The sequence below is a fragment of the Schistocerca cancellata genome, chromosome 2 (assembly GCF_023864275.1).
Source record: "Schistocerca cancellata isolate TAMUIC-IGC-003103 chromosome 2, iqSchCanc2.1, whole genome shotgun sequence".
In the NCBI taxonomy this organism is placed as follows: Eukaryota; Metazoa; Arthropoda; class Insecta; order Orthoptera; family Acrididae; genus Schistocerca; species Schistocerca cancellata.
The window spans coordinates 394,203,876-394,348,054 of record NC_064627.1 but is presented as its reverse complement, the minus strand read 5'-3'; the positions used below and the strand labels follow the sequence as shown (position 1 = coordinate 394,348,054).

Here is a 144,179-nt window from a genome sequence, read left to right as displayed (position 1 = left end):
TAATTTACACTTAGTTTGCAGGTCTCTAGGTTATGTATTGTGACCCCAAGCATCTCAGGGCGAGTGTTTGGTATCAGCATAATAAATAAACTATGTGAAATCCATTGCTAAGCAAATTTTTCCAACTTCCTACTGAAAATAAATAAAGCACAATAAAATAAATAAAGTACACTCCTTCCTCTCCCCAGCAGCTGGACGCAGACTGAGTCTTTTTCCCGCCATTTCCCCCGTACTACCACCTGGCATTACATCATGTGAGGGGTGACAGTGGCCCTTGGTGGTGGTACTGTGTACTAGGTCAGTTGGATTCCGAACCCCATGGTGAACACACTGGATGGAGCTACTGCCTATGACAACTAAAATTGTTTAGATAAACAATGCATGCAAAATAAAGACTTATATCCATCCTATCCAGCAGCCCAGCACAGTCTGAGTCCTTTTCCCGCTAATTCCAGGGAAGAGGTGGTGGTTGGATGACAGGTTAGTGGAGGTAGCCCAAGTGACCTATTTTCCCACTAAATTTTTCCCACCATTTTCTGGGGGAGGGGAGGGGAGTGGAGGGATGGGATGGGGGAGGGAAGGGGAGTGGGGAGGGAAGGGGGTTAGGTTAGTGGAGGTAGCCCAAGTGACCTGTTTTCCTGCCAAAATTTGAACTTCCCGCTATGATGTCTTTGTGATGGTGCCACATCTACTGGCGCCATCTTGGATCCGCCATCTTGAATAAATTTTGCAACAATGCAATGCGAAGCGGCTCTCCTTGCCCTACTACTGATGGTGTAAGAAGTTCCCTTACAGCTCTTAGCTCTGTTGCCAGCTTACAAAAATGAAGTGCTGACAGTTGTAGGTGAGAACAGTAGCTCTCTAAAGAGGTGTGGAAGCAATGAGGCATTGCCATAGAGACAGCTACAGAATCACATTACATTATTGGCTGATGCAGGCCCATTAATCTCTCACATCCAACCCACTGCAGCTGTCTACGATCAACTTACTCCGAGTGAGCTACAGGACAACTAGGTGGTTTGTTTACATATGAGAACAATGCCCTCCAGTGAGGTCGTATGCCTACAGCTCCACTGATGGCGTCATTCGAAGGGTTCCATAACGGGACTTAACATATCCTGTCGAACGGTGTGTATTTCATGGCAAAAGCTGGTCTTAAGTTCATCAATGGTTGTAAACAATTAGTAAAGACCATTCACTTCACTCAGCCTCAGATGAATGGCTACAGCGCAAGTCTAAAGTGAGATAATGCAAGGTTTGGAAACAGTTGTTTCAGTAAGGTCATGCTTGGCGTTCTGTTTGAAGCATTATGCCACTTTGCCAAAACAAAATGTCATTGAGCAACGATTCCAGAATGAGGAAATTCTATAACACTTTGCAGTAGAGATGAGTATTAATTGCTGATGCACATCATCCGTCTTCCTAAAAATAGTAGGGACTAAATAATACAAAATATGCCAAGTATACACCTTACCACAATGTTTGGGACTGCCTGGGGTTTTTCATGTAAACGCCATAGATTTTACTGAAACCAGTAATAGAACTTTTGCTTATTCATATATAGTCATGAAAAACTTCAGCTTCATCAGACGTCGACAGCTGTTGAATAAGTAGTAGCTCTCAGTTAATCATTGCAAAAACTATTTATCTTACAAATAAATTTGTTTTTGGATAATTTCCCTTTGAGTAAGCACATTTTTTCTTCTTTTTACACAGACTTGTCCATTTATGTGTCTTGTTCCTTCGATGTAACAACAACTTGGATTGATAATTTCCTGCCTAGATGTACTCTTATGCTTTTACAACTACACCAGCGTGACAGAAGTCGTGGGATACCTCATAATATTGTATCAGACCTCCTCTTACCTAGTGTAGTGCAGCAGCTTGGCGTGGCATGGACTCAACAACTCATTGGAACTCCGATGAAGAATTACTGAGCTACGCCTTCTCTTAGCACTCTGTGATCGCCAGAGTTTTGCTGGTGCAGGATTTTGTGTGTGAACTGATCTCTTAGTTATGTTCTGTAAATATTCATGTTGGGGATCAGGGTGTCCAAGTCATCCACTCGAATTTTCCAGAATGTCCTTCAAGCCAAGCGTGAACAACTATGGCCCAGTGACGTCTCACATTGTCATCCATAAAAATTCCATCATTTTTTGGGAACGAGAAGTCCATGAATGGTTGCAGATGGGCTCCACATAGTCAAACATAAACGTTTCCAGTTAACGATCGGTTTAGTTGGACCAAAAATCCCAGTCCTTTCCAAGTAAACACAGCTCACACCATTACTGCGTCACCACCAGCTTACACAGTTCGTAGTTAATAACTTAGGTCCATGGTTTCGTGGGGTCTGCACCTCACTCGAACCCTACAATCAGCTCTTACTAACTGAAATCAGGTCCAACCGACGAGATCATGGGCCCAAGCACTTGCATCAGTATCCTGATGCCATAGCGCATGAACATCAAATTTCGCTGCACTGTCCTAAGGATATGTTTGTCGTACATCTCTCATTAATTTCTTCAATTATTTTATGCTGTGTTTCTTGTCTGTTAGCACTGACAGCCTTACACAAACGCCGCTGCTTCGGGTCGTTTGGTGAAGGCCATTGGCCAATGTATTGTCCATGGTAAGACATAATGCCTGAATTTTGTATGCTTCACAAACTCTTGACTCTGTGGATCTCGGAATATTGATTTCTTTTTTTGTGAAGTAAACATCAAGTAACGTATTACAGTTGTTTGTTTAAATACGTGTTTGTGGCAGGCTTTATTTGTTATTAAGTGAGTGTGAAACAGTGTTGCAAGCATCAGTGGTCAATATTCATGTGGTTTCACTAGTTAACCCAAATGCAGGTAAGACATTTGAACTATTAAAAGCCAAGTACAAGAGGTAAAGAAAACCTATAAATCTTGAAGGGAAAGTCTTGAGGGAGATATGACTAATGCACAAAAATTTGCACTGAACTGGAAATTGAACTTAACCTTAAATAAATGAATTTTTCATGAGATGTGATGCATCAACATCAACATCAAAATGATGTTATGGTAGCTCATAACGTTTGGTTCCTTTTAGTAATTATGTGTAAAATTTGATGTAACAAATGAAAAAACTGGTGCTCCAACTTTCTAAAATACTTATAAACTGCAGATATCTCTTTCTCAAGGTCCTTGTATAGTGTGCAAAATTCCCTTTCTGTACCACACAATAACATTTCTCAGATCCACACTCTCTTTTTCCGTTATTTTTCACTTCTTTCTTCCTTGTCTAATATACAAGCTATCCCTGTAAGTTGCAAACCTCTGGAGACCAATAAATGTCATCTTTGTACAAATGTGGATTCCAGCACCCATGCACATAAGGTACTGTGTTCTGTAAGTGCACTTCGAGTGGAAAAGCTGTTGAAAATCGTCTTGTGAAGATGGCAATGCCCAACAAAAAGCAGTTGAGGACAGCCAAGCGATTTGAGATCACTTAACTTGAATTGACTTGACGTACTGTGCTGTGATGGACAGTGTGAATTGGTGTCACATCCTGTGGTGCAGTCATGCAGTCATAAACGCGTCAGGTACCTTTTCGCATGGATCACCTGAGTGCAAATGATAGTTCTGGCAATGTACTGCCCACGTATACCTAGGGTATGCAGTACTATCACCATATGTATATATGCATGTCACTATTCCATGATTTTTGTCACTTGAGTGTATTATTGCAGTGGATGTCTGGGTTTGTCGGTTTTCAGAGTTCTCTGACTCCCTTCCTCCTTCCGTCCCACAGACAGGTTGTATGTTTCACCTGTTCATAGCTGCTCTAGAGCACTTAACAGCCCACAACTTCTTGGTAGGAAGACAAGTCCAACTGACGAGCGCTTTGGTTTGTAGCTACGGTTAAAGAACTTGGTCACTCTTGCTATTGACATTGACAGCATAAATCACACCACAAATGGTGTGTTCCTTAGCAAGAAGAAGAGTCTAAATGTGCATATATCTGTCAGAGAACCGTTTTGTGACTGTGTTATGATTAAGTGGAGTGTCATGAAAAAATTAGAGAAGTGCTTGTCTGTCAAGTTACATAAGGTAGTGTGTGTGTGTGGGCACTTAACAAGTATCTATGAGGTAAATTCTCAAAGTTCATCTCTGTGGAGGGACAGTGTCAATGTCAAAATACAGTTTCAAGCACGTGGGAATGACAGTGTGATAGCAGGTGGAGTACTGGGTAAAAATCGTCAATGAAGCATCTGAAAGCAACTGTAGGGTAGCAGTACTGCAACCTTGCCACTTGCTCTTTCATTTCAAGCATCTCCTTCTTAGACCACACATTCGAGATGTGGCTAAAAAATGATTGATGTAAACAATTTATTGCTGTAAAACCATTTATTTTTTAAAAACATACATATTTAGATATCGTCACCCTCAATATACACCCCTTCTATCCCTGAACGCTCTGCACGAATTTTCAGTTGACGAGAACGGTGCTGGAAGACTTCCTCTGTGAGCTCCTTAATGACGCATGCTGTTTTTCTTTCACTGCTGCAACAGACTGAAATCTTGTTCCTTTTAATGCAGATATGACCCTACAAAACAGATAAACATCATATAGTGTAGGTTAGGAGTATAAGATGAGTGGTCTAACACTGGGATGATGTACTTCGTTAGAAACCTCTTAATAGACAATGTGGTATGAGCCTGTGTGTTGTCTTCATGCAAAACCCATGACATGTTCTTCCACAATTTGCATTGTTTTCTTTTTATTTTCTCAAGGAGTTGAGCAAGAATCACAAGCTAGTGATTTTATATTGTTGCCATTCTCAACACAGGCTCTGTAACTACGATGTTGGCAACCAGAAAGTGATTGCAAAAACGTGATGCCTGTAATTAAAGTTCACTGTGCCCACTCTGATGGATAAATAAATTTGTTGATCATTGAAGTTCATTACACTGAGGATTTACGATGATGTATGGGATTCATAGAAAATGCAGTTTAGTATAACACTTTTCACTATATTCTGAAAATGATAAAGCGTAAAGTTCCAGACAAAAGTTTATCCAAGCAATGCTACTATCAGAGCTGTTCAGAGTCTATTGCGCGGATCCTATTATTCTTAGATAATGAAACTGTTCAATAATCGTTATCGATGTAAATGTTCAAAGTGAATGCTCTCCAAAATTTGATGTTAATACACATCAAACGCCACGCTAGTAATGACAGAAGGACTGTCCTGCGGCGACACGTGAAAATACGACATACGCAAACTGAGAATAAATCACTGAAGTCGTTCCGCAATTAACACTTCACCCCAATGCGAACTCATTGTTACGTGCATACTGAGTTACGTAATACAGCATCCAAGGTTGTTCCTTGCAACTGCACAGCCACGATGTGTCTTCCGACACGGAGTGCATGTTGATACGAAACTAGAAGAGAACTAGGGCCTGAATCCAGCTCGCAACGCTCTTATTTATACAGCCGCGGTGCGGACCGCCGAAGGCGCAGCTGACAACATTTACCTTCCTGACTAGCCGCTGGGGCTAGTAGAGCACCACTTCAAGTTACTAAATAATTAATTGCTTCATTCGTTGAAGGCCAATGAAGCTCTAAATTTAATTGTGCAATAAACACACAGGTAAGTATCTGTAATAAAATTCTGATGTGACTAGGTTAAATATTTTTGGCGAGAGAATATTTTAGATGCACTGCACGCAGTAGATGAGCTCTGAACTTACCCTTTGGAGAGACGCTACAGCTATAATTTTATAGCTACCTTTTGGAAACTTCTCATATCTTTGTTATTGTAGCGTATATCCATCCTACATAATTCTAAATATCCTAGCTTTATCTAATCACTTACTTAATCTATCTTGCTTCCGTACTTTTAGGACACAAAAACAGAAAATCATGAATTTGAACCAAAATTTACTTTGTGAGATCCAGCATGTTTTTTCCATTAAATTTCAACGAAACAGTTACCCGAATATAAATTTTGAAGTTCCTAGCTCCTTCCTGTTGTGCTGATGATTTTTATGTAAAACGTCCAAATATCGAAAACTGTTAAAGTTACTAAACTGAAACTTAACACATTATCATTTTAGCAGCACTCCTGACATGCTATAACTTTTCAGGTTATTTAGTTTACTTTTAATAAGGTATTGCGCAACATTCATGATGTCATATCTACTTACAGCGGACTAGACTGGCACACAACGGAAAGCATATGAATTCTATGTGGCACGAGTAGGGTGCTTCCCTACAATCGGTTTGAATCTTGATTTGCTCATTCGAGCGTTTTCCGCTCTCGATGAAGCTGGGCCCTTCCAGTGCATGAACTGGCGCTTAGTTTCTGAATCATAAGTGAAAAACCAAAATTCATCATCACATGTTATCACTCTCCCCAAAAAATTAGAATAATTTTCAATGGTATTCCAAGTGTCAGTACAAACATTTTCACGAGCATCCGCCTTACACATTCTTTCTCAATTACTATAATTTCAGCAGTCGACTGAACAGCCAACTGACAGTCAGATCGAATCAAATTGCCTTCTTTTTTATATTTCCATCCGTTTTTGACGTTGTTGGGCATCCTGGGCGTGAATCATCTTCATCATGTTCTCGGCCGTCTTGGGAACGCTTAAACTAAAAAACGTGATAAACAGTCTTCGCCATGCACTTATGTCAGTAACACATAGGTGTCAGTAGCAGTTTTTCCTAGTTTCACGAGAAACCTCACAGCAGTTCGTTGCTGTATAAATACAGTTATCATTTTTCTGGCAAAACAAAATAACAGCTCTTACACAAACGGAGGCCATGTCCAGACAAGTTTTTCTACAGATAACAGATCTGCTGCGTTCGACAGAGAAGGTTTCACAGGTATTACTCGTTCATCTTTGACGCATGCATACTTACTCTGTGACAACTTAGTCTCGTTATTTTATAGCTACGCCTCTTATACCGCGATAGTTTCGCGTAATATTCATCAAAATACATCAAGATCTGTTCTATTACAACATAAAACACACACGGCACTGCCACTAATCTAACTTACATGTTAATGTGTTCTTGATGGCAATGGGATCATTCCGTCATACGTTGGAAATTACACAAAACTTCAATGAAATAGCATGCTGAACACTAACAGTACATGTTGGTATCGGTAGATAATGATGGTTGTGGTGCTCCAGCTATCCAGATAATTGTATTTTTCAAAGTCACCCACACATTACAGGATTGCAAGCCACGCTGTTGACTTTATCTTGGAGTACAAACGTTTGTTATATTCTATAGATAGTGCTTACATAATCAGTCATTCAGGGACTACCATGTGATCCTCCAATACATCTATATATTACAGGAAATTGCCCCTCTTACCCCAAAATTCACTTGTTCTAGTGAATTACTCTAATATCTACTATATACCGACAAGAGGTGCTAATCTCCTTGACATGTGCGGATCTGGAGAGATCTTGTGCATGAGGATGGACGCTCTGAGTAAGTTGGTGTGGAACAGTCTTCGCTGAACAGCAGTTACGGACTTGGCTCGTCTGTTCCTTCACGAGACCTTGAATGTAACACATATATTAGTACCCTCCTACTTCTGATCAGCTGCAAATTAAATTGAGGACAATGTTGATGGGAGGGTTGGTCAAAGACAGAGATGGGGAATGTCACACGAGATGGCTCTGTGACTTTCATGCACATAGAGAAAGATGGTCAATCGTAATCGTAAATATGCACTATGCACTATGATCGAAGTGCTTGATATATGTAGATCGATACAGGACGCTGTCTGGTATACTTTGGTGTATGTGTTCGAGAATTAACAAGAATGGGCGTATAGAACAGGCATCTATCTACATTTACAATCTAGTATGTGGTACTGTGTGTTAACTGTAAGACTGCCGAGTTGTGAGGGGAGTGCGGGGAGAGGAGGAAGCAAGCATTGGCTGGCTAGGGGAGTGGAGCCGTTGTGAAGGGTTGGTGCGGGGGGGAGGGGGGGGACAAGGCACGCCTACCAGTTGCAGTGCTGGCACTACAAATTGCGCGTCATGCTTACACGAAAGCAGACGAAAGGCTTGGAAGTAAAACTCACTTTAAACGTTGTTCGTAAACGAAACTGAAATCGTCATGTACATTAATATATATATATATATATATATATATATATATATATATGTATGTTTGTCTACTATGTGCTCACAAACCATTCATCCGATTGCAATGAAACTTTGTGAGTTGTTCTCTGAACGCCCGAAGAGAGTAATGGACAATGTATCAATCGTTAAGTCAATGTAGCATGCGTAGCGCAATTGATTAGCATAAGGCTTGTCATGCAGCAGAGCTGGGTTCGATTCCAACTGCCCCCAATTTTTATCATTACATTCCCCGCAATGTTAAACTATTAATTATAAAATTTAAATACACTTAAACAGGTCTTATATTATAACGTAACTGCCAATCTATATATATATATATATATATATATATATATATATATATATATATATAAATGAATGTATGTATGTCTGCCCTCTGTGCGTTCCCAAACCATTCATCCGATTGCAATGAAATTTTGGTGATTTGTTCTCCGTACGCCCACGAAGGTTCCTAGCCGGAAAAAAAAGGAAAATGACACATTCTTGAGGAGATATGACGTCATAAACAATGACATGCCAACGCGGGAAGATACCCAGATTTATGCATCCACTATTTGAGAATGGGAGCACTTAGCGACTAGCAACAAACGTTATATACAATTTCAAATCTTTACGAAAATTTTTCTCGCTGACACCCCCCACGAAATAATGAAAGGAAAAAAGGTTGTCGCTTACTACATTTTCTCAGTGCATACCGTAAATCTGCCGCAGTAGGCATGACGTTTTAATGCATTATTTCGTTACTATTAACTCTAATCGCAACATATTTCACATACAGTATCTACATATATCAGTAAATGCGCCGGCAAATTTATGTCTCTTTACGACATATAATTCAGGAGATATGACGTGGTAAACATCGAGATGCGTGAAAAAGTGCCGCGTCAGGCATGACGTTTTGTTCTATTATTTCTTCACTACTAACATTATTCGCAACACGTTTAGCAAACGTGTTAAAAAAAGTATATAAAACCACGGGCGTATTCCTAAAAAACGTTGTGCCAAATTTTTAAATCAATCGATCAACAACTTTCCAAGATTTCTTCCGTTGCGACGGGCGTACAGCAAGTGTTTAATAAAATCTTACGTGCAGCAATGAAGTACGTTTATCACAAGGAAAGGAAACAGTCTGAAATAGAAATAAAATTTAAGACGCAATGAATGGCAGATTGTTTTTCGTATTTATTCGAGATGTAATACTTTTGTAAAAACATTTAAAGCCATGTGGTCCACCGCTTTCACTGTCACTATGTTCTGTTTCTGTGTTTGATTAATATAGAAAAGAAATACAATTTACAACAAACTAATAGGAGATTGTTTTTGTTATTTATTCAAGCTGTGATCTTTTGTAAAAACATTTCACGCCATGTGATCAATCGCTTTCACTGTCACTGTCTTCCGTTTGTGTGTCTAAATCTTCCTCACTTACATCTGATGTGGCTGTGTTAATGATAATTTCGTCCACAGCAATTTCGACGACACCATCACGTGCCTAATATTCTTCTTCTGTTTCTTTAACTTTCTTGCAATATCCCTTCCAATCATTGTCAGAAACCGACTGGAAAGCTGCGTCCACAAGATTCAGCATGTTTGTGGCAGCCAAGTCCCTTATGTTGTACTCGCTAACATGCCTTTTTATCTTCGCCCATACTAATTCTATTGCGCTTAAGTCGCAGTTGTAAGGTGGCGAGCGAACGACCTGGTGGCCTTTGCTTTCAGCCAACAGGTTTACAGCAAAAGACTTCTTAGCTGGCTTATTCGCTCTTACTTTTGCATACAGCTCGTCCTTCCTCATACTCTCATCACAGGGGATATTTCTGCGTTGCAGCCACTCCAGCGTTCGCACTGTCGTGTCAAACTTCGTTGGAGTTCTCTCTGTTTGCCTGTTATGGTAAGGAGCGTTATCCATAACTATTACTGAATTAGGCGGGAGATTTGGCAGTACCTTCTCTCCGAACCACTTCTCCAAGTTTGCCGAATTCATCTGACCGTGATACTCGCCCTTTGTCGACTTTGCCCAGAACATAAGTTGCCCTTCCTTGACGGACCCATTCTTGGATCCGACACTTGGAACTATCTGTCTTCTCGATGAGCTCCCCCATGTACTGACACCAACGACACTCTCTTCACGTTAGTCACCCTTCCTCTGCCAACATTTATTAAACGTTAAGTTATTATCGATCTACGATTCATGACAACAATGAAACGAAATCGCCAGCGCACAATGTCTGGACGTTCTAACAACACATTCCTCTTGTTTTCCACCTTACGCCATTTGAATCCCATAGAAAAAAGTACTTTTCTCAGCGAGACAATACTCCACTTCCAGCCTATTTTGTCGTGCAAAACTGGAAGCAGTATTCGCAGGCTCGGCACAATCTTCCGCACTGAATAAAATTCCGCTATCGTGTCGCGAATGACACGCTGGTTGAAATCATCGATCAGTACTTCGATTTCTGCACTTATTTTCCTAAGTTAAAAGAGAGAGAAAGATTTATAAGAAAATGCCTTCTGCGCTGCATGTATTTTTTTGAATTTGGAAATGTACTGTAATATGAATGTGTTTCGCAATAATACAGTCAGTAGTGTTTCCATACAAAGCAATACGGTAGCAAGGAAAAATGAAATATAAGGTAATTCGTACGAAATAGGGGGCTCCTTCAAAGTGATCGTGAGCAAAATATCTGAAATGGAAACTCACCTTTTCTTGCCAGGAGTTTGTGGTGATATGCCAGGATGATTCTTGGAAAACTGTTAGAATCTTCAAATGCTACGCATGATTTGTCCTGTGTATGTAGCAGCTCTCACTGAAGATTTGTAAATGTGGTGAAGCAATTTTTTCTGCTCCCTTTCTCTTTCGAGGTATTCAATCACACGCAATATAATTTTGCGAGCATCGCTACGTAATACTGGTTGTCTTCTAACCGTAGGCCTACCGGTAGGGGTTGTTGGCGACTCCCGAGATGGGTCAGCAACTGCCTCTTCACTCATTTTGATAATGTTTAGCACAACTGCACAATAAAAACACTCAGAACAGTACAGCGCAAAACAATAACGATGCAGACGACAATGGCTACCGTGTACAACACAGTCAGCTACGTAATGTTGGCAGCAGTCGAAACTGCGTGCCTACTGAAGCCTCCCGGCGTTGACCGACTACTACCGATTCAGTGCTAGGGAGAGGTCTGCCATCTAAAAGTTTACACACTGTACACGCAAAGTAGTGGAAGGGTGGTTTAGAGATGATACAGAAACTGGGAAGCATGCTGCTATGTCTTTGGTCAGTATTGACACTATGGAAAATTGATACAATTTCTAAAATTGATCGCAGTATCAGCTGTGGTGCTTATTACAATACATCATCCCAAACTAACAGCGTCTTTTCCATTCCATCCGTCCACTGGTATGCTGTTGATTACCACAGAATGATTGACTGATGCCACTTGTTTGAGATGGGGGGGAGTCTCGGTGCGAGCAGCACCTTCCAGGGATGGCCTGCACAAAATAGTGATCGCATACAGGACTGCTATATGAAGGATCAATCGAAACAGAACACCTAGACATCTGCCACCAGGTCACTGTGGCGGTTGAGTTTAAACACAGAGGTTATCAGTCACCTTCAGGGAGCTGTTTGGAATCGCCCCAGAATGCTGCAAACTCTTCCAGCCTCCATATGTTGCGTTGTAGGGCAAAGGGGGGGGGGGGGGATCAGCACGATTTGTTTGTGAGGGTTGCCTACATCAGGGCAAGTATACATTCAGGGGCATAGCTATTGTTTTCTTTTCATTGACAGGTCCTCAATCTGTTGTTCTGCTAAGTGGATTATGTCCCCTGGGGATAATTCCTCCTTCTGAGAAACCTCCCCCACTCCTTCCCCTCCTCCTCCCAACCCTTCTGGAAACCTCTGACCCTCCCCCTCCCCCTCGCTGAAACAAGTACACGTTCAGGCCAGAGTTTTTCGAATAGCACCCTCCCACTCTATCAATCTGATTGACTAATTATCCAAATTGATCAATTAATTAACCCCTCCCCCTGTAGTAAACCTCCCAGCTCTCCCCCTGCTCTCCTTTACTTGGAATTTTGGGAGGGAAAAGACCCATTTGATTGAGTATTTGGCAGGAAATCGTTTGCAGTGTTTGGAATATTGCTTAAACAATTTAAACAATCTGTGGAGTATTGTTTATCTAAACAGTGTATTTGATACAAGGTGGAGTATGGAACATAGTTTATTTATTTATTTAAAGAATTTGGCAGAAAATCGATTGCAGTGTATGGAAGATTTTTTAAACACTTTCTGGTAGACAAGGCAATGTTTAGAATATTGTTTATTTAAACAATTTATGGGATACAAGGTAATATTTGGAATATAGTTAATTTATTTATTTAAAGAATTTGTCAGAAAATTGAGTGTACTTATGGAGTACTGTTCATTTAAACATTTTATGGGTGACAAGGCAGTATGGAATATTTAAACAGTTGCACTGTTTTTTTATCCCAGTCAAACAAGGAATACCATCAACATAATTCACTGCACATAAATACACTGCTAAAAATCTTTTGCACTGACCACAGGGCATTGCACATAGGGCTGACCGCTTCACCAGTCTCACACACACAGGTCGCACTCTGCCCACTTGGGTCCTGCAACTGAAAGACCGACCGAGAAATTCCTGTCGAAATACATCCTCTCTCTCCCTCCCTCTCCCTCTCTGTCTTTCTCACTCTCTCTCTCTCCCTCTCCCTCTCTCTCTTTCTCTCTCTCTCTCCCTCCCTCTCTCTCTCTCAAGTGGCCACACCCTGTTGCATGCCACTGCTGGACTTATGCGCACCATTTACTGTGCTCAGATTGAACTGCATACAAAGCAGTGTTTACCTGGTAAACGCCAGTCTGTGGTTTTCTTGGAAATATTCACTCACGCTATCAGATTGAATGACTAATTAACTAAACCGATGCCCTTTGTGTGGGATAGTTTTTCCTTGCTTTCAATTGGTGGATACTAGAATTGGAAAATTTTGCAGGATTTGATCTCGCAACTGCCCAGTTTCCAAACCCTATTGGATTTTTTCCCCCATTGCCTCCTATCTGTGGATTCTGACAGAATTTGGTCATTTGATAGGAAGTCCATTACTTTGGAGATAGCTAGAAATTTCAAATTTCAGCTCATCTTCATGCTATGTTGTTAAACAATCTGTGGAGGGGTTGGACTGGTGTGTGTGTCCGCAGTACCACTATCGGAAATAATAAATTGCTCAATATGGGATTTGATGCTGCGATTGGGTTTTTAAAGCACTATATAACCCATAAGTTAGTTCTCTACACTACATTAGGGAGGAGGAGGAAGAGCCTACTGCATGATAGTATAGAGACAACAACAACAAATACCTCTGCAAGACAGAGTCCACTGTGATGTATCAAGGAGCGTTAAACACAACACATTTAAACCATGATTCAGTTCGTAGTATTGGTAGCTCCCATGGCTAGATGTCGGAGATCACTAACAATCGGGACTATGATGTCGTGATTGGGTTTTGAAAGCACTACATAATTCTTAAGTTGGCTCTCTCTGCTACATTCGGGAGGAAAAGGAGGAGGAGGAGGAAGGGTCTACTGCGTGATAGGATAGAGACAACAGCAAATAGCACTGCTAGACAGAATCCACTGTGCACTAAACAAGACACACTTAAACCACGATCCTGCCCGTAGCAGTAGTTGTCATGAGTACGTGCCTGAGATCGCTAGGAACACTCACACATTCCTCACAGTCACCTCCCAGATGTCCATATGCAGTGCGCCTGTCCTCTCGTACACCAAGGGTGCCTATGCTCAGAGGTCGCAGAAAATTACCGCCGCAGTCGCAGCTGCAGTTGTAGATGTGCGTGTATGCCAGAGTGCACCACCCCCGGCCATGGAGGGCATCTGGGGATGGTTGGAGTGGCAGGAATTAGGATGTTATTAATACATCCAGTGCAAACACTTGGCAGTGATCGATACTGAATCGTTCAGTTTTCCACAGAGAAAACATGCATCACACGCGATGGAGGAGACAGCCCAACGTATGCTGAGTATTAGTTCACTATTCAGCTGTCCAGTGAGGGCCATCGCTGGGGCCTGCCCTTGCAGCTGTGGGCAAGAATCGACTAGCCAGCTGGCCGGAACTTTTCTTTGTACCCATCCCTCGTGAGAGACTTAATCCAGATATGCCCATTTGTTCCAGCCACAGGCTATCTCCACCAAAGGTCCCTGCATGCCAAACGGTGTCGTCCTAGGAAACCAGCCACATATTTATCACTATAACTACAATTAAATATTAGGATTGCACCACTAATCTGATGATTACCATTTGATAATGAACAAAGTATTGGAAGTACCTCCCCTTGACGGTTGTGACTCTAGAAATTTCAGTATCTATATCCCTTTTATAACTGGACACAATTTTTCACGTAAAATCTTTCGTCTCTTCATGCGGGTATCGGCGCGTTGAAATCACAATCTCCCAAGTCAAATCCATGCTTCCAGCTCTACCTCTCATTGTCATTTCCTGTGCACATGTCAGAACAATGGCCACAGTAATTTTACACCCCAACACAAACTTTATAAGCCTGCCGATCACATCGAATCTATCACATATCCCCTACTAAGTATAATAATTCACCAACAATTGATTGCTGGTGGCACCAAACAACATTGAGCAAAAATCTGCAATGGATGGACATGCCTCATTTGTTTTTCTTGAGTGTCTCAGTGTCTCTTAGGAAGAGAGAGGTAATGGTCTCATAAGCGATCAGATGTTAGAAACGCAATCACAACGACTATGTTACCGTCACCCTGCGGTCTTGGTTCTACAGGCGCACACAAGATTCACTGATAGTGTTACGCTTTATGGTAGAAACGCTGTCTTCAATTTGGAATCAAATCTATTCATTCAAAAACATACTTACGTTCAATCCTATGAAGACATCTTTTAGTGATTACAGCCACTGACGGAACACATTTGTGCCACTCTCATACCTCAAAATGAGTCACCTTTCTGGACCTATCTCCTAAGGATCCCATACAGAAAAATACAACGTGGTTTTTAGACAGTCCCTCTGCATCTTGTAACTGTTTCTCAGTCACTGCCCCATCCTCCCTGCAGCTTTGTCCATATGATCACTCCAATTTAAGTCAGAACTGAACGGAAGTCAGGGAACACTATACCACATCGAATATACTCTGCATCCCGTGTAGAAACAGAATGAGCCGATTTAATGTGGCAGTATCTTGTTTTGACTACTGGGTGGAAATGGGAACATGTTGTCGTAACTCTGCCAATCGTGTGCAGTGTGTAAGGCTAGCACCAAACGAAGCTTCTCCTGCAACATGAGGTAGTTGAAAAAACAGTACGAGCAGTAATGGTGGTATTGCACATCAGGAAAATTAGGAAGACTCCACATAATACAGAAACTGGAAGAAGGATGAGGATTTTACTCTGCATTGCTGTGTGTCTCCAAACTCCGTATAGGTACTGTGGACTGAAGGAGATCGGCGCTTCTCAGGGTGCATTTATGTCTGTCATATTCTCTCCCTCCTTGTCACTTTGCACCATCTAATAGAAAAACTACGAACTATAAAAATTCCACTAACATCACCCGCCAGAGAACTCGATATGATATTACTGCGCCCCTGTCTTCGGATATAACTAAAACGAATATCGTCTGTGTGCTGGCATTGAGCAGATGTGGCCATATTATTAAATTTATAGATGTTGGAGCAAGTTGTGTGTGATCAAAGTCGCTTCCACCAACCAGTGTAAAGTTTCATCACCAGTAGTGTAGGAGGACCATGTCCCAAAGACTATAAATCGCAAGAGTGAGTCCCTTTGTTGTTCTTTCATAAGTAGTTTGATTAAAAAAAAGCACACTCCGTCTTCAGGCCACGAGTGGCCTACCGGACCATCCGACCGCCGTGTCGGGCGTGGGGTCAGCACACTGCTCTCCTGGTCGTTACGATGGTATTCTTGACCGAAGCCGCTACTATTCAGTCTAGTAGCTCCTCAATTGGCATCACGAGGCTGAGTGCACCCCGAAAAATGGCAACAGCGCATGGGGCTGGATGATCACCCATCCAAGCGCCGATCACGCCCGACAGCGCTTAACTTTGGTGATCTCACGGGAACCAGTGTATCCACTGCGGCAAGGCCATTGCCTTAAGTAGTTTGATGCATTGCTTTTTTTCCGCTCTAACACATTCAAGCAGTGTATTTGATGCATTGTTTTTATTTTCTGCTCTAACATATTCAAGCAGTGTATGACAACAGCTTTGTACACCACCATAATTTTGTTTTTTCTACCACGACTTCAAGGTTTGTGTCAGGTGTTAAACTGACATTAACCTTCTTGATCCATTACCTCTCACTGAAAGCTGGACATCACATGGTGTAAACTATGCTGCTCCCACAACATACAGAATGTTTGAAATAACAGGCAGAGGCAGTGTTCCTTATTGACAAAAAATGTGGAAGACAGTGCAACAGATGGAAGCTGGAAGAGTTTGCACCATTCCGGGGCGATTCCAAACAGCTGCCTGAAGGTGATTAATAACCTTTGCATTAAAAATCATCTGCCACAGTGACCTGGTGGCAGACGTGTAGGTGTTCTGTTTCGATTGATACCTCATGTAGCAGTCATGTATGCGATCACTATTTTGTGCAGGCCATCCCTGGTAGGTGCTGCTCCCACCGAGACTCCCCCCCATCTCAAACAAGTGGCATCAGTCAATCATTATGTGGTAATCAACAGCATACCAGTGGACGGATGGAATGGAAAAGACGCTGTCAGTTTGGGATTGTGTATTGTAATAAGCACCACAGCTGATACTGCAATCAATTTTGGAAATTTTATCAATTTTCTGTAATTTCAACACAGACCAATGAAGTGGCAGCATGCTTCCCAATTTCTGTATCATCTCTAAACCACCCTTCCACTACTCCGCATGTACCACATACTAGATTGTAAATGTAGATAGATGTCTTTTCTATATGCCCATTCTTGTTAATTCTCTAACACATACACCAAAGTATACCAGACAGCGTCCTGTATCGATCTACATATATCTTGCACTTCGATCATAGTGCATTATTTACGATTACGATTGCCCATCTTTCTCTATGTGCATGAAAGTCACAGAGCCATCTCGTGTGACATTCCCCATCTCTGTCTTTGACCAACCCTCCCCTGGACATTGTTCTCAATTTAATTTGCAGCTGATCAGAAGTAGGAGGGTACTATATGTGTTACATTTCATGTCTCGTGAAGGAACAGACGAGCCAAGTCCGTAACTGCTGCTCAGCGAAGACTGTTCTACACCTACTTACTCAGAGCGTCCAGCCTCATGCACAAGATCTCTCCAGATCCGCGCATGTCAAGGGGATTAGCACCCCTTGTTGATATATAGTAGATATGAGAGTGCTGTGATGATATAACAGACCATTAACGAGAAATGAGTGGGTTATGCATGATAGAACTAAAAGTGGATGTAGTTTGAAACATTTTATGTAAATCAACTGTGCTCTCAATTCTGGAGTATTGATCCGGTGTTTGGCGCCCATACCAAGATGATATTAAAAAGAGAGAAATGATCATGGAACACAAACCCATTCCAAAAGCTAAACGGTTCTGCACTTAAACACACTATAATGTTAGAGTGGTGTAGTTTCTGATCTATTAATCATGTGGAATGCAACACTGTCAACATTCCAATGTAAGAAATATATTCCCAGCACATGACATATATTCTCCAAGCAAGTTTCTCTACGACAAACTAAGGTGACAAACTGTAAAGTGATAAAAGTACTAGCTTGCACACCAAAGAAAACATCGATTCTTTGTAACACAAACACTATAACGTCTCCAGAGCTGCATTTGCCTACTGTTCACGAAGTTCAGTCCGATTATGGTTCGGAAATTATGATATGTTCACAACAGTCCTATAAAATGATCACTGGCAGCCGAAAATGCATACAAAGAAATAGTGACATCATATGAGACAATAAACACCACGATCAGCAGCAAGGGGAGATGTAACAGTCTTATCTCAGGTTACCACCGCACCTGGTAAACTTCCTTTTGCCCACAGAAGTCATGGGCCGATGTTAGGTTGTATTGTTCATGTGTGGGATAATTTTGTCATTTCGCCTTGACACCGCATCTCTAGACTGCCTCCTCTTTCCACTATTAAGGCGTGTATATTTGACATCAGTCTACATATTTCACTGTATATCCCTCAATTTTTACGTATTTCACATCAAGTTTTGGTGATTATACTAGGTTTTCGTCAAATTTTACCGATTTTATGTCATTTTTCTTCTTTTTTCCTCAGTTTCTTATATGTATATGGCCATATTGCTGACATACCTATGTGCTGTTTAATTTTCTACGATAATATCTAACCCATCTTATACACCAACGTACTAAAATAATCGTTAGATTTGCCCTCTCCCCAATGATTCACATTCATGCATTTTCTATAGGATGAATATGAAAAGTATTGTAACTTTGTTCCTATAAGAAACTGAAAACTTGATTTATGTCCAAGATGTGATGGAGTAATTGAGTCCTACGCATACATCTTCGTTAGTCTAGTGGAGGGTGAAGAAATAAGTTTTCTATCGATGAACATGATTCATCACACATGCATTGGAAGTCCTCTGCTGAGAGTGGTGTGGAGATGTTTGATGTCAACAACTGCAAGTAGAGAAGTCACAAACAGAACATGCAGTTGTATACAAGTCAATTGCATGTTACACCACATAACTGATGGATGCTGAGAGAACGCAACACACTGAGGTATCAAATATCAAAGGGTTGCTGTCATGTGATACTTTTGTTCGAGAATTAGCACAACATCCAGTCTGTCAGCCACAGGGTCTGAGTGGGCATAGTGTGACCTGCACCTGCAGGAATAGCAAACTGGTTGGCCCTGTGTGCAATTCCCTGTGGTCAGTGCGAAATATTTTTAAGAGTGTAATCATGTGTGGTGGGTTGTGTTGATGGTATTCCTTGTGTGATTGGGATAAAAAAACGCTGCAACTGTTTAAGTATTCCATACTGCCTTGTGACCACAAAATGTTTAAATAAATAGTACACCATACAGTACAGTCAATTTCCCGACAAATTCTTTAAACAAATAAATAAATTATATTCCAAACACTACCTTGTATCCTATAAATTGTTTAAATAAACAATATTTCGCTCATTGCCTTGTCTATGAGAAATTGTTTAAACTATATTCCTTACATTACGATCGATTTTCTATCAAATTCTTTAAATAAATAAATAAACTCTATTCAATACTCCACCTCATATCAAATAAATTCTTTAAATAAACAATATTCCATATATTGTCTAAATTGTTCAAACAATATTCCATATAGTGCAATCAATCAACTGAATCTTTTTCCCACCAGTTTCCAGGTGGAGGAGGGGAGGAGGAGGGCTCAGGGGTTTACGAGAGTGGAAGAGGTACATTAATTGATCAATTTAATAAATTAGACAACCAAATTAATAGAGTGGGAGGGGATATTTGAGTAACTCTGGCCATGAAAGTGTACTTTTACCAGTGAGAGGCAGGTGGGGGAGAGGGAGTTGTGGGGGACGGTTTCTCAAAGGAGGGATTATGCCCAGGGGTCATAACCCACTTAACAGAACAATAGATTAATCACCTTTCAACCAAAAAATAATAAGATTGCCCATGATGTACGCAACCTACACTAACAAAACGCTCTGATGCCCCCCTTGCCCTACTACTTCTGTACTTGACTCGATTGACCTAACATATGAAGAGGTGCTGTCACATCCACAGAACATTAATTTGCAGTGTGTCCCTCTCCAAAATAGGCAATAGCAGAATGGCAACAGTGGCAACAACCAACACAGTTGGTACCTCCATGCCCCATGCTACATCAATAATAGAAGGAATAATTATGGTAAGGGGGAAATCAAAAGTACAAACAAGGTTTCAAAGTAAATTACAAACAGAATTACAATAGACTGGTTTAAACCACATAGAGGGGCTTTGGGCAACAAGTTCACAGTGCACCTCCACAGGTGGCAATAACCTACACAGGAAGTGGCAGGAGCCGACTGCAAATACACCATTCAGCAGTGTTCTACCTGGCAGTTACAATTAACAGAATAACAGTTATATATCCAGTGGGAATCAAGGTCATGGAGGATTTCATTCCACGGCAGTACAGGACATGAACTGGCGAGGTCAAACTCACAACATGCAGGTATTTGAAGTTACTCACAATGAAGAGGCAACCCCCAATCAATAAGGAAAACTCGAACAGATGGCGATAAGCCCCCATTCAAAGACCAATAAAAGGGAAAGACATGTAATTTATTCCAAGTTACGTTCTCAGTTATGACCAAGACATAGGTATGAAGCAAGAGCTGTGTTGGGAAGATGTAAATAACTTAGACAGGGATAATGATGAATCAGTGCAAGCTATAATTAAAGCCAGGATATTTAATCTAGATGTACCTGTGGTACTTGACACAGGTGCATTGACAAAGTCTTTTTATTGAGTTGCAAAGATGATGTTGTGTACCAACCTTTCTGATTCAGTACTGTTGAATTCTGACCACAGTGGGGAGCAAGTCAAAAGCAGTTAAACTTCAGGCATTAATAGTCATTACCATCAGCGATTTTTGTCTGAAGTGTATTTTTCTGCTAGTGAAAAAATTGTAGTAACTGCCTTACTGGAATAGATACCTTTAGGCAATACAAAGCACAGGTTGACATGGGGCAAGGAATATGTTTCTTTACAATTAACGAACAGAGGTACCAGTAAATTTAATTGAAACTAGCATAACTGAAAATGCACTCAAAGTGAGCACCGATATAAGAGCACAATTCTCATACCCAAACATACTGTTTCTTGATACACAAAGGGGTGAGCAGTAGTCTCAAGAAAACATGAACCCGAAGACTGTCAGAAACCTAGGTAAGTGAATCTGCTTGTTTGTCATAGGATCAGAAGGAGGAGTTACAAGGAGTAATAGATCGGTATGCGCAAGTATTTAGAAGGCAAACTGGGGTAATAAAAGGTTATGAGCATAAAATGACCGTTTATCCACACAACCATTTCTGCTTTTTTTTCGTATTCAAATGGTTCAAATGGCTCTGAGCACTAACTAATTAAAGCTAACTAACCTAAGAACATCACACACATCCATGCCCAAGGCAGGATTCGAACCTGCGACCATAGCAGTTGCTCGGCTCCAGACTGTAGAGCCGAGAACCGCACGGCCACTCCGGCCGGCTTTTCGTATTCAGTTCCTTGGGCAAATAAGAGAAGGTGTGAAGAAAGAAATTGTAGAGATGATAAATTGAAAGATCATACAACTCACCTATTCCCAATATTCTAGCCCTATTTTAGCTGTCGCCAAGTCCAATGGTAGAGTCAAGTTTGTATTGCCTAAGTATACACAAAATAATTGTTCCTGTCAGGACTCGCCCTGACAACCTTCAAGAATAGTTACTGATATTTTTCAGAACGTTAAATACATCACTATTACTGATTTAAAGGCGTTGTATTGCTACATGTAGATAGTACAAAGCCTCTGTAAGTGGAGGGAATGAGCTATGAATTTTTTGTTTTACTGTATGGCTTTTGAAGTAATTCCATACTATATACAGGGTAGTCCTGTTTCATTCGCATAGACTGAATCTAGAACAATGGTGTGTATGTTTACTGGGAACTTACGTAGATGATTTCATTTTGTACTGCTATTTCCCCAACCCTCAGAGAATAGTTCTCCAAGTAATTCGAAAGTGCATTACTTGCCAAAGACGAAGCACTCAAACAAGTCCAAGTTGATTGAACTACGTCCTATACCGCCCACAAAACCTTTAGAATTAGTGTATTGGATGCTGCTGGACCCTATCTTCAAGGGAAGGGAGGTGTCGAATATGTTATTGCCTTGTATGATGTTCTCACAAAACATGGTAAGTTGTATACAGTGTGGTTTGAGACTGCAGTTTCTATAATTAGGAGGATTATAGAAGATCATCTTCCAATAGTGGGGAAGCTGCAGATATTGTTAATGAACAATGCATCACGATTTTTTGGCAAAAGATGGAAGGAATTTACTAGCACCAACGAGATAAAACTTATATTAGTATCCAGATTTCACCCCAACGCAAGCCCAATAGCAAGGATATTCAAAAACTTTAACAAGTTTTATATGTACATATACACCCCAGAATCACATGAAATGGACTGAGTTTGCCTCACCATTTCAACAAATCGCTAACAACTTACAACACACTTCAACCAGTTTCACACCAACTGAATTGACGTTGGAAAGGAGAGAAGTCGACAAGTGGGAAAAACCACTACCTAAGATCCCTAGGGAAAATATGTCTTTTGAAGAAAAAGTATGCCAGGCTTTGATTAACCTGAAGAAAAATGCTGAATGGAAGAAAAAGTCGTATGAAAAAAGATTAGAGTGCACTAGGCAATGGGTATTACTATGAGTGCTTTTGTACACTAGGCCATTTGTGGTTACCAAAATCCAACATCCAGGTGCATACAGATTAGCCACCATAATAACAGAAAGGACAAGGGATGTTATCTTCACAAGGATCTAAGAAAATTTGTACACTAAAAGAACTGGACAAATGTCAAACCCCACTTAAAATATTGTACATGAACAAAGGAACTAACACATAGGTTAGCAGTCACAGTGCATGTGCAGAAATAATTCAGTCTGTCAGGATGTTTTGCATGCCAGATGCAACAGAAACTTGGCATCCAGCTACCAAAAAAGCTATATTCTGGAGTTTTAATATAAGTTAATTACTATTAAAATGAGGGAGACTACACTATAAGGATAATACTAATACAGTTAGGGGGTTTAAAATAAAAGAAAATTTACAGAGAAAGAAAGAATAACTAACACCATAAACCTACCTACACACTACATTAGTATTTACAATATTTACAAGTTTACATGGTAGTTATATACACAATTAATAAAACACTATAAGGAAACTATCTACATACAACAAAAGAAAGATTAATGCAAGACTGTGGTCACATTCTGAACGAACAACGAAAGATTACGAGTTTGTGCCTGCCTACAGCAACACTAATTAATTGCAGGTATCGTCGTAGTACACTCCTAGAAATGGAAAAAAGAACACATTGACTCCGGTGTGTCAGACCCACCATACTTGCTCCGGACACTGCGAGAGGGCTGTACAAGCAATGATCACACGCACGGCACAGCGGACACACCAGGAACCGCGGTGTTGGCCGTCGAATGGCGCTAGCTGCGCAGCATTTGTGCACCGCCGCCATCAGTGTCAGCCAGTTTGCCGTGGCATACGGAGCTCCATCGCAGTCTTTAACACTGGTAGCATGCCGCGACAGCGTGGACGTGAACCGTATGTGCAGTTGACGGACTTTGAGCGTGGGCGTATAGTGGGCATGCGGGAGGCCGGGTGGACGTACCGCCGAATTGCTCAACACGTGGGGCGTGAGGTCTCCACAGTACATCGATGTTGTCGCCAGTGGTCGGCGGAAGGTGCACGTGCCCGTCGACCTGGGACCGGACTGCAGCAACGCACGGATGCACGCCAAGACCGTAGGATCCTACGCAGTGCCGTAGGGGACCGCACCGCCACTTCCCAGCAAATTAGGGACACTGTTGCTCCTGGGGTATCGGCGAGGACCATTCGCAACCGTCTCCATGAAGCTGGGCTACGGTCCCGCACACCGTTAGGCCGTCTTCCGCTCACGCCCCAACATCGTGCAGCCCGCCTCCAGTGGTGTCGCGACAGGCGTGAATGGAGGGACGAATGGAGACGTGTCGTCTTCAGCGATGAGAGTCGCTTCTGCCTTGGTGCCAATGATGGTCGTATGCGTGTTTGGCGCCGTGCAGGTGAGCGCCACAATCAGGACTGCAATCGACCAAGGCACACAGGGCCAACACCCGGCATCATGGTGTGGGGAGCGATCTCCTACACTGGCCGTACACCACTGGTGATCGTCGAGGGGACACTGAATAGTGCACGGTACATCCAAACCGTCATCGAACCCATCGTTCTACCATTCCTAGACCGGCAAGGGAACTTGCTGTTCCAACAGGACAATGCACGTCCGCATGTGTCCCGTGCCACCCAACGTGCTCTAGAAGGTGTAAGTCAACTACCCTGGCCAGCAAGATCTCCGGATCTGTCCCCCATTGAGCATGTTTGGGACTGGATGAAGCGTCGTCTCACGCGGTCTGCACGTCCAGCACGAACGCTGGTCCAACTGAGGCGCCAGGTGGAAATGGCATGGCAAGCCGTTCCACAGGACTACATCCAGCATCTCTATGATTGTCTCCATGGGAGAATAGCAGCCTGCATTGCTGCGAAAGGTGGATATACATTGTACTAGTGCCGACATTGTGCATGCTCTGTTGTCTGTGTCTATGTGCCTGTGGTTCTGTCAGTGTGATCATGTGATGTATCTGACCCCAGGAATGTGTCAATAAAGTTTCCCCTTCCTAGGACAATGAATTCACGGTGTTCTTATTTCAATTTCCAGGAGTGTATAAGTATGGAAGGACAGAAAAAGGTAAGTCGAAACGACAGACATGCTATGAATGTTTGCTATCTTATAAAAGAAAGATTGGTTTTGAGAATGAAAAAGGAGTTGATGAATTTACACATCCACATACTTGGTCTAAAGAGATGTGTGTGTGAGGAGAGAAATGATAGTATACATTAGTTAGCCATGGAGCGACTACATTCTTAATTTATAAGTTATTATTAAGTTTCTTTTACAGGTAACGATGCAAGGACATGCCTTGCGAAAGGTAGGAAGGAGAATCTAGGCATCTCGTATCAAAGAAAACGAGCCACACCGCGATATGAGTAAATACAGTCATGTTCAGAAAAAAACAGATCACCTTGAAAGACTAAAGATAGGAAGTTCATATTCAAGGGACATGTACATTAATATGTTCTGAATAAATCACTAACATTTGAGTCACCTCGGTTCATCATGTGTTCTGTTATCCAGTAGGCACAGGATCCACTGTGGGCATTGATAATTTGTTCCATGCATAATGGGATCGATGTGTATAAGGTGTGAATGGCGTCCTGTGGGATAGCCATCTATCCTACATTCACCTAGTTCGAAAGTTCATCTGTACTGGTTGGCATTGGGTCACAATGCTGCACCTGTCGTTTCACCATATCCCACATATTTTCGATTAGTGACAATTCTATAAACCGAAGGTAGTGGGTGACTGTGACTTGAGCAGATGTGCAGGATGCTTCAAAAACGTATGCGCGAATCATACCATTCAAACAATAATTCTGAAAGAGGGTGCATTATTGGCATGAGAGAATGTGATTCATCCATCCTGGTAATTGCTGCTCATGTGGACACAGTATTTTGCAAGTGCAACAGTTGGGTGCAGAATGGTTCACTGATTCACTGAAGAACGAAGAACAAGACAAGATGGGTCAGGTAATACCACTCAGCTCCCCCACCCCATAATATCGACAGCTCATTAGAATGACATTGCAGGACAGATCTGCATCCTTTTCAAACAGATCTGCATCCTGGCGGGCCAGGCCTAAAGGCTGACATCCTGTGTCATCAAGAACGCACATGTACATGCAGCAACATGTGGCCATGCATTGTCTTGTGGAAAAATGGCGTCTGGAGTCTGGTGTAGAAAGGGTATGGTTATGGGTCACAAGATGTCAGTCATGTAAGTCAAACTGGTTACAGTGTCATGGACATTCACCAACTGTGATTTGTGGTTGTACCCCATAGCACCCCACACCATAACATAACACCTCGAGATGGTGTGTATGTCTGTGTGAATGCAGTCACTGTGAGGCTGCTTTTCAAATTGTGTTGAAGCAAAATGCAGCCACCATTTTCAAACAAACAGGACCTCGATTTGTCTGAAAACACTATCTGATGCCACTCTCCTGTCCCCAGTGATGTCTTTCCATACTCATTGCCATCGTGCATGTTTCTGCACATTCATCAAAGGTAGGTGGAGAAGTGGATGGTAAGCACATAATCCATACGGTAATAAATGGCGATGGACTGTCACCCCTGATAGTATATGATGTGTTAAACTGTTCTACCAGAGTTGAGGAGGACACAGATCTGTCCTGCAATGCCATTCTAATGAGGTGTCGATCTTCTCTGGTGGTGGTGGGTGGGGGGGCGGGGGTGGTATGACGTCGTCTTCTTCGGCTTTCAGTGAACCATTCTGTCCACATCTGTTGCTCTGCTGAAACACTTCGTCCACTTGAGCAACAATTTCCTGGATCGATGTATCACACTCTCTCATGCCAATAATGGCCCTCTTTCAAACTCGCTGACTGGATGGTATGATTCGCACATATGTTTGTGATGCATCCTGCACATCTGCTCAAATCGCATTGATTTACTACCTTTGGTTTACAGCCACAACGAGAGTTACAGGCACATTTTACCAGTAGGTGATGTTGCGCTGTTATATCGATGTTGGCCTTCAACCCGCATGCTGACATGATTTAAATGCTAATCATTTCTGCAAAACATACGAAGTACATGTCCTGTGAATATGAAATTCCTTTCTCTAGTGTCTCAAGGAGTTCTGTATTTTGCTGAATGTATGTGTGTGTGTATGTGTGTGTGAATGAGTGTGCATATATGAAGAGATTTCAGTATGTAGAATGTTTTAAGTGAAGTTTAGTTCTAGTACCACAAATGCAACAAAGTGCAAGCTACTGATTGAACACTAAATATGAGTATTCATGATGCATTTACAAAGGATCACGACCCATCTGAACGTTCTTCTACGTTTCTTCGCACAATCTTTGTAGTGACATATTTAAGTACATTATGTACACAAGAGTAGTATCTTGGAGATATGGATATAAATTAGGTACACTGAATTCTACTCACTACAGGTTCTTCCAAACAAGTGATACTGATAATTTGTATGACACTTCACTGTCAGAATTCTGTCATTAGTTCAGCAAACACTAAGTAAGTAGTTGCACAAAGATACAAAAAAAGTGTGTGCAAAGTGTTTACTGAATTATTCTATGTTGTGTAAATGATGAATTTCAGCAGTAGATGAAAAAATGCTTCCTTCCATTCCCTGTTACCATTCCTTGTAGACCAGTAGACACTTTCCTTGTAGACCTGAGAGAGGCACATTTAAGCATAGCTATGCCTGTGTGTGTTTGTTAACGCATAGTGAAGATTTCTTCTCTTTCGTTAACAATCTGGATATACAGGGACGTGAGTCAGACGAAATTTGAGGAAAGTGGTTTGTGCATATTATCAAACACTCTTAAGGTTAAAAGAGTTACCTGCTCACGAAAAATCTAGAAGACAAACAGCCTATGTATGGTGAAAGAAAAAGTCAGGTATTGTGTATTTAAAATGTCATAAGATATTGTTACATGCTTCCTAAGGGCGAAAGTAAAATCTTAAAGGACCTGCAGTGGTACTGAACTGCTGCTTTCTGCAAACGTTATAAATGTTATAGTGAATCTAGATATGAATATGAACAAACTGTATCCTGTATGTACCTGGCATGTTAACAACAGTTAGATATAATAAGGGTTATGTATGTTTAACGCTTATATTGTGACAAAACAGATGTCAAGAGGAACTATTCAATTATCAAATGCTTGGTATGTCGTGTAAAAAGATTTCATTTACATGTGTCATAATGAGTGAAGGTGTGGGTGCTTACAAGGAGCTAAACGTTTTCGGTTCGTTTGTAGCAAACGTTTGTAAAACTCTAATTCCTCTCTCTCAAACCCCCCTTTGGGGAGAGAGGGAGAGTCTTAATTTTAGCGATTCAAAATATACAAAGTAAATAAGTATTTTTTATTTAACCGTAACCAATTTCCACGCAGAAGTGGAAACATGGATTTTCTTGAATCACAGCGCCAACTACCAAGAAGCAAAACAAATGTTTAAGACAAAATGTATGTAGTTTTTTATGTAGAATATGATTCTGCAATAAAAAATGAAGGTTCCCATTTGAAATTTTGAACTTGCCTCCCACCCCATTCCCAGAGGGTTGGGGTGGCGGGCTAATTTTAGCACCAGCAGATGTCCCGCTCAAAATAATCAACTTTGGATTCTACACATTTTTTTCGTGTGGAGCTTATTTTTTGAGTTATTCTGGTTTGTCAACTTAAAATCTACACTCTATATACGAAAAATCATAAGCCTGACTGTCTGCAGTGTGTGACCCTGTGTATAAATTAGCTGAGACACAAGCTGCTGAGTGAACTCACTATTGTTGCACCTCTCGAGCAGTGTCAGAAAATTAAAATTTCAATCGTAATTATTACTCTTTAAATTATTAATAAATCAATAGATATTGTAAGTGGAGTTTAATATATATATATATATATATATATATATATATATATATATATATATATATATATATATATATATATATGTGTGTGTGTGTGTGTGTGTGTGTGTGTGTGTGTGTGGTGTGTGTATGTATGTATGTATGTATATATATAAAGAAAGATGATGAGACTTACCAAACAAAAGCGCTGGCAGGTCGATAGACACACAAACAAACACAAACATAACATACACACAAAATTCAAGCTTTCGCAACAAACGGTTGCTTCGTCAGGAAAGAAGGAAGGAGAGGGAAAGACGAAAGGATGTGGGTTTTAAGGGAGAGGGTAAGGAGTCATTCCAATCCCGGGAGCGGAAAGACTTACCTTAGGGGGAAAAAAAGGACAGGTATACAGGTATACACATGGATATGTGTGTGTGTGTGTGCGAGTGTATACCTGCCAGCGCTTTTGTTTGGTAAGTCTCATCATCTTTCTTTTTAGATATATTTTTCCCACGTGGAATGTTTTGTGTGTGTGTGTGTGTGTGTGTCTTGGTTATGAAATTTACTGGACCTGGGCAAGTCAGGCATAGAAGATACCTATGTCTAACTGGTGTATCAACTAATAATTTGATTTAAAAATTGCAGAATGACATACGATTAAGTGGACAGATGGCTCTAATGTTGAGAACAATACCTTGAAATTTTATTATTTTTTGTTCTTTGTATATATTTTTTGCCTCGTCATGCTTAGAAAATGACAGACCGTCTTTAAAACATAAACTTTCGAACTCAATGCAGTACATCTTGCGATCTTCGTCAGATGAATATGGCTTATTAAATATGTGCCTTGGGCTTCCACCAATAAATGTGAGAAAACCTCATTCAGCATCTGGGTATCTTTCACACTTAAAGATTGAGTCCATAGTGGCATTTATAGCATATTCGGATACAATGAACAAAGTGGAATTTGCAGTAATAACGAAGGGGTTGTAATGTGAAAATTAAGTAGTTTATGTTCGCTGTTTTGAATACTTCACAAAAAACTGGCCAAAACCTACATTTTCGGGAGGTTTATATGCCTCCTTCACCTTTGGGATGTTTCTTAACACCTTAACTCTGGACAGTTCCATGGTAAATGTAGCAATTCATTTAAATAAATAGTGAATACAATTCAACATGCAGTGTTCACTAAGTGTTGCGTCCACTCACACAGAGTACAAAATTGCACATGCATCCTTCTCCATGGCAACAACCCTGGAGTTGTGTCAGATGCCATGTAACGGCACCATTGGGAATTACAGACAGACACTCTTCACTCAGACATTTCTTCTGGCCATTGGTAAATGGAACATGCAAAATTGGAATTTCGAGCAATTTGGCACTTACATTTTTTTCCACGTCAGTTCTTCAATTTCCTTGTCCTTCCTATTCAGTGTGGAGTTCGCGTTCACCTTTCAACGCCCATTTGGTAAGGGTTGTCAATTCCAGCTGGTAGATGCTACTCAGCACTTCAGCCTCGCGTCACCCAGTTTCCACTGAAAGTGTTTGTTTGTTTCCAGTTACAAGCAAACTGATTTTTAATTGGAATTTAACATGCCAGTTTGACAGAGCGGTCCCAAACTAGTCTAGTGCGATAGTCGACATATATTAACAGGGATAGTAAAACACGAAGATTGAGCTAATCCTTCTGCAGCAGTTGAGTACCACTCCCACATGGCGGTAGCAGGCCGGTAGTGTCACTGCTGGAGTACTAGTTATTCTTCGTGTTCTATTGTTCCTGTTAAGACGTGTCGATGAAATGGATATCGCACTAGAGGAGTTTGGGACCGGTCCATCTAATGGCCGCGTAAAATATCTCTTTGAAAAAATTTTGTTTGTAATAGAAAATAAACCGATGCCATTTGTCAACATTGGGCGTCGCATGAAAGATATGATGAGCAATGTATGTATGGGCTGACTTCAGCTACACTTCGCAAAAACGAAACTGCGAATATCTGTCTAAACGTCAGAGACAATACGCCTGACGACACTTACAAGAAAGAGACTTGCTATATTTGTATTACCATTTATTACCACAGCTACGTCGTTTTCCAGTTAAGACTGGGTAGTCTGTGTCAGTGTTACAAGGTTAAGATTACAAAAGCATTATAATACTAGAACAAATTAGCATAAGTTTGTGTAATAATACAAGAACAAAGTTGCAAAGTATAGCATAACTCTTAATGACATATGGAGTGAGAACTTTTAAACAAGTACACGTTCACTTCATTTAATATATCAGTGCATGTTTTAGAGAGTCCAATCTGCTGTTTCACTGTCAAACAACTCATTTAAACTGTGCAGTGCTTTTATGGGTAGATTTGCGACGTCTTTCCTCGAAATTTCATCTAATCGTAGGACGGCGTTTTAGTATTTAGATGGTTGAAAATTTTAAGAGTTGCTGTTTGAAAGCTGTCCCGTGTCGTGGAGAGTCGACAGCTGGGAATGTCAATGTTTTCCTTATTGCGCATGTTATAGCTGTGGACACCACTCCTCTTGGTGAATGTTTCGTGGTTTTCCTTCACGTACATGACACATGTTGACTGAAAATTGTCATCAGCCCTATAAGTGTGTAGATATGTTTGCAGTGGTCCAATTTTCTGTTTGATGTTATTATCACAGCACTAGCCTTTTTGTAATAGTAGTAGTAGTGTTTCCTTGTAGCCTACTATTATCCTGAGGTATCCCTCATAAGGGTCGTCTGGCGCATTTTCTCTGATGTTTCGGCAGATATTTGCAGTTTAGTTTTTGCAATGTGTAGCTGGAGTCAGTCGAAACAAATACCGCTCTTCACATCTTTCATGGAGCGTTCAGTGTTGACGGGGGCGGGCGTCAGTGCGCTTGCTGTTACAAACAAAATGATTTTTAAAGCGAAATTTTACATGATCATTCGATAGAGCAGTACGAAATTAGTCAGATTTATCGGTTATGTTACCACGGTAAGTAAAACGACTGAGCAGTGCAGACCAGGGTAATTTATAGAGCCTGTTTACCTTATCCACTGTGTGTTTTTTGAGTACCAAAAAGATGAAAAATATTATTTAAAGGCGAGAAAACATTTTATTAGCTTTGTAATTACACCCTGGATACGAAAAAAAACACATTTACTGAAAGAAAACACAGAAGTTACACACAAGCCAAGAATAAATATATTGACAGCAGAGTCATGGAGCAGCACATAAATATAGACGTCAAGGAATTTTTCCTTCTCTTTTAACAACTTCAAATAGCTGTATCTTTCTCAGTCAAGGGAACTACCTTTTCGTTACTCAAAAAACTTGTTTAAAGAACCTCTATTCATCAATTTACGTTGTTATTTATAGAGAGTCTGCTTTTTCTCTGTCCAGGTTCTGTCACGTGTGAAACACTAATAAGTGATGAAAAGTGTGGAAATATAATTCGCAGTTGTTGTAAACAGTGACTTCGAAGATAATATAATACGATGTACGTTCGAGTATCGCGGCTTGAAAATGTCAAAATTTGGCAAACTTTGTAATGACTTCTACTGAATCAAAGGGTGAACGAGAGTGAAGTTGCAGTTAGCATTTAATCTTTGGAAAATAGATGTTGACATTTGTGAGTGTAGGAGTAGAGGTAGTGCTGTCACGTTAGGGTTTTAGAATAAATGGAGGAGTGGTACGCATTGATTCGTCTGAATCGCATAAAAAGGTGTGAATGAAAGGGTGTTTGTTATTGTTTGTCAAATAAACTGTTAGTTTTCTGTAATTTTTTTTAATTCGCCAGACGTTTACTTAAATAATATTATTATTGATTGTTTTCTTTTGCGAACTTGTTTGGGTGTGATGATAACGAAACACCAAAATTGATTCCATCGTAATGCTGTCGTAAATTTGTACACATGTATGCCATTCCTATATAATTAACACGTATAATTTTGTGGAATCGTGCGTGGGGTATGGTTGTTCATTTTCCAGATTGTCGTGCTACACTGGATGCTAAACACTTTTGAAAACGCTAATCTAAATTCTGGTTATGCATATGTAAACTTGTGCACGTCAGCTCGAGAGTTCATATGGAAAGAGTTGCCTCGTATTATGAGAGCTTAAGGGAGAAGTTTAGTGTAGAACGACTTACGCGTGAGTGAGCAGCAACTCCGTTCGTTGTGATTGATTGTGTAAGGTTATTGTGTTTCATATGACAAGCACGAAAGGAATTGCTATCCAGGTTACTTATTAAACCCAGCATTGATGCACAATGACTGAATATAGGTGATATTAAAAAATGTCAATATTATGTTTAACACTACATTGTTTTGTGGTTGATGGTGGGTCATCTGACAACAACGTTTGTAGTTTTTATCGTAAACATGTTCCTGTGCTCCAATAGATGTAATTACAATGTTATGCTGTTTTTGCAGATTTTTTCCTTGATGGTTTGATTTAATTTCAGTGACTTTAGATAGTGATTTCTAACATATTTAAATGATATTATTCCTTACACAGTCTGTTATCCACTGACAGCTAACCTGCATTACTGTATTAGCTTTATATACCTATTGCATACAATAAACATGCTGCACAGAGAGTTACAGTAAAAAGCAGATTGAAATACTTGGACTACTAACCACAGCTGTCGTACAATGCTGATTGGATTACACAGCACCTGAGGTAGCAAAGTGATATTACAATTTTGAACCAAACAGAGAAGGTGTGCACAAGCTCCCAGCTGAATGGCTGTTGTTGTTTTAACTATCCTGTAACCAACTAGCCATAAATAAAAACAATCACAGTTTTTCTGGTACAGGTGTAGTAACAAAGTAGAGAATACTTAGTATACTGTTCATAATACTTACTAGAAACAAGCTTTCACAATGATATAATGCTGGAACATAGCTAAAAACAATACTTTGAGTAAAATGTTACAATAACTTCTCAGTGTACTCCACTAAAAGATTTTACAAATCTGGTGAGTAATTGTTTCAAAGCCAGTAATGAATAGTAATATGTTTAAAATTTAATTTGTGTGTACTGGATTCTGGAACAGATTTGTATCTGATATTAAAATAAAATGTGTACTTTTGTAATATGTGAGAATGTGAAGGTTTAGGAATGTGGTTTAATTTCAATAGGAAGCAAGTATTTTCTGAGGAGGGATGATGGAAACTATATGTGGTGATGAATTGCTGCCAGGCTCTGTGCAAGCAGAGCCTAGTGAGTCCAATGGTGCTGATGTACAGACTCCTCCAGAATCTCAGAAGTCAATGGCATTCACAATACACTTTGCAGACAGCAAGGGTAATGCATCTGCAAGGAATCTACGAGAAAACTTAGGAAGATTTCCTTTCCGACATACGAGAAACTGGTCACTGTCTGCAGTTGGTGAAGACAAGGTATTAAAATGTTAGATAGTAATTTTTATCACATTGTTTAGTAATCATTTCATTTTGATGGAGTGGGTTACACTGATATTCTTTTCGATTAATTAAAAATTTAGTCAATGCAGTGATGAAATGACTGCATTATTTCATTATAAACTTCTCTGAATGATTAAAGCTGTTCAGCAGATAGTTCCCATCCATGAGCAGTGCTCTTACTTAGACGTACCAAGGTATTTAGGTTTATCTACCACCACATTTCAGAGCTTTAATTTGCCATTATGTCTTGCCCACTTTTCGAAATTCACAAAATCACCTGTGCGCACCTTTCAAGGGTATCACTCTTGAGCAGATTGCTACATGTCACATTGTGAATGCTTGTGCAGAGAAGATAGTTTAGTTTTTATAAGGTAGTGTGCACTGTCTTATACAATGAGTTCATATAATAGATTACTTTTATTAGTGAGGCTCTCTATAAGACTGATATTTGTGTTCTGATGCTTTTTTTTTTTAATTGACAAGCATTGTATGTGACCTGTCAGCCGTTACCTTATTCTGTGTTGGTCTGTACGTATAGCATCTTGGGGTAAAGAAGAATGTTCGGTAAGAGTTGTCAGCTTTGGCCAGAGATGTAATGTTAATGACTGTTGTTGTGTCATCTTCTGGTGCATTATATTCACAGTTTTTTTGTTAGTTGGCAAAGCCAACAAATGTGGAAAAAATGAAAAGAAAATGCAATCTAGTTATGATGAGAGATTGGTCTGTAACTTTGCCTGAGGTCTAGGTTAGGGTGGAAGATATAGTTTGATGACAGACTAATCTGTAGCTTAGACCATTTGAAAATATCGCCAATAACATCTTTTTATAGTTGCCATATTGTTTATGGCATTTGTCACGTGTTTCCTACGTCACTTGCCAAAGCCAGTAACTCGTATCGAACATTCCTCTATACCCATGTCTTGGGATATTGGAGAATTTAATGTAATATTTAAACTTGCTGATAAAATCTGTAGGCCTACATCAGTTCCTCCTCTGCAGCTGTGACAAGCTCCTGGAACATATGCTTTAATTTTTTTTAAACAGTGTTACTTTATTTTGGTGCCATCACTATTGGTTATGATAACATTAAGTTACAACAACATTAATGTTATCATGTTAGCTGTGGTTAAAGAGTAGTGTGTGATTTCTGTGTGTCACACACTTTATTTTGGCAGTGTTGGTGGGTCTTTTATTGCATGCTGATGTTGGGAGTTTGTTGATGTTGGTTGTTGCCAATTGGAGATAGCCAATGAGAATCGCTGGATCTGATGGTTTCTTTCATCAGAAGACACAAATTGTTTACATTTGTTTTTAATATGGAGAAAGTCTGAATAACTTAAATTTTAAGATTGCTCACAGGTATTCATATTATTTTTGACGACTGGAAAAAACTAGATGTACTGACGGGTTGACCTTTAGGAAAGCCTGAGGCCTAGGTTAAATTGGAATGTGGCAGTTTGGTTGTGAGATGACAAAGCTAATGAGTGTAAATGGAAGAAAACTAGATGTGCTGATAGCAATCTGTAACAAAACCCAGGCCGGCTGGAGTGGCCATGCGGTTCTAGGCGCTACAGTCTGGAGCCGAGCGACTGCTACGGTCGCAGGTTCGAATCCTGCCTCGGGCATGGATGTGCGTAATGTACTTAGGTTAGTTAGGTTTAATTAGTTCTAAGTTCTAGGGGACTGATGACCTCAGATGTTAAGTCCCATAGTACTGAGAGCCATTTGAACAAAACCCAGGGCCTAGACTATGCTGGAATGTGAGTTTGTGGTTTAAATAATTAAATCTGCTCTAGTAACATATTTTTTCATGCTTAGCACAATGTTTTTTGATAATTTATTCCTGTTTTCAAGCACATTTGTGCATTTGTTTACATAAATATTTATGGCAATGTTTCCATGTGTGATTTTCTGCAAACATCATCAAAAATATTCATGTTAACAAATGCACTTGCAAATGAAAATAAATTCTTGAAACACATTGTGCTAAGCATGAAAAAATAAGTAACTGGTGCAGTTTTCATTATTTAAATCATGACTGACATAGTTGCAGACTTCCCTGAAATGCAGAATGCAATGGATGAAACGGAAAAGTATGAGTTTGGTTATGACTTGTCAAAGCCAACAAAAGTGAATGAAAGAAAGCTAGATTTGCTGATGGACTGACCTGTAGTACTGCCTGAGGCCTACATTAGGCTGGAATGTGATATTTTCTTGTAAGTTAGCAAAACCAGTGAATCATGGCATGAAATACGGTTGCCATAATAGACTGATGTGTAGTGTAGTGCTGACTGAGATATACAGTCCTTGTTGCAATAACCAACTTGGTTTGGAAATTGCAAATGAGTATCTCATGGGTACCTGCATCTGACTCACAATTTGCCGTGTCAGGTTCTCACGATTGGTCACACGAACTGTTACAAACAGCAACACACAACGGAAAAGCCGCTAACACTGTAAGTCCACTTTTACCACATGTACTGATCAACACACAGAGCTAACATGAATTATTTCAGGAATTCTTTAACTGGAGGTTTAGCAAATTCAGAAACAGGTGGGTCTTATTGACATTTTATGTTTTGGTGTGTGATGTCACTGTGGCACGGAGTTCTTGAGTTGGTTGTATTTGTAGATGTCTTGTTGTTATATTTGATGGTGCCCTCTGGTAGTGGATGTGGATGTGCTGAGTTTAAGGTGTGGTATTGTGTTCATTTGAGTTTTCGTTGTCATCATGATAACGTGGTTTTGAGTTTAGATAGTTTGTGTGATAATGTGGGTTGTGGAATTGTTTTCAGTGAGTTATTGAGGTTTTTTGTTTATGTGTGTGTTGTTTTTATTAGATCTGATTAGGGTGGTGTTGTAGTGTGGTAAGAAGTCTAATTATTTTTTTAAAATTGCCTTTTTTTTTGTTAGGTATGAATATCACAGTGAAGGTCAAGAGTGTATCACTAAGTTTTCAAATGGCTGATGATATGGTGTGTGTGTGTGTGTGTGTGTGTGTGTGTGTGTGTGTGTGTGTGTGTGTGTGTGTGTTTTTTAGCCAACCTAGGTGGTATTGCCAGAGGCTTTTGTTAGTAAGTGGTTTTATTCTATAGGAATGGTGACGCTTTCTGTGTTGTATATTTATTGGAATTCGGAACTGTTTTATTTGAAGTAGTGGGGTCAACAGAAACATCCGATCTCACGCGTCGGCTTTGACCCGTGACGTAAGGGTGTTGTGGTGTGTGACGTCATTACGGCGCGGACTTTGGCTTGTGAGTGTGGCGTGTTTGTAGATGTTGCCTCGTTGACGTTACCTTAGTAGGAGTTTTAGGGCCTGTAATATATAGTTTACCTTTTTACTGTACTTTTTGTTTTAACGTCGTCTATGAGGCTTTTATCAGTTTGCCATTAGATTGTTCAATCTTTATGGTCTATATGTTTTGTCGCTACTCGTTATGTCTAATGAATCAATATTGTTTTTTTCTTTTTTTTTATTTGTTTCTTTTTTTTATCTTTTGATTGACCTACACATTGATCTGTAGCGTAGCCCTGAATACGAGGTTAGGTTGGGAGTTTTTTTTTGGCGGGGGGGGGGGGGGGGGTCAGGGGGGAGGGGCGCAGCCCCCCCCCCCTGCCTGGCCTTGAGTACCACTTGTTTATTATTATCTTTGTTTGCTATCAATGTTAGCAGATTGTTCTTGTGAAACCTTTGAGTGTGTTGTTTTTCTATGTGTTTTCGTCTTGTCGTTTCCGCCATACTTGTGACGTCATGGGTCAAAGCCGACGGGTTAGATCGGACGCTTCCGTATTTCCAAGTAGTGAATATGCGGTATTTGGGTATTTGAGTTGTTTGTTTTGGTTCCACTTTTTGGAGCTGTGGCTGTTGGTTTTTTGGTATCGACAGCTGTGGTTGAGCATAGGTCAAGGGAAATGTCCGATTCCTGTGGATGTGTAACTTAAATTTTTTTTAATATTATTTGTTTTGAGATGGTGTGGTGTTTTTTTATTGTGGTATATTTAGTTTGTTCCTGACCTAAATGCCCAATTTGCTGTGGTTGTCTCATTAGTTTCTTTATATTTTTGGAGTGAGATGTTATTGTATCATTTTTATTTTTATTCGCATTAGTTGGCACATGTATGTAGTGACATCATTGTTGCCATTTTGTATATGCTGGAAGTAGCCATTTCCACCGTACTGATGACATCATCAGTCAAAGCAGACAGGTGGAATCAGATGCTTCTGTAATGCCGATGAAGAAAGGCTTTCATTATGAATTGATTCCCAAAGTTTGTCAGAGAGATTGATGTATGTACTACCCTGTTTATTGTTACTTATTTACATCAGTATTTTCCGAGAACTTCTCTAATTTCAGCCCATAAACTGAATCTAAAGAAGTAGTTTTTGAATACATCTTCAGCATGTTTCATACAGTTCTTCAGAAATGAAGAGATCTGAACAGTTGTTATTACTATTCTTCAGTAATGTGTGTAATCCTATATTCACTGAAATAGTTCAGAGGCTTACATATTCAGACTGGTTTTAGAAATTGTACTGTGTCTACTGTTAGTAATTTTGATTCAGTACTCTTTTTCAGAAAAATGTCAATGAAAGTGCTTTGCAAGCAATAGGACTGTCACCTTTACCATCAAGAAAACTGGTTTTGCCAAGAAGAGCTGGCTATCACTCAGAAGGATACTTTTCAAGTGATCAGGAGGAGGATATGAGAACTAAAAGTGACATATTTGTCCAGAAGCTAAAGACTGCAGAGAGAGGTTGGTAGTCATTTGATGTTTTGTTTACAAATTAAGGTGTGTTATTCAGAAAAAGATCAAGATATTTGGCATATTGTGTGTGTGTGTGTGTGTGTGTGTGTGTGTGTGTGTGTGTGTGTGTTTCATAATTTCATTACTTCATCTTGAAACATTCGGGAGTGATATGCAGATGGAGTAGAAATTATCCAGAACAAAAAATTTGGTGAGAAATGTGTCAAATGTGAAAGGTAAAATGTACATGAGGTAGGAGCATGTCAGTAATGTGAAAGTGCTTAAACATAGTCAAGCAGTCCCAAATAAGCTCAAGGCAGCAATTAATGTAAAAAAGAAGACAGGAAATATTGGCAACAATGTTGGGAGGTGACGAGAGAATGAAAAAAGTAATAGAAAAAGGAATCTGACTGGTAATAGACTATGAAAAAGTGCCATGAAAAAGGAGAGGAGAAACAAGGGGGTATGCTATTTGAAGCTGAGGTGTTGACAAATGGAGATTTCAATTTCCCTTTTATTTTCCTGCTTCAAATGCTGATTCTTTCACCTTTCAAGACCTCGGCCTAGCACTTTCGTTCTGACAGAGGTGTCAGGCTTAAGACACAATTTGTGCTTGGGACAAGTGAAATTCAAATTCCCATTCTGAATTGTGTTTTCTTTGCTTATAGAATCACATGAGATGAATGCCAGGAGAATTTCATAAACATGCTGTGGCTTAAGCTTGCCTTCATCTTCCTTTGACTGAGCTAATGACATCTCTGTTGTCAATAATTGAACCCTGATCTTTAATTTTTCCAGTTACCCTATATGTCAAGGAGATATTAAATTGTAACCCTTATACGTTCCCCCTCTGCCTTTGTTATGACATTCCACAACTACTACCTGATTATTCTGATCATGAGCCCCTCTCATCTCTCTGTTTTTTTAGATGCCTTTGCCTTCCCATGTCTGACATATCTCTTGACTCTGGGCTCTTTATTTTTACATCTTGGGGCTGCATATGCAGGGTGTCCCCTTTATTTTGACTAACCCAAACAGAATTTTATCCAGAAGCAGAATAAAACATTGTGTGAACCAAATGTTTAGCTACCATGGGCACATTAATCAGCATGATTGCTTTTCTAGTAACTTTGTCTATTGTGAAGTTATGATCAGCAGTATATCTCATTTAAACTGTAGCCTATATTTTTCATTTGGTAATCTACTTCCTCTCCTCAAGACTTCTTCACAAACATATTGCAGTGTACCTTTCACATAAATGTGAGGTTATTAAAAGCATAAAACAAAAGTGAATTTGTTTCTCCCCTCTACTAATACAAAGTGCAGTATCCTGGTATAAGGTAAGGCTAGACACGCATCAATGACATTTCCACTGGCCAATTTTACTTGCCCAACAGTGAGCACTGACACAATTCACAAATAATTTGATAACTGTGTGCACATGACCGATTTATAATCAATCAACACTTGACATAAACATGGACATTGAAATGGTTGCAAGTGTTTGTACTCTTGTTATTAAGTGGAGACAGAAGAAATGTTGAGTAAATTACTGGGTACATCTGATAATAAGTCCAAGACTTTGTGATGGTTCCAGAATGAAATTTTCACCCTGCATTGGCGTGTATGCTGATACGAAACTTCCTGGCAAATTAAAAACAATATGACAGAAACTTCCTGGCAAATTAAAAACAATGTTACAGACCAAGACTCAAACTCAAGACCTTTGCCTTTCTCGGACAAGTGCTCTATTAAATGAGCTACCCAAGCGTGACTTGCGACCCATCCTCATAGCTTTACTTTTCCTGTGAAATTGTGGAACTAGCACTCCTGGAAGAAATGATATTGCGGAGACATGGCTTAACCACAGATTTGGGGATATTTCCAGAATGAAATTTTCACTCTGCAGCAGAGTGTGCACTGATATGAAACTTCCTGGCAGGTTAAAACTTTGTGCCAGACTGAGAATCTTACTCTGAATCTTTGCCGTATGTGGACAAGTGCTCTACCAGGAGAACTGCTGTGAAATTTGGGTGGTAGAAGATGAGGCACTAGTGGAAGTAAAGCTGTGATGACAGATCATGAGTCTTGCTTGGGTAGCTCAGTTGGTAAAGCACTTGCCCATGAAAGGCAAAGGTCCTGAGATTGAGTCTCAGCCCAGCACACAGTTTTAATCTGCCAGGAAGTTTGAATGTGATGATACATAACAGTTTTCTGCTGAGTAGTTGCTCTTCTAGACAGCATCTCAAATGAGCAAAGCAGTTGCGGCTTTATCTGATGCTGCTTGTACCATAGGTATTTGGGCTATGCACAGCTCTCTTTAAAAGGAGTAACTTGATGTCACTGGGTTAAGCTGTATGTGAATGCTTCCATGCCCATAGCGAACTCCCTGCAAATAAAAATCTGAAGCTTTTAGCCTGTAGTCAGATAGTCTATGCATCGCCTAGAATTGTAAATCAATAAATACACAGAAATAAAAAAATAAAAGATAAATGAATAATTTAATAAAAAGTGATCTGCTTTAACGTCTGCAGTTGATGTAGATGACAGAGAATTATGCTGAATAATGGATGTCAAATTCAACATCTTTCAGCTGTCTAATTACGAAGCTCATTTTATTTGGCTACCAGCTTCTGCGTTTTACCACACCATCTTAAGGCCCCTGATCAACGTGTAGAAAGATTCTACCTCAGTTCTGATCAAAGTTGGTGTAGTAAAGTGCTGAAACTGCTAGCCAAATAAAACAAGTTTGGGAACTATATGACTGAAAGGTGTTTAATTTAACATCCTGTATCCAACAGCCGAGTCTCGCAACCATCTCTTAAAAAGATGAACATACAGAGAGATATTGAATAATATTTATTCAAGAAAGGACATCTTAAATAAATGGGAAGTGGCCCTATATATCCAGTTAAAATACAAACAGAAAATATCCTTATCAAAAACAGTAAAGTTACATTGAGAGCATTTTGACAATGGTAGCTCAGTCCTCAAACGAAACAGTCACCAAAAATATGCGAAAACTGAGTACAGTTTGTGATCACAGAACCCCAAACATGCACCAGCCCAAATAATTCAGAATTCACCATTATGATTTACGCAGCACACGAAAAACAAACAGTGTTCAATGAAGGACATTCAGACCTCTTGAAATATAAAGTCCGTTCAAAAGTTAGAGTATTGTAGCAGCTGTTCACTGCCCAGAGTGTCCGCAGCTCGTGGTCTAGTGACTGGCATTGCTACCTCTGGATCATGGGGTCCTGGGTTCGATTCCTGGCCGGGTTGGGCATTTTCTCTGCCCAGGGACTGCACGTTTGTGTTGTCCTCATCATTTCGTCATCATTTGTGACAGTGACTAAGTTGGACTGAGTAAAGAAATTGGACTGTGTGAAAAATAGGGACTTTGTGTGGGCGCTGATGACCGCGAAGTTGAGCGCCCAACAAAACCAAACATTGTCATCAAACTGCCCAGAGTCTGTCACCAACACAACTGAACATCACAAGTTAGATCTGCCTTCCTCCAGGCCTCAACAGAAAGTGTCATGATCAGGATCTAAGTGAAAAGTTTCTCATATTGCTCCCTCGAGCTCTTCACTCAAAAAATATTGGTCTCCATTTGACTCTCGAAGTGTTCCACCACTGTCTGCTTTTCCATTGGCTGAAGGCTGTCCCCACCGAAATTACATTGTTATTAAGTTCTACAAACATGATTTGACTTATATTGACCACTTCCTGGACTAAACTAATATTACAACAATATTTAAAGGAAGAAATGTTATAAACAGTCACACTCAGATCATTTACAATAAATATATATATAAATTTTTGTTCATAAATAAATAAGCCATCATGCTTGCACATGTGTGCTTATGTTAATTGACAACATGTTGTCATTAAATACTGTTTAAGCAGTTATTTATGCCTGCTTGATGGAAGTATCTGTTGGCACTCTTTTTAATAATGGTGTCAGCTAACACAAGCGATTGACCACTTCTTAAAGTAGCACGATTTTGTATTTATAAGTTGTAATTAATATTTAAATAAAAGTACTGGCAAAATAGTAAATTGTTCACTCAATAAATACATAGTAATGTAATTAGATAGACAAAAATTCAGTCGCTCACCAAGTATTGACAGGAGAACACACATATGCGAGCTTTTGGAGCCAGTGGCTCCTCTTCTGGCAGAAGGGTTGAATAGGAAGGAAGAGAGGTAGAGGAAAAGGACTGAAGAGGTTTAGGAAAAGGAGTAGATTCTGGAAAAGTCACTCAGAACCGCTGGTCGGGGAGACTTACCGGACGGGACTAGAAGCTCTCCTGACCTGCAGTCCTGGGTGACTTTCCCAAAATATTTCCAAGGGAAAGACTTCCTTCTCATCCTGTGTGATAGGTCTTCCCTGACCCGTGGTTCTGGGTGACTCTTCCAAAATCCATCCCTTTGCCTAAACCTCTCCAGTCCTTTCCCCTCATCCCCCTTCCTTCTCCTTCAACCCCTCTGCCAGAAAAAGGGACCGCTGACTCCAAAAGCTTGCATAAGTATAACCTTCTTTTATGTGTGTTCTCCTGCTGCCACTTGGCGAGAAGATTTTTTTTTTTTTAAATCCATCCAATTACATTACACAGTCAAAAATTTATTATTTTCAATAAATACCTAATTATGAAAATATATGAGAGGTTTGTGGTACATTGTGAAGAATATATTGTTCTGACTAACATTTGCATACTAAAAAGATATAAAAGATGTAATAAATCAATTAATAAATCAGAGACAGGAACACAGTGCTTGATTTCTGATACTGTGACCTTCTGGGGTATTTAGATGTCTTCAGATGTTATTTTAATGCTTTTCTTGTGTCAGAGCTACCGGTACATCATACCGACATGTACTGTCACAAATCTAGCATTGCAGATGTGTAGCTCTCAGGGATGACAGATATAGTGCAGTGCTGTTGTCTGAGGTAGCATTTGTTGAAATTGTGTGAAGGGTTCAAAATTTGTTAATTAAAAGGTTCATTGTGTAAATGTTTAGTCGCTGTAAAATATTAATTTCTTTAGTTTTAAAGACATTGAAATACTGTTGTCAATATATGCACCTCATTTAAAGGAGATCACCATTGTATTCAGATCTGCTTTAATACTTCAGTGTGAATTATTGTAGATTCTCTAAGAATTGAAACTTAGCTGTATTTCAACTTATCTGACACCCCTCCTTTTTTGATGCATCCCCTGCACAAAGGCCATGCGAGCAACTCCTGTCAAGATACTCTGTACAGGGATTTACCAACATCTGGCCATGCCAATCATTTTTGTACCTGGCTCACCTAACCAGACTGGCCATGACATGCCCTCAGTCCTGGGGCTGCACAGCTAGTCCTCAGTCACACAAGCAAATTCAGTTCTCCTCCTACCAAATGCAGGTGGTCAAATAAATGAAAGGACAGAACAGTAAGTTGTATGAAGATTGAGATCACTCTCTTAAAACTTGTGGGAGTACACCAGAATGTTGATCAACACTTTTGATATATTACTTGCAATTACTTCACCTTATATTACTTATAAGTATGTAATTTGTGATAGTATTTCAAGTACTGAAAGGCTCTTATTTGCTGGAAGGTAAAGACATTTAAGAAATGAAACATTCAATGTAGTTCAGAAAATTAGGTTTTATGTACTTGAAATTGGGGACATATGTTGCCAAAATCAAATTCTCATTGCCAACTACTGTTTCTATTAAATGTACCTCAATTAGAATCTCTTCTGAAAGTGCAAATGATTAATGAGATCCACCTGATTGTAAGGTATCTTGCTCAGCATCAGCGATTACTAACATGAATTTCATTTTTACTTTCAGTTTTTCTGTGGTACTGAGTCTTTGCAATGAAGGCATCAAAGACAACATAAGATGTGTATCTTCATCAAAAACTTCTTGACTCTTGCTTTCCGATATTTGCAAGAGATGTTCTTACTAAGAACCTTTTGCCTTTGTTCACCTGGGCACTGACTGTTGTCACAAGTACACGGGCTGGCTCTGGTTCCTGAATCTGTATTCTACATTTCTTATTCAACATTTAATGAACCTCAAGGTTTCTCTCTGTCTGAAGACTCAGAAATTACAATTAACGGTTCCACTGGTTTTTCTGAGTCTTCTGAAACATTGCTGCTAGTACACCTTTCATTTAAAGTAGGCAAAAGGGAAAGCAGCTTATTGAAGCACTCATATTGTTTCCATTTTTCTTTTTTTTCAGGTTGCCCAAACTTTGCATCTCTCCAGGCATTATATTCCTCCTCCTAAGCATGTTCTCAAATTTTCACATTGATTCTGTAGTTTAGTTACTGGAAAAAACAAAACATGTGTACTTTTGTCAGTTTGACACAGTTTTGACGTATGTGGAAACTATTAATTAGATATTTTAATTTTGTTCACAGATATTTGGCAACAGAGAACAGCTTCCAGTCATTACACTTTGAATATTTACTTGATGCTACAATTGTCGGACAAATAGAAAAAAGTACATGCAATAAATTGTGGAAATGCTTCCAACTTATTTATATGGCAGAAAAGATTGAAATGAATGTAGCAGATGCATTTTATAAACGAACTCATTTCCCGAATTGCGTTGGAACTATAGAAGGAAAGCATATATGTGTAAAGAAACCAAACAACACATTATCATCATATTACAGTTACAAGCAGTATTGTTCAGTGGTACTGATGGTGATTGCAAACAGTCAGTCACTATTGTTTATCAGTGGCCGATGTAGGAGCATGTGGTAGTTGCAGTGATGTACAAATATTTAAAAATGTGAATTTTTGGAAATGACTTTCATGTAACAAATGTATTCACAGTTGTGAATACACACAACCATTGGTTATGTAAGGGAATGATGACAACGAAAATTTGTGCTAGGCGGGGACCTGAAACTCTGATTTCCCACTTTAGTGAGTGGCCACCTTAACCACTATGGCTATTTGTGCATGATTCACAGCAAGGCCAAAACCTCCATATGTCATTGTCCTGCACCACAGCCTGTATTTGTACACACATCACGTAATTCTTACACACATTATGTAATTCTCGTGCAGGGGAGGACATTTTAATTGTTGCTGTAGTTGCTGCAGTGTCTGTTCCTTCAGACATGCGTCCATGTCCAAAGGAAAATTGCATCATTCTTCCTAACAACACAGGCACTGCAGTATCATCTTTCACATAACAGTTTAAACATTCCGGGCAGAAGTCATATACCAGGTGAAACAAATGGAACAGCAATGCCATATGTTTTTGCTGATGATAAGGCATTGTGTCTATGAAGACATGTGTTGAGGCTTTGTGCAAAAAGAAACCTTATGCATCAGAAACAGATCTTCAATTATAGACTGTGTACAGCTCGCAAAATGGTAGTGTGTGCGTTTGGTATTCTCACAAAGAAATGGAGGGTATTACACCAACCTCTTGACACAAATTGTAATTTTGTGAACGCGCTGTAAAAGCCTGTTGTGTGCTTCACAATTTTGAGACACTCCACAATGGAAAACAAATTGAAGACAAGGACAATTTTCCTGCAGAAACCTATTTCTTTGATATTTTTGCAACAAATGAGCATGCTTCACAAGTGGGTCAAGATAACTGTAAATTATTTTCTTTAGTACTTCACTTCACCAGTAGGATCTGTCCCCTGGCGACATGACCACATATAGACACTTTTGACAGTGATGTTTTTTAACTTATGTCCTGAAATATTTAAATGTAAGATGACTTTATTTCAGCATTGTGTGTGTGATTTTATTTGCTATGTTTAGAAAAACAGAAGTTAGTTCTGTCCATCTTAGTGTTAAAGTTTCACTAGTTTCCAGCTGTGCTCTCCCTTTTTTGTGTTAATCTGTATAACATATCAATTTTTAGCCATGCAGCACGGGTCGGCATTCTGCTAAAGAAATTAATTCCTCGGTATTAATATTTGTCATTTTTAAAAACTGTCACACTGTGCACTAATCGACTGAGCTTAAACAACAAATGCAGATTGCAACATGCAAAATTGCATGCATGACTGCCTTGGTCAAGGTGGATTAGCTGATAGTTTTGATTGTTCAATCAGCCATGCACCTACTTCCATATAACACCATTGTCACAACAAAACAATTCTGTAAACAGCCAATTGATAAATCATTCGTGTGCCCTTATGCTAACTCATCCGCTTTGCTGGAGTTGACGGTAAATAAATGTAGGTCAACTATCTTCAGTTGTAATCTTCTGTGATTACAGTGTACACCAACAAAGAGAAGGTGGAAATGCTACTCATCTATGGAAAATGTAAGCAGAACAGTAATTGCAATGAAGGTATCCCGTCAGAAGGGTTGGTTGTAGAGGAAATGTTGATTGGCCTGCTTGATCTCTCGATTTAAAGCTTCTGAATTTTCTTCTTTGGGGATGCCTGAGGGACATTACCTATTGTGATATTCCAGTAACCCCTGAGAACATGCAGGAATATATCGCGCTTGCTAGCGATTCAACATGCATCACTGGTAGCAGTGATAAATTTGTACGTCCAGTTAATGGAATCTAGAATCATTGTCGAAAGTCGCCATATTGAGAGCTTTGGAATGTTGTAACCGTTTTTGGTCCCTGCAAAGGATTACAGAATTGCAGAACAGTATTAAAGATCCTCATTCCGGTTTTGTATTAAAATCTATATTGTGTTTACATGAATACACAGTATGTTTCTGAATAGGTCTTAAGGAGTGGAAGTGGCTTACTGAATAATAATTAAAATAATATAAGGTACTGTTTAAATAACATGCAGTGCTCTTCTTACCATTGTAACAAATAAAGATACCAGAAAGACAATCATGTTGCTTAATGTCCTCCTAGTTGTAAAACATAGTTTGCATGATTCATCTTTTTATTTGCTTCTGCACAGAAAGTTATCTGGGGTACTTAATATAAATGGGACACCCTGTGTAATAATTATTTATATCTAGGTTGTGTGATCCATTCAAACATTTTTGTATGTTTTGTTAATAAGCTCAGCGGACAAAAAATTACTCTTATAAATCATCACAAGCATGCATCATTTAATAGTGTCTAATTCCACCCCTGGACTGATAACCGCCTGGATTCAGTTAGGAAGGGGGTCCACAAGGTTGTGCAGGTATGTCACATTCAGGTTAAGCCACTTGTTGAGGAGTTAATCATGCAGTTCCACCAAATTGTGGAGATGCTGAAGTTGGCATTTTACCCACTGTTCCAACATATCCCCAAAGATTTTCTGTGGGTTTCAAGTAAGGTGATTTTGCAGCCCATTCTAGATGTAATAGGGTAGGGGAGTGTTCAGAAAACTAGTCACATTTTCTGCCAGCCAGATGAACTTTTCTGTTGTCGTCTTGAAAAATAGAGGTATCAATAGTGTACTCATTGTGCAGATGTTGACTGGACCCGCCTGACCTTGCACACATTCAGCATGAAATGTTTCTTTTGGGCTTTGGTGCACTCGATGATGAGCATGATTTGAATAAAGGCAGAAACATGATTCACCAGACCACATTAGCTTCTGCAAGTCAGCTAGTGTCCACATTCAATGATTTCTAGTCCATTGAGGATGCACAGCTTTATGTGACTGTGTGAGCAGTGTGCTCTTGCGAGGTGACTGACCCCATGTTCATTTCATGCAGAACACATCACAATGTTCTGTTGCTAACAGGTTGGGCTGGACCTTCATTCACTGCCTGTAGCAATTTCAGTTGGGTTTGGAAGCAATTTTGATTCACAAACCATGAAACGCATTTCTAATTCTTATTCAGGATCTTTTTCCAATCATAATTCTGATGTCATGTTTTGTGGCCATGTGTGTTACACCAGTGGTCGAAACATGTTGAACAGACCACTGCAAAGCACCAACAAATCCAGCAACTTAACACACCTTATGGTTGTGGGCACAGCCTAACATGATTGCCCCTTTTTGCCATGTTTCATGTCCTTACATTTGCCCCTGCTACATATAATGTCCACCTGAAGCATTAATGTATCACTGATTGCTACTTCATTATGCTCAAGTAGAGGGAGTGTTCATCTGGTTGAGCATATGAGTTGATCACTGCACAATCCGTAAAGGCGTAACGAATCGATAGTCTGAATGCAGTGGATGGGTTGTAGTAGGGAAAGTGAATGGCCAACTTCAGTTTATTGGGAGATTTTTAGGAAAGTGTGGTTTGTATGCAAAGGAGACTGGTTATAGGACTCTAGAGCAACTCATTCTTGAATACTGCTCGAGTGTTTGGGATCAACACCAGTTCAGATTTAAGGAAGACATCAAAGCAATTCATAGGTGGGCTGCTAGATTTGTTACCAGGAGGTTCAAACAACACACAAATATTACAGAGATGCTCAGGGACTCGGAGGGAATCTGTGGAGGGAAGTTGATGCTCTTTTCTAGGAACTGTATTGAGAAAATGTAAAGAACTGGCATTCAGAGGTAACTGTAGAGCTTTTCTATTACTGCAAACATATGTTTTGCATAAGAACCATGAAGATAAGATGAAAAAAAATTACAGTTCGTGTGGATGCATTTGGACAGCCCCCCCCCCCCCCCCCTCTCTCTCTCTCTCTCTCTCTCTCTCTCTCTTTCTCTCTCTCTTATCTCTCTATTTGTGAGTGGAACAAGAAAGGGTATGACTAGTAGTGTTACAGGGTACCATCTGCCACACACTGTATGGTGCCTTGTGGAGTATTTATGTAGATGTAGACTGCCATTTTCAGAATGATCTTCATGATACTAAATTTATTTAAATATTAAAACACTGCACTATAATGTGTTTTTTCTTGCATAGCACTTCGCATTTTGAGAATTTATGCTCATTATCAGGCGCAAATATTTACATTGATATTTTGTGTGATGTCAGTATTTGTGTTGTTCTGCCTTTCTTGCCCTACAGTCTTTCCTTCATGGTTTTACTGCAATCAGAAAATATAAACCTTGCTATTTTTATGTTTTAATGTTAAAAACTTTCTTTGCCTGTATATTTACAGGTACTGTGCCATCTTCATTGTGCAGAAATCATGTATAATACCAACGTAAATATTTGCTCTTGATAATGAGAATAAATTCTGAAAATGTCATGCTATTGATGAAAAAAATATAACTGGTACAGTGTTTTATTATTTAAACCATGAGTGACACAGTTTCAGGCTTTCTGAAGATGTCAGTTATGATTATTAAAACTAAGATAATTATAAATGCTGCTAATAAAACTACTTTAAAAAAGAGTTTGAATTGTAGCCACAATACCTCGGAATTCACTGCACTACTGCCATGATTGCTGTGACAAAATATGTATGTTGCTTATCACTACATGGCTAAAATGTACCATCACTGCCACTAACACTACTGTTGCTAAAGGTATTACACTTACATGTTTTCAGTGAATAACAATGAAAGATTGTATATTATGGGTGCAGGTTATACAGAGGTATTGAGTTTATTGTACTTTATCAATATCATTTGCTGTGGGTTTCCTGATTATATATTGTACCCATTTGTAAAGCAGTCATCTGATTAATTTTGATGGAATGTTGTTCCTGTGCAATGTGTTAGTTAGCTTGAATGCATTCACATAACCGCCATTAACTATGGAAATGATGCAGAAATCCTACCTAAACAAAAAAGTACTAGTATCCTTGCATTACTAAGAAACCACCTGTTGTTACACAAAGTAAAACAATGGAAATTCCAGGAGGGAACAGCAATAATATTATGAAAAGCATTGATTCCTATTTGCCATATAGAAGAGGCATTGACTTGCAGACAGGCACAATCAAAAGCCTACTAAGCTTTAAAAGTTTTGACCAAAAGGCAGTCTTCAGAAATAGAAAGCCCATACACATTCACACAAGCACATCTCGCACACTCATGGCTACTGTCTCTGGCCCTTGCAGAAAGACTGTGAGCTGCAACTGCATCTGATTTAAGCAAAAATCTGAGGTGAGTAGTGGAAGTAAGGAGGAGATTTGGGGGCAGGAAGTGAGAAGAATAGCAGGATAGGGGTGGGGAAAGTGGTGTTGTGCTTATGAGAGTGTGCAGAGATGTGGTCAACATGGGTAGGGCTGCTGTTGCAGATACTGGACACTGTGCTGGTGGAGGTGGGTGGGTGGGATTAGGAACAGTGCAGAAGAAAAGAGAGAGAAGTGAAGTACAGAAGGGGAAAGGAATAATGAGTGCACTGGTGAAATGGAATAGAAGGCATACATAGTGCTGGGGTGGGGACAGGGAAGGGGATAGGTAGGTGGAGGACCAGTACTAGTGAAGCTTGAGGACATGATGATTATGGGAATAGAGAATATCTTGTGATATGTTGTAGGGAAAGTTTCCACCGGTGCAATTTAGAGTAGCTGGTGTTGGTGGGAAAGATTCAGATGGCACAGGTTGTGAAGCAGTCATTGAAGTGAAGCATATCATGTTGGGTTGTATGTTCAGCAACTGTTCCAACTGTCTCTTGCCCACTGTTTGGCAGTGATCATTCGTGCAGACACACAGCTTCTTAGCTGTTATGCCCACGTAGAAAGCAGCACAGGGGTTGCAACTTTGTTTGTAGATGACATGGCTGCTTTCACAGTTAACCTTTTCTCTGAAGGGATGGGAGATGTCTGTGACAGGATGGGAGTAGGTGGTGGTGGGAGGATGTGGGAGACATGTCTTGAACCTCTGCCTATAGCAGGGATATGAGCCATGAGACAAGGTGATGGGAGCAAGTGTGGAATAGGAATGGGCAAGGATATTGCGTAGCTGTGGTGGCCAGTGGAATACCACTGTGGAAGAGGTGGAGAGGAAAATGATAGGTTATTATTCATTTCAAGGCATGAAGAGAGGTAGTGAAAACTCTGACAGAGAAAATGATTCAGCTGCTCCAGTCCTGGCTGGTGCTGAGTCACGAGAGGAGCACTCCTTTGTGGCTGGACAGTGGCAGGTAACTAGAGAGACAATGCGTGGTAGATCTGTTGGAAGGTAATTTCAATCTTTGAAAGCCTGAGTGAGACCTGTGGCATATTTGGAGAGCAATCTCTGTCTACATCAAACCTACCAGTCACCAGCAATACCTCCCTTCCATACTGCGTAGCCATCTGTGGTTTTTGCATCTCTAATGACCAGCAGTCCCTCTCCAAATACACCAAGGGTCTCCAGAGGCTTTCACTAACTGAAATTACTCTCCCACTTTTGTACAGAAACAGATCTACCATCCCTTGTCTCTCCAGTCACCTACCACCTCCCACATTTCCACCATCCAGCCATAAAAATGCACTGCCCTCGAGACGCAGTATCACTTGGGACTGGAACAACTGAATCGCATTCCCACTAGAGTTTCAACTACCTCTCATCATTCCCTGAAATGAGAAATATCCTACCCACTAGTGGTATTCTGCTGCCCATTGAACCTATGCAATATCCTTGTCCATCCACGCTCCACCCCTACTTCCAACTCTTTGCCTCATGGCTCATATCCCAGGAACAGACAGAGATGGGAGAACTGTTCCCTACATCCTTTCATCATCCTGTCTGTTGTAATGTATTATCGCATGACTAGCTATTGATGTGGAACTCTGTCCTTACACTGTGATTAATTTATCAAAACTGATTGGCTCATTGGCAGTGGACAAGTAATTTCCTGCAGATGAAATCGTGTGTTCTGCTGAAAAATATCTTATACGAGACCTGTCACAAAAGATATTAGACAAATAGTGCAAATTTGTGTACATAGCAGATGTGTTTAATCAATCATGGTCACCCTGAAATTCCCGCGCATTTGGGGACACACTTGTCATGGGGGACTTCAAGGACTGAATAAATTTAGGCCTCACAAGTCACGCCAGTCAGAAATCTTATGAATATACTGTCACATCTTCTTTTGCTGCACATAATCTACTGGAGAAGGTAAATTTGATGATAGTGATTGATTATACTGGTGGGAAATGTTGCACACTTCTATGAAGTTCTGTGAAGTAGTTTCCCTATGTACCAAACATTCTAGTAGCATTTTGAAGCAGTATGGCTATGAGTGCTGTATTGCAAACTGCCATTGTAGTCTGTTAGAACTCTATAGCTTGCAGATCCCTACGGCCCATCTACTTTTTTGCTAGTTGATTGCTAGAGAGACTGACTTAAATTCTTTTAAATGAAGTGGGGCAAATCACACTGAAGTATACAGAAACACAACATTAAAAAATGTGGAGTTGAAAACTCTTTGGCCAAATAATTTTTCCTTATTTTATTACTAGTTTCAGTCTTAGGAGATTTTATCACCAGATGCACACCTCTTCCTAAACTAATATACAGATCATAAAGAGCTTTTAGCCAAAATAGGTGCCATCAGAAGTGGTAAAACCACAAATTACTCATATATGGTCACCGTGAGCATACTATTGATGGCCCTACACTATGGGTCAGCTGTGTTTTATTGCAGTTTTATTATGTTTTTATCAGTTTTGACAGCTCTTTCTTGGCTGTAAGTAGTTTATGTTTTGTTTACTACTTTAGCAGGACAGACACATCAGATAATGATCTAATAAAATAGAAACTAGTCATAAAATAAAGGAAAAAAAACTATGACTAAAGATTGTCTTCAGTTTCACAGATTTAAAATTCTTTCAGTTATCATTCAGTATCTGGTAGAAAGTGTTTTCAGAACTATTGGTACATTATAATAATACCAGTTATTAGGGTATGTCACGTTAGAGACTTAACTGCAGAGTAAAAGCAATGTATGCAGACATTTGATGTGATAGAGTACCATGCTCACCACAGGTAACATTTTTTACCCGTTCAAATGGAAATATATTTAATCTGCCAGAAAGTTTCATATCAGCGCACACTCCGCTGCAGAGTGAAAATCTCATTCTGGAAACATCCCCCAGGCTGTGGCTAAGCCATGTCTCCGCAATATCGTTTCTTTCAGGAGTGCTAGTTCTGCAAGGTTCGCAGGAGAGCTTCTGTAAAGTTTGGAAGGTAGGAGACGAGAAACAGGAAGAAGTAAAGCTGTGAGGATGGGATGTGAGTTGTGCTTGGGTAGTGAAAGGCAAAGGTCCTGAGTTCGAGTCTCGGTCTGGCACACAGTTTTAATCTGCCAGGAAGTTTCATGTATTTTCTTTATGAATATTGTTGAGTTAAATAGTATTTGTGCAATGAAGGAACGGGTATAGAGCACTTTCAATACAAAATTATATAAAATTTTGCTCTAAGAAAATAAGTAACTGTCATAACAGATTCATCTGCATAACTTGTGTACACAATTTAAAAAGTCTTTATTCTACACTACTGGCCATTAAAATTGCTACACCACGAAGATGACGTGCTACAGACGTGAAATTTAACAGACGGGAAGAAGATGCTGTGATATGCAAATGATTAGCTTTTCAGAGCATTTACACAAGGTTGGCGCCGGTGGCAACACCTACAATGTGCTGACATGAGGAAAGTTTCCATCCGTTTCCTCATACGCAAACAGCAGTTGACTGGCGTTGCCTGGTGAAACATTGTTGTGATGCCTTGTGTAAGGAGGAGAAATGCGTACCATTACGTTTCTGACTTTGATAAAGGTCGGATTGTAGCCTATCGCGATTGCAGTTTATCATATCGTGACATTGCTGCTCGCGTTGGTCGAGATCCAATGACTGTTAGCAGGATATGGATTCGGTGGGTTCAGGAGGGTAATACGGACCGCCGTGCTGGATCCCAATGGCCTCGTATCACTAGCAGTCGAGATGACAGGCGTCTTATCCGCATGGCTGTAACGGATCGTGCAGCCACATCTCGATCCCTGAGCCAACAGATGGGGATGTTTGCAAGACACCAACCATCTGCACGAACAGTTTGACGACGTTTGCAGCAGCATTGACTATCAGCTAGGAGACCATGGCTGTGCTTACCCTTGATGCTGCATCACAGACAGGAGCATTTGCGATGGTGTACTCTTCGACGAACCTGGGTGCATGAATGGCAAAATGTCATTTTTTTGGATGAATCGAGGTTCTGTTTACAGCATCATGATGGTCGCATCTGTGTTTGGCGACAGCGCGTTGAACGCACATTGGAAGTGTGTATTCGTCATCGCCATACTGGCGTATCACCCGGCGTGATGGTATGGGGTGCCATTGGTTACACGTCTCGGTCACCTCTTGTTAGCATTGACGGCACTTTGAACAGTGGACGTTACATTTCAGATGTGTTACGACCCATGACTCTACCCTTCATTCGATCCCTGCGAAACCCTACATTTCAGCAGGATAATGCATGACTGCATGTTGCAGGTCCTGTACGGGCCTTTCTGGATACAAAAAATGTTCGAATGCTGAACTGGCCAGCACATTCTCCAGATCTCTCACCAATTGAAAACGTCTGGTCAACGGTGGCTGAGAAACTGGCTCGTCACAATATGCCAGTCACTACTCTTGATGAACTGTGGTATCGTGTTGAAGCTGCATGGGCAGCTGTACCTGTACACGCCATCCATCAATGCTCTGTCTGACTCAATGCCCAGGTGTATCAAGGCTGTTATTACAGTCAGAGGTGGTTGTTCTGTGTACTGATTTCTCAGCATCTATGCACCCAAATTGCGTGAAAATGTAATCACATGTCAGTTCTAGTATAATATATTTGTCCAACAAATACCCGATTATCGTCTGCATTTCTTCTTGGTGTAGCAATTTTAATGGCCAGTAGTGTATATTCTCCAGGAGTTATATTATATGCATTTCTTGTTAATAGGTATTAGAACAACAAATCTTGCTCAAGAGAAAAAAATTTTAGCTGAACATAGCTCCCAGATTAAAGCAAAATTAATGTCTGCGTGTGAGCAGCAGCAAATACAAAAGTTTTTTGAAAGAGATCGACTGCTAAGTGACGAAGTGAAGGAAAAGCGACACAACACATCTTTAAATAATGTTGCTAGTCCTTTTGAAGATATTGATGCTAACTGTAAAGAAGAATGGCTAGTTGCCAGCACGAATGATGATAATGACATTGAAATAAGAGTTCAGGCACAAAATCCTGATGAAATGATTGATGATATTGAGGAAGTGATAAATGACTCTTCGAATGACACTGTCAGTGAAGCAGGAACCTATACAATTGAGAGAGATGTGCCTTGTCCAGAAGAAGATGAGGCTCGTAAGGAGTTGGAAAATGTTATTGGGTTCATGAAATCTGCTCAGGAGAAGGATATTGATCAGACTGAAGAGCAGAAAGGAAACGGATTCAAGGTAGGTTTTAAATATAATTGAACAGTTTATATATATATATTCAGAGGACAAGTCTTGATACATGTGTCAAATTTTGCCAAGAGCGCGCTGTAGCTGTATGAGCTGTGGCTTTTTTTCATGAATGAATGGAAAATCTTGAGCCACCCTGTATCAGTAGTTGCTCATGGTTCCAAAATATTCAAAGGCAGAAATACTTAGCATTTTTATTAGATCACATCACTTAAATTATCGATTGGATACTTAACACTTGCCGGCCGTGGTGGCCGAGCGGTTCTAGGCGCTACAGTCTGGAACCGCGTGATCGCTATGGTCGCAGGTTCGAATCCTGCCTCGAGCATGGATGTGTGTGATGTCGTTCGGTTAGTTAGGTTTAAGTAGTTCTAAGTTCTAGGGGACTGATGACCTTAGAAGTTAAGTCCCATAGTGCTCAGAGCCATTTGAACTTAACACTTGAATATTGCAGCCAAGACATTGTTTTAAATTTTCCGGAGTGCTAGCCCAACTATGTTTGTACATTATTTACACTGTGAGTAGATAAACTATATGTCTGGAGTACTGAGTGAAACTGTATCTGCATGAGATGTGTTCCAGGTTTCCTTTTGTAGTGCTACTATTGAGTGACATTCCTGTGAGATCACTGCAAACTCCCACTATATGATGCTGCTCTACAAATGTATGGAAACATTACCAGCCTGCTTGATGCCCCGCTGATAAGCATGAGATAAGGCTCACATGCATTGCACCTTAGCAAAATGTGAGCCTCAACTCAACAAGTAGGCTTAAAATGACACACATGGTGTAGTTAAATGTTTTCAGTCATCTGTGGTTTAAAGAGTGTAAATGAGCTGCTGCACATTATGAAGAAACACTCTTACCCACAGCAACTTACAAAGGTCTCTCTTAAAAGTAGCTACTGCATTGAATTCTGGTGTTAGATTAGTTGCTCCGGCTTTTAGATAGCACGTTATAATTCTGAAATTGCTATAAGAGGACTCTAGGGTGCCTGCAATGTAGGGCAATGGTTTCAGTGAAACATTTCTGGCTCAGACCCCCGTCTGGCTATGCAAATTTAAGTTATCCATGAGTTTCTTATATTGCTTAATGTCAATGCTCCTAATGCTTCCCCAGCCCGAACACGTTCCATCTTTGATGGTCTTATTCTTAATGAAATGTTAAGTCTTAATATTCCTTTTTCATGCCTGCCATAGTGGCTGTTCTTGACAGAACCGAGTCAGTGAAATAAATGGAAAACTGATAATGAAATCTGTATACCATCTTGTTGAAAAGCGTTTACTGGCTAATGTACATTTTAGAGTCACAAGGGCTCCAAAACGTATATTGACATAGTAAAAATTCTGTAAAAAGACAGTAGTCTAATTTTATTATGAAGTTTTCCTGAATTACGTTTAAAATTAAAACTTGTGCCACAGGTTTGAGAATGGCAGCTCCCAGCTGATGTCTGTAATTTCTTTATGTCTTAATGGTTGAGATTTTGTGAGAAAATCAAATGACTTCTTCTTTTTGACACTTGTAATGTTTGCTGCATCATTTGCATGCATGTAAAACAGTGTACCTCAAATAATGCATGGAATAAATGAAACCAAAAACTGTGAACTGAACACAGTGAAGGTAGTTTTATGTGCTGTCACGCTTCTGTTGACAAGTTTTCTGAAGAGTATGTTCAAAGTGAGAACTAATAATAATGCCAGTTACGTACACGCTGCAACAGTGTCAACGTCACTGGTGCAAATATGTTTGAAGTGATTGCTTTACACGCAGCAGTAGTTAACTGTTTTGTATCATTCTAAATCACTGAAAGCTTCTTATAGACCACATGGTTTGCAGTACCCCAGAGGCAGAAGTGTAATGGCATTAATCAAGTGATCCTGCCAGAAATCTCTGGATAGGACTCCTCCTGACTCTCCAGTTTGGGAAAAATTGGTTTACTGCATCTCTTGTTTCTGAATGGTTGTAGGCAGGTCGTCCATGCTGGAAAGGCATTGTTCAACAGATATTCAGAGTCACGTTTTCTAATGACAAGCGTTAAATACTTACCAAAAAACATGTGCCACCCCCCACTCCCTCAAATTAGTGCACTGTCAAATAAATAAAAGCTGGTCATGTGCTATCCGATTATTCTGCTTCACACATTCGCATTCCTGAGGCATTCGTTAAATACATTACAAGAGACAGTGTGAGTTTACTGTTGACCAATAATACTTCTTTCTCAAATTTTCATTACTGTGGTTAGTAAATGTTACCTAATCAGCAAACGTTACTTCCTCTACAAAATTTTTATATTTCTGTAGGGTCCATTGACTGTACTCCAAATGATATTGAGAATCACTGCTGTGTAGCTCTTGATGTAAGGAAATATGGGTCAGTGAAATTTATATCTATGAAGAATACTCAAAACATTTTTCTATGGGATAGCAGTCTGTCTTTGCATTTCACAGGAACTGACATGCATATTTAATGCAGTAGCTGCAAGAAATGCTGCTTTGTTGGCCACTGTTTTCCATTGAATATATTTTGTTGGAGCAAAATCTGCGGTATCCTTAGTTCTGCTGTATTAAGGAAAGTGAGGTGTGCTGGAAAGTGTCTACATGGGAATTATTCTGTATGCAGTTCTGCTATTTTCGACACTTTTGGTGACATTCAGCATAAATTAAGAGTGTATTGACCTATTCTTCATTAGTAAATAGTGCTTCTCAAAATGATTTAAGTATTAATAATGAGTGTACAGTGTGTATGTTTCACAAGCAACACATTGCAAATTGATTACTGCATTCCATTGAATAAATCTTACCTAAATAGTGACATCACTACAGTTCATTCAAATACTCCAGTGGGCAACACACATCTTACAAAGTATCTCTTGTCTCAACGACATATGTTTCTGCTGAGAATGGTGGAAACATCTTGTACGGCTTGCCCTGTGACCCCAGTTTCCATGAAGACTGGAGTAATCATCTGGATTGTGCATCATTAGAATGGCCACAATAGCACACAAATTCCCATATTCAATGTATTTTGAGACCACAGTTCCCTGTCAGGCCTACAAAAAAGTTGTGTCTCTAAACTTGTCTCATGTGGATCTATTCTGGCATGAAAAGTACCACAGTTCCACAAAAATAAATGAAACAGAGTTAATGTCTATATGAATAATAATGTTGCGAAAACACATTGGTCTTGGTTTTGTGAGGCCTATAATTGCTATTTGTCTAAGTGAAAAATGATGACAAATATCTTAAAAGAATCAAAAGTTATTTACGTGAAAAACTTAAGCATGTTGCCCTGCATACTAATGAAAATAATTTTGAAACAACAGCTAAGATACTTGTACGATGTCGTGGATGTTTTTAATGTTAAGGAAACATATGAAATGCCTTATTTCAAACTTTTTCCCTGACAGTTTCTTTAACAATTAATCAAATAGTTGGTTTGACTGAACATTTATACAGACATGCTTAGGATGCAGATAATCTTTGGTTCAAATTGCTGTATTGCAATGAAATTTCATGAGGTATGAAACAGTCTTTCAAAACTAGAAAAAAGAAGTGTAATGTTTTCCTACTTCAGACACATTCTTAATTTAATTTCGAAGTATTTGTCTCCATGTTGGGCAGTCATGCCAGTTTCTGCAAAAATGGCTGACTTCAAAACCTGTTGAGATTGTTTACAAAAGAAATGTAGCAGCAACAAAGAGATGCAAGAATTTATCATTGTGGACATACACTGAAATGACGAAAGTCATGGGATACCTCATAAAATTGTGTTGGACCACCTTCTTTCTGGCGTAGTGCAACAGCTTAACGTGACATGGACTCAACAAATCGTTGGAAGTCCCTTGGAGGATTACTCAGTCATGCTGCCTTTATAGCTGTCCATAATAGCAAAACTCTTGCTGATGCAGGATTTTGTACACGAACTGACGTGTTAAATGTTCGAACCCTACCATCAGCTCTTACCAACTGAAATCAGATTCATTTGACCAGACCATGATTTTGCAGCTGTGTAGGGTTCAACTGATATGGTCCTGAACTCATGAGAGGTGATGCAGGCGATGATGTGCTGTTAGCAAGGGCACTCGTGTTGGTCGTCTGCTGCTGTGACCCAGTAACGTAAAATTTTGCCACACTTGCCTGACAGATACATTTGTCGCACATCCCACATTGATTTCTTTGGTTATTTCACCCAGTCTTTCTTGTCTGTTAGCACTGATGACTCTACACAAACGCCACTGCTCTCTGTCGTTAAGTGAAGGCCGTTGCCCACTGCGTTGATGACCATGGTGAGAGTTAATGCCTGAAATTTGCTATTTGCAGCACTCTTGACACAGTGTATCTTGACTATTGAATTCCCTAACAATTTCTGAAATGGAATGTCCCTTGTGTCTAGCTCCAACTGCCATTCCGTGTTTGAAGCCTGATAATTCCTGTTGTGCGGAAACCTTTTCACATGAATTACTTGAGTACAAATAACAGCTCTGCCAAGACACTGCCATTTCATACCTTGTGCATGTGTATATGTGCGTATCGCCATCCCATTACTTTTGTCACCTCAGTGTATAACACATTGGGAACTGATAACAGTTGTGTGTAAGTGGCTCAAGAACCAGTACATGCTATCAGTGATTCAACAATTGTGAGATCAAATCTCTGTGAGTTGTCTTGCAAAGACATTGCTTGTTTTCTACATCTAAATCCATATCCTGCTAACCACTATGAAGTGCATGGCATGGCATGGCATGGCATGGCATGGCATGGCATGGCATGGCATGGCATGGCATGGCATGGCATGGCATGGCATGGCATGGCATGGCATGGCGTGGCGTGGCGTGCTTCCCACTGTGCCATTAATAAGGGTTTCTTCCATTTACATTCACATATGGAACTGGGTAAGAACGTTATTTAAATAAAAAGCTGATTGAAATTTTGTAAGTATGCTTTCACAGGATGGTTTTGTCTATTTCATGTTAGTCCTATTTGGTACTGGTTCCACACACTTAAACAGTGATCTAAGATGGGTTACATGAGTTCTTTTGTAAGCAATCTCCTTTGTTGACAACATTTTCCTAGTATCCTACTTTAATAATCCCACCAGCGAACAGAGGCTCTATACTAGACGTAGTCTGGCACCACCGCAGGTCACATGGTCTCAGCCAGTAGCAGTATGCGGAATGTACTCAGTTAGCTGCTATTCAGATTTTGACCCTGCTTTGGACATTTCAGTGTATGGCTTATGTTAATGGTGTTTATACAGTGCTTACTCACTGCAGCCTTGGCTTTGTTAACGGATCAGAGGTGGACACTTTAATGGTGATGAGATCTTATCGTGTTGTGTTTATGGCGATGTCCACATCCTGCTTCCTATTTTATGGACCCGAAGTTTATGTAACTTCGTCAGCAACAGTTTGAGGCTACATAACAACAGTGTAAAGAATAGCAGGCTGTTCTCCTGCAGCTTGTTTCTCAGCAGCAACTCCAACATCAGTCAGTGGCCATAGCTACACCCCCACTGCCATTCACTGTCTTTTTCAAGTCTGTGGAAAAGTGGAAAGTCTACCTCTACCATTTTGAACTGTACTGTTTTGCTTATGGTATTTTTGGTAGGAAGCAGAGTGATTTGCTTTTGTCTTCTCGTAGTTGTTTAAATGGAGTGGTGCACAAATTGACGCCATTCTTGGACCAGTCTTTCAATGATTTCTGTTAGTCGAATACTATGGTCAGCCGACGCACAATGTTGCTGCTAGGCTGCAGTTTAATCAGTGTCACGAATACCGTGGACAGTTGTACACAGCTGCAGCTTGCATGGTCTCACAAGCAAGTTAAATTTTATGTCCCAGAACTGTAAAGTTTCATAGATGGAATCATTGATTCAAGATGTGAATGTATGTGGTGCCCCTGACAGGGAGGTTGTAGCTAATACTTTTCCTCGGTCTTATCCTAGTCTGGGTGAAGTACTTCAAATTGCTAAATCTTTTGAAATTGTTTGGCAGCTCAGCAAAAAAAAAAAAAAGTTTCCCAAGTTGTTAGTTGCTATCACAAGCAGCAGTCATCTGATGATTCTGACTCATCGTCTTGTAAGTCTGTCTGTCTCAAGTCTCACCTGAGTTCATGGGCATCTGAATTGCCGGCATCTTGTGGGAGACTTCATTATGTTGATTCTTCTGCTCCTTCCTGAATATAGGCTAATCTTTTTTGTTTTGTTAATTGGGCGGGTCAGAATCGCCCTCCCTCCTCAGCATTGTGACATAAGTTGGGCATGTCAAAGAACCCCTAGTCCTGTCCTAGCAGCAGTAGTGTGTGTACCAAACGTTGATGCCTGCATCAGGCAGTGGACGCCTGGGCTTGCTGCAGAAGCAGTCACCTGGCTATTATTTGCCAACGATTGCCCCACCGGCTGTGTGCTCAGCCGCAGCATGAGGACACCACTGTGGAGCCGGCAGTTTCGCTGCTGCTACGGGAACTCACATTGGACATGACACTACTCAGCCAGTCTGTGAAATTTCAGCTAGACACCGATATTACCATTCCATGTCTTTAATAAACAAGGACACATGTAGCTGGCTCAGTTCGTCTCCACTGCAATGGGCACGGTGCCAGGTCCTTTCTTACTGCTGCAGGGCCAATCCTCTCCTCAGAGAATAGTCATTGGTGGCCTTAGAAACATTAAACTATTAGTGGTGTGCTGCCCTATTAACATTTTTGTCTTATATGCCTTTACCAGTGTTGTGTTTCCAGTAGAGGACCAAGTTAATTTAGTGGCAACTAAAGTTTCTTGTTCTGAGTGTGGTGCCTTGTGCATGATAGATAGGCAAATTTTTGAACCATCACTTATTTATGTACATATAACTATACACCTCATATTACTCTGAAGCCTTCTGCGGTGTCTAAATTTTGCCACTTGTGACACTGCTTAGGTGGAACTCACATGGTTCCAAGACCAGGGCATTTTTTGCCTAGTTTCAACCAGTCAATGGGCAATGGCAGTGGTTGTCATTGGAAAAATGAACGGTTCATTATGTATTTGTGGTGATTCTAAGTCTTCATTCATTCATTGAATTGATTAGGCTGTCTTTGGACCACATTATTTCAACTGTCTTGCTTTATGTGTTCTGATGTTTGCCCAGTGCTCCCGCATTCATTCTTGGCGTTGCTCCTTCCTCTCCTGAATCCAAGCCTTTCCTGTTTTTAGTTTTGGCTTTTCTTGGAAACCCTGCCATGCCATAAGTTTCTCCTTGAGTGGGACATGCTCCAAGATATCATCATGGGTGATCCCCACTTTAAGATCCTTCTCCACCTATGAACCAGGCCCATTTTGTCTTCTTCTCCTGAAAGAAGGTGATCATATGATTGGCGAGTCTTCCAGGGCTCGTTTGGCTGATATGTCCATAAAACATAATCCTTCTTTTCCAGATGGTATTGATTATCTTCTCTATGTGGGAATACAGTTCATGTTTGTAACATCTTCTATATTCCCCAATCTCTTTGATGGAACCTAAGATCTTTCTCAAAATCTTCCTTTTCTTGGCTTCTAGTTTTTCGATTAGGCCTTCTTTTTGTTCATTACTAGGCGTTCAGAAGTGTACAGTACCTCTGGATGGATAACACAGCAGTAATGCCTTAACTTTGTATTGAACGATTCTCATCTTTTGTTTTAAATGTTTTTGGTTAAATGGAATGCCATTTGCCGGTGGTGAACTGGAGCCGAGCTCGCGGGCGCAGACTATATCTACCTGGCGCGCCAACGTCCGAGGGCTTCTCCACGGTCATTTCCGGTGCGGTTCTCCTCTCGCTACCTGTGACGGTCGTTCGCTGCAGTACGGGAAGCCAGTATCCGTTTACCTTAAGGCTTTCCTCTTTCTTGTTCAAACTGTTTGCATGTTTTTGTATCTCTACAGCTTCTCTGAACAAGCGCGTGTGATAGTGGTTCTCTACAGCCAGAACTTCTGTGTCGGCGAATTTTATTACGTGGTCGGTCCCATTCAGTGCGTGCTCTGCCACGGCCAATTTCTCCACCTGCCCCAACCTGCAATGTCGCTTATGCTCTTTGATCCTGGTGTTAATGGATCGTCCAGTCATTCCGACATAAACCTTTCCGCATGTGCATGGTATGCGGTATATTCCCGACATTGCAAGTGGGTCTCTTTTCTCCTTCGCCGATCTAAGACACTCTTTGATCTTCCTTGTTGATTTGAAAATCGTCTTTACACCATGTTTGCGCAATATACGGCCGATTCTGTCCATCACTCTGGGAATGTATGGCAGAAAGGCCGTACCCGACATTTCTTTTTCTGGTTCCTTACTTCGCTGAGTGTTTGGCTCAGTTACACTTCTAATATAATTTGTGGAGTACCCATTGCTCCTCAGGACAGTTTCCAGGTGTTGCATTTCTCGTTTGAGGTGTTGCGGCTCACATATTCGTCCTGCTCTTGTTACGAGCGTACTAATCATGCTTCTTTTCTGGCTCGGGTGGTGGTTTGACAGTTTGTGCAGGTATCGGTCCGTGTGAGTCGGTTTTCGATACACTCTGTGTCCCAGGTTTTTGCCGTCTCTTGTGACCAGCACATCTAGAAATGGCAGTTTCTTGTCCTTTTCTACTTCCATGGTAAATGTTATGTTGGCATGGAGGCTGTTCAAGTGTCTTAGGAAGTCACCGAGCTGTTCTGCACCATGGCTCCACACCACGATAGTATAATCGACGTACCTGTACCACACCTTAGGTTTGCAAGTCGCCGAGTCCAGTGCCTGTGCTTCGAATTGTTTCATGAAGAAGTTGGCCACCACTGGACTGAGAGGACTACCCATGGCGATGCCTTCCAGCTGTTCATAGAAATCGCCATTCCACGTGAAATAGCTCGTGGTGAGACATGCATGGAAGAGCTTTCTGATGTCTAGCGGGAAAATGGAACCGATGTGCTCCAGAGCGTCACTGAGTGGCACTTTTGTAAATAATTAAACAACATCAAAGCTGACCAGGATGTTGTTTGGTGCAAGTTTCAGTTTCTTCAGCTTCTCAATGAAATGTCCTGAGTCCTTAATGTATGTGTCGGTCTTCCCCACGTGTGGCTGGACCAGAGAGGCCAAGTGTTTTGCCAGTTTATATGTCGGTGATCCAGGAGCGCTAACGATCGGTCTCAGTGGAACGTTGTTCTTATGGATCTTGGGTAATCCATACAGCCGAGGTGGTAGGGCTTCTGTGTTGCGCAGGTTTCTCTGTATGTCCGCCGGCAGAGAAGACGCCTTGATTAACCGATTCGTATACCGTGTGATACGTTGCGTCGGGTCTGCGCTTAGTTTTCGGTACAGCCAGGATACTGCACCGAGCAAAACCACCAGCTTGCAACCTGAAGAAAGAAGAGGTACAAGCCATTAAGAATCTCAACGCCGACAAGAGTATATTGGTACTGCCTGCCGAGAAGGGGAATGCAACCGTCGTAATGAAGACCGAAGATTATGAGCAAAAGATCAGAGACCTATTAGATCCGAAGACGTACCGAAAACTAAGCGCAGATCCGACGCAACGTATCACACGGAATACGAATCAGTTAATCAAAGCGTCTTCTCTGCCGGCGGACATACAGAGAAACCTGCGCAACACAGAAGCCCTACCACCTCGGCTGTATGGATTACCCAAGATCCATAAGAACAATGTTCCACTGAGACCGATCGTTAGCACTCCTGGATCACCGACATATAAACTGGCAAAACACTTGGCCTCTCTGGTCCAGCCACACGTGGGGAAGACCGACACATACATTAAGGACTCAGGACATTTCATTGAGAAGCTGAAGAAACTGAAACTTGCACCAAACAACATCCTGGTCAGCTTTGATGTTGTTTAATTATTTACAAAAGTGCCACTCAGTGACGCTCTGGAGCACATCGGTTCCATTTTCCCGCTAGACATCAGAAAGCTCTTCCATGCATGTCTCACCACGAGCTATTTCACGTGGAATGGCGATTTCTACAAACAGCTGGAAGGCGTCGCCATGGGTAGCCCTCTCAGTTCAGTGGTGGCCAACTTCTTCATGGAACAATTCGAAGCACAGGCACTGGACTTGGCGACTTGCAAACCTAAGGTGTGGTACAGGTACATCGATGATACTTTCGTGGTGTGGAGCCATGGTGAAGAACAGTTCGGTGACTTCCTAAGACACTTGAACAGCCTCCATGCCAACATAACATTTACCATGGAAGGAGAAAAGGACAAGAAACTGCCATTTCTAGATGTGCTGGTCACAAGGGACGGCAAAAACCTGGGACACAGCGTGTATCGAAAACCGATTCACACGGACCGATACCTGCACAAACTGTCAAACCACCACCCTAGCCAGAAAAGAGGCACAATTAGTACACTCGTAACGAGAGCAGGACGAATATGTGAGCCGCAACACCTCAAACGAGAAATGCAACACCTGGAAACTGTCCTGAGGAGCAATGGGTACTCCACAAATTATATTAGAAGTGTAACTGAGCCAAACACTCGGTGAAGTAAGGAACCAGAAAAAGAAATGTCGGGTATGGCCTTTCTGCCATACATTCCCAGAGTGACGGACAGAATCGGCCGTATATTGCGCAAACATGGTGTAAAGACGATTTTCAAACCGACAAGGAAGATCAAAGAGTGTCTTAGATCGGCGAAGGAGAAAAGAGACCCACTTGCAATGTCGGGAATATACCGCATACCATGCTCATGCGGAAAGGTTTATGTCGGAATGACTGGACGATCCATTAACACCAGGATCAAAGAGCATAAGCGACATTGCAGGTTGGGGCAGGTGGAGAAATCGGCCGTGGCAGAGCACGCACTGAATGGGACCGACCACGTAATAAAATTCGCCGACACGGAAGTTCTGGCTGTAGAGAACCACTATCACACACGCTTGTTCAGAGAAGCTGTAGAGATACAAAAACAAGCGAACAGTTTGAACAAGAAAGAGGAAAGCCTTAAGGTAAACGGATCCTGGCTTCCCGTACTGCAGCGAACGACCGTCACAGGTAGCAAGAGGAGAACCGCACCGGAAATGACCGCGGAGAAGCCCTCGGACGTTGGCGCGCCAGGTAGATATAGTCTGCGCCCGCGAGCTTGGCTCCAGTTCACCACAGGCAATGGAGGGTGAAGCTTTGACAATGCCAGCCACTCGTGCTGGCAAAACGTCAGAAGAAAACTCATTAGATGAACGTCGGCCGAAGAACCCGAGACAGAAGCCAATAGGCAGTTTGTCAACAAGTGGCCACGAAAGCCTCAACAATTTTGTAATTCTCCGATATATTTCAACTTTTCAACTCTATCAATTTTGCATTGACCCACTACAACAGGCTGTTCCAGCTCGTCAGCTCCGTTGTGAGCTGTGGAGCGCTCCCTGCTCCAGGGAGCCGTGTCGCTCGCTGCGACCATTTAAGTGGGACAACCTCATACTCTTAGCTGCTAAGATGTGGTGACATACTACACCAGGAAATACGATATCCAGGAAATAAATAAGAAACAACTGTTTTACAAGAAATTGCATACTAAATTTGTTGGGCCTCTGTAGCTTGACATTTTCATTTCATTACAAGATCGGAAATATCAGTTGTCAAAGTGTTCGCATCGTTAACGCGGAGGATGGCCTTCATTGTTGCATCCTGAAGAAACGATCGTTCCTTACTTTTTACTCTTTTCATTGCTGATAAAAGCTGCTCACAACAGTAAGTAGATCCAAACATGCACATGATCTGAGCCACATTGTTGTGTAGCTTGGGAAATGTTTTTTGCTGTAATGAACGGTACCATCGTGACAAATGCAACGTGTTGTAGTACCTCAATTTCAACATAGTTGAATTTTGCAAGTCAGTAATCTCCAATTGTACGGACGATGACATGTCATCGGAGGAAACTGAAAAATGAGTTCTGAACACCTTAAGTTCCATTTCCAAACTAGTGAGGTCTCGGAATCGTGTTTCAAACGACGTGATGAGCTGTTTTAACTTTGCTTGATCATCGCCGAAAGTAGTACCTTCATGTAGTTTTAAAGAAGCAAGACTATTGAAGAATGTTAAATGTCCATTACTCATCTGCCTCTCAAATAAACGTAACTTTCCCATGAACGCTTTGATTTGGTCGTGCATGTCAACGATTAGCTGCCCTTTGCCCTGCAATGACAGATTTAAATTATTCAGATGCATAGTTATGTCAGCTAGGAACGCCAGGTCTGATATCCACTTTATATCTTTCAGACAACGCATTTATTCCTCTTTCATTTTGAGAAAAAGGGATATTTCCTCACGAATGGCAAAGAAAACGTCAAGAACTTTTCCCCAACTCAGACAATGAACTGTACTGTGGTAAGGTATATCCCCATACTCTGCTTCCATATCTTTCAGGAATCCTTTGAATTGGCAATGATTCATACCGTGACGCTGCACAAAATTCACACACTTCACTACATCTTTCATTACGCCTCCTAGCTCTACTGTTTCAGCACACAGTGCCTCTTGATGAATAAAACATTGAAGAGTCAAAATGTCTTTCCCGAATTCGTCCCTGAGTTTATTTTTCAAACGAGAAGAAAAACTTTGTGACACCTGATAATTTGTGGTGCACCGTCTGTTGCTACAGAATGGAACATATCCCACGGCAAATTCATATTGACCACTGATTCACAAACAGCTTCAAAAATGTCACGTCCTGTTGCGGTGTAATCGAGTGGTACCACATCCAAGAGTTCTTCAGTTACTTGAAGACGTGTATAATGTCGTTGTATATTGTACCTCTTCGCAGAATTAAATACTTTATGACATACAACACGACCTTCCCTCTCAATGAATGGAAAGGTATCCTCCAATAGAAGTACAGGGCTCCCGCGGCTAGTCATAGCTGTCATTGAAGACGGATTATTGCATCAGTTGCGGATGTACGCGGCCAGGGGCCCTCCACGCGGGCTCCGAGCTGTCGCAGTGAGCGCTCCGGAGCGCTCCGGCTCCCTGGAGCTCGGTTGGAACAGCTTGCACTACAAGCTCCCTTGGTGGTGAATGTATGTTCATTATAAACCCTGTTTTCTCAAATGAAATTTGGAGGCCAGCCTTTTGTGCCTGTGCGTTAAGCTCGTTGATCTGTCCCTCAGCTGTTTCCACGGAATCAGAAAAAATTGCAAGATCATCTGCAAAAGCAAGACAATCAATTTCAAGATTTTGCTTTTCCTGAGTCTTCCAGTTCTTTGCATCAATCGCGAATCACCTTCTCGAGGGCACAGTTGAAGAGCAGAGGTGTGAGAGCCCATCTCCTTATCTCACTCCAGTCTTTATTTCAAAAGCTTCTGATGTTTCTCCTCTAAATTCAAAAGCTTCTGATGTTTCTCCTCTAAATTTCACTTTTGAGGTTGTGTTGGTTAGTGCTTGTTGGATTATCGCTTTGGTCTTCTTGTCTAGGCCAAGTTGTCCTAGAATTCTGATAACACTTTTGCAATCAATCGAGTCATATGCCTTTTTGAAATCCACAAAGGCCACAACAAAATTTTTATTCCTGAGCTTCATATAAAAAAGGATGAATTTGAGTGAGGTTCATTATCTGTTCAACGTATGATTGCCCCTGCCTGAAATATCCTTGATACTCTCCCAGCTGTTGGTCTAGCTGTTCTTCTGTCCTAGTTTGCCGAGTTTTCGACAGAATCTTGTAGGTTGTTGTTATGAGAGAGATACCATTATAGTTATTTACATCTGTTCTGTCGCCTTTCTTATGAAGAGGATGAGTTAGAGCAGAATTCCAGCCATATGGTGGGGTCTTTCAGTTTCCCAAATCTGGCTGATTATTTCTGTTAGCTCAGCAATTATAGAATCTTCCCCTGGTGCTTTGTTGTTTCTGAGTGGGTCAATAATTAGCTTGATTTCCTCTTTCGTGGATGGTGATGAATTTGGGTTTATTTCTACATAGTCGGTAAAGGGAAATGTGGAGTTTGAGGTTCACAATTCAGAAGAGCTGTACAGTAATTTGCTAATATCTGGCAGTTGTCTTTATCATTGTGAGCTAACTTCCTGTTTGGAGCTTTGAAGTTTGGAGATTGTACTTGGTGACATTGGCCTTAGTAGTTCTACAGAAGTTTCGTGTATTTGTCTTCTGGAAGTCGTGTTCAATTTGTGCCAACTGCATTTTCTCACATGGGCGCTTCACTCCCCGTATGATTTTTACAGCATGTTTTCTAGCATCCAGGAGGTTAGTTTTGTTAGCTTCATTTTTCTTGGCATTCCATCTCTGCCATGCATACTGTCTTTGCTTCACTGCTGCCTCTCAATCACTGTTCCACCAAGCATGCTGTTGTGAGCAGGGCTTGTTGCAATTCTTCCCAGTACTCTCCATCTAAGGATTCAAGTTTACGAGTGAATTCTCAATTGGACTTCAGCTTTTCCATGTCAGATCTGTCTATCTTCTATGCCTGTGTTTTTCTTGAATTTCTTGGAATTTGTTGTTGTTGTTGTCTTCAGTCCTGAGACTGGTTTGATGCAGCTCTCCATGCTACTCTATCCTGTGCAAGCTTCTTCATCTCCCAGTACCTACTGCAACCTACATCCTTCTGAATCTGCTTAGTGTATTCATCTCTTGGTCTCCCCCTACGATTTTTACCCTCCACGCTGCCTTCCAATACTAAATTGGTGATCCCTTGATGCCTCAGAACATGTCCTACCAACTGATCCCTTCTTCTGGTCAAGTTGTGCCACAAACTTCTCTTCTCCCCAATCCTATTCAATACTTCCTCATTAGTTATGTGATCTACCCATCTAATCTTCAGCATTCTTCTGTAGTACCACATTTCGAAAGCTTCTATTCTCTTCTTGTCCAAACTACACTCCTGGAAATTGAAATAAGAACACCGTGAATTCATTGTCCCAGGAAGGGGAAACTTTATTGACACATTCCTGGGGTCAGATACATCACATGATCACACTGACAGAATCACAGGCACATAGACACAGGCAACAGAGCATGCACAATGTCGGCACTAGTACAGTGTATATCCACCTTTCGCAGCAATGCAGGCTGCTATTCTCCCATGGAGACGATCGTAGAGATGCTGGATGTAGTCCTGTGGAACGGCTTGCCATGCCATTTCCACCTGGCGCCTCAGTTGGACCAGCGTTCGTGCTGGACGTACAGACCGCGTGAGACGACGCTTCATCCAGTCCCAAACATGCTCAATGGGGGACAGATCCGGAGATCTTGCTGGCCAGGGTAGTTGACTTACACCTTCTAGAGCACGTTGGGTGGCACGGGATACATGCGGACGTGCATTGTCCTGTTGGAACAGCAAGTTCCCTTGCCGGTCTAGGAATGGTAGAACGATGGGTTCGATGACGGTTTGGATGTACCGTGCACTATTCAGTGTCCCCTCGACGATCACCAGTGGTGTACGGCCAGTGTAGGAGATCGCTCCCCACACCATGATGCCGGGTGTTGGCCCTGTGTGCCTCGGTCGTATGCAGTCCTGATTGTGGCGCTCACCTGCACGGCGCCAAACACGCATACGACCATCATTGGCACCAAGGCAGAAGCGACTCTCATCGCTGAAGACGACACGTCTCCATTCGTCCCTCCATTCACGCCTGTCGCGACACCACTGGAGGCGGGCTGCACGATGTTGGGGCGTGAGCGGAAGACGGCCTAATGGTGTGCGGGACCGTAGCCCAGCTTCATGGAGACGGTTGCGAATGGTCCTCGCCGATACCCCAGGAGCAACAGTGTCCCTAATTTGCTGGGAAGTGGCGGTGCGGTCCCCTACGGCACTGCGTAGGATCCTACGGTCTTGGCGTGCATCCGTGCGTCGCTGCGGTCGGGTCCCAGGTCGACGGGCACGTGCACCTTCTGCCGACCACTGGCGACAACATCGATGTACTGTGGAGACCTCACGCCCCACGTGTTGAGCAATTCGGCGGTACGTCCACCCGGTCTCCCGCATGCCCACTATACGCCCTCGCTCAAAGTCCGTCAACTGCACATACGGTTCACGTCCACGCTGTCGCGGCATGCTACCAGTGTTAAAGACTGCGATGGAGCTCCGTATGCCACGGCAAACTGGCTGGCACTGACGGTGGCGGTGCACAAATGCTGCGCAGCTAGCGCCATTCGACGGCCAACACCGCGGTTTCTGGTGTGTCCGCTGTGCCGTGCGTGTGATCATTGCTTGTACAGCCCTCTCGCAGTGTCCGGAGCAAGTATGGTGGGTCTGACACACTGGTGTCAGTGTGTTCTGTTTTCCATTTCCAGGAGTGTATTTACCGTCCATGTTTCACTTCCATACATGGCTACACTCCATACAAATACTTTGAGAAATGACTTCCTGACATTTAAATCTATACTCGATGTTAACAAATTTCTCTTCTTCAGAAACGCTTTCCTTGCCATTGCCAGTCTACATTTTATATCCTCTCTACTTCGACCATCATCAGTTATTTTGCTCCCCAAATAGCAAAACTCCTTTACTACTTTAAGTGTCTCATTTCCTAATCTAACACCCTCAGCATCATCCGACTTAACTTGACTACATTCCATTATCCTCGTTTTGCTTTTGTTGATGTTCATCTTATATCCTCCCTTCAAGACACCATCCATTCCATTCAACTGCTCTTCCAAGTCCTTTGCTGTCTCTGACAGAATTACAATGTCATCGGCGAACCTCAAAGTTTTTATTTCTTCTCCATGGATTTTAATACCTACTCCAAATTTTTCTTTTGTTTCCTTTACTGCTTGCTCAATATACAGATTGAATAACATTGGGGAGAGGCTGCAACCCTGTCTCACTCCCTTCCCAACCGCTGCTTCCCTCTCATGCCCCTCGACTCTTATAACTGCCATCTGGTTTCTGTACAAATTGTAAATAGCCTTTCGCTCCCTGTATTTTACCCCTGCCACCTTTAGAATTTGAAAGAGAGTATTCCAGCAACATTGTCAAAAGCTTTCTCTAAGTCTACAAATGCTAGAAACGTAGGTTTGCCTTTCCTTAATCTTTCTTCTTAGATAAGTCGTAAGGTCAGTATTGCCTCACGTGTTCCAGTATTTCTACGGAATCCAAACTGATCTTCCCCGAGGTCGGCTTCTACTAGTTTTTCCATTCGTCTGTAAAAATTCTTGTTAGTATTTTGCAGCTGTGGCTTATTAAACTGATTGTTCGGTAATTTTCACATCTGTCAACACCTGCTTTCTTTGGGATTGGAATGATTATATTCTTCTTGAAGTCTGAGGGTATTTCGCCTGTTTCATACATCTTGCTCACCAGATGGTAGAGTTTTGTCAGGACTGGCTCTCCCAAGGCCGTCAGTAGTTCTACTGGAATGTTGTCTACTCCGGGGGCCTTGTTTCGACTCATGTCTTTCAGTGCTCTGTCAAACTCTTCACGCAGTATCGTATCTCCCATTTCATCTTCATCTACATCCTCTTCCATTTCCATAATATTGTCTTCAAGTACATCGCCCTTGTATAGACCCTCTATATAATCCTTCCACCTTTCTGCTTTCCCTTCTTTGCTTAGAACTGGGTTTCCATCTGAGCTCTTGATGTTCATACAAGTGGTTCTCTTATCTCCAAAGGTCTCTTTAATTTTCCTGTAGGCAGTATCTATCTTACTGCTAGTGAGATAAGCCTCTACATCCTTACATTTGTCCTCTAGCCATCCCTGCTTAGCCATTCTGCACTTCCTGTCGATCTCATTTTTGAGACGTTTGTGTTCCTTTTTGCCTGCTTCATTTACTGCATTTTTATATTTTCTCCTTTCATCAATTAAATTCAATATTTCTTCTGTTACCCAAGGATTTCTACTAGCCCTCGTCTTTTTACCTACTTGATCCTCTGCTGCCTTCACTACTTCATCCCTCAAAGCTACCCATTCTTCTTCTACTGTATTTCTTTCCCCCATTCCTGTCAATTGTTCCCTTATGCTCTCCCTGAAACTCTGTACAACCTCTGGTTCTTTCAGTTTATCCAGGTCCCATCTCCTTAAATTCCCACCTTTTTGCAGTTTCTTCAGTTTTAATCTGCAGTTCATAACTAATAGATTATGGTCAGAGTCCACATCTGCCCCTGGAAATGTCTTACAATTTAAAACCTGGTTCCTAAATCTGTGTCTTACCATTATATAATCTATCTGATACCTTTTAGTATCTCCAGGGTTCTTCCATGTATACAACCTTCTATCATGATTCTTAAACCAAGTGTTAGCTATGATTAAGTTGTGCTCTGTGCAAAATTCTACCAGGCGGCTTCCTCTTTCATTTCTTAGCCCCAATCCATATTCACCTACTACGTTTCCTTCTCTCCCTTTTCCTACACTCGAATTCCAGTCACCCATGACTATTAAATTTTCGTCTCCCTTCACTATCTGAATAATTTCTTTTATGTCATCATACATTTCTTCAATTTCTTCGTCATCTGCAGAGCTAGTTGGCATATAAACTTGTACTACTGTAGTAGGTGTGGGCTTCGTATCTATCTTGGCCACAATAATGCGTTCACTATGCTGTTTGTAGTAGCTTACCCGCATTCCTATTTTTCTATTCATTATTAAACCTACTCCTGCATTACCCCTATTTGACTTTGTGTTTATAACCCTGTAGTCACCTGACCAGAAGTCTTGCTCCTCCTGCCACCGAACTTCACTAATTCCCACTATATCTAACTTTAACCTATCCATTTCCCTTTTTAAATTTTCTAACCTACCTGCCCGATTAAGGGATCTGACATTCCACGCTCCGATCCGTAGAACGCCAGTTTTCTTTCTCCTGATAACGACATCCTCTTGAGTAGTCCCCGCCCGGAGATCCGAATGGGGGACTATTTTACCTCCGGAATATTTTACCCAAGAAGACGCCATCATCATTTAATCATACAGTAAAGCTGCATGCCCTCGGGAAAAATTACGGCCGTAGTTTCCCCTTGCTTTCAGCCGTTCACAGTACCAGCACAGCAAGGCCGTTTTGGTTATTGTTACAAGGCCAGATCAGTCAATCATCCAGACTGTTGCCCCTGCAACTACTGAAAAGGCTGCTGCCCCTCTTCAGGAACCACACGTTTGTCTGGCCTCTCAACAGATACCCCTCCGTTGTGGTTGTACCTACGGTACGGCTATCTGTATCACTGAGGCACGCAAGCCTCCCCACCAATGGCAAGGTCCATGGTTCATGGGGGGGGGGGGGGTCTTGGAATTATCTTAATTTTAATCTTTGAAAGATAGTATCTTAATCCAGATTGGCGTTCCTCAGAACTTTAACGTTCTGGATCTCTCGTTGTGTTTTTCGGGTGATGGCAACGTGATCAATTTGTTGTTCTCCAAGATTTGGATTTGGGCATGACCAAGTTTTCTGTTTTCTTGGCAAGTGTTTGAATGCTGTTGATTTCATGACTTGGTTGAAAGCTTTACACAATTTCATGAGCCTCTCTCCATTGTGGTTGGTTCTTTTATGTGCTGGGTAATTTCCAACACTATCTTGAAATTGTCTCTCCTTGGCAAATGGCGCATTAAAATCTTTGACCAGAATGATGATGTGTTTGTCTGGGATCTGGGATAGGTAGTCTTCTATTTCTTCCCAAAATTCATCTGTTCCTTTCAGAGCTCTCTTGTTTGCCTGGTCGGTAGGTGCATGAACATTCACAATGCTGTAAACTTTGTTTGTGCTTCAGAAAGAAATAGTAGATACTCGGCTATTTGGTGAGCTAAAGTCTATGGTGGAATCTAGAATTTTCTTGTTGACTAAAAATTCTGTGCCAAGATGGAGAATAGTTTTTATGACGCGTTTGCCAGTTTCACCTTTAATATTCTGTAACCCTCTGACTCAAAAGTTTGTTCATTTGTGAATCTTGTCTCTTGAATCGCTGCAATTAGTATCTTATGTTGCTGCTGGCTGTCTGTAAGTTTTTACCAGCCTTCAGAAGTGAGTTAGCATTAAAGGTGGCAAAGTAATTGGGGCATTTGTGCCTAATCTTTGCAGGAGTCTCCAGTACCTCGTAGCATGTCAGTGCAGGCTCCCCAGATTCTGAAGGCCTGCATGTGTCGTCCCAAGACAACAGTGGGTTGGGTACCATGTGGGGTAGTAGCATTTGCTGAGCTTTCCTCCCTGCTTCTGTCAGTGGAAAACTGACGCATCGACCAAGATCCTTCTGAGGTTGTGAGCCTTGGAGCCTCCACCACTGATCAGCTCACTGACCCAGCTTCCCGCTGGGAATGGTTACCCAACCTTCCCCTGGGTTGCTTGGCTTAACAGGGGCACCTCTTGTCGGTTAAATGCTGGAGCTAGAGTGAAAGAGGCTAGTTGGATTCTCTTGCTGAGTCCAACATACTATGGTTGCAGGTGACAGGCAATGACGGGTTTCACTCCCATTGGCCCAGAGTCACAAGGACTCCTCCCAGGTTGATTCCTGGGACTGGTGATTCTAAGTATCCTATTAATTCCTAGTCTAACATTGATCTTTCTCCTACCTTGCCCAGAGGAGTTGCCTAAATTGTCAGGGGGCCAGTATTGTTCAAAGATGGAGTTAAAGCTTGGACATCTCCAACTGCCTTTTGATGGTCAGTTGCAGTTGATGTCAGTTGCTAATTTTAAATACACCATTTGGCTTATTTAGGAACAATCACTTACTGTTCGGAGTTGCGAGTGGAGCCAGCATTTTCCAAATGTATTAGAACAATTGACTCACAGTATTCTGCATTGTGTTAACTATTTGGGTGATATTATTGTTATGAGGCCGACACATGCAGAACATTACAAGAATCTGGTGTCCCTTTTCCAATGGCTCTGGGAAAATGATTTATGTTGTCAGCAATGATTTATGTTGTCAGCTGGAAAAGTGGAGTTTTTTTGTCCTCAGCATCAGATACCTAGGGCACATGCTTAGTCACAAGGGTATAGCACCCATGTGTGACCACTTTGACAGATTTATCTACATGCCCACTAACCATAAACAGTTGCAGTCGGAAAAATTGTATACTGTGCAAAGTTCATTCCTCAAGTGGCGCAGATAGTGCAACCTCTCAATCAGCTGTGCAAGAAGGGTGTCAGTTGCAAGTGGTCGCCTGTCAACATGCATTTCATCACCTTAAGCACAGTCTCAAGGTGATTCCATGTCATATGCCATACATGATAGGTCTGCAGTTATTATTCATATGGTTTACATGAACATTTTACATTTGTATGTAAATGTTTTAATATACATAAAACTACATAGTGTAAAAACAAACAAAAGATCAAAAACAAACAATCACAATTTTTTAAGCATTATACCTACGTCTCTTAACCATTCCACAAATCATGGTGTCACCAAATTGCCAAGCTTCGCAACTTGAATTGTTGTTTCTTGTCTTTTCTTTCTTCTCTGATCATTTAGAGCTATGAGAAGTTCAACTGCTCTCTCTTTTTTTTTTTTTGAAGTTTGTATTCATTGTAAAGCTCATCACACTGATTAGACCCACCAAAGATACATTGTTTCCAGTGTCCATTGGGTATTGTTCTTTTTGCTACCTCTTTGACAGCTTGAGTAACTCTATCACAGTTTGTAATCTGCACAGAAATAAATTCAATGAGTTCTTCGAGTTATCAGTGTATTGTTGCCATTTGTTTTTAAATTCCAAGTATCTAGATTCCATAATCAGTAAGTATGGACATATGTTGACTGTGGTAAAAAAGATTCTGGCATTTTCCTATTTGCCAGTTCACCATTTCTGTTAGCATGACTAGTAGGGGTAAAGCATAGATCTAGTGATGTGCCAATCTGCACCATGCTGATTAGAATGTTCCTCTTTTCTTTGCACTAAAAATAAGGTACAGATTTTCAAGGACAACCAGTCATGTTAGATGTTGCCATTTGTGTCATTATCTTTAATTCCAAATCATTGTGGTGGCTACTAAAGCCTCCAACATAGATGGCTGAATCAGTGACAAGTCTGAGCAGAGGTGTTGACCAGTCCACTATCAGAGGTTTTTAGACGTTTGTGATAGTAGTTCCACATACTGTCACTGCCACACTAAAAATATGGTTTGTGGAGTCCATGAAAACCACATTGCAACATCATTCTTCCATGGTAAAGTTTATCTAATTTACACTAGTAATGATACATTTCCTCCCCATAGAGGTGAACTATGTGAAACTTGAGTTCTTCCCAGCCCACAGAATGTTCAAATAACTTGCAGGACTGCAGCCAGTTGACATCTACAACTACTACCAATATTTTGACAGGTTGCAGTGTGCACTTTCATTATTTCAACACTTGTTGACTTCCAGTTACTTTTTACTCAGTGACCAGTTCTGTGATCAGACAGATGGGTGTGCAGTGGGGAACTATTTGCCACCTATTATTGCCGAGCTGTTTGTGGAGTAGTTTGAGGAATGTTGCCTGTATCAGCAGCGTTAAAACTTGCTTGCTTTTTCAAATGTGGAGACAATACTTTTGTTATTTGGCCTCATGAAGTGAGAATTTAAACAGCTTCACTCTGCCCAAATAGTTGCTTCACAATGAATGTGGAAAATGATAGCTGCATTCCTTTTCTGGAAGGGTTGATGGTACATCGGGGACACGCCATTTATAGGAAGCCAACTCACATTGATTTGTATCTTCGGCTGTGCTCAGTGTGAAGTGTACTTCATGTCCTTATTCCAAAATCCATGTCATCTCGGCCCCTGGAAGTTTGTTAGCCGAGTTAATCGACCTTGAAGTCGCCTTTCGCCATATGGTTAAAGTAAAAGACAGATCAGATGTGCATTGGACTATTGAGCAACTGTAAATCAGGTGAACGATGAAATTAATGGGGTAGCACCTAAGTCTGTGGCATATATGGGTTACACAGGTAGCATTTCCAACAGGACTGGTCATATTCTGTGGAAACAGGGTGTGAAGTGTGTTTTTCGATGACCATCTAAGGTAAGTTCCCTTTTAGAGTATGTAAAGAATGGTCTTGGTTTTCTTTAAGGTGAGTGTCCACTTTTTCCCTTGCTGTTGTGGCGTCTCATACATTACTCAGACCATCAGAACTGTGGAGGACCAGTGTGCTAAGTGTAAGTGTCATGCATGCTTACAACAGCTGAGCAAATCTGCTACTGCAGAACATTGCCCTGGCACCAGTCATCCTGTGGAATATAAGAGCACAGAGATTCCAGCATCCACTTCCAGCTATTGTGATAGTGTTATTAGGAAGCAGTTGAGATTAAATTAGCAAGTGACCTTATAAATTGAGAGGGAGGATTTTTCTTAAATTGTGCTTAGAATCCTGCTCTCTGTGCTCAAACAACTGAGGGACAAAGTTAATGCTACTTGCTCATTTGTTTGTAATTACTATTAGCTGTGAATAACATCTGATAGTGGTCATCTTTGGTTGTGCAGTGATGCTACCTGTTTATGGTTTTTTTTATTATTTCTGCATATGGTGTATTATGCTTCTTGGTCATTGTAGCCCAGCATATCGACCATGTGATTTTGCTCAGTGGTCAGCACACTGGACACGTATTGGGGAAGGCGACAGTTCAAATTCAGATTTCTGTGGTTTCCCAAAATTGCTCCAGGCAAATGTGAGGATGGTTCCTTTGAATGGGCATGACCAATTTCCTTCGCCCTACTCTCATAGTCCAAGCCTAGTGCTCTCTCTCTAATGACCTCATCGTCGATGGGATGTTAAACCCAATCATCCTTCCTTCCTTTCCCATCATACTTAAGTATTAATATTCCTTTACAAAGAGCTCTCTCATTGTATTTGTGACTTGTAAATGATGGGGTGTGCACCTAACACAATATGAGCAGTTGTTGAGGATGTCACCTGGTTGCATTCCTGTAATTTGTTTGAATAGTATCAGAAATATGCACATGGTGGCAACACCACACAGATGTCAATTCCAAGCATGCTAAATCTGAGGGGAAGCCGTGAGTGCGAAGAAAACAGTGGAAAATCAGGAAGATGAATTGTGCTCGGGTGTGGAACCTTTAGGCCATTTCTGCCACATGGACCATTATTGCCACATGAGCTATATTTGAGTTTGTCCTCAAAGTGTTAAATACAGGCTCTCATGTGGTTTCAGCGATGTCCCTCCTTCATGGTAGTACATCACAGATCACTGCATGACATCTTCTCTGGTCTTTCTATTTGTTATTACTGTTAAATCCACCTCTGTGATGTTCAGAGTGATATCTCATGTTTCACTGCATCTTGCCACACGAGCCATTACAAATTCTGAAATCCTGCTCATAATGCACTGTCTCTTTCATGCTGTAGCTAATTGTCAATGGTAGTGTGATGTGAGTAGCACTGCAGTTCTGAGTGCACATTAAACTTTAGATTTCCCTGTAATTGGCTGAGACAAGTCAGTTTGTAGGCTGGAGGAAGGCAAAGATTACCACCTCTGATAGGACTATGCCTAGTAAAGCACTGTGGTTTTCAAACTGATTTAATGATCAAGGTGGTGCAGTGGTTAGCACACTGGACTCGCATTTGGGAGAACGATGGTTCAAATCTGCATCTGGACATCCCGATTTTGACTTTCCGTGGTTTCCCTAAATCGCTTCAGACAAATGCCAGAATGGTTGCATTGATAGGACACAACTGATTTCCTTCCCCACTACGAGCTTGTGCTCCATTTCTAATGACCTCGACAATGAGGTGAGAGTGTTAAGCGCTGATCTCCTGCTCCTCCTCGTCAAACCAACCTTACAGTTGATGACGGCCATTCTTTACTTAGTGACAAACACTTGTGCGTGCATGCATGTGCATGTGTCTAATTCGTAAGAAAGCATTTTTGGCTGAAAGCTTACTTGTTTGACAGTTTTTTTGTTTGTCTATCTGTGATTCAACATCTTCGCTATATGGTGACAAACAAATACGTATTTTAGAATAACCACACTCAACTTCACATGTTTCTTGTTGTCAATAGCAAACATGTTTGTCATTCTTTAAAAATTTATTCTTGCTTGAGCAAGTTTCACTGTAATGCCAACAGTAGCCCATTTCATTGTGTCATTATTGACATACTGGTCATGATTGTACCATGCAAATATAGCTGAATGATTGAGGATAAAACCCTTTAGGGTCATATACTTAATTTCTCAGCCAACAGTATAACATGACATTTAGTTTAGGTTATTCCTTGCAAAGAGCTGCATCATCTATACCTGCTATAATTTACAAGACTAGGAGTAAATATGTACAAATTGCAGCTTACATAATTTTATAACTTTCTAGACATTAGTAAACACTTGTGAATGAAGCTTTTATGGGAAGAAGTTAATTAGTGCCTGTATTGCCACTATTGTCTATCCTATGATGCTGCTGAGTAATGACTTACAAGAAGAAAGAATGATCTGGTAATTAACATCCATTGGGATTAGAAAGTCAATTTTATTGTTGTAAGTGCAAAAATAAATAAATAAATAATTAAAAAAATCATATTACATAGATAAAATGTACAATTGACTATTTCCATTTTTTTCCCCCCTCAAGAGTGCACCTTCTTTTACTCAGCTGATTATTGTACTAGTGTCTTCCTGATGTAACCTACCAATACAGTTTTAGTTTTTACTTCATGAATTTGTTCTGACATTTGTCATAACTACAAGTACTTATAGTGTAATTTTAAAAGTTTCTTTGCTTTGCAGATGAGTCTGTATCGTGATAATCCAAACTGGATTAATGAGTGGGCAAACCAGGTGGCCAAACATAATCATGAGTCTGAATATGAAAAATCTGATCCAATGAGTCTGCCACCTCTACCTCTGGGAAAACCAGGTAAACTTAGTAACTGTTAGTTACTGATTTATTTTAAAATTGTTTTTCATTACAGACTGTTTATCTGAAACTGATTATTTTGTGTGAAAGATGATGTTCGATTTAAGAATTGTGCAGCTCCCATGTCTTATTCCTTTTAGAGCATTTGAACAAAATCAGAAAGCTTTTGAACCTATTACATCTATTTTTTAAAAAAAGTTTGTACTTATTTGGGCATGTGCTCTTAGTTAATATAAAACATATATATGTGGACAAATATAAGGATGCGAGTACTGATAAATATTTAAATAAACTGATGTCCATTAAAATGAAGGTGGCATGCTACAAACTTTAAATTTGCACTAAGGGCACTACATGGTTGGATATGAAAATGATTAGCATGTTAGCACTATTGTGCAAGATGGTAGCAGCAATGCCATCTACATTCTGTAAATTAGGAAAGAATACATAATGTGTTTGTAATTTGGAAATTGCATTTGAGTGAAGTTTCTTTGTGAGGAGACAATGATATGCGTTATGTAATGTCTACTAGCACATGTAGGAATTCAAGAGTGGTAGGATCATGGTCATTGATTGTGTGCTGTACTACAGTATTGTTGGTTAATAAATCAATGAAAATCATAAATTTTTGAACATATAATGTAAGTGGATGGATAAAAAATCTACTCACCAAGTGGGAACAGGAGAGCACAGGTATAAAAATTATTAAAGTTCAAAAACTTTTGGAGCTAATGGCTCCTCCTTCTGGTGGAAGGATTGAAGGGGGCAGGATGAGGGGTGAAGGAAAGGGGCTGGTGAGGTTTAGGAAAAGTGGTAGAATTAGAAAAAGTCACCCAGAACCCTTGATCGGTGGATGGAGACTTGCTGGATGGGATGAGAAGGAAAGACTGGTTGTTAGGGACTGTACTGGAAGAAATTTGAAAATCTGGTAGTTTAAAGGTGGAAGATAGGGTAATATACAAGAAAGAGATTACTGCCCAGACATCGTGCACTAGTTAGTAAGAGCGAAAAGCTAAGTGCGTTGTATGTGACAGAGGTTTGAGGGGGGGGGGGGGGGGGGAGCGAAAAATAAACAGGTCAGTAAATGAAAGATGAAAGAGAGTAAAGAAAGGTGTAGTTTCTGTGAAGATCAAGGAAAATAATGTAAACTAAGGCCAGGTGGGTGGGGAGAACCAAGGACATGTTATAGTACCAGTTCCCACCTGCGGAGTTCTGAGAAACTGGTATCCAGTGGAAGAATCCAAATGAGAATCCAAATAACGTGTGGTTAAACAGTCACTGAGATCATGACTGTCATGTCATTGAGCATGCTCTGTTACAGGATATTCTGTTTTGCCAGTATACATCCTCTGCCTATGACCCAAATGATAAATTGGTCATGATCATGCCAATGTAAAAGGCCGAACAGTGTTTACATAACAGCTGATGTACAACATGTGTTGTCTCACAGCGGCTGTCCCATTGATAGTATATGTTTTACCAGTAACAGGGCTGATATAGATGGTGGTAGGAGGGTGCATATGGCATGTATTACAGCAGGAGTGGTCACGGGGTTAGGAGCCTTAGGGTAGGGAGCTGGGTGCTGGAGCATAGGGTCTGACAAGGATATTACGGAGACTGGGAGGATGACAAAATGCTGTTCTACCATATTTACTCGAATCTAAGCCGCACTTTTTTTCCGTTTTTTTTTTGTAATCCAAAAAACCACCTGCGGCTTAGAATCGAGTGCAAAGTAAGCAGAAGTTCTGAAAAATGCTGGTAGGTGCCGCCACAACTAACTTCTGCCGTCGAATATATGTAGCACTACACAGGCATGCTTTGCAGGCACAAAGATAATATACTGGCGCCAAAACCTCTGCATCAGTAAATAAATTAAAAAAAAAAAAAAAAAAAAAAAAAGAAGGTGGAAGATGAGCTTTTTTCGACCACTGCATTTTCATACATTATCCAACAAAGTAAATACAAATTCCGTATTGTTAATCTTCGAATGTAGACACATTTCAATGTACTACAAAAATCCGACTGGCAAGACTGTTTGGGATGTTTGTCAACATGGCCAACTCTACGTTCTGAATTTTTTTCCTACCTATGAGAAGAGATGGTTGCTAATATGAACTTTTGTGAATTGTGAATCACATGCAGTATTCTCTTCACTATAATAGGAATATAAACATTTTGCCATGTATTCTTTCGTGTTTGCTGCTACCTCATTTAAATCCTGTCTGCCTAATAAACTACGAAAAATAGAGTGAGACAGCAGCAAACACAGAAGAATATACATATCATGTCATGTTTATATTCGTATTAGTCTTATGCCTAATAGTGATACAGTCAGAAATGAAGCACGGCAATTGACTAGACTTTTAAATCTAGGATGACTCTTGTTTCTGTGCAGAATGTAATGTACTAAAGAGGCGTCTGCAAAGATTTTCAAACGGAGAAAAATTTTTGTGAAACTCTCGTTCAGAACATCATCTATCATACGCATTCTATTATTTCGTTCTTGTTGATCATTATCAAAGAAAGCAGCAGTGGAAGTAACAACAAATAGCAGTCTCTTGCGATTGTTTCACTAATGAGACGATTCCTCTCTTTTTTAAAAAATTGTAAGCGGCGGTAGCGTGCACAAAAGCAAGCCATACCGCGAGCGGCGACAGGCTGTAAACACTCATTATCAGAATGCGACAAACAATGCATGACAGTACAGTTATGAATTTTCAGCCTAGAGTGACGTAAACACCTATAACAAAGAGAACGGCACTTATCAAATGAAGGAAAATAAGAAATCAATTCAAACCAGACGAAGCACGTGAAAAAGGAAGGGTACTCGTATAAATACGGACGGAGCGTATAATATGGACGGAGCGCCTGACGCATAGCAATGGCTACCTGGTAAAGCTTAACTGCTAAGCTTTCGACTCGAACCAAACTACTGTAGCTGTATAGTCATTCATTCGACCTAAATTGTGTCTTATATTACAATGGACCAACTTTGTTTCGATTTGGAGGTGCGGCCTAAAACTTTTCTCTCCCCTTGAATTTAGAGTCTCAAATTTCAGCTGCGGCTTAGATTCGGGAAAAATTTTTTTCCTTGATTTCGAGTCTCATTTTTCAGGTGCGGCTTAGATTCGAGTGCGGCTTAGATTCGAGTAAATACGGTAGTTGTGGTGGGCAAAATGTCGGACAGAATGGACCTCATTTCAGGGTATGAATTTAAGAAGTCATAGCTTTGTCGAAGTAGCCGATAATACACAATGACAGGATAATACTGAGTAACAAGTGGGGTACTCCTGTTTCTTGGAGGGATCAGAAGTATCAGGATTGGATGTAATGGTCTGGGAAATCTGCTTTTCAAATAAGCTGGTGGGGTAATTATGTCCAGTGAAGGATAAGGTCACAGTGGTGGTAAAATTGCTGTAAAGAGTCTACATCTGAGCAGATATGTTCGTCTCGAATGCCAAAGCTGTATGGGAGGGATGATTTGCAAACTTTAATACTATTTATAAGTGTGTACTCATGCTGCTGCGTGGTGGTTAGGTTTTTTTATCTCTCCAGTTACCATCTTGTTGGTTAGAATCCCATGGCTGTCACGTGAACATGGATTCATTGGGTTCAGGAAGCCCATACTCGACGCTATGTGGTCTTGCGCCACTGTTGCCTGAGAGGACAGACACATTGTTTGCTTGTCCATGCAGGATTATGTAGCCATATCACATACTTTGAATTACAGTATGCGTTTGTGAGCAGCGAGAAAAGTATCCACACAAACAACATGTCAACATCTTGAGCATCACACAAACAGTCAGCATGGTGATTGTTATTGTGGATTCCATGGAAATGATGGTAGAGAAAGGCACACCAACAGTATTGCTTCAAACAACATCAGGCACAGGAGTGGCATGTCATATTCACAAATGAGTTGTGGTTCAGTGATATCATTGTGGACATATCTGTGTGTGAATACTCTGAGCAGTATGAATGTTGGCAGATTGCCTGGGTCATTGTCATACAGATGTCATGATATGGATGCCATTAGGTATACAACATGGTAATCTCTGGTTTGCATTGATGGTAATTTGGGCAGCAGCCATTTCATTTTGGACATGTTAAGGCCCATTTCTGTGTTCTAGCTTCCAGGCCTGGTGATGTTATTTTTCAACAAGATAACGCAAGACCAGATGTTGGCCATGCTCTCCTGACCTACTTCGATATACAGGGTGAAAAGTATTTAAACCAACAAACTCTGGGAGGTTGTAGGGCACATCAAAACAAATATTTTTCCCTAATGTCATTTCTTCCTATGAGGTGTATTTAAACCGGTAGAGGAAGATTTCTCTGGCGGCAAATTAATTAAACCAACAAACACTTTTCCATTTTCTTATGACCAAGAGACGAGACATTAACACAACCCAATTTCAATTACAGTAGATTTTCAAAAATGCCTCCATTGACACGTAAACAAAGGTTACACTGTCGGATCATGTTCTGTCCGACATGGTCAAAAACCCCAGAAGTACCTGAATTGTTCCTGCTTCTGCTACTATCTGGGCAACCAGATCCTCTTCTGGTGCAACAGGAGTTGCGTAAACAAGGTTGTGCATCTCTCCCCACACAAAAAAGTCCAGACGGGACATATCTGGGGATCGAGCAGGCCATGGTACAGGACCACCTCTGCTAGTCCACATTTCTGGGAACAGTCGGTCCAGGAATCGACGCACAAGAAGACTGAAATGTGCCAGCACCCGTCATGTTGGAACCACATGTATTGTCTTGCAGGGAATGGGACGTCTTCCAGCAATTCTGGCAATGCTATGGCGAGAAAATTGTAATAGTGCCTGCCATTTAATGGCCTAGGTAGCAGATACGGCCCAGTTAAACAGTCCTCAACAACACCGACCCACACATTAACAAAGAACAGCACTTGATGAGCGCTACTAACTGTGGCATGTGGGTTATCCTCACTCCAGACATGCGAATTGTGCATGTTGAAGACTCCATCACACCCGAACGTTGCTTCATTGGTAAGGAAAACAGAGGATGGAAATGTAGGATGCATTTCACACTGTTCCAGGTACCACTGCAAAAACTGTGCTCTGGGTGGATAATCAACTGGTTCCAGGTTGTGGACACACTCCAAGTAAAATGGACGTAACAATTGCTCTCCAAGGACTGTTCTTACATTCTCTGATTTGTCCCCACGTTACATGCAATTGCACGAGTGCTGATTGAAGGATCCCACTCCACATGCTGCAAAGACAGCTTCCTCAAATGACAGCGTTCTTACCGTGCGACAGCGTCCCTGTCCAGGTAATCTGCTAAATGACCCGGTCTCACACAGATGTTGGTACACAGCAGCAAAGGTCGTATGATGTGGGATATGGTGATTAGGATATTGTTGTTGAGAGTTGAGAGTTGAACCAATGTGTAACAATGTACCTCTATATGTCATCCAACCTCAGTTCAAGTTGAAGTTCAGGCTGATTAGAGCTCTTGTTATTGTCAGAGGTGGCAGCTCTCTGTACCAAATTTAGCATCCGACATATCCTCAAATCACCTGCAAATTTAGTTGTGTATAATTCCTACTGTGCTGTATTTGCCCAATAAGTACAATTTCATGATTTATTATCCGTCCTGGTGTTGATATTTTAATTTACCAGCAGTGTGTGTGCTCTAGGGGCAACATGTTAAAATATTGATCAAAATGAGAGCATCTGGAACTAGGAATGTTTTTCATGAGGAACTTTGCCAGTAAAATTTGAGAGGGAAGGCTGGAAAACTGAAATTATGACATTAAAAGTAACAATATTGTACTTGTTTGTTAAAATTGAATTGTGTATAATAACCAAGTAGAATAGTCAGTGATTACAACTTTCTTTGTTTGCCACTATTGTAACTTCACTAATCTGCATGAGATATTGATCGGAAACACAGAAGAGTATTGGCAACTGCTCACATGTGTCCTTCTGATTCCAAATGCTTTGCTCTAACTTCTCAAAGTGGTATTCTTTTATAGTCTGTTTGAACAGTTCTTGGCAAGTCGGCACCAGCAACTTGAGAAGGAATTGTTTATTTGATAGTGTTCCATACAAAATCTGTTGTGCATTAAAAAAAAAGAAAAAAAACACAACAACAACATTTTGGGCGTGAATAATGTGAAATAATATTTTTCTACTTGACTAAGCACAGAATGACTGCTGCATTAGTTTGTGTACATGTTATGGCACTGCAGAAGGAACTACAGGGTATTAGTTTCTTGTGGACTTACCTATGTTCATAGTGTCTCTATGAATTAGCTACCTAATTGTCTATAGGTATTTAAGACTGCAAAATAGAGAGATGCCTAAAGCCAAATAGTATTAAAAATCAAAATTGTCTACAGTCCATAAGTGTATCACATCCAGATTATCATTCTCTGTGCTGGCCCTCTGCTGCACTCTCCATTACATACTTGCGATAATTTTCATTACCACTTCTTTCTGGCTCAGGAGTTTCTTTGTAATTGCCTGGGCTGATGTAGATTATGAACATCTTGAATTTAAGAAAGAGAGTGGTTTCCACTTATTTGCAACTGGGGAAACTATAACCCTGTTTAGAAGTTCATACTTGGTTTGATTCCAAGACTTATCAAATAATAAATAAGTCAATAAGAACAACTGAAATATGACATTAATTTAATATCAGTGGTCTGCTCACCATCATAGTGATGGGTGGAGTGATTATGCACAATCTGTGTAAGAAAACTGGATTTACACATTACTTATGATTTATGAATTAATTATCTGTATGCCTAGAGCCATTACAGTAGGATGAAGAAATGTGCTTGTATTCTGTGTAAACTTTAATGCTTTCTTATGTATACTCACATTGACTTGAAGGATATTATCCAAATTGTTATGTATTAATTGACGTTAAGTGCTGACAAACTTGTAGCATTGAACCTAAATTTAAATTAGTGTTATTTTCATGTGATTTGGAAATGTTGTGAAAACTACTGGTGACATTATAATCATTTGCTTCATCAGTTTACTGCTTAAACATTGAAGCATTAATGACTTGTTTACAATCTGACTCTCACCTCACTCCAATAAACTTATACCGTGTGAACATAAAGTCTTTCTCCGATTACAAAAAATTATTTCTAAGGAACCATGCTTGACACAGTTATGTGGTTTGTTGCAAATGGTAGCTTCATGTTCACCAGATGTAACGCCAACCATGCTTGACACTGCGATGTGGTTTGTTCAGCAGACGTAACACCTCTTGACTTTTTTTGTTTGGGGTTACACCAAAGATTAAAGTCTTCAGTTCAGCAGTGCTTGATGTAGAAACTCATACTTCACGAATACAAGATCCTGTAGAGGCAATGACAGAAGAGATGTTGTTAAAGACAAGGAGAAAAATTGAGTCTCACCTAGATGTTCTACGGACACCATACAGAGTACATGTGGAAGTGTATCCATAAAAACTTCAAGTTAAGCTACCATTTGCAACAAGCCACGTAGTTAAGCTTAGCATAGTTCCTTACGAATAATTTTATTTAAATCGGGCAGTCAGCCTGTATAACTGTATTTTCTGTTGACACAAGTTCCTCAAAATCATCTTTTGTGAAACTTCAATGACATAGCTATGCTGTAGCTCTTGTCTTTGTTGAGTTACTGGTTGGAAATTTGAAGAAAAGAATGTAATGAAGAGAGAGACACTGAGGTTATTTAAGCTTCATATCAGAGGTGCCGATGAAAAATTGGGAGGGACTATAGGTGTGCAGATGTAGGTGGATGACTAGCAGTAGCAAAGACTGATGCCATGAGAATTGCAGAACCAAGAATGCCTAGCTTTGATGTTTTAATTAATACCACTAAGCTAGCAATTATACTAAGAATGTGTGTCACAGTTTAAAATTAGTGCCAAATCTTGTGTGAGTTTAGAAGGCATATTACATCCTTTTTCACTTTAAACTGTTTAACTTTCAGAATTGAACTTCAGTTATTTGGTTTTGTCCCTGTAATTATGGACTCAAGGAAAATAATAACTGGAGTAATTATGATGAAGTTGATCGCACAAGAGTTAATGCAGGATAGACCATCAGTATCGTGTATTAAAATCCATTTTGTTACTTCACATGAATTTATGTGAGCAACTTCTTCAACCACACTACTTATTTCTTGTACACTTAATTATGTGGGCATATTTTGGAAATTTTTTGATGATAGTCACAGTTTATGAATAGCAGCTTCTTCAACCACACTACTTATTTCTTATGCACTTAATTATGTGGGCATATTTTGGAAATTTTTTGATGATAGTCATAGTTTATAAATGACCAGCTGAAAATAATTGTTTATTGTATAATGTGCTTTTGATAGGTTCTTTGTTGTAAACTTCTGTTGTTTGCCGTTGAAGATTTTTGTGCAAAAAGTGTTAAATAGTGAGTTATGTGTATATCTGTCTTACTGTTGCTACACTTTTAATGACATCTTATACAAGGTCATCTTCAGTGTGTAGCATACTCTATATGAAAACCATAGTTTTTGTTGGCTAGTTTGATGTTATGTGCAGTGTGCTGTGATTATAATGTCTTGACTTCATGATTTTAGTTTCTTATGGGTTCCCAGAAACAGTTAAGTATCAGGATTCTCAATGAAAGGTGTGATTGGCTTCACCTCATTCCTTTTTCTATCTGATGAAATGGTATATATCAACAAAAGTAATCAATTTTTGAAAATATGATATAATTGGATAGATAAAAAACTTCACTCACCTAGCAGCAGAGAAAAACATGAATGAAAGTTATAGATATATGCAAATTTTGAAGACATTGGCTTCTTTATCTGACAGAGGCATTGAAGGGAAAGGAAGAGGGATGAAGGAAAAGGAGTGATGAGGTTAGGAAGTTACTGAGTGGATAAATTCCTTCTAATCCCGTTCAGGAAGGCTCCCTGGACATGGGGTTCTGTTCGACTTTTCTATAACTCTCCCCATTTTCTAAATCTCACCAGTCCTTTTCCTTCATCTCTCTGCCTTTTTCTTCAACCCTTCTGCCAAAAGAAGGAGCCCCTGTCTCCAAAAGCTTTCACATTCCCATAACTTTTATGCTGTTTTCTCCTGTTGCTGCTTGATGAGTACATTTTCTATCTATCTGATGAAATATTGTATTATGTTTGGCATTACTACAAACAAGATATTAAATTCCAAAAGAATTAATGGAAATATCCATGGAACTTTATTGAAATTTTTCTCTGAAATTTTTGTGGATCTTACCCTTGAATGACGAGAGCAGCTGATATGTCATTCGTAATTACCAGCAAACAAATGATGTGGCACTGTGGTTTCAGTTTGTAAGCTCCTATGCCACTAAAAACACATTTGATGCACTTGCAGCTAGCTATTGTGTTTCATATATGCACGTAAATTCACTGAAGATTTACCTCCTGCTTGCAGTGTTCTTCAGCCAGCTCTCAGTATCCTGGGTTATGCAGATATAACTCTTTATAAGGTAAAAGAACTCTGGCTCCAAGCTACTGATAGTACAGAAATAAAGCAACAATCTTACACATTTCTCATTAAAATGCACATTGCCAGGCACAGCTCGTATAGTACCAACACCTGTCACATTGCCACTATTCAACATTCAGTTATTCTTATAGTCAGGAGGCTTCATAGAGTAAACAACAGTTGTATTCTTCAAAATGAGTAGTTTTCTTGTGCATGCATTGCATCCTCAACCCGTTTTACAGAAATTTGCAGGTTCTTATCATATAGCACACATACACATACTTGGAGCCAAGATAGTCAATGCTGAAAGCACATAAAAATTCAGTTTCACTTAGTAAAGTGCTTTTATTGTATGTGCTCACTCATGAAAAGAATATTCAGAATAACCACTAACTAAACAGGGGCCTGCGTGTGTCTCAGAGAATATGTGTGTGTGTGTGTGTGTGTGTGTGTGTGTGTGTGTTTTTTTTATTCATTCAGAATAAAGATTCTCTAAAGGCCAATTTTGTTATTTTACCACACCAGTAACTTAAAGAAATGCAATGAATAAGTTCATTTCCATCATGATTTACTTCGTGTTGTGTTTTGATAATAAATAAATGTGTCATCTTTCAGTTCTCAGCAGCAAAGGGTTGCCACCTTCTGGTCGTAAGCTTACTCCGTCTCCACAGCATACAAAGAATCATCTCTTCCAATCACCAGTGGCAGTTTCAGCTTTTCCGGTAAGTTCCTTTAAATTGGGAAGCTTTGGGGAACAATCAGCCATTAGCACGCATTACATTTGTGTTTACACTTATTTCAATGAAGTATACATGACAATTTTTAAATGGCGCTGTGATTGATATGATAAAATTGCAGAGTTGTTCACCTTGTGTCATGTTTTAGATTTGAAAGCTAGAAGAGAGAATGTATGAGACAATGGAAAGAAAAGGAAAAAAAAACCAGTATTGTTTATTTCATATTTAAGTGAAATATTCTGGTTGGTGTTTGGTGTTAAGTGTCAGCTGAGTTGTCACTTCTTTGAGTGCACAATTTTGAGGTGTGATGATAATCTGTCACTGTTCCAACAATTAATAAATGATCACTCCTGCTCTGTCCCAGATGATGTTAATAGTCATTTTACATTTTGTATTTTGAATTATCTTACGGCACTGTTGTTCATATGAGAAAAGTATTTTCTTTTTAATAGTAATAATTAAGAGTGATGAGTTCATTACTGTAACACCAGTAATGTGAGCAGTTTTAAATATGCCAAAATTAAGTTTGCATCTGATTTGACCTTTGCATTTCAGGACTTCGGGCAGAAACAGGATGTAGTTGGAAGTGAACGACACAGTGACAGCAGCTTGGAGACAGAATCATTCTTGAGAGCAACAGAATCTGTTGTTACTGCTATGCAGGCACGAATGACTCTCTCTGTAGACTCGGGTGGGGAGTCAGATGTAGACACTAGTCACAGTTACAGCAGAGCCATTGTCGGAAATCGTGGACCTGTTACACCATTTCGCAGAGCGAGCAATGCGTCAGACACTAGTGTCAGACAAGGAGAGGGTCGGCAGTCGGACAGTAGTAGTGAGACGGGTGAGGGAAGAATGAGGTCAGGCACCATTCCAGCACCTGGATCGACACCACAGATGCGGTACAACAGGGCCTTCAGGTAGTATTGGTGTTGTAGATTCACAGTTTGCCATTTAATAGACAAGCAGTAGGTTATAGTACCTATTAAGTGTTATTTTCTGCATTTATGTGAATTACAGTTTAAGAAGAGCACGACTGGACAATGAACCTGAACCTGCTGAAAGTAAAAAAAACAAGTCCTTATCTAAAGCTGAATCGCCAACGCCAAGCAACAGCAGGTCGAAGAAACTGACTGAACCTCCAAAACTTGCTCAGGGCAGGCTAAAATCCAAAAGTACTAAGCCGGAGACACCAGCGCTCTCGCGGACTGAGAGCGCAAGAGCCAGCATGCGTGCACAGAGACAAACTCCCCAGGTACTTCAAAGTGAGATGAATTAATGGTACAATTACTCTGTCTATAGAAAAATACATATTTTTGAACTGAATATTTTCAGACTCAAGTTGAAAGACTTTTTTTGGCAAACACCTACTCTTTGCAGAAATACCTAGGGCTCCCTTGTCTGTGATTCTAGTTGTAGCCACAAGAAGGCAGAAATACTTGTCAGTACTCAACTTATTCCCAGTACTACCAATGGAATAATATACATATACAATATAGTTCACATTAATCGTAACTTTAGGTAATAGTAGGTTACTTCTTTAGGAAAGGAAGATTAATTGGTTGTGGAATGGGGGACAGAGTGAATAGGTCACTCAAACCCTAGGCTATGAATGACCCACCAACTAACAGGAGATAGAGAAGCAAAGTTGAAGCAAAAGTAATGGGAGGAACAAGGTGGTCAAAATAGTACAGTATTCAGCACTGTGCTAAGTTTATTTCAGAAGTGGTAGAAAGGATGGATTGAATGAGAAATGTAGATTAGAAGAGAGAGACAAAAAATGAGAAGTTGAAAGAGTAATGCAATTACAGTATAGAAAGTGGAAAGAATGGAAAAAAAGAAATAGGGGTGAAGAGGGGGTTGGAGGGGGGGGGGGAGAGAGAGAGAGAGAGAGAGAGAGAGAGAGAGAGAGAGAGAGAGAGAGAAATTCTGCCTATAATCAAAATAGGATGGAAAGGGGGGGGAGAGGGGCTTAGAATGGCAGAATATAACATTGGGGGGGGGGGGGGGGGTGAGAAAAAACAATGTATATAAAAATCTCGTAAACAACATAGGTGCTTTATAGTTGTACTGTAAAGTTGTAACAACTGGAGAAAATGAAAGGGGGTGGGGGCAGGGTTGCATGGAGCATGTTTTACAGCAGGGAGAGCTGTGGAATTAGAAACCATGGGCTTGAGATGGTGGTTTGTTATTGTCATGGTGCTTGAAAGGTCGTGGCACAGCCATTTTTAAGTAACAAAAAGACTGCTGGTAATAATTGTAGGAAAAAAGTATTTGCTATAAAATGGTTAGATCAAACTGTATGGCGTCACTCTGTGATGTCAGTAATTAAAATAAAATTATGAAAATCATCCTACATTGCTGAAAATAAATATTTACACATATAAACAAAATAGTTGAAAATGACACAATCAGTGCTATCTGCTGTCAAATGTAAAATGCTTTTATACTTTTATACAGTTGTAGTACACTTTTCATGTAATATTATGTTCTGCTGCGTGTGGTGCACACTATAGACTGATGAACTGGACAACCAGTCCCTGTTTACAAGTCAATCAGAGATGGTACAGTATAGCACGTACAGAGTTTGTAGCTATAAGTACATACGCAAATAATCCAGTATCAACTATGTTTACAATTTTCATTATAAATACTTACTACATAAACAGATTTGAGCTATGAACATTGGGAAAAATGCACAATGGATCACTATAAATGCCTTCTCTGCTGCACATCATCAAACTCTTCTGGCATGTGAACAATTGGGTGACATACCAATGACTGTTGCTGCACATAAAACTTTGAATATTGTACAAGGAATTATCCTTCACAGACCTTACACTCCAGGCAGGTGAGTGGGCTACGAGCTAATCTTGAACGGCAATGTGTACGTTTCGTCCGACGCATACAAGAAGATCTCTAGGATAACCAAAGTGATACAGGTGCTTTCATCTTAACCTTTGAAGGAAATGTCATCCCAGATAAAGTTACAGTTATGGTGTACAGATGTGATGTGAAACCTTATGTTCCACTGCCCATGAGGTGTTTCTGATGATTACGCTTTGGTCATATGTCATCCCAATCCCACTACATTGCAGACACAAAATGTGGAAAGTACAGATGATTACTCCATGCAGGTCATCCTTGTGGATAATTGGTTTTGTGTGTCAGTTGTATTGAACACCATCCTCCAAGATCACCGGTTTTTCAGTTTGTACAAAAGAAAAGAAAATACCAGAATATAAAATACTGGACCACCTGTCATATACGAAGGCAAGAAAACAATATGAATGGTTATGTGGCAACAACGTGAGATTGTGCGCTTGACTTGCACGTTCAACTGATTGCCACTGAATGTGAATGAGTATGCATGCCTGCTGTTTGGAGCACTGCCTCACGCTTATTGTTTGCCACAGATCGGATACTCCATGAGTTCTGTGGTTTAACAAGTAAACAATTAATTATTCTGTTGTTATTGACTAGTTCTTCCATTACTGTTGAAAGAAATAAATGTTCATATTCTCTCTCCTATTGGAGTTTATTACACAGAATTGTTGGAAGCCACATAGGTTAACTCAGAGTAGCAAATTGTTGAATACAATAACTGCCGTCTATAATCCACACGCCGACCACGTCGATATAAGGTGCAGCCTCGTATCCACATGAGGTTAGTGACACTGGTGACCCCGATGTGATTGTGGCCAGCAATGCGGATTACAAGAGGTGATATATTGCATCACACAACAGAAAAATGCTGAACAATGATGCACCTGTTACTTCAAGATTGGCAGTACAACTTCCGCTGTTTTGACTGAACAACCCTGTGTTCTGGTTTGTGCAGGTGGAGGGAAGTTTTCTGTCTTCTGGAATAATGATAGATTCTACCAAATTTGCACTAGTAGTTGTCAACTCGATCTCACGTATGCAACAGAGGTACAGGATATTATAACAGTGCCACCAGAGACAGACGCATGCATGAAACTGACAGCTAAACTCATATGTTGAGTGTCCGCTTTGTAAGAAGAGGATTATGAAAAGTGATCACCCAGGAGGATATAGGTGATGAAAAACCTTCACAATACCTCCATCACCTACGAAGTAAGGTCAATGCGCGCACCTCCCTGGACATGCTACTACAACCACACTGTAAAGCACCAGGCTGCCAGCACAAGTCAAGGCCATAATTGCACCATGCACTGAAATGCCTCAGTATGATGTGACCGATTTGGTTGACCGGATACAGGATGCTGTCATACCTGCCTCCTGTTCTGACCCACTGGTAATGTGCAGCAGCAGTACTTTGATGGATGTCAGATCAGATTGCGACAAGTTGACAAAGAAAGTCACAGTACTGGAACAGCAACTTAGTGATGTCCTGTTGAACAAAGTTGATGCCCTAAGCAAACAATTAAGTGAACTTCTCGCTGACTGCCATGCTAAAAGTAGATATCGAAGGAAATTGTGGAGTCATTCTGGATCCAATGCTCCTCATTCTGATGATTCACAAGCAGCTAATATATGCTGGTACCATCAGTGGTTTGGTAACCTAGCACATAAGTGTCATCTGCTGTGTGAATGTCATCCGTACGTGCCAGGCAGAATTGGATGCATTTTATTGTTCTTCTGGACACCTGTTTTTGACCAACCTCAAGTCGAGGGAGAAATGTTTGATCACGACGGGATCAGAATTGAGTGTTTTGCTGAGAGATAAACTGCATATGTGCTGCCTGACCGCGAAATTCAGACTGTCAGCAGCTAACAGCTCTGCCAACCAGAAGTACAGCGCACGACATGTATAGCTAGATCTGGGATTGCGACATGTGTTAGTATGGAATTTCATCATCACGGACTTGGCGGAGCCTATAATTGGATAGATCTACTAGCAAACTACTGCCTGCTCCCAGATATCAGAAACACCGGACACGGTCACCAGGTTGGCTACAGCCGGGTTCCGCAGCTGGCTGCGACATCAAGATCATCCAAGTTTGAAGAAGGCGAATACACCAAACTACTCATCCAGATTCTGTCACTTAAAAGTTCTCTGGGGGACCCGCAACAGGTATGCCATGATATTGTCCATTATGTCAACACCAACCTTTGGTGTCATGTAGGCCCAGATGACTGGCCCCAGACAAATACACCATTGCAAAAACGGAATTTGATACCATGCTGGCCAAAGGCATCATTCGTTTGTATAGCAGTGCGTGGACATCATCCCTCCATGTTGTACCCAAAAAGAAACCACGCAGTGATTGTTGTTGTTGTTGTTGTTGTGGTCTTCAGTCCTGAGACTGGTTTGATGCAGCTCTCCATGCTACTCTATCCTGTGCAAGCATCTTCACCTCCCAGTACCTACTGCAACCTACATCCTTCTGAATCTGCTTGGTGTATTCATCTGTTGGTCTCCCTCTAAGGTTTTTACCCTCCACGCAGCCCTCCAATGCTAAATTGGTGATCCCTTGATGCCTCAGAACATGTCCTACCAATCGATCCCTTCTTCTAGTCAAGTTGTGCCACAAACTTCTCCTCTCCCCAATCCTATTCAATACCTCCTCGTTAGTTACGTGATCTACCCATCTAATCTTCATCATTCTTCTGTAGCACCACATTTCAAAAGCTTCTGGTCTCTTCTTGCCAAACTATTTATCGTCCATGTTTCAGTTCCATACATGGCTACACTCCATACAAATACTTTCAGAAATGACTTCCTGACACCTAAATCTATACTCGATGTTAACAAATTTCTCTTCTTCAGAAACGCTTTCCTTGCCATTGCCAGTCTACATTTTATATCCTCTCTACTTCGACCATCATCAGTTATTTTGCTCCCCATATAGCTTATTTTGCTCCCCAAATAGCAAAACTCCTTTACTACTTTAAGTGTCTCATTTCCTAATCTAATTCCCTCAGCTTCACCAGACTTAATTTGACAACATTCCATTATCCTCGTTTTGCTTTTGTTGATGTTCATCTTATATCCTCCTTTCAAGACACTGTCCATTCCGTTCAACTGCTCTTCCAACTCCTTTGCTGTCTCTGACAGAATTACAATGTCATCGGCAAATCTCAAAGTTTTTATTTCTTCTCCATGGATTTTAATACCTACTCCGAATTTTTCTTTTGATTCCTTCACTGCTTACTCAATATACAGATTGAATAACATCGGGGAGAGGCTACAACACTGTCTCACTCCCTTCCCAACCACTGCTTCCCTTTCATGTCCCTCGACTCTTATAACTGCCATTTGGTTTCTGTTAAAATTGTAAATAGCTTTTTGTTCCCTATATTACTGTGATTACTGTACCTTAAATGCAAGGACCATCCCTGACCATTACCCTGTGCCGCATTTGAAAGACTACAACCACACTTTAAGTGGAAAACAAGTGTTCAGTGTGCTTGATTGTGCCAAGGTGTACACTGAGATTCCTGTTGCCGAACAAGACATTCCTAAAACTGGCATTATAACATCTTTTGGCCTATTTGAAACTTTATTTATGACCTTTGGCCCGAGGAATGCAGCGCAGACGTGTCAGCCATTTATAGACTTGGTGCTGCTAGGTTTACCGAATTGTTTTGTGTACCTAGATGACATCTTTGTCTTCTCAGAGACACCTGAGGAACACAAACATCATCTCAACTGAGTCTTTGAATGGCTGGTAACACACGGTATCATCCTGAATGTTTTGAAACAACTTCCTTGAGCCATCAGATTTTGTCAGAGGGGTTACACCCCTTATAAGAAAGGTCATATTAAATATTCTGCATCTGGTAACAGGAAAGTAACTGTGCAGGTTTCTCAGTATGCTCAATTTTTACCACTGCCTCCTGCCATGGGCAATTGAACTGCAGGAGCCACTCGCAGACACATTGGCTGGTTCAAAGTAAAAGGCAAAACACTCGTGCATTGGACACCTGTGATGATTGACATATTTGAAGCTGCCAAATAGAGCATTGCTGACTCCGGATTTCTCGCTCATCTGGTGGCAGTTATGCCCCTGGCACTAGTAGTGGATGCTTAGCCATACAGCTATCGGGGCTGCGTTCCAACAATATGTAAACAAGATGTGGCAACCTCTTGCCTTTTTTCTCACATAAGCTACTGTTCGTGCAATAGTGATAGAGTGTGTATAACAGAGAATTGTTGGCCATTTATGCGGCAATAGATATTTCCATGCACAACTGGAAATGAGGGTATTTATAATGTACTCGAACCATAAAACTCGCACACACACCTTCTGGCAAAGCAGTCACAAGTGCTCACCGATACTTGAATTTTCAGCACAATTTTTGACTGGTATCTAGCATGTCTCAGGGCTGAATAATATTGTAGATGACTGCATGTCACGAGTTGGTGCAGTCATGGCAACTGTTGACCTTCTACGCCTGTCCTGTGTCCAACAATCTGATCAGGAGCTCTGTGACCTACATGAGGATACTGAAGTGGACCTTCGACTCAAACTCATAAACGTGTCAGGTACAGTGCAGTTATGCTGTGATACTGCAGCTGTAAGGAGTCATCCATACATGGCAGCAGAGCTCTGCAAGCACATTTTTTGTGGCCTTCACGAGCTCTGTCACCTATTACGTATGTCGCCTATTACGTATGGCCCAGACTACAGGAAGATTGCTGCCTGTGGGCTTGCACATGCCTAGGCTGCCAACATAGTAAAGTTTCACGCCACATCCATGTGCCTATTGGGACAACTGAGAGATTTGTCCATATTCCCATTGACGTCGTGGGACCCCTGTCGCTGTCCTATGGGCCATGCTATTTGCTAATAGTCATAGACAGATTTACGCGTTGGTCAGAAGCAATCGTAGTGGATAACTCCTCCGCAGATACACTGGCAGGGGCATTCGTGTCTCACTGGGTTGCGCATTACTGTTGCCTACTACACTTCACTACTGAACGAGGGCACCAGTTCGAGTCGGAGCTATTTGCACATCTCAGCAAGTTTTGTGGTGCAACCCATTGTGCTACCACAGCCTACCACCCACACAGCAATGGTGGAGCAATGACACACATCTGTTAAGTGTGCTCATGTGTTATGACACCAAGCGGACTGCAGCCTTACCATTTGTTCTACTTGGCCTACGCGCAGTGCATAAGCCAGATCTTGATGCGGCACCGGCAGAAACAGTATATGATGAGACATTGCGGCTGCCAGGAGAGTTTTGTCGATATACGTGCCTTGATGGGGGAAGATTCACATCTGCCAGATTTCATAGCAAAGCTGAGGGAGGGCATCTTGCAAAGTCAACCCTGGCCAGCATCATGTCACGGCTCACAACCAACATTTGTGCACAAGGAGTTGTCTAACAGTATTCACATCATGCTCCTAGAAATGGCATCAGACAAGCATTTACACCTCCTTGTACCGGCCCCCACTGCATCTTGTCATGAGAAGATGTTGGACATTTTGATCTCTGGCCAATGACACATCATTTCCACTGAGTGCATAAAGCCTGCATTTCTGTTAGGAGATTCACTCACTGCTCCCCAGCGATGTCACTTGACACTCCTGTCGTCTAAAGCCGATCAGCCGCATCCTGCTTCTCCAGTGGCACAGGCATTATGCCAAAATGATGTGTCCATCATGTACATTTTTCTTCAAGATTCTGAGATGATGTTGAGCCTGGTGGACTCTGATGACGCTCTGCTTCTCCATGGGGGACTGTTGTGATGACTATGTGAATTTACGAGCTTGGCGAGTGTGATCAGCTGATCGCCACTGAATGTCAAGGAGTTTGCGTACCTACCACTTGGAGCATTGCCTCATGCTTATTTCTTGCTGTGGCATTGATGAAATTCTGAATTCTGTGATATAACAATTAATCATTCTGTTGTTATTGACTATTAACTAGTTCTGCCATTTACTGCTGAAGGAAATAAATGTTCTTATTCTCTCTTCTATTCAAGTTTGTTACAAAGAGTAGCTGGAAGCAGCTTATGTTAACTCAGAGCAGCAAATTGTTGACTGCAATAACTACCGTCCGTAGTCCACTTGCTGATCACATCAAAATAAGCCAAGACCTCATATTCCTATGAGATTAGCAACACCTGAATCATGTCAACATGACAATTGTTCATACGACCTTTCTTGTGGTTCTCATGATACCATCGTCAGGAACTGCTTCCCACACCTGGCCAGATAACTCTGTTTCCTCCATCTACTGGTAACAGGTCCCCACAGTGTCGGATTCTGAGGCAATGTTTGTTGATGCACCAGTGACAGACAGTGGTCCCGGGACAAGAATGATCCTCCTGGCTTCTTCAAGCCTAACCAGGACACCCTCAACACAATGGCCAATGGAACAGTAATGAATATCACAGCTACTAGGTAATTTCTTTTTATTCTGCAGTCGTCCTCCAAGAAACTCATTTCACTGAAGATCATTCCCCAGTACTTCATGGTTACTGGGCATTCTGTCAGAATCATATTGGCCCTGGGAGGGCAACTGGCAGGATCTGTACGTTGATTTGCACAGATGTTATCAAACATTTATTTAACTTCAGATACTTGTGGAGTTCAGTCCACATCATCCTTTGTGGGAAAGTATCACGTCATCTGGTAGGAACCTTCTGATTGACCAGTTTCTTTCTGATCTCGATCTGTGCCTCCTCAATCATGATACTCCTGCTAACATCAGTGCTTCTCATGGCACATTTTCGGTTATCAACCATATGATCATTTCCCCTAATCTCATGGCTTTGCACCATTGGTTGTTCCACGATGATCTTCGCAACAGTGACCACTTCCTGGTGCTCCTGTCACCTCCTTGTTATTGCACGATAGACCCAACTGGTGGTTATATACCTCTGCTCTCATCTTCATCCCCTCTCTTCCAGATTGCATCGACAGAGCTGTGGGAGATATCTCCAATACAATTACCTGTGTTGTTGGAAATGCTATTTCTTTTTCTACAAGCACGCTCCCCAGTGGCCAGTTTCATGGTAGGCCAAAGATATTGCAGGAGCTATTCAGGATCATCATAGGGTCCTGCAACTCTCAAGCGGCATCCTTCACAGGCTACCCTCCTCACTCCATGCCAAGGCTCACTGTCTAATTAAGTGCAGTATAAAGGAATTCTGAGAGCATAATGTCTTCTCCTTAGGAATGTAGGCCTCTTCTTCTAAGGTTTGGGTCAAGCTCCATCGTCATCTGGGCTGCCAAAGATCAATAACTGTTCTGGGCCTCATAGTTTATAATGGTCTTTTTCTGATGCATTTGTTCTTACTGAACACCTTGCGACTCACTTTGAAAAAGAATCAGCATCCTCTCCTTACCCGGTATTTTCGCAATGCAGAAATAACAAGTCAATGACATCAACGTATGTTTCATCCCCCACCAAGCCAGATTATATAATAATTAATGTTTCACTGGCTGGGAACCATGTCAGACTTTTGGCTTGTCTGATGATAAGGAACTGATTCAGTTCATAATCAGATAACCCAACATCCCAACATCTGACTTACTCACAGGCTACAACTACTCAGGGTCCTCAACTGTATTTGTCTCAAAGGTGTCTTCCATTTGCAGTGGCAAGATAGTATCATCATCACCATCCTTCTAGTTACCTTCAGGCAGGCAGTTACTTCCCTTGAGATCACCACCTTAATAAAACAGCTCTTCCAGCCTTTTCCCCTACTTGGAAATTTCAGTGCAAACCCACCAGCTAACCAACTTACTGGCTCCACTAATGTGCTCTGCTAATTGCTTGAAAGAATGGTTGCCTGCAGATTGTACTGGCTCCTTGAATCTCAATACCTTTTGTTCCCAAAGCTCTGCATGGACCAAAAGAATGGTGTTCCACAGGGCTCCATATTGATTGTCACACTCTTCCAGTTCCAGTTCTTCCTTCCAGTTCTTCAATAATATCATGGTGCTATCATCATTTACACTGATGGCTCTCAAACAATTGGTTGGACAGAATATGCTTTTCCATCTCCACTGGTCAGGCACAACATTTTGTGCTGGGAACATTTAATCTTTTAATGACAGAACTGATAACGATTAACAGAGCCTTACATTTTATTAAACAAACTGTTCATACCTTCGTTCATCATCAGAACACTTTCCTGGTGGAGGTCATCACCTCCAGATGAACTAACCCCTGGGTTGAGGGATTGAAAACTTTGCTGGTTAGTCCCTTATCCTTCCCTCCCTGCAACCAACCAACAAACCAGCTTAGAAGAAAGTAAGAATGTAGCAGCTCAGTTACATATTTCTTAAGGGAATGTCTTGATGATAATCAACCTATAATAAGTTGGCAGTCTATTAATACACAAGAACAAAAGTTTCATATCAGCACACACTCCGCTGCAGAGTGAATATCTCATTCTGAATACACAAGAAAATGGTAAAGTCCATAGTATGCTTTTACATGACAAGTGAGAATCAAAAATGAAATTTACCACATCACATTTACATCTGCACCTACATCTGTACAGTGCAAACTATTGTGACATGGATGGCAGAGGAGAAACTAACAGCACAGTTCATATTGTACATCTTCTTAATTTGAAACATTTAGTTGCATGCAATATAAGAGTAAGACAATGAACTACCAGTTTACTACATAGTGCCTAGAGTTTGTAAATTTGTGGGACTAAACTGAAATGTACTGTACTAACTACAAGGTCAGTTTGTAGAACATATTTGCCTAATTATGTGTAAAATATTGTACTGTGCAGTAGAGTACTGACATTTATATCTGTTTCCTACCATGAATGGATTATTAAGGATTTATATTGTTAAGTAGCAATGAAGTACATAATAGGAAATTTTAATTCATTCAGAAACTTGTTGAAGATATCTTTATCAAAACCCTTACAGAGCTTTAAATATGTCCTTGAAAATTGCAATAAAATTGCTATTTTTTAGTAATTTTTTTCAATTGACTTTGGATTATTCTGTAAATGTGGCTAAATTTTCAATTCTTTCAAGATGTCCATGTGATGGCCTATATCAATTTTGTGTAGCAGTTTTAGGTTATCATTCATACTTGCTGAATTGTGTAACTTCCTTTCACCCTTAACAGGTAACACTTTAGAAATGTGTTGTATTCACTATTGTGTTTATATGTATGAAAACTGTCAGTTTCATTACTTTTTACTAGATATTTTACTTTCAGTGACTGAGGATGACTTTATAAAAACTCTTTTTTTTTTTGTTGTTGAAACCATAGTAATAGTGATTCCATATAGTTCACAATAACAGTTTAAGACAGTTTCATGAGTGTGAGCATTACTTATTGTTACATTGATAGATGGTGAAATAGGCACATGTATTCTCTCTGTTGCTATACAAATTGTGTGATGACTTTCGATTGAATCTGGTAGCAAATAAAGTTTTGTTTTATCAGCAACTCTTCATCTGTCATAAACTGAAATTCATTTAAATTTTCATGAGCTTTGAGGCACTACCTGCATAAAATTTATTGATGTTGCAGAGGCTGTAGGGACAATGGACGAGTAACGATAGTTTGTGTGAGGAGGATATCATTCCAGGGTTTGACTTGAGAAAGTCATAGCCACAATAGAGTAATCCATTGAGGAATAGAAGGGCTAGGTCTGGCTGTTATAGCTAAATGTCCTGCCCTCAGGTACCCTAGTGCACACAGACTCATCAGAACAAGGCTGTAACATAGTGCCATAGGGTCACCTGAGCCTGCCAGGTGGGTGAGATGGGGACTCTTACAGGCTCCCATGCCCTAAGAGCCAGTGTTGGAACAGCTTGACCTATGTGGTGGTACTGACGAATGAGGAGGGGAAGGATGTTTGGACCATGAAGAGATTGACGTCGGATGAGGCCATCCTGTTGTCGTAGCAATTCTCCTCTTAATAGGTGTAACCCTCTTGGCTTGGGCTTTAAGTGACCTGCCAACCACCAATCTTCTTCCCTGCCCAGATTAGGTACTTTTTACTTAGAAAGATAGAAAAGCTGTGATCTATTGAAATTACTGGGAGCTGTGCCTACAGAGAAAAGTTTTGGCCAACCTATCTGCTTCTTTGTGATCCCTTTTAATGTTTTTTTCATTCGGTGGGAATAGGAAAAAATCGCATGGGACTAGATGTGGTGAATACATTGGGTGGTGAATGACAGACCATCCCAGAGATGCCAGATAGTGGGTCACTTGTAAGGCCGTGTGTGTGAGACCATTGCCATAATGAATAAACAAGTCATTTGATCCCTAAAGTTTCAGGTGTTTCCTCTGCACATCCTCTCGCAAACATCTTAAAACTTCCAAATAAAGCTGCTAGTTAATATACTTTCTAGGGGGTACAATTTCCTGATGCACAATTCCATGAACATTAAAACAGGCAATAATCGTTGTCTTCACTTTCAACCTCACTTGTCACTGTCTAGACGCTTGCTTGGTTTCTGGGTCATACTCATAACACCAACTCTCATCACCTGTAATGACTTTATTCAGAAAGTATGGATCACTTTCTGTCCCTGCATTCAAGTCCTGGCACACACTCATGCACATGGTTTTTGGTCGTGTGTGAGGAGCCACGGAAAAAATTTAGCAGCAGCACGTCTCCTTACTCAAAATCTGCTGGCAAGAGCTCCAACTCACTCCTGTCTCTGTTGAAATTTGTTCAGTCGTGAAACAGTGATCCTTGATTTTTTGACAGATTTTGTCAATATTTTCCTCCTTTCGTGAGGTTGCAGGGTGTTCAGAATGCGGTTGGTCTTCAGCACTCAACTCGTCGTGTTTAAAGCACCCAAACCAGTCAAAAACTTGTGTGCCGCTCACAGCATCCTTCTGGAAAGCCTCTTGAAGCATATGGTGAGTCTCTGTTGCTGATTTTTTGTAAACAGGAAACAAAAGTTTCACACGCATTCTTTGTTCTTTTAAACTTTGCATGCGGAACACGCCAATAGTCAGAGAAACAGAACACAACACTACACTCACCTATTGATCTATACACGATCTATACACTGATGCCGTCTGTACATTTATTTTGTGAACGTCTGTACTAACCACATCTAGTGGGAGAACTCTATACTACACATTCGAATGGCAACGCCCTTTGTCAGGTTTGTTTTTCTGGTCCCCTCCCCCCCCTCGTATTAATAATTGGAAATAAGCATTTTATACAACCTCATTATTATTGTTTTTAATTATTGTACATTTAATGCAGTGCTCCTATGGAGTAAGATACAAAGCAAAACCAAATAACAACAACAGTAATGATGATGATGATGATGATGATAAATTGTTACATTTTATTTCCAGCCCAGTTCGAGACAGGGCTTACCAAAAAAGGAATTAAAGAAGAGTGCTGGTGGACGAAGTAATTCAACATTGTCGTCAAGGGAAGTGGAGTTTCAAAACTGGAAACGACGTAAAAGCTATGATCCAATGAAAGCTGCTGCAGAAGGAAAGAAGAAAGAAGCAGCTAAAAAAGCATTACCTTTAAGCACCAGCATGACACAGTCCTGTATCCCTGATACTGAGACTTCACCTAGGTATTTTATTACTTTTTATTTACTCTGTAGTGTGTGTATTCGCTACATCTCTGAAGTGAGGTACAACCTTCCTTTTGTGTTATTGTACTACTACCAGGAAATTAATTTGACCAAGGCTGCAATCCAAGATGACATGTGGATTTCATGTAATGAGAATTCCTGCATTCTGATATTGAATTTTATTAGGCTCAGAATAGTGTTTGATTTCCTGGCAAATAAATCAATCTGTGTACAATTAAAGCACAATAGGGCAGCTAATGAGTAGACATCAGACACTGTAAGTGTATCAACATTGAGTGATTGTGATTGTGCAAAAATTTCCAAGCAATGACAATGAATAAGTAATTACTTTAACTGTGGACAGATGTTTTAATAAGTAGGGGCAGATGGGAAAAACTCTAGTACATTTCAAATACACCATTAGTGACATGCTGCAGCTATAGATTAAATGTCTAGGTGTACCCAGCTGACTCATTCAGTATGGGAGTTTTATGGAGATATTAGTTGTTACAGTGACCCCTCCACACATACTGAACAATGGCCTGTCAAATAATAAAGTCAAAGGGGTGAAAAGTGCATTTAAAACATATGTTATTAATATTTTTTGTCTCGTAATAACAGGGTAAATGATTTCATGAAGTAGTAGATGGCAGTAATAATCAAAATTTATTTGATTGATAGTTATAATCATGAACTGTAAAACATTGTGATATCAAAGTTATGTTTATATTCTTCTAGCCGACAGAACCCTGTTTTAAGATCAGCATCTTTCCATGGTACTGGAGAAATGACACCAAGCTATGCTTCTTCTGAAGAAGAAGTCACACTATCCGCAGATGAAGATTCTCCTGTATCTGCTCATCCCCACGTCATAAGCGTTGCTTCACCTGTGCAGGTAAGTGCATGAATTAGTGTTGCATATTATTTTGCCACTGCTAACATAGGCATTGTTTTGTACAGTGGGAAAAAGACAGTTTTTTTTTCCACTGAAGGGGAGATGCAAATTATATACAGATGTGATAGTACCAAAACAATGATTTCAATAGTCATTTATCTGTTGCTGAAAGTGTGGATGCTTGCATAAACTAATTTATCGGCAAAAGGATGCAAAATGTATGAAATATCTTGGTATCACACAAGATCAAGTAAGACAGATCCCAGAAGAGGCAACCAGTGGATAGGCTCATTCAGATATACTCATTAGTAAATTGAAGTACAGGAAATCGATGGCAGTGAAAAAATGTTTGTGCTATTGATTTAAGGATACCATTAATTTGTAAAATTATAGTAGGTTATTGGTTAAACGTGTTCAGGAGTATTTGGCAGTGAAAACTGCTGCCACTTGCTGTACGAGAAAGGGAAAGGGGTGGTGGCGATATGCTAATTTCCTCATCCCAAGTGCTTTTGTCATGTGTTAATATGCTGGACAGTAATGGCGATAGCACTAAACTGTGGAAAGGTGGGCCACATATCAATGCATTTGCTAATTTGCACAAGATCTAGCTGTAAGGAATTAATGCAGAAACATATGAGAGGTTGGATAAGGTTAAGTGGTGCAGACCTAATGGATAACAACTGGAGACTTGTAGCGGGCTAATCAAGAGTTGGGGTAGCAATGTGCCTGTATGTTGATCATTTGGTGGCTAGTGGAGCCAGCGCAGGATGATTGAAAATGTACATATAGGACTTGAAGGAGGGCACTATAAAGTTGTGATTAGATGAGAGGAAAATTTCCTAGTCATACATGCAAAGTGAGCATTATTTGTGTTCATGGAAGCTTGTGTTATAACTTTTTGTAGTGCCAAGGGGAGTTATTTGGTGGCTACATAGTTTCTACAGGAGGCTCTTTGCAAAATGACCAATATTGTGTGTGATGTTGACTGCAAAATGTGTATGCTACAAGGGTGTCAGGACTATAAAAAGTGGATTAAAGGATTTTGGGAGGACTTCCTTTTCATTTATGGTTTGATTTTCAGTTTCAAGTTCCATCTTATAACATAAGGAAGCAAGAACAGTTTGGTGGTGCTGTAAATGATGTAAGGATGCATTAGCCTCGCTGAATGCATACCTTACTACAAATTCATGTTGGGCATGGCATAATACTAACACCTTCACAATGTATATCAGAGAATCCCGTTTCTGATGGACGACTGTGCTAGCTTCGCCCATGCACACCTCTCTCTCTCTCTCTGTGTGTGTGTGTGTGTGTGTGTGTGTGTGTGTGTGTGTGTGTGTTGATGGAGAGGAGGGTGATAGAAAAAGATTTCATTGGGCTTTCTTGCTCCTCTGACTGAAAACTTTTCATTGAATGTGTATGGAATGCCCTTGATAAGTGAACCACAGCATGAAGTCACTTCCCCTTTCCATCTCCCTCTTGAGCATTCCAAAGGAGGAGAGGAGCAGAAGGAACAGCATTGTCCCAGAAGGTGCTTGCATTTTTTACTTCCAGTGTAGGTTAACAGTAGCAAACGTACATGTCCTCCACAGGTGGTTGTATTCCACACGGAACATTTTAAACACTCTTGGTCAACATTTGGTAATTTCTTCGTATTGTAATCTCAGTGTACTATTTTTGTGTGCTATTCACTTTTAGAATGACATAAAATACATAGCACATGTGAAAAAAGGTTACAGTTTATGTCAGGTGTACGTTTAGTCGTTCTGTATCAGAAGCATACGTTGCTCTCATTACGAATGCTAGTGTGTGTTATTGAGATGATACAGTGTTATACCTGTTTCTCATATTACTATGCCTAAAGTACTTAATTTTCAAAAACAACACATTGTTTTTTTAAATCTAGCTTTAGGAATTTAGGTATAAATCTATTTTGGTGTTGCAAGCACAGATTCTGTGTGTGAAATGTAGCTGATTGTTGTTATTGGTGCTGCATTATCTCATTCATTATCTTTTGAAAGCATCACAGGGTTAATTAGCTCTGCTGATTTTGTTCTGTGTAAATGTGCTAGCTACTCATTAGCTTTATCACATGCCACCTTTCTAATACCCATCAGACATACTGCATAATTTCTCTTTGCGTCTTTTGATGATTACGCTACTTTAGTTGCTACTTATTACTAAGAACCTACAAGAAATCTCAACAGTAAATTTATTTAAAATTCTTAAAAACAATTAATGAAATAGAATAATGACTTAAAAGTGTAGCACATGGAACTATCCATGAGTCTGATAAGAATTTCCTACTGCAACTTATGTTAATGAAAATATGTAAATGTTTGAGATTATAGAATTCTTTATGGTATAAGACTGCCATGTGCTTCAATTGGTAGTTCAAATATTATGGTATGAAATGATAAATAATTAGGATATATTCACGGCAAATTTCCTTCCATGTTGTTTATACATAAGTTCACAAAGTATCAACAGTGATTAGGGTTATGAAGAAAAAATTGCTTGTCAGTCACATTTCAGATACTTCCAACATGTAACGTAGCATACTGGAAAGAAAAACAGTGATACCTGTCATTCTTATGACAAAAAGCTTTTGTAACACTTACATTGCTCTGCTGAAATGTGAGCTGTCTGAAAACTTATTAGCACACCTGGCTGTAAAACGTCACTGATTCAGCAGTTGCTGCTAATATTATCCTTACTACATAGGAATGTACTTGCTGTATCCAGTGGCACATCAAATGTTCACACGTTGCTTAAAAACAGATTGCCCATTTGCAGTCATCACAGTGCCACAAACATGTGTACAGCAATTGCCATACAATCAGCTAAATCAGAAATTTGTTAAAATACTAAATTTTGTTTCTCATTGTGTAAGTGATGACATTTACGTGCCATTTTTAGTCTTGAGATGACATTAGTCTTTAGGCTGTGGTTGCTGATATAATGACATGATACAGTTACACTGCCTGACAAAAAAGTGAAGCACTTTGTACGCATGCATGCCTGCGCGCATGGCGCCACCCCCCACCCCTCCCCCCCTCACACCATTGGTTGGTATGTAGATGATTAGCACTGCAGTTGTCTGTGACTGGTAGAAACGCCACAAAAGTGCACTAGAGTGTTTTTTGTGTTTAGTGTTATTACCAGGCCTGGAGTGGGGATGGGGAGGGGGGTAGGTTTATGTAAGGGGATAAGGGGCATGAACAGAATCGGACGTTGTGATCACTGTGAAGGAGACAGAGTTGCTGCATACTCTTATGAGAAAATATTATCAGGGACCTCATTGTATGTCTCCGTTTTTCTGTTTCGTTGACTCATACAATATCCAGTTTTATGGCTCAATGTTATATTACATGGGGAAGTGAGGGTACCTAGGTTCATTATCAAGGTTCTGGTCAACCATGCCTGAACCACCACAAGGGAGGGCCGAAATATTATGAACCATGAAAATCATAATGCCTTCACACATGTGACTGCCAGACAAGTTATGGATGCCCTGTGTCATTCCGCACCCTTGGTAGGAGTCTAGCAGGAGTATGACTAGGCTGCCTTTAACACAACACCACAAATGACTGTTTTTGGAGTGGTGCCGTGGCTGGGAAGGATGGACTGCTGATAAATGGTACTGCATTGTGTTCAGCAATGAATCATGGTTCTACCTCAGTTGATCATTGTCGGCCAGTATGGGATGAAAGTTTTGTGTGTTTCGTGCTGAAATTTTTTGTGGATCTTTTTACTGATTTGTCCAAGTTTGTAATAATTTGTAAGTGTATTGCAGCAATGATCTGTCTAAACAGATTCGAAATGAAACCCTGCAGTACTTCGCAGATATATGTGCTAGCTATTCTGTGCAAGAATCATCAAGCCTAAAGCCTAACTGTTGTAATTACCTATGTTACTGCCTTTCATAATTTATGTTTTTGGTATTGGTAAATATGGTCATTGATTCCAGGCTTCAGCAGATGCTGCATTTGGTGGAAGTAGGGTGTCACTTCACAGTGCAGCATCAAATTCATCTCTCCGTAGTCGTTCAAAGATAGAGGTATGTTTCCTGTGAATTCCCTCCCTGTATTGCATATTAATTTTAAGAATTATAGACTGATAAGAAGTTGTTTTTATATTTATGACATCAGTATCTTAGTTGCTAAAATCAGTTAATTTCTCCTATGTGACATGCCATCTTTGTCACTAAATTAAATATTTGACTTCATTAATTTTTAAACCACCCTCAGTTACCAATAATGCACTTGTGCTCATTAAAATTGCAACTCCATAAAGATGGTGTGCTACAGACATGCATATTCAAATGATTGACATTTGGACATTCTAATGACTGGCATTTCAACACGACCAGGCAAAGGAGGTACAAGTAAGGTTTATAAGAAAACACTATACATTAGTTTTCTCATCCAGAAATAGCATTTGGGTGTTGTTTGTTTGTGGGGAGATCCTGTTTGCCTCTCTCTAAATCTGAAGGCCAACCTTTCTCTTTTATGAAAATGCAGATTATATTCAAGTATGCTAACGGGACATAGTTAAACATAAAAAAAAAAGAATTTAAGGAGGCAGATGGCAAAACAAGAGAGGAATTAAAATTATCCCAGCTTGCTTTATCACAATGTGTCTTTGTCTGGCATAAAGAGAGAAGAAAGGTGCAAGATCTCATTGTTAGAACAAATCTAACATAGGAGTTATTGCGTGACAACAATATTCGCGAGCGATTGCAGGTTAATGAACCTGATTATTCTCTGATAGTGTTACAGAATTTGAATGAATTATTTTGCACTTTAATGTTGACTTTACACAGATGTTCATCTTTCCTATAGAAATGCACTTTCTGTACAAGATATTAATTGGAAGGAAAAGAGCTTATCTACTGCGAGAGAGATGGCGCCAAGCGTGGCCATATAAGCATACAGCATAGCAAGCAGCTTCCTACCTTAACCGCTGAAATCCGCATTACCCGGCACATCTCGTTTGTAGGCAGAATTTAATTTTAATTTGCTCCAAGTTGTTAATAGTCCCAATCTCATGGGCATGTAACAAATGCAACAAAGGCCTCATTAGTTTCTTGTAACGAAAAAAAGGAATCATTTATCTCAAAAAAATTTTATCTCAACATTTGAAGGTCTGGTCATATTCTGCTCGGCGCTGTCCTTTGAACAGTTGCCATTGAATAGAGGCAGGGGGAAATAAGGTTTAATATATATTGGAAACTGATTAAAAATTGCTGGTTAAATAATTAAAAGAGAAATTTTGAAAGAATAACTGAAAGAAATTGGAAGGTACACATATCCTGAGTGAACTTTAACTAGCACTAATATCAACAGACCTTCAGTATCCAATACATTTAAGATCAACATTCACCATTTAAATTTAGGTACTTCTCGTTATCTCCATTGTGCTTGGAGCTGGTTATGAAGATCACCCTTTCTCTGCTCACGTAAATTCCTCTTGTTTGCTTCAATCATCTTGGGATCAGTATTCTCAGCGCATTGCGGAATGATGGACAGATGGTTTTTTAATAAACTTCGTCTCCCGAATAACTTTTATAACACTTCTTTAAGGGGACATTGTATGTCCTATGCCACCAATGTTAAATTATCAAATTTTGTGACCTATTATCTTGGAAACTTTTTAAGACAACAACTTACTATTTTCCATAATTATTGAATGCACTTTTCTAGATACGCTGAACTAGAAGTATAACTGAAATTGTATTGTGGGGCATGTTATCCTTTTTTTTTTCAAATACTCAATTTTTTGACAGAATTTTGTAAATAAATGAACATAAAAACAAAACAACTCAGGACATTTTAATTATTCTTGTTCCATATATGTTGAATCTCACACTTGGCATGCTGTGAAAATTTTGTCTCTACCATCAGTACTTTTCTAGAAAACGGGTCTTTTATTGCAAAAAATGTAGTTCAGAGATATTGAGGTTTAAAACTTTTTTTTCTTATAAATTCTTATACAGACTTACATTTCTGTGTCTTTTATGCACTAGAATTGCCCTGGCCCATACTCTGTCTTCTTCAGTGTCACAACAGTCCAGAGCTTGCCGCCTCCTTTTCTTTCTTGCTTTTTTTGTCATTTGCTGAGCAGCTAACCCTGCTTCATGTACACGAAGCTTATCCAGTTCCTGCAGTCCTTTAGCTGTGTTCTGTCCAAATCTTACCCCTAACGTCTCCAGAACCTTAAGTCTTTCATAGTTCCCACCATTAAAAGTTATTACAGCATCAGTCACTGCTAACTTTAGAGTCATAAGGCCAACAAATACATTTTTAGGCACATAGCACCACACAGCATTATTGGACTCATTCACATTGTAGGTCTTCCCGTGTAAACACTTCTTTAGTAGCTCAGGATTTGCCAAATCTCTGTAAATAGGTTTGATTGCCTCCATTACTGACAAAGGAAGAGAATGTTTGTGTGTAAATTCATGCAGCTTACTACAAAAATAGCCAATAATCACAGTACTTTTAACGAAAATTTGTATCAGAAACAAAGGACTGATTTGTTTATTCTTAATGCCAACTTCTGAGACATAGCAGTAGGCACAAAACAAAGCAATTCACAGCCTTCTAGACTGTGTTGTAGTTCCCAAGATATGACTGCTCAACTGTGGCAGTATATCAGTATGTGTGTAGCTGCAAAATTTGACAGTCACACGTCAACATTCAAAATATTATTTGAAGGTCTCACAATTGTCTGATTTTAATGTATTGTATACCAAAATGTTCAGGAAAGTCCAAAGTACATTATGGAGTAGAAAACAGAAAATGTCAAATTTCAATGAATTTCACATACGATATCCCCTTAATGTCCGGTTACGATACACATTTTTGAACAATATTAATGTGGCGGAACTCTTCCTACGTCTGCCCACTACCACTTATGGAGACAGACAGATTGCTTAACAATATTAACTCGGCGGAACTTGTAATACGTCCGCCCGCTATCACTTGTAGAGAGGAACAGATGAATATAAAGAAATAAAAAAATTGAAGAGCATATCTCTACTTGTTTTGTTCCTATGCCAGTGTTCTCTACGGTAAAATAAAGAATAATAATAATAATAATAATAATAATAATAATAATAATAATAATAATATGATACATTACATGAACTGCGAAAGTTACGTGAGCCACTGTCAGCAGGACTGACTGGGTAGCAGTGTTCATAGGCAGTGTCACCACTGATGTTGCAGGTTGGCAGTAGTTGACAGGGATTGCACACTGTAGCTGATGAATGGCGACCACGTCTGGACTGTGTGCCTGCCTCGGGCTGTGGAATACAGCATAGGGAAGGATTGTACTCATACCTGAGCCCCCAGCATGGTCAGCATCGAAGACATGTGCCTGCCCTGGGTGGTAGTCAGCAACAAGGTGGTCCCCAAGAACTGGCATGCCTTGATGGGGTAATCAGGCAGACTTGCACATACTTCCCACCAGGGAGATAATGCCCTCAGGTGGTAGTCATCCAGTTGGTAACTTGGCAGTGTGGAGGTGCCAGGTATCCCGCATACTATCTTTGCTTGGGCGAGTGCCTGTAGCTTCTGGAGCCTAAGTCCAGAGTAGTGACCAGCTGTATCGTTGTGTACTGTGACCTTCATCTCAAAGTTGGAGGCTGGCCATGGTCATGTAGCCATGCGTCATGTACACATTTTCGTACTGTCTGAGAACATCTGGGCACACACAAAGAGAGGGTTTGACTCAAGTAATACTTATGTGAACCAGTGTTTCCTCTCACCAGGGATTTAGCCCAGAAATGGAAACAAGTTAGTACACTCGCTCGCCACCATGAAGCAATAGTGATTTGCTTGGCTTGCTTTACTCATCCAGTCAGCTTTTCTGGATGCACTGTCATATCTAGTGTCTCAACTTCACTGGTTGGTGTAGACTACAGTGTTAGCATACTGAATAAATACTCTTGGACTTTGAATACGTCTTCGTACTTCATAATGTGTAATCGTCATAATGACGACACCACTCTCCCTATGACATGACATCATTTTGCTGCATTGGCACGAGGCCGTTCCATGCTCTATACAAGGTCATGGTGCAACAATATGGACACTAGATTAAAAATATCTCTGACATGGTTCTTCTTTGTTTCAGGCTCTTGACAACTTAATAGTGGCTGCAATGTTCAGTGTTTCACAAAGAGTAAGAGGAAGCTCGTGCAAAGTACTAAGAAAGCTCAGGTAAGGAGAAGGTGTAGAGTATGCTATTTATATTAAACAGCCTGAAGTAATACAAATGATAACATTTCAACCATGTGCTGTAATCAATATTATTTTTTACACCTGAGAAGGGACTGTTATTTGATTGAAACAGGTAGTTTTAACTAATTAATGTGCACGTCTTGTGCCAAATTGTGATTTTTCACTCTCTCAAGTAACGAATCCACTGACAGAGGTGAAAAAAGGAACTCAGTGTACAAAGATTGTGAGTCAGTCAAAAATAACAGAGCCAGGAAAATAAAATTCATTTTATGTTTGGCACTGTTAAGCACTCTTAAGAATTCTGCATTCAGAAAATTTGGTATGCTTGTAGCTGCTAGGGGACACAGCAGAAGCTTCTGATTGTCACAATGTTACCTAGTAAAGATACTTGCTTTCCTCCTGAGGCAGGGATTGTCATGTGGCTTCATTGTGAATTTCTACATTATTGTTGGAGATGTGTGACATTTGGCTGACAAGCTTCTGTTTGGGGACATCCCATTCATGTTCATTTGGTGCTGGCTGTGTGTGTGTGGAAGCCAAGGGTAGTTTGATGCAGACTGTCTGTAAACTGAAGAGTGACTTTGTTTGTGGTGGGGGTAGTGGCTTTTTTCTGGAAGAGGGCTACAACTGATGCACAGGTGGCTAAGAATCACCTGGCATTGCTGCCCAGTGATAATGTAGATTCTGTTCATATGCATTTCTTGCTCTAGTTGTTATTCCATTTGGTGTTAACACATTTAGTGGAAAATAAGGACTTCTGAGATATATGTCTGCACACTGAGTCATCTGTGATTTAAAAGGCATGCTACAGAAAGGTCAGTATAGCCTTTTGAAATAGCGTGTAGGTAGTCCTTGTGATTTAATTGGGTAGAGTGTGGGCACAACTCATGAAATATTCATCACAGCTTATCAGGTGATGTTAATGACAATGCGTCATTGGCATCCCGGCACCATTACAAAAAGTGATAGATCTCCACACAGATTATTCTGAGGCTCTATTGGAGTGGAGTTCACCTTTTGTGTAAATGGTCTCCAGTGTGTGAGTGAGGAAGGAGTAGCTTTGTAGGACAATGAATTAGAGATTACGAAAGCAGGAATAAAAGGAGAAAGAGGGAGCATAAGGATGAGGACTTGGTGAATGCTGAATGGCTGGTACAATGTAGGTCTGCAGCAAACATAGAAAATAAGGCTGAAATGGAAAGAGGAACAGTAGCAGTGTGAGGACTTACATGAATATACTATTTCTCACATTTAGCTGACTGGACTTTGTCACATTATGGTGCTTATTTACAGACTGATATGTCACATGTGACATAAGCGACAGTCTTATTTTCTGCTCATTTATAGATTAGTGCTATTGCCAACTGCTTCAATGTTACATGATGAGGGGAAAGGGAGAGGGTAGGCAACAGTAGTTAGATTGGTCCCGTCAAATAAGTTTTTGCTGCTAGTTTTATCATGTGTGATGCAAATTTGTGGAATTGTATGATGGATATGATGGTTTTCTTTTGTTGTAAAGAGCTAGTTTGTCTTGTAAAGACAAGTTTGTAATCTTTAAACAATGGAAATCCAACATGGAATGATGGCAGTATTATAAAAAGAATATATTGCTGCTCATCGTATAGTGGAGATATTGAGTTGCAGCAGGCTCACCAAAAATGACTGCTAAATAACTAAGCTTTCGGCTAAAAGGCCTTCTTCTGAAGTACACACACACACACACACACACACACACACACACACACACACACTGGCTGCCTAAGTCACATTGCGAGTTTAAAGATAGGCCAACAATTTAAATTGGCTCTGTCAATGTCTGGCAAGGAGAGGAGAAGTAAAAACCAGTCCACGTTGTTTCAATAGTTAGAACATGTCACTATTGATGGGGATCTGGTTGTTGGATGGCAACCTTTAACTAGGTGAACTCCTGTACTGATGATTGAGAGTGGGACATTATTTACCAATACACTGTTATTTCCTCACACTCCCTTCCATTTGTGTAATTATATTCAAAATTTCAACACCGCAATATACTAAAGTACACAAGTGCTAACCATACATGTACACAAAGTGAGTGTTTGTGTGTGTGTGTGTGTGTGTGTGTGTGTGTGTGTGTGGGGGGGGGGGGGGGCGGTGAGAGAGAGAGAGAGAGAGAGAGAGAGAGAGAGGGGGGGGGGGGAGGTCGAACATTCTCCTCTGCCCCCCCCTTTCCACACACACACACACACACACACACACACACACACACACACACACAGTGCCTGATGACAAGAAGAGTTTTCCTAGTTCATTATGTCTTATGAACATCTGTAAACCGAGCGAGGTGGTGCAGTGGTTAGACACTGGACTCGCATTCGGGAGGACGACGGTTCAATCCCTCGTCCAGCCATCCTGATTTAGGTTTTCCGTGATTTCCCTAAATCACTCCAGGCAAATGCTGGGATGGTTCCTCTGAAAGGGCATGGCCGACTTCCTTCCCCATCCTTCCCTAATTCGATGAGACCGATGACCACGCTGTCTGGTCTCCTTCCCCAAACAACCAACCAACCAACATCTGTAAAATAAGACAATGTTTGGGGTTGAACAGTGTTTTTGGAAATGCTTTTGCGTAAATAGTTTTTTGCAGTGCAAATAGTCTTTTTTAATTTAACAACGGACTCTTTTAACATATCTTGCTCGTAGACTACTTATTCATATGGGATGATAATTTTGTTTCAATCACATATGTTACAGGTATTTGTATGAAGAAGACAGTGAACGATCTGAAAAACTTGGTGATGTGATTGATTTATTAGAGAGCACAGGTGGATTATCTTCTCCACAGAATCGAAGTCCTTCCAAAGACCTCTCTGCAACCCTTAAAACTTTGAAGTGTGTAGAAACTGTTTTTAAAGGTACTGTTAAACCATTTACTACTTGAAAACATTTGTTGTTTTTGTAATATGTGTAAGTTCAGTTTTTAAGAAAGTATGATAATAAGATTGATCATTTTCTGTTGATACCAATAATTATATTATTTGAGTTTGCCTTCGGTCTGTTTGCCAGATGTTAGTTACTGAATTATTAGAATTACGACATTACAAAATTTGGTGTAGTTGATGCATATCTTTATGTAAATAATAGAAGTATTGAGTTAACAATTTTAAAGTACATATATTCTGGCAATATCTCTTTTTGAAGAACTTTTGTAAGTATTGTATTTTACTGGCATACTCATCTGATGTAACAAAGACTTTGGATAACATGTTTGTTATTGCTCTTATAAATTAAAAAAGATGTTTTAGACATTAGAAACTTTCAGTACATAAGTGACATAAAAAAGTCACTGGTTTTAGAAACTAAAAGTATTTTTTATGAAAGGTTCTTCCTGATGTTTCCCCAGGTCCAAATATTGAGAGTTGTATGTAATGTTTTAATCTGGTCTTACCTGATTGCAAAAGAAGTAAACTCAAAGTTAAGACTATTTCTCCCTGATACAGTAGTTTAAAACACACACACACACACACACACACACACACACACACACACACACACACAAACAGTGTAGTGTACTGCCTGTCGAGCTATCAAGTTGTGTGTGTGTGTGTGTAGTTTAAATATACACTCTTACGCACAATCACCTAAATGCATCCACCAGCAGCTACACTAAAATTGTGGTATGTTGGAGCATCCATTAGTATTTCGCTATAATAAATAAGATGTTCATGAATGAAGAATCCAAAATATGAAATGAAATAATTACTCAGGGAGTGAGCAAATTGTACCCCCTAGATAGTGATATGTGTTTAGCTGCTATTATGATTATCTTTGGCAGTACAATGATGACTGACTGACTCTGGGGGAGATAATGTTATTGTCTCTCAGAATCATGGTTATATATATAAAGAAAGATGATGAGACTTACCAAACAAAAGCGCTGGCAGGTCGATAGACACACAAACATACACACAAAATTCTAGCTTTCGCAACCAACGGTTGCCTCGTCAGGAAAGAGGGAAGGAGAGGGAAAGACAAAAGGATTTGGGTTTTAAGGGAGAGGGTAAGGAGTCATTCCAATCCTGGGAGCGGAAAGACTTACCTTAGGGGGAAAAAAGGACAGGTATACACTTGCACACACACACACACATATCCATCCACACATACACAGACACAAGCAGACATTTGTAAAGAACTCTTTGCCTTTACAAATGTCTGCTTGTGTCTGTGTATGTGTGGATGGATATGTGTGTGTGTGCAAGTGTATACCTGTCCTTTTTTCCCCCTAAGGTAAGTCTTTCCGCTCCCGGGATTGGAATGACTCCTTACCCTCTCCCTTAAAACCCAAATCCTTTTGTCTTTCCCTCTCCTTCCCTCTTTCCTGACGAGGCAACCGTTGGTTGCGAAAGCTAGAATTTTGTGTGTATGTTTGTGTTTGTTTGTGTGTCTATCGACCTGCCAGCGCTTTTGTTTGGTAAGTCTCATCATCTTTCTTTATATATATATATATATATATATATATATATATATATATATATATGGACGTTAAGTACTGGTATTTAATTTGTAGTGCACAATGTGAAAAATTGTAGTGGTCATCTTTCTTTATATATATATATATATATATATATATATATATATATATATATATATATATATATATATATATATATATAGACGTTAAGTACTGGTATTTAATTTGTAGTGCACAATGTGAAAAATTGTAGTGGATGCACAGATAATTAGGGAAGTGACAGAATAATTGTTGCTGCCAAAGAGCATTTTTTGCAGAGTTGTGTATTTAAAGAATGAGTTAGAAAGAAGTTAGAAGGAAATCTTATTATAGTAACAAACTGAAATGCAGAGTAACTACAGTAGAGAGGTATAAGAAGATTCCCGACAGTTGCATTGAGCTGGGCACAGCTGCTTTGTGTGCCTACCTCAAACAGTCATGTAACATGATTTTGTAAATACCTATATAACAATGCCACAGTGTTTTCATGGGTTTATAAATGACTGTTGTTTTTGCAGCTTTTACTGCTATGCATCTGAAAGCTGGCATCAGTGCTGCTGTCACGGATCACCTTAAGCTGACGCGACTATATACAACTTTTAAATTATGTGAGCTAGAAGATATTCACACATAGCATCTCCATGAAGTACCAACTAATATAGCTCCACTTTGAATTGATTAAATGTGTCGCATACCTTACTTGGTTTGTCCATAATCATTTTGAACATTATTTTAGTTCATTTGCATATATGAACTAATCACAATGAAGTCTGGCAAACCAGTTCACTCATCTAGATTATGCAGTAACTTCCTAATTAACTATGAATAAGCATTTTTCACTTATCTGTTTTCAAGGAACATCCAGTAAGAATTATTTCCTTTTATGAATTTTTACGCTGTTCAACTTCCTCCAGAAGCTGCCTATGTATTTTCAGTTCACCCATACATGTTGGATTACACTACAAATAGGATAGATTATTCAGTTGAACTTCTGTCTTAATCTTGAATCCTTTCGAATGCTAAGGAATTAGCTTGATTATTTACAATAATTTGAACTAAGCTATCCTTACAAAAATCATACAAACCCAACCATAGCATTCACTGAATTCAAAACAGGACAAATTCCTTTGTACAAAACTCACGCAAACATGTTTACTACCACCCATTAGAAAGCATATTAGTCCTCATCAAATATACAAAACCCATACACAGTGTAGTATGGTTATTGTTGTTGTTGTGGTCTTCAGTCCAGAGACTGGTTTGCTGCAGCTCTCCATACTACTCTATTCTGTGCAAGCTTCTTCATATCCCAGTACCTACCGCAACCTACATCCTTCTAAATCTGTTAGTGTATTCATCTCTTGGTTTCCCTCTATGATTTTTACCCTCCACACTGCCCTCCAATACTAAATTTGTGATCCCTTGACACCTCAGAACATGTCCTACCAACTGGTCCTTTCTTCTTGTCAAGTTGTGCCATAAATTTCTCTTCTCCCCAATTCTATTCAGTACCTCCTCATTAGTTACCTGATCTACCCATATAATCCTCATCATTCTTCTGTAGCACCACATTTTGAAAGCTTTTATTCTCTTCTTGTCTAAACTATTTATTGCCCATGTTTCACATCCACACATGGCTATACTCCGTACAAATACTCTCAGAAACGACTTCCTGACACTTAAGTCTGTACTCGATGTTAACAAATTTCTCTTTTTCAAATACGCTTTCCTTGCCATTGCCAGTCTACATTTTATATCCTCTCTACTTCGACCGTCATCAGTTATTTTGCTCCCCAAATAGCAAAACTCATCTACTACTTTAAGTGTCTCTTCTTCTAATCTAATTCCCTCAGCATCACCTGATTTAATTTGACTACATTTCATTATCCTTGTTTTGCTTTTGTTTATGTTCATCTTATATCCTCCTTACAAGACACTGTCCATTCCATTCAACTGCTGTTCTAGGCCCTTTACTGTCTATGACAGCATTACAATGTCATTGGCAAACCACAAAGTTTTTATATCTTCTCCATGGATTTTAATTCCTATTCCGAATTTTTCTTTTGTTTCCTTTACTGCTTGCTCAATATACAGATTGAATAACATCGGGGGTAGGCTTCAACCATGTCTCACTCCCTTTTCAACCGCTGCTTCCCTTTCATGCCTCTCGACTCTTATACCTGGCATCTGATTTCTGTACAAATTGTAAATAGCCTTTCGCTCTCTGTATTTTACCCCTGCCTCCTTCAGAATTTGAAACAGAGTTTTCCAGTCAACATTGTGAAAAGCTTTCTTTACATCTACAAATGCTAGAAACATAGGTTTGCCTTTTCTTAATCTATCTTCTAAAATAAGTCATAGGATCAGTATTGCCACACGTGTTCCAATTATTTCTACGGAATCTGAATGGATCTTCCCAAAGGTTGGCTTCTACCAGTTTTTCCATTCGCCTGTAAAGTGTTTTGCAGCCATGATTTATTAAACTGATATTTTGGTAATTTTCACACCTCTCAACACATGCTTTCTTTGGGATTGGAATTATTATATTGTTCTTGAAGTCTGAGGGTATTTCGCCTGTCTCATACATCTTGCTCAGCAGATGGTAGATTTTTGTCATGGCTGGATCTCCCAAGGCTGTCAGTAATTCTAATGGAATCTTGTCTACTCCTGGGGCCTTGTTTTGACTTAGATCTTTCAGTGCTCTGTCAAACTCTTCACACAGTATCATATCTTCCATTTCATCTTCATCTACATGCTCTTCCATTTCCATAATATTGTCCTCAAGAACACCACCCTTGTATAGACCCTCTATATACTCATTCCACCTTCCTGCTTTCCCTTCTTTGCTTAGAACTGGTTTTCTGTCTGAACTCTTGATAATATACAAGTGGTTCTCTTTCCTCGAAAGGTCTCTCTAATTTTCCTGTAGGCAGTATCTATCTTACCCGTAGTGATATATGCCTTTACATCCTTACTTTTGTCCTCCAGTTATCCCTGCTTAGCCATTCTGCACTCCCTGTCGATCTCATTTTTGAGACGTTTGTATTCCTTTTTGCCTGCTTCATTTACTGCATTTTTATATTTTCTCCTTTCATCAATTAAATTCAATTATTTCTTCTGTTACCTAAGGATTTCTACCAGCCCTCGTCCTTTTACCTACTTGATCCTCTGCTGCCTTCACTATTTCATCTCTCAAACCCACCCGTTCTTCCTCCACTGTATTTCCTTCCCCCATTCTTGTCAATCGTTCCCTAATGCTCTCCCTGAAACACTCTACAACCTCTGGTTCTTTCAGTTTATCCAGGTCCCATCTCCTTAAATTCTCACCTTTTTTCAGTTTCTTCAGTTTTAATCTACAGTTAATAGCCAATAGATTGTGGTCAGAGTCCACATCTGCCCCTGGAAATGTCTTAAAATTTAAAACCTGGTTTCTAAATATCTGTCTTGTAATTATATAATCTACCTGAAACCTTCCAGTGTTTCCAGGCCACTTCCATGTGTACAACCTTCTTGCATTATTGTTGAACCAAGTCTTAACTATGATTAAGTTATGCTCTGTGCAAAATTCTACCAGGCAGCTTCCTCTTTCATTCCTTACCCCCATTCCATATTCACCTACTACTTTTCCTTCTCTTCTTTTTTGCTATTACTGAATTCCAATCCCCCATGACTATTAAATTCTCATCGCCCTTCATTATCTGACTAATTTCTTTTATCTCATCGTACATTTCATCAATAGCTTCATCTGTGGAGCTAGTTGGCATATAATCTTGTACTTCTGTGGTAGGCATGGACTTCTTGTCTATCTTGGCTACAATAATGGGTTCACTATGCTGTTCGTAGTAGCTTACCCGAACTCCTATTTTTTTTATTCATGTTAGTATGGTATACTTGCAAAATATGCTGCCATAATGATTACAGCACATACTTATTCATTTTGTTGCTGCCATAAGTAAGGTGAGTTACACTTTAGGGCAAGTGGTAACCTTTTATTGCACTGCATACTATATTCCTTCACTCGTATTAGGAACAACACACAAAACGAAGATAACTGTTTTCTTATTATTGATTCATTAATCAAAAATATTTACTGGCACATTACATCTCAGGTGGTAGGTTCCTCTATTTTGCAACTTTTGAGTAAGCGTCAAAACCGACAGTATTCTACTTCTGTATAAACTGTCAAGCCCATCTCTTTCCTCAGAAGGCTACTTTCTAACAACCATCCAAGTTTTACAGTGATAGTGTTCCTATATTGTCCCTCATTTAGGTGTAGATTCTCTTCCCTTAGTAAACCTATGCTATTCATAACATTATTACATATAACAGGCTACAGTATCCAACTTACCGTTATAAAACTCTCATCTTCACTCCTATATTTTGAATTAACTTATTCCTACTTTATTAAGGCTGCATATCTAATTCTTGACTCCTCTGTTTTCCAATCACTGTAAGCAAAGTGTATTTATGCTTCTTGCCCACACATTGTGCTGCTACTGCCGTTAATTACTCTATGTGAATCTCATCTGGATGTTAGCTCATCAGCCAGCTGCTATATAAGGGTACCTTTCAGCTTTCCTGCTTTTTCCTTCTTCGATGTGCTAATGCTAAAATCCTGCATACGTACTTAAATTAGTTGCGTTTTTTAATAATCTTTTCTCTGGTTTTAATCACGCAATTGTACAATCTTTTCATTCAAATACTCATTGGAAATGTAAACATTATGCCAACAGTTTATGCTAGGATTAATTATCAAGATTTCTGCTAGAAAAGAGCAGTGTCTCAGTTTTAAGTGAAATTTCTATCCTTATTGTATAGCTACTTAAGTGTAGTCAGCGCGATTTTACAGAGAAAATTATTACCCTTAAGTGTTACATAGTTGAGTCCATCTTAAGCTATTATATGCTGCTGTATTTACATATGTATTTTTTGTATTATTCCTTTACTCCACAAAGGTAAAGTCATTGTGCAGTCAAGTTTCTTTCAAAATTTTCGCTACTGTGGTTGCAAGTGAATTACAACTATTAAAGCAAAATACGTGGACCTTATTCCGCATGCTTTGATACATGTAATTTCTTCATTTGTGATAAAAATTGACGGTATAACGTTATCTTCAGTTATCATGTAGGTATGTACCAACAAGCAATTAATATTTTATTTATAACTGCTTATTTCTTCTGAAGCCTGTACAGTGCTAAGACTTTTCAGCAAAACAACTCTGTTTGAGAAAAATACCCCAACATTCTATATTTCTCATTGACCTACACAGGTGTGATTTTCATGGATGATATATGGGTATTTGTAATTTGCTAAGACTCCCTGCGTGAGAGAACGCAACGCCTGTGCTGTTAGCGAAGCGGTCACTAACTTCCAGTTATTTTGTCATTATAGACAGGATAGGGAAATAAGCTATAATTTAAAGACGATAGAATATTGGGAGAATGAGAAATCATTATACAGAAATAAAAAAGGAAGTAATATAGCACTTAATTACAACCTCATCATCCTGTGGTGCTGAAAAGTGTACCCCAGTGCATATCTTTGGGTAGATCATTCAATCCATGTATTACACTTTGCTTAATTTAGTCATGAAGGTATCTGCCTTCTGCTTCAAACCACCATTTCGTTCTCTCCCTTTTTTAAAAAATACATATTTAAAGTCATTATTTGACAATCCACAAAGTTCAACTCTAAATTTATAGTCAAACCTCACACTGTCTTCTTCATAAGTAACCACTTAACTAAACATTAACTACACATCATTTACACTTAATCTCATGAAAATACCATGTACATCACATAAATTAACACCAGAAGCTAGTTGACATCTGAAGTCTACACAGTTAATCTTGAAACTGAGCAGTTTAAATGCAAGCCAAATAGTTTAAGTTACCACATATGGTGAAGGAGGCATGTTAATAGTTAACAAGTGTTTGACACTTTGGTTCAAGTAAGTCACACTACTCTCCTCTGAAGTTGATGAATTGGGACAAGAAACATCAAACTTACTTAAATCTGTATCCTGTATTGAAATATGAGGTCTGTTCAAAAAATTCCACAACTTTGTCCTTTCTGTGCTTACCTTTTACTTATTGTGCATGGTCTCTTTCAAAATACTCTCCTCCACAATTGACACACAGCTCCCAAAGGCAAAAGCAGTCTTGGTACGCCTCTTGGTGGATTGTGTGAAGCGTCGTCTATGAATTTTCTTTTATTTCATCTGTCGTTACAAATCTTCGTCCTTTCAATGAGGTTTTCAATTTTGGAAATAAATAAAAAAAATCTGCAGGGGCCAAGACTGAAAAATGTGGAGGATGAGGCACCACAGTGATAAATATTTATTTATTTTTCTCCGATAGGCAGTCACCAACAGGGATGATTGTGCAGGTGCATTATCGTGATGCAAGAGCCATGAATTGTCTCTCCTTCTCAAATTTTCTCACAGGCATCGCAATACGTCCCAATAGTACCATCGATTAACAATTTGCCCCTGTGGCATGAATTCATGATGAACTAATATTTCAAAGTCAAAGAAAACTGTCAGCACGGATTTGACGTTTTACCTGACCTGGTGAGCTTGTTTTTGGTCTTAGAGAATCTTCCCCTACCCATTGTGAAGATTAAACCTTGTTCTCAACATCATAACCGTAGACCCATATCTCATCACCAGTTACGATTCTCTTAAGGAACATCTTGTTCTCATTTGCACAGTCTAAAAGCTCTTCACAGATTGCAAGGCGAAGGTCTTTCGAGTCTTGACTCATGAGCTGTGGGACGAACTTGGTGGCAACACGATGCATTCCAAAATACTGTGTCAGGATTTCATGACATGATCCAGCTAAAATGTTACATTCTTCTGCTATCTCTCAGACAGACAGTCTTTGATTGGTATGCACAATTTTGTTGATATATTTGACATTAGTGTCATCGGTATGCACAGGATGGCGTCCTGAATGAGGGTCATCTTTAACTTCCGCCCTGTCATTTTTAAAACATGTAAACCATTCATAACACCAAGTACAGCTTAAGCGCTCATCACAGTAGGCTTCCTGCAGAATTTGTTGTGTCTATAAAGGTTTTCTTGAGTTTCACACAAAATTTAATTCAGGTGGTGGCGCCTCTAACTCTGCCATCTCGAAATTCGCAGACTGTGCAATACAATGTTCTACTCAATACAACACTGATCAATAACTAAGAACTATACAACAATGAAACTTTGATGCCAACAGTATTTCGTTCCAATACACCATTGATGCAAAATTATGAATGTTCCAAAATTTTTTGAACAGATCTCATGCTTAGACTGACACTTGTCTGAGGTTTGTTTTGATTCAACATGAAACTCAACAAAACTTATAATTAATGGATTTACCATAAAATCAACTCTTATAGATATGCCAAAATGTAACTCCTTTGTTAACTTTATGACAGTAAATTCTAATTCAGCTACCATTTGATTATTTATTTCTAAGTTTTCCCTTTGTGAATATGGGATATGATCTTCAGACTTCAGGACTTTCTTATCTATTTTATCTTTTAAATCAGCATTGTTGATTTGTAGTCTATTATTAAAGTCAGCAATTTCTTTTTTCTTTTGTCTCGACCACAGCCATTTCAAATCTAATACCTTGAGCATTGGCATACAGGAAAACCAATCACAAGTTTGCAACTAATGTTCTATTGCTGCCAACTGTCACCGTGTGCACACAAATTTGTTGCAAAAAGAAAATTTCTTCCGCACTAATGTGCTTCAGCTACTGCCACACACACTGAAGTTGATAATAATAATAATAATAATAATAATAATAATAGTAATCCACACACAAAAAGGTGGTGGTGGTGGTGATGATAATAATAATTATTATTATATTTAACTGGGATCTAACACTGTTCACCATACTTAAGTAATTCACCGCATCATGATGTTACTGAAACCATGTCACTGCAACCCAGCAAAACTGTGCTCCCTTTGGTAGATGAGGATCTGATGCTGGTTCTGGTAGTTGTCATGTTGTAGCTACACACCAGATGAAAGAGTAGAAGCCCTCTGAAACGGCAGTCAACGATCATCTGACTCTTCGATTTACTAAGATTTCTGTGACACAAGCGTTGTGCATCAGTTTGATCATTATTAAGCAACACATTATTTCTTCTTAAGCTTCTAATCTATACTGCTTGTAAGTACTTGTGCACTTCATTGGCATATTTCCACTGTTGACCACATTGCTAAAAGCTACAGCAATATTTGTTGAAAATGATTGTCAAAAATTGGTAATTTCTTCTTGATTTGTATTTAAGTGTTAGCATTTTAGTACCTGCACTCTACATCAGACCACATTTCTATCTCTTCCCCCCCCCCCCCCCCCCCTCTGTATATCACTATCCCTTCCCCTTTCTTGTCCCCCTTCAGATTGGTGCTCCCATCCCATCTGGCTTGTTGCATTCTGGCCTGAGCTCTCAGAGTTGTCAGTCATGTGTGCATGAGGTGTGCTTGCTTGTGTGTATGAATGGTGTGTGTTTCTCTTTTGCTGATGAAGGTTGTGTCCGAAAGCTTTGTGTGAGTGTCTTTTAATTGTTCTTGTCTGCAACTTAATCTGCCATCTTTATGGTAAGTAGCAGTCTATCTTTTCCTACATTGTTGATATTCCTACCTGAAGTTTCCATTGTTTGTATTAAATATGTTCCATCGATTTTTAATTGATTCTCAGCACAGAATTAACTCTGGGTTCTTTGCCATATTGAAGTATTACTCATTATAGTTTGTTTTGTATGAGAAATGATTATTTTCAGATTACTGGCACTATTACTCTTAAGTTGTGAACATCTGCATCTTGAAATAATAGTCAAACAAACCATATAGTTTGCATTAACAAGGACTTCTTCACTGCTGCAGCTCCATACTGGGATCTGTGAACTTTGATATATCTTCTACCTTCTACTAAATAATAAAAAGCACTTTCTCTGAAGTACAGTAATATTGCTCCTTCTGTTACAAAAAGGCAGTAATTAAAGCTGGGAAGCTGCAGCATGGAATACTGCCAATTCAGCAAGTACTGCGGAGCCTAGTAAAGCTGCTGTCTTTGTCTCACTTTGAAGATGTGCGTGATCCATCCATACTAGTTTACATGTACAAACGATAACAAAACTAGGAAACAATGCTTTTAACTTCGCCAGCACATTTGTCAATTAGATTTATGTTGAGTAACACATCACTTTACCAAAATGATATGTTACTCCACAAGATAAATCATTAACCAATCACAGTTTTTCCTCAGATTCTACCTCCTGGTTCTGCAACCTCTTTTGTTAGGTGCAGGGAACACATTTGCCCTGTGTTACATCGAAGTCTGTGATCATATGAGCAAACTCTTTGCAAAGAGGGAACCCTGTATCATTACCTAGGCACAGAAAGACTAGTTACACATGCGGTAGTGAAATAATATAAAAAACCTGGAATGATTTTGTGTCAGTTGTGTTGCTTCATTCGTAAGTGAGTAAAGCACATCTACATCAGTTTCTAGAGTTTTTATTGGGAAATGTTTTACTTTTGAGTAAATAATTCAAAATTATATTTTTTATTCATCTTTCAAGTGATTAAGATTAGTCTTGGAGAGGAAAAAAAAAAAAAAAATAGATTCTCTTGCATCATAGTTGCACAACTCAACTTGAGAATGAATAAACTTATTTCTTATTTTGTTTGTTATATTTTATTTTCGTTCTTGTTATTTTGATATTAAGTAGTTATGATTCATCAAAATAAAGTAATCTATCACACTTAATTTGGAACTTTTACTGAAAAGTATGGTCACTTGATAGTTTTCCTTTGGTGCTTCCTAGGTCGTTTTAAAATAGAAACATAATCAGAGTTTTAATTGCATTGATAATTCTTTTAATTTTGTTTGAGCTTTGATCAAAAAACTAGTAATGCAAATCCACCAGCATATCTTCCACAGGCCAGTCATTCCATTGCTAAAGATGTTGTCACAAAATGGCAGCCAGCATCACTTAATGGTAATAATATATTAAACATATTCACAGACATGTAAATTCTATGAAGCCATTGGCATAATAACCTGTATTCCCTTCTTGTAGAAGTTAATTTTTTGATTTACTTCGACCCTGCTGTAATGTAGGATTGACTGCATGAAGGGAACCATAAACTGAAAACATCAACATTATGCCGTCATTACCAAGTATTATGGTTTTTTTATATTTCATACATGTCACTCTTTGCATATGGTAAAGGATGGAGGCTCTTGGCTTGAGAAGGAAAATGAACTGATTGTCACAATTATGCCAACAGAAATTGGCAAGTGTGGACTGTCTATGAACAGGAAATGGCAGACCTTTGTGGACGTAAATAGGAGAAAAATGATCTTAACCAGCATGTATTTCATTTAATATGGGGTCTGCCATCTCACGATTCGGCATTTTTTACATTTTATTACCTAACTGTGTGGCCATGTGCACCTCCTGATGATGCCACAATAATCGAGGTAACCTAAGGGAGGAACATATTGTGCACTTTCTCTCTGTGAATCATGTGAACATTATTCTGTGTATGTTCATATTTTAACTCTTTTTGTATTGTATTTTTGGAGGAGGAATTTGGGAATCATCCCAGTATTTACATAAGTGAGGAAGGGAAACTGTGTAAAAACAACTCTCGGGCTGTCTGTGTACCAGCTTGTGGTCATTAATCTGCTGCGCAGATTTGATCCAGGACTGGCTCACCTCTCTGTCTTACAAACTAGTGCACTGCATACTGTGCTACAGGAGCAGGTTGATCTTAACCCGTTATCGTCTAGGTTGACTCTTACGACATTGACCCAGATGTTTGGAGATGATATTGTGCTGAATGGAAATATTAGACACAATGTACAGAAAAGCGAAGTAAGTGGATTGAGACTCTTGAAAGCACAAGGACTCAATGATAATAGAGCCATGAAAGAATATCTGGGGTGTGAGATCTAAGGAGATGGAACAAGTATCACTTATGAAGAAATTCTTAATCAAATGAAATTCTTCAGTTTGGGATGAAGTGGCTAGTCTGAAGAAGTAGTAAAGCTCGGGCAGTTTGGAGAGATGGCAATATTGAAAAATTTATGAACATGTGCTCTAATTATGTGTGACCCATGGTGTGGAAGACTGGGCAGTGAAGAATAATGATGAGAAAGAGGGACATGTGACTGAGATGAGAATATTACACTTTTCGATGGGAGTTACTCTGACCAAGAGGGAAAAAGAGATTGTCAACACCATAGATAGGGTGAAAGATAAAAGTTAAATATGTTGGCATGTATGAAGGTGGAGCAGTGATTACCTGCTGAAAAAGAGTTTGGTTGAGGTATTGGGTTGAAGGGTGGGGGTGGGGGGCGAGGGAGGCAAATGTAACCCAGCAAAAGTCATCAAATACATGTGAGGTCTCAAAATAAGACAAAGATTGCTCTTAACTGGATAGCCTAGAAACACTGCAGCTGTCTCGTCAACCCCATAAGGAACTGGCATGGAAGTGAAATCTCAATCTTTTGCTATTCAAATGGATTCTAAGAGCTTCTGTAACAGTACACCCACAACAATACCCAAATGAACTGTGTTTATCCAAAAAAAAAAAAAAAAAAAAAAAAAAAAAAAAAAGTGACAGTATAGCCATTGATCTAGGTGTTATAATCAGTTCTGGCAGACTAGAGTCAGCTAATAAAATGGGATGACTGTGTAAGTTGATTCTCAAAATTTTGAAGAAACATTGTATATTAAGTTCCATCCAACTTTAGGTATAACACCATTAATAATGTAATACACAGAGAAAATTATAAACTAAAGCAAAATGTTCAACATTTTTGGAAGAAGCATATTTTGCAGTTCTCATCCAAACTTACCAGTTTTTGTCATTATCAAATTTTAAGGTAAATGGACCAGATAACATATTTGCAACTATCTGCTGTTACCGTATTTACTCGAATCTAAGCCGCACTTTTTTTCCGGTTTTTGTAATCCAAAAAACCGCCTGCGGCTTGGAATTGAGTGCAAAGCAAGCGGAAGTTCTGAAAAATGTTGATAGGTGCCGCCACAACTAACTTCTGCCGTTGAATATATGTAGCGCTACACAGGCATCCTTTGTAGGCACAAAGATAAATACTGGCGCCAAAACCTCTGCGTCAGTAAATAAAATTAAAAAAAAAAAAAATGGAAGACGAGCTTTTTTTCTCCGCCCGAGTTTCGACCACTGCTTTTTCATACATAATCCAACGAAGTAAATACAAATTCCGTATTGTTCATCTTCGAATTTCAATGTACTACGAAAATCCGACTGGTAATACTGGGATTTTTGTCAATATGGCCAACTCTACGTTCTGAATTTTTTCCTACCTGTGAGAAGAGATGGTTGCTAATAGGAACCTGATGAAATGTGAATCACATGCAGTACTCTCTTCACCATAAGAGTAATACGAATATAAACATTTTGCCAGGTATTCTTTTGTGTTTGCTTCTATCTCATTTAAATCCTGTCTGCCAAATAAACTACGAAACTAGAGTGAGACAACAGCAAACGCGGAAGAATATACGTATCGTGTCATGTTTATATTCGTATTACTCTTATGCCTAATAGTGATACAGTCAGAAATGAAGCACGACAACTGACTAAATTTTTAAATCTAAGATGAGTAATTTCTGTGCAGAATTTGATGTACTAAAGAAGCGGCCGCAAAGATTTTCAAACGGAGAAAAATTTTCGCCAAACTCTCGTTCAGAACATGTTCTATCATACGCAGTCTATTATTTGGTACTTGTTGATCATTATCAAAGAAAGCAGCAGTCTAAGTAACAACAAATAGCAGTCTCTTGCCATTGTTTCGCTAATGAGACGATTTCTCTCTTTTTTTAAATTGTAGGCGGCGGTAGCGCGCACAAAAGCAAGCCATGCCGCGAGCAGCGACAGACCGTAAACACGCACTATCAGAATGCGACAAACAATGCATGACACAGTATAGTAATGCAGTTTCAGCTTCGAGTGACTGACGTAAACACCTATAACATAGAAAACGGCACTTATCAGATCAAAGCAAAATAAGCAATCGATTCAAACCAGACGAAGCAGGTGAAAAAGGAAGGGTATCCGTATAAATACGGACGGAGCGCCTGACGCATAGCAATGGCTACCTGGTAAAGCTTAACTGCTAAGCTTTCGACTCGAACCAAACTACTGTAGCTGTATTGTCATTCATTCGACCTAAATTGTGTCTCATATTACAATGGACCAACTTTGTTTCGATTTGGAGGTGCGGCCTAATACTTTTCTCTCCCCTTGAATTTCGAGTCTCAAATTTCAGGTGCGGCTTAGATTTGGGAATTTTTTTTTTTTTTTTTTTTTTTTTTTTCCTTTATTTCGAGTCTCATTTTTCAGGTGCGGCTTAGATTCGAGTGCGGCTTAGATTCGAGTAAATACGGTAGATAGTAAAGCTTCATTTGCAAAATTTGCTGTTGCAGTACACAATGCCTTTCCTTCTTGAAGGATTTGTGGAACAGAGCTGCCAATTGTATGCTTAGTAAAATAAAACTTAGAGCAGTTTTTGTGAGATCATTCCTTCTAAGGGATGATTCTCCAGTTTCGAATTAAGTGGAAATCCTTGTGCATAGCGAGCTAAGGACACAACAATATTTTCTATATGCTACATCAAACGAACTTCTAATTGATATTTTTATTTTTGAATAAGTTGTTAAGTGTACTTATGTAAAAAGTTGCATATTCTATATCCGTGTGATATGTATGCAATATTGATTTTGGTTATAATGGAAGAAGGAACCACCTGATTAACTGTATTTTATCTGTGCACTTTTTTGGTTTTGGCATCTTAATTCTGAAGTACCAGAATTTGAAAGATATCAGAAATATGATACATTTGGTAATCTCTGTGATCAAACAGTACAACACAGTAGCAGCCTCAATGCTGCTATTAACTATTTTGTATGAAAATCAGCAGTGTTTAAGTTCTTGATCTACTGTAGTCATCACATCATTAGTCTAAGTGGATACTATTTCAGCTTCTGTTACATGAAGATATACTGAAATACCACTTTCCTTTCAGTCAGTGTTTGATTTAAATCATAAACCACATAACATTTTTCTTGTTAATAGTGCTAAAAGAGAGAGTTGGTCGTTCTTACTCATCAGAGGCCCATTGTGTATAGAAGACACACAAAATTTTCTCAGTTTGCAGTGTGAGTGTTATGGATGAACAGAAAGGTCAAAGAAAGAGATCACAAGAAGTTGCACATACATGGGGATAGTAATACAGTGATTGCTCTTAGAGGTGGATAAAGCATGGAACTGGTAACTGTGCAAGTGGGATGGTTAGGGCAGAAAGGAAGCAGCAAGGAAAGGAAGGGGGCCCAACATAAATCATTACCTTTAATGTTTACACACATTTTCTGTGAATGAGGCATATTTAAAGTTAATTTAAGATTTTCTGTGAACGTGCTGCTTTAAAAAAATAGTGTTCTAAAAAAACTGTGTTTCTTTTTCAGTGTTGGATGAGGTGCTGTTTGATGAAGAGGACTTTGGTCTGGATGATGGAAGTTACCAGTGTGAATGAAGGCAGAGGATAAAAGAAGACAGGGAGACTATTTATGAAATTGCTTTTTTCAATGTATTACATTGCAAATGGAATAATGTGCAATAATGTATTATAATTTCAACTATTTCGTTAGCTGAAGATGTTTTTCAATCCATCCAAAATCGTGTCCAATTTTGCTCAATGTCATGCAATTATTTGTGCAATGTATAATATTTGGTGGAACCATTTTGCTGCATATCTTTTTTTTTAAATTTAATTTTATGATTCCACTGGACTGTTTTGAAACCGTGTGCATGTTATAATGTGAAAAGTAGGATATTCCCCACCCTACATCCTCTATGTTCAGTCAAGCTGAACGATTGTCTGTGATTTTGCTTCCATTAATGCTGATACTTGTCTGAAAATTTAGCTGTTTTTGAATTCAATGTTTGTGTAGAATGGTCTCTAGGTAAGTTGTACTATTGAGTAAAGCCTTCTTTACTCTTATTATGTACATTGTGTATTGAATTAGGCTATTTAAAGACTGCATGGAAATGATTGCCATTAGGTTTTTGTTGTTTTCAGATGTGCTAACAAATGAATATTCATATTTTCTATAACAAAAGACATATGTTTGTGAACATACCTGGGAACAACAAGAAACAATTTTTTTTAGTGCGATCGTAGAAATATATCCATAAGTCTTAAGTACTGACAAGTTTTGGATTGTAAGCTCTGACAGGTCATGGGCTCTATCCAACTGCACCAGTTTGTGCTTGTAATTGCTTACATCACATTTTGCTTTTATGTGTTATTAACTTTGATCACTGATAGGAATATGTATCATGCAAACCTGCACAGCTGACTGCAAAGTACAAACTGGAGCAGGTATTCTTTAGCAGTATTATTTATATGTACAAGCATAGATGTATGCTCCATACACCATATCATTCTGTTAATGACTGTAAAAAGTAAAAATTGCTTTGTATGCAAATTTCCACTACTTGAAATGTAGTGAGCATTGCTTACATTATACACTTCAGTGTGTAACAGTATTTTTGAATTGTGCGCAATAGGCATGATATAGTCAGTGTTTTCCTTTTTTCATAACTGTGACACTTCAACAAATGTTTTTATAAAAATGTGAAACTTTATCACAGTCTACTATACAATCTGAAAAATTGTAACATTAAGTTAAAAATATTATCAAGTATTTTCTGATACTTGCCCACAGAAAACTTTTAGATTAATCCTCTGTTTACATCGAACTTCACAGGCTTCCATTTATTATACTAAATTGGAGAATCCTTTAAACATTATTTAAAATTTAATTTTATAAACAATTTAAAGCTTTTGTATGCAAATATATTTACATGTGAAACTATAGTCTTGTGTCATAAATGAAATTCATAATTCTATAAATGTGATTTTGGTTATGAATTGTTTCTGAAGCTGATAATTTCATAAATAAGCTTTTATACCCCTCAGACAGTATCTTCGAAAATGATCTTCTACATATAATGTAAGTAACTGATATTTATACTCACAAGCTGTTTAGTGATGAATATTCTTTTCCTAAGCAAGAACAAAATCTTTGTGGTTAATTGTACCTGAAAATGTTGCATCATAGTTTGTATGCAGGTACTTCAGTTTTCTAATGGTGAGAAGAGGTAGCCTCTGCACACGTTCTGTACTTCTCCCTTAAGGCTGTGGCCTGTGGTCTTGAGCCACAGTTACTAGATCACATTGCTGAAATGCTTATTATTACATCATGCCTGTCATGCAGAAAGCGCCTTTGATGCGGCAGTCATTGGCTTGGCACCCTGCCCTTGCCAAGTTGTGTCAGAATACAGATTCACCACTACAGCTGTCTGCAACTGCTGGCGCATTTGACTGCTATGTTCTCTAACCACTATGACAATTGCACTGTACGTGCAAGCTGTTAATGAAGTTTTGACCATTTTTACAGGGTGATAGCTGACACAGCAACAGCAGTCGCTGCGGATCAGCCACTCTTGCCCATGTGGTATTCCTTGCTGCTGGATGCTACGGACATCCACCGCAGTGCTAGGCCATGTTCTGTCTGATCAAGCTGACACAGCAACAGCAGTCGCTGCGGATCAGCCACTCTTGCCCATGTGGTATCCCTTGCTGCTGGATGCTACGGACATCCACCGCAGTGCTAGGCCATGTTCTGTCTGATCAAGCCTTCTTAATGCCACAAGTACCCTTCACCTGAGCTGCACTATCAGGCTGCATTCTATCTGGCCAAGCCTTTAATGCTACACATGCCACTTCTGGGGACAATTTGGATCATTTGCAGTCCATCCAGTGATTTTTTTTCTACAGTTTTGTTTAAACATATGCAGATACAGGCACATGAGTTGCAGTTTCAAAATGACATGGATGAATATTTGTTGTGAAAGGTATGCGACCGTTTTCTCTCTTTTGTTTAGTCACGGAACTTATAACTCAGTATAGGTATAGTTTTGCTGTCTGCTGAAGAACAATAATAAAATTAATGTTTGCAAAAAGTTCTCAGTGATATGCGAATACAGCATAGGGACTTTGAGTTTAAAGGGACACCATATTACAATACAAAAGTACCAAAACTGTGCATACTGAAATTTGAAATTATGATTTCATTGTGGTGGCTTGGATTGCACCTGATACAGTAAATTAAAAATCGTGATATAATACAGTCTTTCATTAATTCTCCAAGGTGTTTGAGCACTTTGTAAAAGTATGTAAAACTAGTATATTCGGGACATGCACACAGAAACATGCCCGCCCCTCTCTCCCCCATCCCACACACACAAATTAATAAAAAGAAAATAACAGGGGGAGGAATTCTAAATAAGATCTCTTTTAACTGCATTTTATTTTATGTATTAGCGTAATGAATGGAGGTACACATGACTGACTAGGAGACCAGACAGCAACAGATTTTTGTATTTTTTTTTAGATGTATGGTATGTGAAGTTCAGAATGCAAATAATAAATTCGCAAAGCAGTTCAATGGAGCTCTCAACAATTTTTGAGAAAATCGACTTTTGAAGTTTTCTAACTTCTTTAATGTGTGACAGTGAGGTTGCATTTTCAATGGGCAGTGTAGACCTAGAGTAAGAGTGCTCACCTGTCACGCAGATTGCCTGTGTTCAATTCCTGGCAGAATCAAATTTTTAAGAAAAGGTGAATGAATGTTCTAAACTATTTCCTTGACATGTAACACACAAAGAGGGAAAAAATTAACAATTTTTTTTAGTTTATACAACACTGATTAACAATCTGTTACTAAATATCAATAATTAAGAATTTATATTTGCAATGAAAACTGGATTTTTGAGGCAGTGTGTAATTAGAGAAGAAAACATACAGTTTTTGTACAAATTAAATTAGATGTGTGTTAATTAGCATATATTTGATTAATTTTATATTCACATGGCACAGGTGTTAGAATTGATTGGTTGGGGGTGGTGTGAAATGAAGAAATAATGACCGAAATGAGTGCTACCATTCTTCCCCACCTCCCCCAACCTTTATCAATTTAATACTTCATTGAAATGCTCATAGAACATGCACCTTTGGTTAAAAGCTTGAATCAATGGGGAATCGAGCTGAGGCCCAATGACAAGCGAGCAGTCTCCCACAGAGCCACAGTGCTTGTCAATAAATCTATCTTACTGTAATGCCAGTATGCAGATGAGTGTATGGAACTGAAGATGAAACACTACGACTTGGCCTGGTCCTATGGTCCATCAAGGGAACACTAAGGATGCTGTTAGCAGGAATGTACAGCAGATGCAGTGCCTGGAACCAAAGGGGGAGGAGCCTAGGTATAAATACTGGATCTGTTCCACATGATAAACAGTGTCGGGTAGCACCAGATGAAGATACTGAGTCACACTGTTGAAATATCATGCAGTAATGATGCTGATATCCAGCAGAATACCTGACTCCTCAAGATGTATTGTATTAAAGATGGTCAGGAAATTGATGGAAAGTCAGTTTTCTAGAGAATTTTTGAGAGTTGCATGGAACTACTTTGGGATATTGATATTTGAGTTCTGAACTTTACATACCATAAATATAAAAAAATTACAAAAATCCAATTGCCAAGTGGCCTCCTTGTAAGAAGAAAATGGGAATCTTTAATGGCTTGCAAACAAATTCTTGTGTACCGAAGTTCGTATGTTCAGACCTAGTTAACCTGATATTGGTCTAGAGTTCTTACTTTTTATAATAAAAACTAGTATATTCTTACTAAACCAAATACTGGCATATTCCACACCCTTGATAATCTCATCGCTGTAGGTTTATGATATATAAACGTATTTAAGATGTTAGAATACCTAGAGATAACTTTCCAGCAGGGCAGGCAACATCAAAAAGTTACATAAATACACTACTGGCATTAAAATTGCTACACCAAGAAGAAATGCAGATGATAAACAGGTATTCATTGGACAAATATATTATACTAGAACTGACATGTGATTGCATTTTCACGCAATTTGGGTGCATAGATTCTGAGAAAGCAGTACCCAGAACAACCACCTCTGGCCGTAATAACGGCCTTGATGCGCCTGGGCATTGAGTCAAACAGAGCTTGGATGGGCGTGTACAGGTACAGCTGCTCGTACAGTTTCAACACAATACCACAGGGATTGAATGAAGGGTAGAGCCACGGGTCGTAACGCATCTGAAATGTAATGTCCACTGTTCAAAGTGCCGTCAATGCTAACAAGAGGTGACCGAGACGTGTAACCAATGGCACCCCATACGATCATGACGGGTGATATGCCAGTATGGCGATGACGAATACACGCTCCCAATGTGCGTTCACCGCGATGTCGCCAAACATGGATGCGGCCATCGTGATGCTGTAAACAGAACCTGGCTTCATCTGAAAAAAATGACGTTTTGCCATTCGTGCACCCAGGTTCGTCGTTGAGTACACCATCGGAGGCGCTCCTGTCTGTGATGCAGCGTCAAGGGTAACCGCAGCCATGGTCTCAGAGCTGATAATCCATGCTACTGCAAACGTCGTCGAACTGTTTGTGCAGATGGTTGTTGTCTTGCAAACGTCCCCATCTGTTGACTCGGATCGAGACGTGGCTGCACGATCCGTTACAGCCATGCGGACAAGATGCCTGTCATCTCGACTGCTAGTGATAAGAGGCCATTGGGATCCAGCATGGCGTTCCGTATTACCCTCCTGAACCCACCGATTCCATATTCTGCTAACAGTCATTGGATCTCGACCAATGCGAGCAGCAATGTCGCGATATGATAAACTGCAATCACGATAGGCTACAATCTGACCTTTATCAAAGTCGGAAACGTGATGGTATGCATTTCTCCTCCTTACACGAGGCATCACAACAATGTTTCACGAGGCAACGCCGGTCAACTGCTGTTTGTGTATGAGAAATCGGTTGGAAACTTTCCTCATATCAGCACGTTGTAGGTGTTGCCACCGGTGCGAACCTTGTGTGAATGCTCTGAAAAGCTAATCATTTGCATATCACAGCATGTTCTTACTGTCAGTTAAATTTCGCATCTGTAGCCCGTAATCTTTGTGGTGTAGCAATTTTAATGGCCAGTAGTGTAGTAGTTTTGAAAACCAAGGCTGGCTTCATCTTGTAAAAGAACTGGAAAAACATTCAGTGATTACAGGTGAAGTTGCACAAAACCTGGTTCCAGGGGAGGAATTGCACAACAGGACTTATGGAATACTATAGAATGAAAGAGATTTCAAAACTTGTGGTGTTGCTAGGGAAAGAGTGGGCAGTTAGACATTGGGGGGGGGGGGGGGGGGGTAGACTAAAATAGCAGCACATAGGAGAAAATAATTGGTTGCAGCAGAAGAGAAAGGAAAGCAATATGAAATGGTGGATAGTAAAATAAATAGACTTGAGGGTAAAGAAATTAACAGAAGCAATGAATGGAATTCAAGATAAATGAAAAATAGTAAAACAGGAGCACTGAATAAGGAATAATCACCAGTAGGAAGATGATCCAAGAAGACTGGAAAAAGGGAAAAACTGTCCCAATCTTTAAGAAGGGAAATAGAAAAGAGTGCAAGAACTATTGGGGTATAACAATGACGAAACATTGTGCAAAGATTTTTGAGAAAATTTTGGAAGCACAAATTCGAGCAAAATTAGAAAGAAGAATGAGAGAAGAGCAACATGGCTTCAGAAGAGGAAGGTCCACAGTGGATCTAATTTTTGCTGTAAAGCAACTGCAGGAACAGCACTATGAATATGGAATAGATCTATTAATGGCCCTCCTTCACATTGAAAAAGCGTATGATAGTGTACGTAGGAGCAAAGCGTGGAAAGCCCTGGAGAACAGAGGAGTAGCAAAACAGATTATTTGGAGGATAAGGGAAATATACCATGGAAATGTGAGCTGTGTGAAAGTGGGAGGAGAGAGATCAGCTTGGACTGAACAGAAGAATGGCTTGAGGTAGGGAAGTGCACTTTCACCAGATCAGCTTGGATTGAACAGAAGAATGGCTTGAGGGTGGGAAGTGCACTTTCACCATTACTCTTCATTGTAGTGGTGGATGATACAATGAGTACAGTAGCAGAAGTAATTGGTGAAAGGGAGATGAAAGTTATGGTGTTTGCAGATGATCTGATGATTTGGGGGAATAAGGAGGAGGAAGTACAAGAGCAGTTGGACATATGGGAATGATCAGTACAAGAATATGGGATGAAATTTAGTATAACTAAGAGTGAGATTGATTACCATAACAAGAAAGAAGGAGAGAGGGACAGCTAGAATAACAATTGTTGGGGAACGATTGAGGAGAGTGGAGAGTTTCAAGTACCTAGGAAGCCTGATACAGGAAGATGGAAAAAATGACAGAGAAATAAACGAGCAGGGAAGAAAAGCAGAAACATTTCGGAAGACTATCAGAAGCCTGATATGGAGCAAGGATGTACCCCAAATCAGTAAAAAGGTTATATACCAGTCATATTATGTCCTGATTCTGACATGTGTATCAGAAACCTGGGTTATGAAAGGAAGAGAGAAAAGCAAAGTACAAGCTAGTGAGATGGAATTCTTGAGAAACAGTATTGAAGTGACAAAGATAGACAGGTTAAGAAATGAGAGGATCAGAGAGCTAATGAAGCTGGAACCATTACAGGAGGAGATAGAGAAATCAAGGCTGAGATGATATGGACATGTTAAAGAGAATGGAGGAAAAGAGGATACCCAAGAAGATGCACGAGATGAAACTGGAAGGAAAGAGACCAAGAGGACGACTGAGAGACAGATGGCTGAAAGGAGTAGAGGAATGCATCCAGAAGAAAGGAGAAGACTGGACCAAGGTGAAGATGGAGAGATGGTGACAAGACAGAAGACGATGGAGAGGCCTATGTTCCATACAGACCTGGCCAGAGGCTGGAAACTGTCCATGATGATGATGATTATGATGAGGAGTAATTAACATTGAGGCCACATGAGTACAAAAATAAAGCATATGTGGAGCAGTAAGTTGTCGCTTGAAGTCTACAGCTACTGATACTGGAAGAGAACCCAAAGTCCACTTAATGAATAAATGATTACTACAGTATTGCAGAGTATATTAGTGAAACAACTGTACTTACAATTATCCCAACAGGCAGCATGATGATCATAAATATCAACATAGACAGTAGAACAACAGTGACACAACATTCGGTATAGGAAGTGGGTAATTCTGAGAGATAAAAAGAAAGGAAAAGGCTTTAGTACGGTTGTAGGATCTGAACAGGATGTTGCAAAAGTTGGAAAGGCAGTAAAAACGTACATTGGGTGGCTAATGGAGGTATAACAGGCCTCATTTCAAAAACTACTTCAGAAAATCGTAGCTAGCAGTGAAGTTTATTTATGCATTACGGGAAAGCTGATATGAGACTGACAGTATACTTTTGTCGTGAATCAAAATCCAACCATGAATGTCAAGGTGGTAGAAGTATGGCAACTGTCAAAGTGCAAATACTATTATTTGCCAGTAGGTCTAATGTAGACTGAAGAATGGAAAGAATTGACACTTAAAGGTGTCCTGGTTGTGTTGGCTGTGGTCTTGATCTCTCATTGTGTTCACCTTTCAAGAACAGAATGGTTGTTAGTAAGTATGAAGCTGCATGTTCTGTTTCGTTGATAACAACACCATTTTAGGAAGAGTAGCAGGTTGAGCAGTCAACCTTTCATCTGGTGTAACATATCCACCTCCATACATGGTAAATCATCTCCTCTTGTAAGAGTTAAGTGATGTGTTTTGTGAGTTTATGCTTTTGGGTGTCCAGACAAGTAGACGACTCCATCTGTTGCAACAAAAAACGGAATCATCAATCTGACAGACTGAAAACATTGATACCTACTATTTATGAATCAAGGTGAGAAAGTCTTAGCTATCACAATATGACATTGATCAAACAGAGGTTTAGTTTAGATTTAAAGCTCTTCTCTTATCTTGCACTGACCTTCAAGTTCATAATTTGCTATAGTGATTACATCTTCCTGGCTGCACTTCAAATACTATTAACAATTTTCTTTATTTCTCTCTGTTGTTCTTTGTGATGTCTGGTTTCTTTATCACATTCATTGCCAGTTACAGTTCAGAGAATCATACTAACTCATGCTTTGGTGCCTCTAAAATGCATTTCATGTTCCTTTCCCTACAGTTAAAGTTTGATTCTGGCAATGGACATTCAGGCAAGTAAAAAAACAATAACAAAACTGCTTGTTTCACAGTGATAGTGCATTCAAACATTTTTTTGGCACTAGAATATTATGGACAGTGAACATGCAGCTAGTACATCTAATAAGGAAGAAAACATACGAACAAAGGTGAAGTGTTAGGGCAAAGAAAAAATTTCTCAGCCTGGAACAGAGATGGCATTTTTGTTATGTTGTGCAATACTCTAAGTCAAGTGTCAAATTGATCTGTAGAATAGTATTGTTTGCATGTAGTAATGTATTGCATATTTTCTCTTAACAGATGAAGTTGAATACTGTGCCATTATAAATTCCTTTGTGCTAGGTAATCTGTTGCCAAAAGCAATTCATATAAAACCACTGGAGGTTCATGAGAAGTCTGCTACCCATTTCTTAACCATTGAAAATGAATCAGCATATACGAGCATAGGTATTCTGAGCCCATGTAAAGGATGTCCCATGAATTTCTCATCAATGTTTGGATGGAAAAAAACATTGTCACTCTGAGTCCACTTTAAGCTAGAAACAAAACAAGCATGAAAGAGTCTGGCAGACACAAGTGGGCCTACACCACAAAAAGTGACGACTATTTGTCTTCTGGATTCTTAAATAGATTCTTCTTGTTGATTATCCTGAAAAGAATATGAGAGAGGGAAAAAAACTGGACAATACAAGTCCTCTGAACCAACTGTATGGATTGCAACCACAAAAAAGTTAATCTTTCATATGGGCAATGCAAATGTACTTTGGCAGCCATAAAACTGATAGAGAGTTCCACCTATTTCCATGCCTAAAGCAATTTATAACTGATCTTTCTGAATGGAACTTTAGAAATTGAATCTACTCACTGGAAATCATAGGATGGAGTGCACTAACGTAAAAGGGAACTAGATTAACAAACAAACACTTTTTTAAT

At 39.9% G+C, this 144,179-nt stretch overlaps 1 protein-coding gene across 2 annotated transcripts; it reads left to right on the top strand.

Annotated features, from left to right (window-relative positions):
- Positions 1-32,086: 32,086 nt before the first annotated feature.
- On the top strand, positions 32,087-135,931 carry LOC126161812 (uncharacterized). Of its 2 annotated transcripts, none has more exons than XM_049917911.1 (14): positions 32,087-32,231; positions 33,652-33,912; positions 38,514-38,691; positions 55,428-55,921; positions 81,519-81,648; positions 91,756-91,862; positions 92,433-92,797; positions 92,898-93,132; positions 106,125-106,357; positions 107,096-107,252; positions 111,223-111,312; positions 115,395-115,480; positions 118,235-118,395; positions 134,517-135,931. In XM_049917911.1, the coding sequence occupies exons 2-14, from the start codon at positions 33,676-33,678 to the stop codon at positions 134,582-134,584; spliced, it is 2,541 nt and encodes an 846-aa protein (XP_049773868.1). In that variant the 5' UTR covers positions 32,087-32,231; positions 33,652-33,675; the 3' UTR covers positions 134,585-135,931. The 2 variants fall into 2 exon arrangements, with proteins under 2 accessions (XP_049773868.1, XP_049773869.1); XM_049917912.1 differs by lacking the exon at positions 32,087-32,231 and adding an exon at positions 33,033-33,488.
- Positions 135,932-144,179: the final 8,248 nt, after the last annotated feature.

Excerpts from the sequence above, each read along its gene's own strand:
- LOC126161812 (XM_049917911.1), top strand. The coding sequence starts at position 33,676 with ATGATGGAAACTATATGTGGTGATGAATTGCTGCCAGGCTCTGTGCAA. Across the intron at positions 38,692-55,427 it reads GCTAAAGACTGCAGAGAGAG|GTATTAGAACAACAAATCTT; the intron begins GTTGGTAGTCAT and ends TCTTGTTAATAG. Across the intron at positions 111,313-115,394 it reads GTAGTCGTTCAAAGATAGAG|GCTCTTGACAACTTAATAGT; the intron begins GTATGTTTCCTG and ends TCTTTGTTTCAG.